The sequence below is a fragment of the Neopelma chrysocephalum genome, unplaced genomic scaffold, assembly GCF_003984885.1.
Source record: "Neopelma chrysocephalum unplaced genomic scaffold, ASM398488v2 Primary Assembly neopelma1_75, whole genome shotgun sequence".
In the NCBI taxonomy this organism is placed as follows: Eukaryota; Metazoa; Chordata; class Aves; order Passeriformes; family Pipridae; genus Neopelma; species Neopelma chrysocephalum.
In genome coordinates, this window is record NW_020897736.1 from 1,136,017 (window position 1) to 1,280,195 (window position 144,179).

The following is a 144,179-nucleotide window of genomic DNA, read 5'->3' on the forward strand; positions in this document are numbered from 1 at the left end:
CATTTCAATCAACAACTTGTTCTTATGTACTCATAAATGACATTATGAGAACTGAGAGAACAGAACAATGAACGTCATTTTCTACTTTCTGAGTTTTGTTTGCTGATTGGCCATACTTTTAATCTTCAAAAGAGATTATTTAGAAACAGAGTGTATTTTAGAGTGAATGCTTCTTTTCTGTTCAGTATATGGCCAAATATTTGAGCCAAGGGATACCTCAGTGCTGTAACTCTACTGAATGTGAATAGGAATATTATTGAAATCTCTTACATACAAATTATTTATAAAAACTAAGCTTCAAAACACTTCAGAAAAAATTTAGGCAGTGTTTGCCAATTGATTTTAGAAAAGCCATTAGGGACAATATCTTTCTGTCCCCAATTGCAGTTTGCCTTGCTTTGGGCTGAGACTTCTTTGGTGTAATGATATTTTCAAATCAGTGCATTTCATACAAGAAATTTTGTTAAAATTTTCAGTCTCAGTCCTGTTCAAGAGACATTTTTGTGGGAAACAACTGTAAGTCCTAAAGAGAGCACAGCAAATGCTGAAATAAGAAATTTGGCAGTCCAGATTCGAAGCTGCACAATACCTTCCTGTGAAATCCCAGCTGTCTTTTGACAACAAAGAGAGCCCTTAAAGCTCTTCCTGTAAAGCCCTGAAGTGTCCCTTTCATGATCACCATGGGCCATCACCACTGCTCTTCTGCAGCCCAGCATCCCATGGGATCTAGATCTCTCCAGTTTTTCCTGACTACCCACCTTCAGTCATGCTGAATTTGTGTCTTTCTCTCTAAAATACCCCTCCCACTGCTCTTATCCAAACTCACAGCTCACAGGTCATTACAGCACTTCCTTTGGCCTTGAAAATGGCAATAATGTTCAGACCTTTTTCAACTTTTCAAACAGACTTTAACTTTTTCTTCTTCCCAAATAAAAGCAATCGGAAGAACTATCTGCAAATATCTGCAGCAACTTCACTGGTTTTAACTCCTTTCTTTAAATCTGTTGAGAGGACAAATCAACAGCATTTTGACTACTGGTATGTTGTCAACTGTATTTAAAAGATATTATGTATTGCATTCTGTCTCCCTCTCAGTTTGGTCTCCCAGGTCTGCAAGGCCTGTTCTGCCATTAAGGAACAATGTCCTGACATGCACATAAAGTTCTTATAAAATATGTGAGATGTGTGAAGAAGGAATAAAAAGTCTCTAAGAAGATCAAGGTGAAATATAACCTACTCTTCAGACACATCTGTGAAGGCAACTTTTTGTGCATTGTTAATTCATCAGTCATGCATGTGCTAGCAAATCCAGAACAAGAAGCCACAAAGTCATATACACCCCCCCCCAAAACTTAGCATAAGAGCAGGTTATGCATTCATATTTGATAAAGAATTCTGAAACAATGAAATGCATTTAAAAATTATCAGTCTTGGCACACTGGCTTTTGACACAGCTTGGCTGCTGTGTTTGTTCCAAGAACACCAGACTCTCCCCATATACTACAGGAGCTGATGGTGCTTCCCACTTACAAGTCAGTTATCAAGATATATTGATAGTAAACTCCTCATCTTTAAAACTCTTTGATTCATAATGTAATCGGTATCACCTTTTCTCACCTATTTAATTTCCATTTCCCCTTGCCCTTTCTTCCCATTAGCTTAGTAAGGCTCTTTCCTCTTAAAACATCCCTGTTTACAACATGAAGGGAAGCAGAGACTGGCATTCCTCCATGTCAGCAAACAAAGACCAGAGTCACAAATAGGAAATAGAACTGAATCTGTGCTGTGCAGGAAGTGATGGAAGAGGCCAACTTTTCCTCACAGTGACTTCAAATGAAGGACAACTGCACAAACAGAAATGAATGGATTGCTAGGATAAAACATTAAAAAACCCTCAGATAAGTAGAAATAGATAATGACTGGCAATTCAAAGTTAGGAGAAATTGAGTTGTGTATGATTCTCTGAAGCTGGCAAATAGCTTGCCTGCTAATCAGCACAGGGCTAATTATAGGCAACAGAGACTCAGAGTGCAGTGATTGTAAATAAGTAATTACCCCTGTACCTGTCTACCAGTCATGACTGACTGTCACATCACAGAGCTACTATGAAGGAAATCACAGAATGGCAGTCAAATCATAACAAAGAGGCTGAAAATACAAATTTACAATTGTTGAGACTAAAACCACTGTACAATCAAAGGGTTGATATCATTTAAATTGTTTTTTCTTGGCCTTTTCACATTGCCTTATCCACTACCCCCAGTTGGCAATCAGCTAAGGATTTCAGCCTTGAAGTGATGCCCAGTAAGGCTTGTACAGCAGTGGCAAAGTACCACCCAGTTCCTTGCTGGGACAAACCTACACAGGCTGTACTCTCACTATTGTTTATAACAATAGGACTTCCTCAGCATCCCTGGGGAAACAGCAGCAAACATATAAAGCAGCCACCCACTTCTGCTCCTGGCAGGCCCCAGATGATGCATTCTACCCAAGGACAGAACCACAGACCAAGTTGCTAAAATGCAGAAACACTGTGGATGTTGGAAGGGAAAAACAAAACCTTTTTCCTCTAACCCCCAGAAGCAGTCACAAATACTGTACATGTTCTGTTCTTGCTGTGCAGTGCTTTCTGAAGGATCAACACACTGTACCATTTGTCAGCAAGTTCACTGGAGCAAATGAATGAGCAGGCTCACATGGAAATCACAACGAGCCCTCCTCCAGCAGCAAACACTGCTGTAGTGATGCCTTCAAATGGAAATGAGACTGTGACAAGAAGTGCCTCGACTCAGTGCCAAACAATGGCAGGATAATGTGCATGAGGATGAAGAAGTAGTTTCCAGAAACAAATCGGGTAATGCAGGAATGGGGAGGAGAATGAGAACTCCTCCAACAGGGAAAAAGTTGTGATTCAATTTCCTTCAACTGCTTACTGACAGTAAGAACAGGTGAGAAAAAATAGGAACAGCCATGGCTTCCACCTCCCTTTACGTCACTGACATTGTCACTTTGTGAGCACAACTTTTAAAAAGAAATACCAGGTAGAAGAAGAACCAGGTATATTTCTAATAATCTTTCAGATTTTTGTTTAATTTGCAGCATCTGTAGCTTGGGCAAGTCACCAATATAAGTAAGCTTAATGGTACCAACATTTTATGTTCGCTCTTGGCTTTTTGACACCAACGACCCATGAGTGGCATTTCCAAAGCTCATCTGGCATCACTTGTGAAACAAATACACAGACGGGAAAACAAAGACTGACGGGTTCAGCCCAGCACAGCACCAGACAGCAAAAGTTTGCTGAGTGCAGTGAAAATTAACAGGTCAAGACATGCTTTTTTACCAGATTTCTAAGAGGCTACTGGGACAGCATAGATGAGAGCTACTGCAGTATGGCAGTTAAGAAAAAAACTCAATCTAGGTTAGTTTAAAATGTTGGGAATTCATGGCCCAGATCCACAATCCACATTTATGTTTACCATCCTACTCAAATCACTAGGGTGCAACTTAAAACAAATAAAGATGACAGATTCTGTTTGAATAATGTTCTTCAGCCTCTTCTTCCCCCTTTCTAAAAAACAAAGCACCCAGAAAGGCATTAATCATAGTTAACTATGGACTGAAATAATTACAGAGTTAGCATTAAAATAATGAGCAATGTTGTTACAGAATAACCAAAATTACTAGTACAGCAATAGAAAAATACAGGCTGCTGTACTACCAACCAGTCCTATTCTAAGATTTTTACAGGAGCCCCACAGGAAAAATGTGGTTCAATATTGATCCAGCTTCAAATCAACTTTGGATTTAAACATCACCAGAATTTAATATTGTTGATATTGTCTGATAATAAAACTGCATAGGGAAAACACGTTTGTCAAGTAAATATCCACTGCCCTACCAGCTCAATGCACAAAAATCACTCCCTTTGCCTAAAGCCCAGTGTCAGCTTTAGACTTTTGAAGGTGAGGGCAGAAAAACAGTGGATGTTTAATCTCAGTCAGTCCTAAAAACCAAAGAAGAAAGTACTTTCTTTGCTCATTTATCTGTTGATTAGCCTGCTCCATTTATGAAAGCTCTGCTATGAGATTCCACACACAATTAAAGGGCACTTTTCCTGTGACCACAAACACACAGGAATGTGACACACATCTTTCATTTATTCAGCAGTTATTCTAACTGTTTTCCTCCCCTTTTCTGACAACTCATGGTAAGGGAGTCATATTTCACTAAAAAAAAGGGACAACAGCTTCCCAGTGGGTTGTATTTGCAAATTAAATTTTTACTAGTTTCCTTAAGAGAATGTATTAAATACAGTTCATCTTACATCATGCCCAGTAAATCTATCAAGGGGATGAAAACACGAAAATTATCACCTAAACACAAGTTCCCTTACTTTAACTTCTTTAAGAAATACTAAAACAGGAAAACTCAATGGGAATACGGAAGACATATAGGGAACATAACTATGACTTTCAAGTCATCTTAATTTTTCCACATACATGAGCAACTTCAATTTTTATGAAGACCAGCAATCTTTTGCTGTGGAAGAGCCTGACCTTCTTGCTATCATGTAAAACAGAGTAACACAACATTCTTCATTGTTTCAATTAGGAACTCATATTTTTGGAGCATCAAAACAATCACTGCATAAATCAAGAAGCTTCATGATCACATGGATGTACTTCTTTGTAAGGACAAGATTATCACTTATTTTGATTTATTTCTTCACATGTGGAGTGAGCACTCAATGATAGCAGTGTGGTTACAGCAGCAAGAAAAGGGCTATTTAAAGCTGGGTGGCTGTAGAAACATTCCTGTCATATCTGCATGAGTTTTAACAACTTTTTAGAAGCACTTCCCAACAGATTAATACATCGTTCTTAAATTTAACGCATCTAAGAAAATTTAAAAAATACAGCAATAAATCATATTTCTGTATCTGAGGAACTGATTATCCAAACAAATTACTATTGCCATCTAAATCGTTGTGGCGAGCTTCCTCACGACAGGCAGAGCCTGGGCAGGCAAGTTCTGAGTTTCAGATATCCAGATGCATTTCAAAGACGCAGGGAGAAAGTCTCCAACACAAGCACACCTTCCCGAACAGCCGGGGACCAGCGCTACAAAAGCCTGGCGGGACACCCCAGCAGCTCATTTCCCCGCACCGACATCGAGCGCACAAAAAGATGCTCTCGCACGGCGCAAAATAAGAGAGGAGAAAGAAAAGGGAAAAAAAAAAAAAGGACGGAGGAAAGAAAGAAAGGAAAAGCGCTCCGCAGGTGAGTACAAAGAGGGGGTGTCGAACCGGGGGTGTCGAACCGGGGGTGTCGAACCGCCGCTCCCCCGCGACACCTCCCGCGGGCCCTCCCCGCCGCCCCCCCCTGCCCCGCGCACCTTCCGCCGGGCGCGGCCGCCGTCCCCGGGCTGTCCCCTGGGGGTGGTGGCGGTGACCGTGAGCCCGGAGCTGTAGCGCAGCATCCCCGCGGGCCGGCGGCACCGACTGCGGCTCCGGGGCCGCTCCGCCCCGCGCACTTGGCCGCGGGCGGCCGCAGGGGCCGGGCGGGGGCGGGACGGGCAGCGGGGACCGCGCTCCCCCCTCCGCCCAACCCGCGCCCCCGCGATGCCGCCCGGGACACCCGAGGGCCCGGTTTCCTCGCCTGGGATGGAACTGGGCGAAGTGGCCGCGGGACGCGGAGGTCCCGGTGCGGGGCGGCATTGCCTCCGCTCATTACTGGGTGTCGGGGCGCAGCGTGGGGAGAGGGGCTGCGAGAGGAGATCCGGGTGGGTCCATCTGTCACTCAGCCACCTCCCGGGACTGGAAAATGGGGGCTAGGGCTCCAGGGAGTCACTGGGGGCCACTCCGTCCCATTCTCCTGTACCCACCTCTGAGCACTCTAACCAGAGAGTGATATGTGAAACCTGGACACTGTCTTCGCTTTCTTCCCAAAGCAGCAATCCGTGAGCGACCCAGGGCTGTCAGTCGTTATCCGTGCTCCAGGAACGGGTACCAGACTGATCCAAAAGCACCCAGAGCCCAGACAGCCGCGGGTTGACGGGCACAAAGCCGGTGCAGCTCAGTGCATGAGTGACAGCGCCAGCCTGGGTGCCAAAGGTCCAACAAGGTGAGTCGGGTCTGCTGGAGCCGCCTGGCCCCGAGCCAGATTGCAGGTGTGGACTTCAGCATTTCAGATGCTCTCAGCTCTTCCGGAGCTGGGCTGAGGGAACGCCACAACCCTGCCCCACATCTTCACCCACAGCCTGGGCCACGTCTGTCATGAGCAGTGCATTCCTCAGTAATCAAGGGAGTTATAATCAAAGGAGATGCTTTTGTTTGAAGGAAATGGCAGAACAAATACCTTAAACAGTGTTTTTTAAATAATTTATCTCCTGTCTCCATGTAATTAAATTAAGGCCATGAGAAAACACAGTTATGGCCATGCAGTGTCTGTGCCCGATAAGATGTAAAGGACCAGAGTGTTGAAGAGAGGAAAGTAATTTGCATTGGAAAAATGTAAATTGCCTCAACCTCTCTGTGTACAATGCCTCTGTCCGCTTCTGCCCCCAAATGTCTGTCTCCAGGACAAGATACTCAGCTGTCAACACAACAGGGGTCTGAGGAAGAGAGGTAGAAATAATTGCCCAACCCAGAGGAATGAATGAAGGTTCTGCATTTAGTATTCAGCATGTTTTTTGGTTTTTTTCCTAGCTACGATTCTCTTCTCCTCCAGAGGAAGGTAATAGAGCCCAGAGGAAGGTAATATAGCCCAAGGCAAATAAGTTAGAACAACCACTTGTATTTGTATTTCTCTCACCTCAAGATTGGCTGCATGTTTTTGTGGGAAGGTGTCTTGTGCCTACAAACAATTGCATTTCCATATGAATCACACCTGTCTTAGCTCCTGGTTGTAATGCTGCTTTTGTGGGTTTGCAGGTGCAGAATAGGTTTATCATCAACATCTTCCTTTGCAAGTATGTTGTCTACCCACTGGGCTGTCATTTACTTGTTCCTGGTTATTCTGGTGAGCAGGAATGTCTCTATTTAAATTCTGGTCTGCAGAGAGCCGGTGACCTTTGTGGTTTCAGCTGAGGAGGAGTTCATAGACCTGCGAGATTGTCCTGGTTATTTAGAAGTTGTGCCCTCTGGACTTCATTTCCCTCTGGGAAAAGGCACTGCAAGGCACAAACAGGAAACTGCTTTCCTAAGAACAGGCACAGAGATTAAACTTGTACCACGCCAGGGGAAAGGACCTCCCTTCCCATACACTAAAACATGAGAGAGTAAGGCACAATAATCACACCTCTGGGAGAATCTACAAGGTCTGCATCAACTTTGGAAATACTGATAATTTTGATGGAAATTTTGTTGGTGCAGATGAGGAAGACTTGTTCATGGATAATACAAAGACAGATAATAAAAATACAATTTTCTCAGTTATATCTACCTTACTAGCAGCACCCCCAATTCTTGGAAAATAGCAGCAGGACATGTTTACCCAATTTACCAATATTTGTTTGAACAGAAGCATCTTCTACTTTTTTGGCACATCCTCAAATTAATATCCTCTAAGAAAGAATAACCTGCATGCATAGCTAGTAAACTCCTTTTTTTGGATACTCTCTGAATCTTCTTCCCCTCCCCTCAGTTAGGAAGCTGCCCAAGTGTAGTAAGGAGTCTAATTTGTTTGCTGCCTTGCCAGTTGACTGTGTACCCCATGCAACCATGTGCAGTCTCTTCAGCCCTTGTGTTGGCTCTTCAGCCCCTGTGTGGCTCTTTGCATGAAAGCAACATTTTGAATAACTCTTTCTCCATCCCCAAAGCTGTGATACACTACAGAGATTACGAAGTCAACCACTAATATTGAGTGAAGAACTGGTACCCCCCAGACAGCAAAAAGGAAGCTCAAGAGAAGCCGTTGCAGCAATATGAGACGTACACAGAAGGATGCAAAAAAAGCTCAAAGTTATAGAATTAGTTTTGGATTAAAAGACAGGATAAACAGATTCAGAACATTCAGCTTGGACAAAAGATAATGTTGGGGAATGGGCAACAGAGGCATAGAAGATCCTGACTGGTTTGCAGAAGTGAACCAGGAGTAGCTGTTCATTATTTCCTACCCTTGAGAGCAATGGATTTGAAGGAAACCAGGGACCATATTTGTGTGTGAAATTATGCCAGAAGAATCAGTGATCATGAAGAATGTAAATGCTCCCAAGAAGCAGATGGGTAAACTCATGGAAGACAAGCCACAAGGGCTGTAAAACATGAAGATACATCTACAACTACTGCCACAGGAGGTCCCTGAACTGTGGGTTTGCTTCCTTGATACCTCCCCAGGGACAGGATGTCTGAGCACTGTCTTTTCAGCCTTGGCATGATGGACTCCCCACCAACAGCAGTAAAGGTGACAGGCTTCTAGCAAGCAACAGGTTTCCTCTGCTCTGAGCAGCTCTCGTGCCCAGCTGTTGCTTGCCCAGGACCAGCTCTGCGTGTATTCATGGCTGCAGCTCCTTATTCCACATCTGCCATTCTCTCTCACCCCCTATGGAAGCTGAAACCAAGGAGTGACAATCCACAAAGTCACTCTCTGTTTTGCTCCCTGTCTGGTTTTGGCTTGTCCCTGTTTGCCAAGCAAATACACAATATGGTGGCAGAACATAATCTGAGCAGGATGCTGAGCTTTCAGTTCAAAACCTGGCACAGTGCTTTGTGACTGCAATGATCCAAAGGCACAGCAGGTTAATTACAAGATGACACTATAGTATGAATATCTGGAGCAATAGTTGTTGTGACATAGCTAATATAATTACACAGAAACTGCAAGAAATTTAAAGTGTAGGCACCTTTTTTGTTTTTTGTACACTACCTTGTTCACCCTCACCAGTGTTACTGAAATATTTTTTTCCCCAGGAGGCCCAAAGACCATTTTGCTGTGGGAAAAATGAAACAGGATATCACAAAATCAACAGACATTTCCATGAAAAACCCTTGGTCACAAGATGGACAACAGAGCATGCAATACATGGAGTAGGAAGCAGGTCTGCCCTAACAGGACAGCAGATCATAAAATAATTCCTGCAAGAGTGGGTAGCCTAGTCTTCCCATAACAAATTGCCTAAATGTGGGCATGATAAAAAGTAGATTATTATTTTCCCATCAAAATCTCCTCTCCATCTTCAGGCTAACTGCTGATACAGTCAAGAGGAAGAAAAAAGTTCCAATAGCACATGATCAACTGCAATATTAATCCCATAAGATTTAGGAATAATTGCAGAGGTACAAATGGAACAAGAGCTCACACCTGTGGTCATTAAGGTTATAAAGTCCCATTTGTATTGCTACAAAACTGAGGTCTTATAATTAACTTCTAATAGCCTACACTTTCCAGGGGGATTAAGATCTATTCTGCCTTCATCATCCCTAAGGTATGAAACCCATATAGAAGAAATTATCAAATGGACAGGTGCATGTAAAATATTTCAGAACCAGACTTACTAAGAACTGTAGGCTCAAACAACTCTTTTTCCTCAAAGCTGTTTCTTTTTGCTGCCAGCTCTTATCCTTGTATTCTACAGACACACACTTAGCTCAGCATCATGGAACTATTAAGCTCTCCTTTTTAGGCATTAAAAATGAAAATTTTAGACTGCTAATGGTCATAAACCATCTTGTTAGGTGACATATCAGAAACTGAACTCCCAAATTCGGTTGTCATAGGTGCCCTGAAATGCAATATACAAACCAACACATAATATTGTGCAGTTCTTCTCTTGAATAATATCTCATCTTTCCCTGGCAAATACATCTTTGCTGCATTTGGAGCTCCTGTGGTTTATAGTTACCCTTTTGAAGTGACATAACACACACAGCCACCTGAATGTCCAGCTTGGTTCAGCTACAAGCATCATATCACTTCTCAGACCTTTAATTGTTTACTCTCACTTACTGCTCTTGGTACATGGCTCATACAAGATTACTACAAAAACTCAGAGCCTCTCCTGCCGATCTCACATAGACAAATCTAAAATTAGGAATTCCCACACCAGGAGTTTGAAATGCAGAATACATGTTTTATTTTGCAAAGCCCTCAGTACCTACTTCATGCAATTATTTCAGTTAGGGTTGAAATGAATAAAAATAAGAAATTCCTGGAGTTACCTGCAATAACAGCTTGATTCCATGCTTGCTGACAATGTAGAGTCACAGACTGTAACTGCAGGAAATGTTTCTTTGAATGTCTTCTGCTTTTAATTGTTGTCTTACTTTTGTACTTGAAGTCCATCTTCCTGTCGAGTTTCTCAAAGTATTTTTTAACTATGTATCAATAAAGTCACAAAATGCAAGATAGCTCAATAAGTAATACAATGTGCACAGTAATTTCCTCTGGAAGAGACAGGAAGGACAAAAGAAAATGGATTAGTCAGTAAAAATTGTATCTGGGCATGAACACAGAGCAGGTCCATTGAAGCCAATCATGTAATGATAACAGTAACAGGATTCTACCATGTACCTTTATGCAGATATATGTATGTCAGTGTATTTCACACAGTTTGTACACCTAGCAGTTAAAAAAATGAGAATTACACCTGGTAGCTGTGATCTGTAGAGTCAGACTGTTAAAAACAATTTATAGAGAAATAAAAATTACTACCACTAAGATTTCAAAGAAGGCTGCAGAGCCCTAGGAGGGCATGTTTTTCAATAAAAAGATATTTTTACCTGTATTTGGAAGGGCTTTTTATAATTTTACAGCTATAGTCATGGAACTGATTTTATTAAATAAAAAAAAAAAGCTTGAACTTTAAAATCAACTGAGAAATATGAAATATATTGAGGCAAATACAGGACAGTTTCATTTATCATGAATATGTGGCCACATTTGAATGAAAAAAATAGCACTATAAGTTTTCAGTCCCAAACTTGCAGGGATTTAGATAGCATCAGTGAAGATTTTGCTGAAGCATATAGGGCATCAATCCAGTTGTGATTCAGCAGAAAAAGTACCACCCCTTGATTCACCTTCAGCATTTCCTCTTTCCTGGAGGTCTCCACTCAGTTCCCAGCTGGGTCCCAGCCCACAGCAATGTGGCTCCAGACACAGGTGCAGTGCTGGAAGCCTGTCCCTCCCCCTCCAGCAGCAGCTCTGGGTTTGGGCAGTCCCTGCAAGCACAGATGTCCCATAACAAGCAGGCAGTGCAGGAGCAGCAGCATTGCTCACACGGGGTGTGACAGCTGGGTCACGCCATGGAACTGGTTATGGTGGGAGGAGAGGAGAAAACAGGCACACCCCACCATCAGCACCACTGCTGCATTGTCAGGGAGCTGCATTTGGAATCATATCCCACTCCCTGGAGATAATAGCACATGATAGATCCCTTCTGATTCCAGTGTTGTCATTGTGTCAGGAAATAAGGAAATTTCAGAGGCAGAAATAAATTGTGGAGTGGAAGTTCTTCTGCAAGTGTAAGGAGTGGAAATATTTCAGGGAGTGGGAGTGTTAAGGAAGGGAAATACACCCTGAGATGAGCTCAGCTGGTTAGAGCATGGTGCTAATAAAACCAATATGGGCCATGCACTTGTGGGTCCCTTCCAACCCAGAATGTTCTGTGATTCTGTGAAATCACTACATGTATTTGACTGACTGCTTTTAGCTTACAAAGGAGAAGGTGAGACATTTCATCTTTATTTCTCCACAGGAAAGGAAACATAGAAGAATTAGAAGGGCAAAACTATATTCTGCTTCAGCTCTATTTTATGGTAGAAGGCCAGAATAGCAAGTGGTTGACTTCAGCCCTGCTTCAGGGCAGAGGATGATGGAAACTTTTTCTAAACAACAAAGAAACCAGACATTTGTCTAGAACATCTGCAGAGATGCTACAGAAGTTCTTGGCTGTTGGGCTTCTCCCTTGTTTTAGATCTGGTATAGGGCCTCCATATTCTCCCATCTCAGAATAATAGACATGGGAATGTAACAATTCCTAATGGCTCTTGCAGCCCATTGCCTGTCTGCACACAGAGCTGGAACACAGAGCTGTGCATAAAAGTTGTTTAGTGTAAGTTAAAGATCTCATTCTATTATTTATCTCCTTTCTACATACTAAAAAGAAGTTTATTAGAAGTCATATAAAAAGAAAAGAAGGTGGAAAGGAGAGGTATTTTAACTATAAAATATCAGGTCATGCTGACTCTTGAAATAAGGGGACCTTCATCAGGAAAACTTTGGTCCCTCCAGATCAAAAAAAACATTCTAGCAGATGTATCTGTATCTACAGTATAATGAAATTTTCTTCTCCTGTCACCAAGAACTGCCTTATTTCCTTTGTGTGCAAGTCATTACAATAATAGAAAAAAGTAAAGTCATAACACAGGAGATAATGTTGGGTCTACTGGAGTAAAGTTATTAGGAGGGAGTGTAGGAAGGGCTAAATAGTTACAGGTACTTAATAATGGCTCAGCCACAATGACTAATTACTTAGGGGGATGCCCCTCTAGGGGTAAACCCAATCCTAGGAAGGAAATGGTTTACACACCTCACCTCTCACAGACCTGGTCACACACTATCTGTGAATCTGCACAGCCACTCCCCAGGTTTCCCATGTGTCATTATCCAGGATGCTGCAGACCACAAGGAGAATGCTTTTCCTTCACCTGCATGTGGTGCATCATCCAGTCAGCAAGAATGCAGCCAAGAGCAGCCTGGTTCTGTGTCCTGATCACAGAGCAACAGATGTGAACTATTCCAGATGTGAACTATTCCAGGAAGGCACTTTCAGTACAACAGACTTTGAAATACATCAAACCTCCACCGGTGACTTGGACCAGTGGAGCAGGATTTCCTGACATTCTGTCTGCCTGTTGATAATGGGAATTCTAAATAAACCTGTGGCTTTTGAGTGACAAAGGCTGGTCAAAAAAAAAATAAACCAGTTTACAAGAACACTCATAATTCAGAAATTAAAGTTTCTATGATGAAATTAAATTGGTTTTGCAGTGGAACTATTCCCACCAGGTTTCCCTCTCCAGAGAAAACCACAACAAAAAGCAGTGAGTACTTGATCAAAAGATCTATTTAATTCCACTGGGTTTTGACTTATTTCATAAATTTATTCTAATCAAGAGATTTGGATGGCAGAAGTCTCTGTAAAATTATTCTTCTTTCATTATTCTGCTTTCCCTGCATTTCATTATGTGTCTAAAATTTAGAGCACCTGACAAAACCAGGTGCCAAACAAGAACAGAGAGACACCAAAAATCACTAAAAGACAATTGCCCTACTTGTGCTCTCATTTTTTACTGCATCTGTCTGATCATAACTGAGGAGTAAACGGAGATGCTCTGGATATTAATGTGGGTTAATAGAATTAAAGTCGCACAAAGGAACCGTCTTACTGCTTTTTATAATTAACCTGGAGATCCATTGCTGCCGCAGGTCACTGAATGAAGTTATCAGCACTGAAGGAAGAGACTGATACCCATGGATGGGGATCAGGTTTGGGTCAGACAGAATGGTGGGATAGCTGCCATGAAACCAGCCTGAGCTGTCACCTCACCTCATGGCCAGTGACAATTTGAGAGAGACCGACAGCAGTCTCCTGGGACACAACTGACAGTAGGTATGGGGGGAAGGAAAGGAGGGGATTTGCCTTCCTGTGGGGCCCTGGGAATTACCCACTGCTGAAAACAGAATGTTAGACCATCACTCTGCCCCGGAAATGTTTATATTTTTACCTTTTAGAGAAATATTTACACAATTATTAGCATAGCAACACAAGATTCAATCTTCCTCCCTCTAAAGTGAATAGGAAAATTCCCAGTAATTTCTGCAAACACTGCACAGAGGCTATAATATATTAATAGCATGCACTGGGTACATTGAAAATACCTGATGGTTGCTCATTTTCTAGCTTGTTTTATTTTAGGAAACTATTTGGGGGAGTAACTTTAGAAATCTTCAATCCACTGTCCTAGGACACTCAGCTTACTTTGCTAAAGCATTAGAATGACAAGTACACCAAAATATTCTGACAGATATCAAACCCTTAATGAGGGACTTTGGTACATTTCCCACTTCTCATGACTGGAGTTGAGCAGTCTCTATGAATTTTAGGGTTCTCCTGCGTTAACACACACATTTAGTATTTTGATGAATTAACAAAAGAGAAAACACTTAGGTAAAAAGAGCCTATAGAATTAAACACTGGACAAAAAATGCTCCAGTGCCCTCCAGAATTGTATTCCTGCTGAACATTTCTGTCCCTGTCCTTAGGGAGACAATGTTGAAGCATATTTCTCAATAGAATATTGTTTTCCTCTCCTTGGCTTATGCAAAGGACATTGGCCAACCTGGGCGTAAATTGCGAAGGAAGATGAGCACAACTAGAACACTTTCTGCATCCTACCTAGTCAGTCAAAACTTCCTGTTTAATACTCTGCTTCTTCTGCATAAATCTGCTCTAGCCATTGACTGAATTTCACCCTCTGTTGAAAGGGTGGGGGTTTTCTGGAATGTTGCCACTGGCCCATGTTCACAGATTTCTGGAGTGCATATTGTCAACCACCTACACCGAGCTTTAAGATTGTTTGGAAGTTGTTTCTGTATTGCCAAAACAGCATTGCTGGCATAGCTCAAATGTCTTTTGCTTGTTTCCCCCATCTACAGAACCTAAACAATTTCTTCTCTTTTCACCTTTTGTGGCTGATGTTTATTAATTTTCTGTTAGTGCCACAGGTGTTTGGCAGAGTTTCCACAGATCCCATCAAATTCTCTGGAAAGTTTTCAGCCTATGCTTGGATTGCTCTTTGTCTGACAGTGCCAGACACAGCTGGTGTAACCTCTAGGTCAGATTCCTTGGCTATCTTTAGGTTACCATGTTTGGGTGTCAGCAACCACTTTGCAACAGCAACATAAAGGGTATAATTTACTGACTCACCTTGTTTGGAGATACAACCTGAATTCCACTGTTTCTGTAGCCACATACAGTCTAGACACTTATAGATGCTTTGGCTGAATTTTTATCTGTCTTCTGGTAAATAACATCTGATCATTTTAATGTAAAACCCTCCAAAAAGATGGGGTTCCATTGGGCTAGAACAGGGTGATTTTGTACAGAGGTTGGTTATAGAAAGTGGGGAACCTGTAGAAATTGTGGTCCTGTTAACCTATAAAATTTTACAGATTCCTGAGGACATAGCTAGTGTAGGTCACCAGTAAATAAGCCACACACATTTCACCATCTTGTCAAGTCAGATGAAAAAAGGGAAACTCCTGAGAAAGACCCCAGGAAGTAGAAGCACTCCAGTCCCTTAAAGAAAGCATGAACAAACTTGTTCATACTTTTCTTATACTCTTGACATCTTCATAGGCCAGTGCCTGAAGTTAGGTGGAATGAACTCAGGTCTCAAGTAATGTTGAAAATAATTTGTTTGAGATTACATTAAAAAAATGAGGTAAAAGACAATTTGAATGCCAGTAAGTACTTTTTGTCAAAACACAATCTAGCCATAGTCATGAACTATCTCACATTGCCTCCCAGACTCAGCGTTTGGCAGAGCAGTAAAAATGCCCAGGCTGCACAAGAGCTGCTGTGTCTTCTCTGCCAGTGGCCAGAATTTCCTGCTTCAGAAGGATATGTATGAACTGCACAGGAGGTAGATGTTAATTATCCTCCCACTCCCTCCAAACACCTCCCTGGTTTTCTAATCGTTAGAGACTGGTTGATTTCCTGAACTATAGGTTTAGTAACTCCAGTCCACACATTTTCATGAATAATGGGTATTCTTACCAGCTATGAACTTCTGGATTTCGATAAACTATCAGCACCAGTGTGTCTGATCATGCTGTATGAAAAAGTACCAATTTTGAGTCTCCTTGCTCCCTTCTGGTGATTGTCCCTTGCTACAGTGTTACAGTACAGTAGAGTAGATATATTCTGTGCTTTTTCTGTCCTTCAGAAATTAATTTCTTCAGACTCAAACCCACTCAATTTTCTGTTCTCTTACAGAGTCATGCAAAAGTACCCAAGTACTTAGAGCAGCAGCACTTTTAGAGGAGAGCACCATCCCCTTCCTCACATCAGTCACTTTGTGCACCTTAACATCTTGAATGCTGTTTTGACTGTGGTTCTATACTGAAAAGACTACTTCTTGAATGGAAACCTGGCTGTTCTGTATTGTATTTAAATCCAGGGAGGATTAAATAATTTCCCCTCTCTTGCAAGAAACTTATGCTCTGGCCGGAGCTTAATCTCTCAAGATTCCAAAGTTCTGAGATCCCCTTTAGCTTGTCAATCTCTCTTTTAGGTCGGTTTGTAGTTGAACTCCCCCTGCAGCATCACAATTGGCTCCACACCAATTGCTGCCTGGGAAAACAAGACAAAAGGTGCATTACTTTTAGGGTATAATGTACCCAACTCAGCAGGGAGATTGCAACACCTCAGCTGCAGTGACAGCCACTGCAGGACTGCCAGGCTGCTTAGCAGTGCAGAGGGATGAGTTCTGACATCCCCTCTGGACTGAAGGATGCCAGCAACAAAGCAAGGCAGTGAGCAGTTTTATCCTGCCCGTGGGAAGTGACCAACAACTTTATGGATATAAGCGTGAGATTGTTCACAACAAACCCCTGTATTTTGGTGAAGTGCTCACAGCAGCGGTATCCAGCCCGGCGAGGGCACGGCGGCATCCAGCACCATTTCCAATGTATGGAAACACGGCAGGCAGGGAGGGGACCCGCAGCCGGGGCCGGGCCGGGCACAGCCGAGCTCTGCTGCCTCCTGCGGGCCGCCTGCCCCCGCAGCTCCCGGGATAACCTCAGTCCCGGCTGAAGGGGGAGATTTTCAAACCTGACACACTTACCTGCACCTCTGCAGGGCTGCTGTGCCATCAGCTGGGCTTTGCTTCACTGGGAGGCATCACCTTCACGAAGCGACAGGTCTGATGGAAATCCAGTTTTGTCTTTGAAAAAATACTTTGATGGGATCTATTACAAACACATGCGTGTTTTTAAATGGAACCTGTTTCATTTAAAAAAACCCAAATATTCAAGTTTGTGAGAATTTTGAGTTGGTTCGTTATATTTGTACAAATTTACAGCTACCTTTCTCCTGCAGAGAATGTGAAGGACTCCAGATTACTGAGTAGGGGTTTCCCAATGCTACTACAGCTCATTTTCTCCATAGGAAGCAGCAACAGCAAAGAGGGCAGAAGAGGAAGGAGGCTGATCAAGCAGACTGAAGTTTTCCGTCTGCTATCCCCACTCTGTATCAATAGCACCACTGTGGTACACTCATACAGAAGGCTTATCAAGCTCACACCTACAAAGATTCCTATCCCCTCACACAAGTAGCAGTTGCAGTGGCCCTATATATTTCTCATTCTTTTCTTTGCTGATCCCACAATGCTTATTAAATTCCATCTGAACTTCCCAGCCAAAGGATGCCAGGCAAACTGAAGAGATGAATTCTCTTGAGCACTATAGGAGGCTCAGACAGCTGTGGGCATCCTTACAAATGTTTATCCTCATGCAGTACCACAGACAGCCCCACACAGACCATGGTTCCACTGTGACTCAGTAACATTTAAGAAGTTCACAGTTGGGAGAGACATTTTGATCTAAATTGCAAATTTGATCTTATCTTTAAAACAGCTGGATACCACACACAATATGTACTGAAATAGCAAGGCACAGGGGGCTGTGTTTCAAGTAAACACGGCCTGATTCAGGAAGCTTCCCTTCTTTAGTTGGCTCATTTACAGCTTTTATATAGTTTGACTTAATTTATTCTTTTCCTTCCCACTTTTCGTAGCCATTCTACCTGTTACACCATAAACTCTTTTCTTATTTGAAGAACCCCAAATTTGAAGCTCCCTGTAAAGCAAGGAAATGTAGATTTCAGGTTGTTGTTCTGCAGGAAAGACGCTCCACGGAGCCTGCTGGTTACTGCAGAGCCTGCATGAGACCTTCAGTCTCAGATGTATGGCAGGTAAAACAGCTCCTGGCTTGGAAAGCATTGCAGCATGTCACAGACTGCAGGGCAAAGGATAAACAGAGCAGGGAAAGCACAGAGATCAGATTCACTGTAAAAATCAGACCCTTGGCATTTCTTCCTAACATTTTTCTCCAGGAAGTTTCAATGCAGACACAGTATCAAGTTTCCAAGGTCTAGTGCTCCATATTCTAGGCATGTTGACAAAAGTACGAGAAGGTCAAGGACTGAAACAGCAGCTCAAACAGATTAAAAACTAGAATCCTCCTGCTTCTCTGTGTTCTATTTCCAACTATTAGACCATCCTGTCTTCTCTAGATGGTTCAGCTTCCCTTATTTTCCTTTCTGGGAAAGTGTTTAAAAGACAAATTAATAGGCTTGTTAGGACTCTGCCAAAAAGCTCTTTCACACAGCAGATAAGCAAGAAAATGCTGGAACTCAGATCAAAGTGGTCTGTGCTGGGAAGGACTTAGAGTCCCCACAGTGTGACCAGAGCCACTGAATTTGTGTATCAACTTTAAACAGCTGGGATTGTGTTTTCAGGCAGGAACCAAATCAGCTGATCCAGCACTCCCAGAGATGCACACCCATCTCTCTCTGCCTTCAGACTGTGTGTGCACATCTCTTTGCTCTTGCATGCTCTAGTCACGAATGCCCAGTGAGTCCCTTTTCTTTAAACAGAATTTGCTATGATTTAACCAAAAGACTTGAAGAACAAAATTAAAAGTATACCAATCTCAATCTCATCTGTAGTACAGAAATCACATGCTGGCAGCCTCAGCCGAGTCAGGTTCCAGGCCTCAGCCCTCAGCTCCCAGGAAAAGGCCAGGCTGGGATGAGAACACCCAGCTCTGTGGGTGTGAGAGGTGAACTTCCAGTCCCCAGCCCAGCCCTGCTGTGCACAGTGCAACTGCTTTCTAGAAAAGTAAATTTTACTTCCGGCACAGACTGAGTTTTCCCAGGGATGAGTCCCAGACAGTCCCATCTCTCTTTCCACTCCAAGGCCATAAAAGTAAACAGATCTTTTAACAAAAAGCCAAATCCAATGGAAAACACAGAACTAAACACACAATTTCTTTCTGGAAAAAATGTAAGATAGAACATAAGTCACATAAAATAGATGCCTCTGATACTGGCAGACACTTAAATATCCAAAGTTGGAAGATTCTGAAAGCATTTCTGCAAAACAGAACTACTCCTGCTGCCCAGGGACATGCAGCTCATCAGTCTCCATTACCAGTGCATCCACAGAAATACCAGAAACATATGCTGCTCCTTTTCTACCACTATCATTGGTCTCAGCTGGACTCTCTTGAGAGTCTTTGCTGCAAATACACACAGGAAATAGGCATTTCCTCACAATACTTTCATAGGCACTGCTTCAATGTGCTCCTTACCATCCTGATCCTTAACTTTTACAGTCTTTCCCTGGAAATAAAATCTTATACTGATCCCAGCCCAAGGTAGGTATCTGTATGTTTATGATGGTTTAAGCAACATTTTAAGAAGAGTGAAGGGACGGTCGAAATCAAAATTAGTCAGAACTAGATCATGGGTTGATCTTGCCTGCTATCTGTATTTTTCCCTTACTTCATACTGTGACTTTTGGCAGGGTCCACCCTAGCCAGACTGCATGCAACCAAAGTGAAAGGAGTGCTTGAAACTAGTGAGAATAGCTTTGTAACCTAATATATGAAGCACTGTTTAGAAAGCCCATCCTGCTGAAGAAGCAGAAACACACAGAAGGCACAGCAAAACTCAGGTTACCCATAATGAGTCCCTTCCCTGCACTCACAACGGAGTGTTTCCAGTTTCCTACCGACAACTTCAAGAGCTTAAACTTTCATCATATATTTGTGCCCCAAATTCAAGTCAAATTTTTAAATTGCCTATTCTTCTGCTAATGGCAAGCTTCAGGATCTAAGCAAACCAGCAAATTGTTATTAGAAGTGGAGAAAACAGCAAATGTTTCTGTTTACATAAAACACAGTCTCTGCTGATGTCACATGAAGTTCACTGGTACCAACCACTGAAGGGCCAAACTGACTGCTGGACTTGACCTTGTCTGCTGCACTTTACTCTCCTTCTTCTTAAGGCTTTCCTTTCTTACATGTTAAAAGAAACACTGAGAATAAAAAAAAAAAACCAAACCCCTTCCATTAATTTCTGTACCGTTTTCCTCAATAGCCCAGTGCTCATGATTAAATTTTGAAACGACAATGAAACTTCCCCCACTATAACACAGTAGGGTCAGAGGGTTAAATATGTGACCTAGTCAGAACCTTATGCAAAAAAAAAGAAAAAAAGAAATTAAATGTGTTAGAAACCCTGGAAATCTCTAAAGAATGTTCCTCTTTTGGCAAAGCCTTTGAACATTTTGCAGTTGGTAGAAATTAGGCAGCTGAAACATGTAGCTCTACTCACAGGATAGGAAGCCCCAGTAAGCCAAAAGAATCAACATTTAATTACTAAAATATGCTGTGTGATCCAGAAGAGGCTTAAAAGCTATTGCACTGTGTAGCTCACTCTGCAAAGCACACAGCTGGTCTGTAAAAAATAAGGAAAACACATGGCTTCTGCAATAGTTTAGAAAATTATCTGTAAATCAGAACAGATTATTTAATCAGGAAAAGGGAAAGAATTAAGTTGAGAAGAAAGAGGATAAATCAGAGGAACAAACAGATTAGTCAACAATTTATAGTCTCATCACCAAGAGACTACATTGTGAGGGGGGAACCTGTGTGGTGATTAAACAATAAAAAGCACAGTGCTGAACTAATGAGGTATTTGCATATATAGGGTTTTTCTTAAATGAAGAGCAAGGAAGCAGGTAGGGGACAGCAAGAAGACAACAACTTCTCCTTTTCTGTTTTTCCTCCAGGCACTAACAAAAGATATGACGTCTGAAAGACCTTAATGCTTTTATGAATAGGGATGCTTTCCAAACTCAAGGGCATTAAAATGCATTATTATGATGAATATCCTTAATTTCATTACTTGGACAGTGAGAGAAGAGCCTATGGAGGACAGGAGGATTTTGTTCACTTGATTGTTTAACATTCATATAGTTTGCATTGTATAGCAATTGCTGGAAAGATCTTGGAGCACTTGCTCAATGCTGGTGATTTAAAACATCAAAACACTCTTGTAGAAGTTCACTTGTATTCTCTTATCTACAAAAGAAGGTTCAGGAAACCAAGACCATTAATTCCAGAGAGGACAAAAAGTTCATTGTTCACCACAGATTACTTACACTGAGAGAGAAGCATCCACTATAAAAGTCATCAGGTTAGGTTTATAGAAAACATGATTTAGCTTGGGTCTGTTTGTTTAAGAGATATTATAGTACCATGGAAGAAAACTGAAGGACTATACAGCTCAGAATTCAAGCCACCTCTTTGTAATTCACCAGAAACTCTGATGTTTATTCAAACTTCTGGGGACTGAATGTCTCTCACAGCCATGTTTCCTTACATATTCTCCCTCTTGCTTCCTTTTAGGGGTCAAGAGCTTCTTCTGAAATTCATTCAAAAAGAGATTACATGAAAATATCAGGAAAATTTTTCTAAACTAAACCTTGATTTAAGACGAGTTTTGATCAAAATAAATAGGAGATGGAGTGAACAAATCAGATGTCCTTAAACTACTATCAGTCTTGTTTGTGGCAATCAAGATGATTTTGCCATCACCAAAGCCAGCATGTATCGGGAAACAGAGCTACCAACTGGTTTGTGAATGAGTTGAAATACTGAGTGTCTTAAGATTTTCTTTGATTTTAGTCATATGATTTGAGAACTCTAAAGAGGAAATGCCATTTCCAAGTGTAAATGAACAAACTAAAGATGAGTTTTTTCTGAAAACACGGGTGGGGAGGGATGTGTAACAAGAAGGATCTCTCCCAGTAAGAGTCTGCAACAATGTGCCTCTTTCCTTCTAAGCTCAAATGAGGAGTCTTCTAGATGTTACACCTGCCACCTGCTTTACAAGTTACAAAGAAAGCAGCTATCCAAAGAGAAGAAAATGCAGAAACTTGTTCACAGCATCAGTATTTCCCATGTAATTACTTTTGTGTTATGTTTTAAACACATGCATCTTGTATATGAAATTCAATTGTCATATCAAGCGATATGTACATACAAGGTGGAACTGAGAGAGCTGACTGTTTATTTTAAGTGAATTTTAGTTTACAGTTTAGTGTAACTGGAGGTAGATGCAATATTAAGTGATTTTCTTCCAGTGGTTTGAAATAAGAGTCATCTATGAACATTGTAGGATAAAGTACTGGGGGTTGGAATCAGTTGTTTAAAGATAAGTCTACATAAACATGCAAATGAAACAACAACATATAAATCACAGCAGGTTCTCTGATGATTGTCAGTACAGTGTAGTGCAGGTCTTCTTGGACAAAAGGCTGTTCCAGTTGTCAAAATAGTAAAGCTACTGCAAAAAATACACATTGTTTGCTACTTGAACACATACAAAACACAGAGACAGTATTACAACTATGTCATTCATATTATTTCCCATATAATTCAAATGCTCAAACTCAAGTTGAAGGGAATTCCATGGCAGAAGAGTCTGTAATTGCTATGCACGAATAGATTCCTGATCCTGCTGGCAGGAGTTTGCCTCCAGGTAACTGCATGAAAAGGGATCCTGCCATTGTCAGGAGTTTTGCCTTAACCAAGTCAATCAGCCTCACTTTCAGAGCTGTTAAATTCGCTCTCTTCAGTGGATTCCTTTGTGGAAATACTGGAGGCTCCCAGCAACTTCAGTTCAAAGTATTTTTTACAATTACACTACTTCTTGACTGAACCAGTGAAGAGGTGCTCACTAACCTGTAACTGGGGACAAATACTAATAAACAGACAAGACCTAACTATTGTAGTAGTGCCCTTTCCTTACAATTCTAGATTTGCAAAGGAGCAAAACCAGTCTAGTGTGATATAAGTGGCAAAAAAATATTTTTAGCAACAAAATGGAAAATTTAAAATTCCCACAAAGTTTGTTGAATAGATGGATCACCCAAAATACTTCTGTAAACTGAAATACTAATATATAACTGCAAATATGACCACACACTGCAATATATCACAAATAGATGCTCAATAAAGATCAGGTTACATGTTTTGTGTTTCCCTGGTGCAATTTCTTGCAAGCAAGCATAAAATTTTGGTATCAATTACTGAACAGATTTAACCATGTATTTAATTCAAAGACCACAACTAATTTTACTGAAACGAGGGGGACTCTTTAAAAACTTGAAGATAAGACTGTCCCAGTGTCCTCAAATCAGCAGGCTGTAACATTCTGCCTCTGGCAGGATTGAAATCCTTTCAGGAAATGAAAGATACCGAGTAACAACTGACATCATTCTCACCCTTCCCTACGAAGAACAGGAAGCTTCCCAAATGGAGTTTAGGAGGAAGATGCAGGCAGGCCTCTCTCATCATGCAGCTGTGATGGTCCTTTTAAAGTCAACAGGCAGGATTAACATTTGACCTCTAGTATACAGAACATACAATAAAACTTGCACTGCTTTTAAAATGTACTTCCTGGCCCAGGAACTGTGAGACTGCTCTGTAATGCACAAAAAGTATTAATTTCCATTTGTTTTCCTCTTAGTGAAAACCCAAATATAGCGTTCAATATAAATTTAAGGACTTTACATATCAAACTGATTTATATAATATTAGAAACTTTACAAAATAGTACTAAAGTAGTCAATAAAAAGATGAAGTTTAAAATATTTACATTTTATACATCATTTTCCCCTACTTACAATTATTACATAATCTTCTGTGGTTTCCTTAATTTTAGGGAAAAGCTTTTAATAACTAAAAACTAATTTTGAATTACTTTCAAATGGCTTTTTACTTAAACAGAATTTTAGCAAAATCCCATTTCCAATGTGAAACATTATCCCTGTGTTTTCAGTAGCTGTTATATACATCTTGTGTTTTATAGCTGTTCTATAATGCAATCCTATAATAAACAGTGGAGATCTAAATAAGAAAATGGCACAGTATGGATGGAAGCATTATATTCCCAACTCTTAAATCCCTTTATGTCATTTGGCTTCTAGAACATCCAGTTTCTTGATAATTTATGTTATCCTTCCAGCACTTTCAAGGAATCACATCATTATTTATTTAGACTTTTGTGTCATCATCTTTTGAAAAGTTATTTCCTGAAGGTACTTCACAGAGACTGTCACCATCTGTGCTGAAATCATCATCGTCGTCGTCATCATCATCAGAATCAGCCAACACTTTACTTGGTGACTTCTTCAGTCTACTAAAACAAAAATGCAGATCTTTGCTATAAAAACAGCACATCTACGTGCACAACACTTATACAAAACTTAAAACATTGCCTGGTAGGATTTACATTTTTAAAGGACGCCAAAGAAACTTGTGCTTCACCAGGGACAGTTTTTCATGGAGTGCACCTTACATGAAAGGAACGTACAAGAGTGTGAAGAGCAAGCAACCACATTTTCAAGCCCCTCTAACTAAAGTGACAGGCAGGGGAAACTGTAAACTTTGCACACTGGGATGTTCAAAGACAGCTAAGGAAAACTAACAGGATAACTGTACACCTCAGCCATTGGCAGGAAATTTTTATTACTACAAGCAATACGGGTGACAAGACCCACACTTTTTTCCATTTTATATGCCCTGCCTCAATGACTTTATTCAGCAGGGAGATCTTGGAAAGGTTGGGACACCTAGAGCACACTAGAAAGAGTCGGAGAACATTTGCAGAGAAAGGAAATGCAGAGGAGTTTCACAGGTCTGTGTCTTAAACTCTGTCTGCTCACGACAGCCTTGTAGAGGAAGCCCTCAGCTCATGGACTATGGGAGCAAGAGGTCAGATTGTGAGGGGTGGTGTGATACAGAACCAAGGTCTGACAAGTCATCCTACCTTAACTCTTTCTTTGCAGTGTTAAGCTGTCCTTGCAACTGTTCATTTATGTCTACTTGCTCTTCAAGTTCTCTCTGAAGTTTCTTTTTCGCACTTTCCAGTCTGTCTATTTCTTCTTCAGCTTCTTCCACTTGACGTTTCATTGCTTTCAAACGCAAACTCAACTGAAATATTTACATGTCAGCTGATTAGAGGACTGTTTTAATTAAAGGGATTTTATTCTTCCAGCATCTATGAGAGGGAGAATAAAGACAAAACTTTGCCAGTGTAGTGACACTGTAATCCTCTGCTTCAGAAATATCTGAAAGTCAGCATTAGACTTCATGAGAAATGATGGGATACCATTTTTTTTTTTACAGATAATCTTAACAGATGTCTGCAATTTGAAACAAACTGTTCATTCTCTGGGCAGAACATTACTGTTTGACTCACATGCTGAAACAAGTCAAGTTTTAAGCAAGGAATCAACAAAGACCACAGGAATGGTAGAGCATGTTGCTATTAGAACATCAATGTATGCTTAATACTTATAGCCTATATTTAACAATAAACAACTTGTTTCTTTAAACAAAATGTTATGGTGGCAAAACAGAACATATTATTTGTTGGTGTATTTATAGGATCACTTACTGTCTGTTATCTGCTTTATTTCTTAAAATAATTATAGCATTGCTTCTACAAGTGCTTTCTTTTCATAATTTCCAAAATGAATAACCATTTAGTACCAGACAAAAGCACATGATGACAACAGCACTGCGAATCTCACTCAGTGGGAGTTCACAAACAACAGAGTAATCAGCATCTACCTACGTTCTTCTCATATCTCTTATACATGATGATTTATGTTAGTAGGATTAATATCAGATATTGGCATATTAGTCTACCTGGTCCTTCTGATCTGTCAGTGACAGATGTTCATCATCTACTTGCAACATTAATTCCTTCACCTTTCTCTCAAGCCTGCGGTTACTTAGTTGGAAATTCGCTCTATCCCTGGAAAACAAACAAACAAACGACACTTTTGTAAAAAAGGAACTGAAATACTTCCAATCATGATATAATTCCTTAGCAATCCTCTAAGAATCAAATAACTACTAACGGTCCCTACTTTGATTTACTGATTCCATGCAACATATTAAGAAATTTGTTCAAAAGTATGAAGGACTAAGTGGAATTTCTTCTGTCACCAGAGCAACATTTAGAAACAAAAATACACTCCTCCAAGATCAGAGAATGAAGTGAACATGAAAGTGGAATGTTAAAATACAGTTAATATTTCTAAGTCTATTACTGATATTAGACATTGATAAGACAAGGAGCTATGGAACCATGTTACAGTGCCCAGTTTTAAATTTATAAGACAACTTCTGCTGTGCTTTCAGTCAAAAAGAAAATTTGCAATGCTTTCATGAAACAGTAACCATCTTAATTTTGTGCTTGTGAGAAAAAAAAATCAAGTTAATTGTAATAGAGACTTAATATTAGCAAGAGGACATAATAAAAACAAACATGCACGTTTTGATCTTAACAACTGGTTTCACCTTTCTTCATTTTCAAGTCGCTCTTCCAGCTCTGTGATCCTTGCTTCCATTTGAGCAACAAGTCCCTCTTTACTGGACCGGTAAGAACCCTCCAGGTGAAGGATTCGGCTCTTCAGGTCTTTGTTCTAGAGTTGGAACACACTTGATTACTACTTATAGACTCAAATTAACATATATCACCTTAGCACAAAATTAATTTCTTCAGGAAAACATAAGGTGATCACTACATTTTTAGTTCAGTAAACGTGGAAAAAGAATGTGAGATTTTACAGTTTGCTACAAACAGATTTTCTATGAGTGTGCCTTATCAAAAAGAATTTTGTGTTCAGCTTCAGTTAGGTTTTAGGATTAAATGGAGCCTTGAATTTCAGAGAGTTGCAAGCCCCTTCCAACAGTATTTTTTAATATGTCAATATTTTTTTTCAAATAGTCTGTCAGATCTGTCTTATGCTCCACACAGTTCTTTTGTCAAATTCTGTGTTCTTCTGTAACTCCCTGGTGTATGGCTACAACAAGCAGACAAAGAAATTACATCCAATATTGTTTTACTCTATCAAAGCTGTTACTGGGTTTCCCCCTCCCTTTCTTAACTATGCAATGTTACACCTACTACATAAATAGTTTGAAAAAGATTTGTAAAAGCAGAGGTTTTTGCTCAGATTCACACTTTCATTTTTCTGAGGCACAGTAATTTAGGTTTCCAATGGGGACCTAATGAAAGAGTTGCCAGAAAAAAAAAAAAAGGCAAAAAAAGAGTAACATGAGAAATAGAAAATGAAGCTCTTTGTTACAGAACTTCAAACCATGAATTCAGGTCTCAAACACTGAAAAAAAGACTATGATAGAAAAGCCAGAACTAAAGTATAAGAATGTACATAGTATATACCAGTAGGTGGCATTCTTTTTTCTCAAACGATTAAGATGAGATTAATTTCAGATAATCTAAGGCACCAAATCAGGTGTGTGGTACAAGCATGTTCTCTAAATTCCCACTACAATCTGTTTTACGTTCTTGTGCTTGTCAACAATACTATGACTTGCTAAGACAGCTTTCCTCTGGATCTCAGCTAAGGGCCATGATAGTAATCCTACTTTCAAAGATCACTGAGCTGCAGAAAACTTCTTTACTCCTATAGAAGAAAACACTCAACTAAAATCACAATTGCTTGAAATTGTATCTCCAACAGTGTTCCAGAAACACAGTTAAGACTTTACAGAACAGCTCTTCTGAAAGCAGTCAAAGGATTTACAGTCAGATACAGTCACCTGTCTTTCCAACGAAATTTTGTCACACTCCAAATCTTGCTTTATAGCTCTTTCCTGAAGTAGCTCTGTCCTCATTTGTTCAATCTATTATAGAAAGAAAAGAGAAATGTCAATAAAAGATTTCATTTACATTTATCTATATGATACTTTGTGTATGTATATATATAATGTAGGCATACCTATGCAATGAGAAGAAAAGCCCTTTCTCAGAATTCAAGACATCCACATGATTTCAGATGAGCTTTACAGTTACAGCCTTGAACAAAATTTTCCACTTCAGGAAGTAGATGTTATTCCCAGTACTTACCCTAGGCATTTTACACCCACAGTGGATATTGCTGATGTTCAATACATATGTTCTGGAGCAAGGAACTGCTGCATGAGAGATACAGCCTGTGGCAGGACAGACTTCTGCATCACATCAGACTTCAAACACCTTTCACAAGTGTTTTCTCCATACCTAAATCTGAACCTCTGAAATGACACCTTACCTTTAAGCTGCTGACTAGTCTAAATAAATTTTCACTTTATTAAACACAAACTTGTAGCTGCAGAGAAGTGCCCAGAACTCAGTGAAACACTCTACAGACAATTGCAGTTTTCTATATGAATGAGAACAGTAGAATCTCTTTTTCAACAGACTCTGCTGCACAATGGACATGAACACTTCTCCCCTCCTCTAGTCAGTGTTATGTCTGTCATACCAGGAGCACCAGCTTCCAGGTTTGGGGAGGGGATGTTTTTGCCTGTCTTGTTAAAAGACAACTTTTGCTCCAGTTTCTGTAAATATTTCAGTTGCATATTCAATAACCACAAGAAAGATACACTGTCCGTGTGTAAGATGTTAAAAACTACCTGATCAATCCAGAGTCAATGTAAGAATGCAGCATGAGTTTGTTTCACTATTGGACTGACTGGAAAAAAAATATTAAATTTGAGGCTCAAAGAGAAACTCTGAACTGCCCAACAGCTGCTACTGAAACTTCCGGGCTGAAGGAAAAATCTGCAGTGCTGAAATACTTCTGTTGCCTCTTGTTTCTGCTGAGACCCTCAAGTCTTCACAAGACTTCCCAAAGAGCCTCAAGTCTTTGCAGGCACAGCAATTGTTAGCACAGCATTTGTGCTATTCCCTGCACAGCGTTTATGATGCTGAATCACTGGGGAACACAGTGAACATCTTTGCCAATCACTGTACCTGCAAAAACACTGATAGAGATTGCAGTGGCCACAGCATTCTTCCCTGCTCTGCATCAGTTACATATGAACTTGCACAAACACACCATCCCAGCTAGGCAGCTCTAAGTTACACATTTATCCCAGTAAAGGTCTTTCCAAAGTCATTGGGAATTCTTGCATTAAAAAAAAAATCCAAAAGCAATGCTAAGAATGTGAAGGTCAAAAAAGTGCAGCACATCAAAATTTACCTTAGGCCTTTTTTTAACCACATTATAATATTAAAAGATATACTTTTCGTTAATCACATGTTTAAAAGAAATAATTTACACTGTTTCTGTAGCTTTGAAATTAATATATGAATACAAACCACGGTAGCAATGCATGCAGTTGCATATGTTATGTCACACTATGGTTTCAGAAGAGCAGAAGGCATTTCTGAAAACTAAGGTCAGAACAGCTACTAGAATACAAATGTTAGCACGTGGCTGTGTTCTCAACAGCCAGGTAATTTCTCAAAAGCTCTCATTGTCACATAGAAGGCTAATAATCACAAAATGTTATGCATTATATAGTAAAATTTTATATGTTAAAATATTATTTTATAGACACAAATTAAAATCATGCATTTGTTCAGTGGCTGCATTTATTCATTAAATGGGTGAAAAAATTTATAATGTGAGGGATTACCTAGAATTAATTCTCCTGTAATTGCTTTAGCCATCAAGACAGACCCAGAAAGAAATAAAGCAAAATTTGTGGTAAAATGAATGACTAATTAAAAATGTAACTGCTAACTGAAGAAAGGGTTTTTGTTTTATGTAGGAACTTGCTTAATGGACCACTCCAAAGTTCCACTGCGCTCTTACTGTGCTCAAAGGCTGTGACAAATTTGTGCAACCTTCCCAAGGTTCAAATTAAGGAATTATTTAGAGGACAATTATTATACTTCCAAGATGACTGCTACTGTTGTTGGACACCTCTTGGTAAATGCAATCTCACAGAATAACAGGAGAGAGAAAAAGTGCTCGATCTGATCAGGATCAGACAGCTACGTGCAAATAAATACGGGAGGTTGGAAAAGAGAAGGACAGCAGGACACAACTCTTGCTGTTTTCACTTATCTCCTCCCATTTTTTCAATAGTAGACTCATAATTAACAGGCACAAAGCAAAAAATAGCAGCTGTCTGCCAAAATGTGCTTAGTGTCACTGATTTCCCAGCAGTAAGAAGAACACACCAGTGTCACAGTACAAACTCCATGTACACACCATGTGGAACTCTGCTTCATGTTCTACCTTTCCTACATCTAATATATTTTAATTACAATAAAAGAACAAACTATTTCTGCAGCTTAAGTTATCACAGCTGGATTTGAAGAACGTTAACAACAAAAAAAAAAAGAGAAAACCAACAGTATCAGATTTTAGAAAGCTTTATCAGACATACCAGCATTTTGTGCCAGCTTTAGGATTAGAAGCAGCTGTTGAGTTCATTATTAGTGAAAGCAATTTGATTTCTAATAATGTTTTAGATGCTGTCACTATTGTTTACCATCTTGCACTAGGTTTACAGCTTGTTTCTTAATTCCTAAGTAAAGTAATATACATATATATGTGTGTGCGTGCGCCTATATATACACCTACATACACAGTTTCCAAGTATGTGACCAAAAACCCCAATGTTTTACAAACAAGCTAAAGCCAAACAAACCCCTTTGATACTTCATTATTGAAAAGCAGCCTTCATATCCACATTTTCACTTGTTTGCTTCCCACACCTGGAGCCAGCTTAAGAGCAGGTATACAGCTATCCATTGGGAACACTTCACCAAAAGGAAGTGAATGATGCAGTCAGCACAATTTTATCCTTTCATATTTATTCTAAAATTGTCATGAAAACTAATTAGTCCCTTTTTCACACTTACTGGAAACAACTCTGAAGTTAATAGACTCATGTTTGCATTTTCACAGAATACAGGAATTGAGGCAGGAATGTTAAGCACTTTTCAAAAATGGCAAGAGGTACTTCATTTCACTTGTTTGTAGGAAAAGAATCCATCGTGTAGTAAAATGTGTCCTGTCCCTGCTCACTTTAGACTCAAAGAGCAGCTGAGCACTCAGGCTTTCCATATATGTGTGTGTGTGTGTTGATCATTTTGGTCTTTCTACAGTTATACCTTATAATTTTAAAACTAATAAGATATGACCCACTTTTCCCTGTTTCCACTTTGCTATGGTACCTCCTGAGAATGCAGAGGAGATGAGAACAGTGTCTCATGCAACCATCCAGATCCAAAAGGGTGTTTAAATTAAAAAAGAATAACATTTTGAGGTAAATGAAATGTGAACTGTTAGTCCTGCCAATGTTTATTGGAACATTCAGCTTTATGTAAAATAGAAGAGGTTGTATAAATTTGTTTTTACTGGAAATTTGAGTATTATAGTTCATTATTGGTATGTTAAAATAACACATTTATAATAATAATTTGAAAAATGTACAGAAATACAGATATTACCAAAACAAATCCATTATAGTTTCTCATGTCATTATAAATGCTTAGCAGACCCTGAAATACTCTTTAGTAATTTGACTACTTAGTCATTCTGGCATAAAATCAAAACAAAGCAACCTTTGTAACTCATGTGTGAAATGAGAAACTCCAGACCTCAAAATAAACACATTTTTTACCCATTATGTAACATTTTGGTCACCAAACTGTATTTTTGGTTTCCATTCAGTTAGCAAATTAACTTACTATAGGTGTAGTGCAGCTGTAACTAAAGTTCTTTTATCCCAGGTTTACAAGACAGGCACAGACTCCAGTATTAAAGGCTTCCTGATTTAACAATAGCATCACCCCATATTATGATGGGTCCTTTACATCCCATTTCACCTGCTGCCTTGGGGTCTGTACAATAGCAGTGCAACAACAGCAAAAAGTCTGTATCAGAGTCAACCAGAATCTCCGTAACCTGAGTCCAGACAAAGCAGTGATGGAGCCTTGGTGCTTCAAGATGTGTGAAAAGAAAGCTGAGCTCTAACTCACTTTAAATTCCCCAGCTGCCTCAGTGAAACACACAATTGCATCAAAAAGGCACAGAAACTAAGATTTTACTTTCTGTTCTCCCTCTGGAGCTAAAGCTATTCAAAAGAATGTCTGCAGTATTGTTTTTCTTTTTCTGGAGAAAGAAAGAGAAATGAAAACAGACTATTGTGGGTTGTACCTCAATGCTAATTGTCTCCTGGACTTCTAGGAAATTACTGTGAGCTCTAGCACTTCATGCAGAGTTACATGAAGTTCATGTAGTAGTGAGCATGCTGTAATGAGTTATGCAGCAGTTTCACATCTTTCAGAATGCACAACTAAGGCAAAGAACATTGTCTAGACCATGATATTCCAAGGTAGACACATCACTGTATTCCTTCTCGTGAACTAATAAATAACTTGCACAATCCTGACTACTCAGCCATAGGTGCTCTGGCTACTTTTGCAGTAATCAGGCCCTATACTCTACTTTTCTGGTTTATTATAAATCTTTGTTACAGGACCTGTCAGTTCTTTCAGAAATCTCAAATAATACTATTAAGGCCTCTTAATGACCTCCTAATTCTCTTAACACCTGGTAATTTCCAACTCAGAGGTCTCATCTGCAATACACTCATTCCACTTCGCCCCACCTGCACATTCACTGGCCTTACAGAAGACAAAAGCAAAATATTTCTTTATTTGAATATAAAGGAATATATATATATATATATATTTGAGGGCATACCTGGGGTACTTTTTATCTTGACTGAGACTTCATCATACAATCTCCACAACTTCTCTACTTACACAGTCAAAATCCTTTGTGTTACTTGTTTGAATTACTATGTTAGTTGCTGAGCTACGTGAGACCTATCACTTTATCTTCACATTTTTTGCCCTGTGAGACACTACCTCATTAATAAACCCTTCTTCCCTTCTTTCTGGGCTATTGAACATTTCTGGAACAAAAGGTTGATGTTTTCATGTGGAAAATGCTTTCCAACTATCTTACCTTTGATATACCTTAATCAGTTTTTACACTTATAATGAAAACAAAGCTCTCTCTGGTCTAGCATCCTCAGTTCAGCTGATTTCACTCATTAATTCCACAGTTTCCTAAGCTCCTCCTCCTTCTGTGAAATTAAGACTTTATTATGCTGAATTACTTTTCAGTAAGAGTAAAATCATGATCTTTCAATTTAAAAGACTCTTCACAAAGGCCTTTCTCTGACAGCTTCAGCACCAAAACTGAGCCTGAAATAGCATCATCTCTGCATGCATCAATGATTACCTGATGAAGCTCATCAAGAATGTTAGAGTCTGATAATGGTCTTCAGTCTTTATATACATTCTGTGTCTGTTTTCCAGTTAGGAAAACATGAAAAAATTGGTCTGTGATGACATGAAGGAGCACATTTACTCATGATGTGAACTTGGGGTTTTTGGATTTTCATACTCTTTTGAAGTATAGCAGATAAGTCCTATGCTAATCATTATTGAGTTGATCAATATTGATTGTGACCCTAATAACACTTTTTCATAGAACCATCATACAAAAGTTGGAAACTTGTTCAAGTACCTGTTCTCTGCATCTGCTGATCCTCTCAGACAACAAATCTGAATTAGTCTTTTCTTCATCAAGCTCAAGTTCCAGGTTAGACAACTTGTCCTAAGCGGAACAAAGAAAAGTAATTTCAACATACTACTTCCTATCCTCTTCAGATTGCTATTCCTTAAACTTCAGGACTCAAACTGTTGGAAAGATTAGGCCTGAAAACTGAAATGCCTCTTAAAACACGTGCAGAACCTACCAAAAAAGATGGCAGGTAGATAAGCCTTTAAAATGAATTTGTTTGTCTGACAGAAGTAAAATAGACACTTTGCTTCCTTTTTTTAATCATGTCCACCAAATCCAAGAAAATAAAAGAAATTCTGTAATGTTTCTAGAGACTGTTTCTGAGTGTCTAAATTACATTACACATTTGGAAGACAATTTTCTTTTCCTATGAGTACAATGCTATAAAGGTTTGTTTATGAAAGTCAAGTGGCAGCCTAGTTGAAGTGAACAGTTTTGAAGCTGACCCTGTAACCAGGTGGTCAAAATCATGATATTGTACAGACTCCTGAAATGAACTGATATCAAATGCTAAGTAGAACTTACACTTCAAAATATTCTTAAAGTTCGCAGCGATGGGCCTACAAATAAAATGAATGCAAATTTGCCTGATAAACTCCAGATAAAATTAATTAAAAAGAAGTCAATTAAAATGACGAAAGAACAGCTCTAATTTAGAACACACCATGTTACAATAGATATGCTAACAGATCACCTTTAGAATACTCCAGAATAATTCCTGCTGTAATACTACGTGGCTTTTCAACAACATCAAGCTATTTTGACTCTTCCCTGGCAGAAACCATGTGAAAAATCAGTATTATTTTAATTTCTTCAAATAAGAAACAAACCCTTAAGGATGTCTTTTACCTCCATTAGTTTGATTTGTCTTGCCCGATCGTCTTTTAAGTGGTTTTTGGCTTCCAGTTCATACTCCAAGCTTTTCACAGTCTGTTCCAGCAACTGAGTTTTTGTTATTGCCTCATCCTGAGCTCTCTGGTGGTCCCTCAAGTTTTCTTCCATGAGACGCATCTGAAAGAGATTAGGGTCATATATTTTATACTGTACTTTCTATAAATAAGTGATGGCAGTAAAGGGGACTTACTGCAAACACTACAGATCTGGAAGCTTGACAGGAATTGCATTGAGTTCTGGGCTTTTCACAGTAATTTTTGTTTTATCCACATGATGGCACCAAGAAAATAAACTTGGATGAAATATCAGCTCTAAAGAGATGCTTCACACCACAGGTTTTACACTGACAATTCTACACAGTGGATTTCTTAAAATTTATTTGTTTTTATCAAGTTATAGCAAGCCAAAATGTTGTCTAAATGTTGTCTAACCATTTTCTAATGGTTGTTTGGAACTTTTGCAATATTATTCCTTTCCTTTTCAGACTCTGAACACTTTAGCTTTTAAATAACTACGTAGCTTATACATATGCTTGATGCACTTTGATGACATCATTTTACTAATGACATAATTGCTTTTACATATATATGTGTGTGCGTGTGTGTATATATGTATTATATATATATACACATATGTATGAAGACAAAAATTTCCTATTCAACAACAGCATGTCCTCAGTAAAATTATCCAAAACCTTCATGGTACTTTAAAAAAAATATAATGAGTGAGAGGGGGTTTAAGTGAAACCATGACCACTCCTTGCACATGTAACTTATAATATGTGTATAACATAGGACGAGAGCTTTTTTTTCAACATATAGTTTTCCATTTCCTTCCTTTGTTTAGTCAGTGATTATTTTAGTGATGAAGCTAAAATAATGTGATAGTGAATATTTACTGAGTTTGCTACCTATTACCAAGTCCTGACAACAAAACCTTGGATATCTGCATGAGTGGTGAACAGCCAGAGAAGTGCAGAGATCTGTACTTTAACAGTCTTTCCTGTGCATTTAATGTTTAAGAATGACAATGGACTGTCAGCTTCCCAGATGGGTATCTTTTGTGTCTCCACAGAGAACTTGAAATAGATGCAATGAAGAACTCCCATATTGCCTTGCAAGACTCTTTCATTATTTTTCTGCTAGAACAAGATGAAAATCATGTTGCCATGATCAATACAATCCTTGACCTTTGATGAGACCCTCAAAAAGCAAGTTCTGTGCACTGTGAGACCTACCCAAGAGGATTCTGACAGACAACAGACTTTCCACTGAATGGATGGACTATCTATTTGTACTTCTTCTTAAACACAAAGGAGGAAGTGATAATAAAGACTTTCAATTGTCCTGAATTTTCAGTCTTCTAGAAAGTCTGCTCTTTAACCTGCCTATCCTATATTTTCAGATTTTGTTTCTTCTGTTGCAGCTAGTTGCCATACTACATTTTTAAAGCCCTAGGCTTTTAAATATTTCCTCATGGAGATGTAGAATTCCACAACTAGTAATATTATGTCCATTATATAGTGCTTTGATTATCTTTTTGTCAGACAGTGAAGTTTTCTTTTGTTCATTAACTTTTTCTCTGTATTTTTTCTGTAGTTGCAATAGATAACACTAGAACTATTCTTCATAATAACTGTAAACACTGTGTTTACACTTTGTTTTACATATTTAATGTTTGTATTAATGTACATTTTTACATACATTTATTCAACTCATGAGCTATGCTCTCAATGTCACCATTTTATCTTTCACTGTTCGTTATGACTCTTCATTCCTTTACAAAGTCTCTCCATCTCTGAATGAAATAAATATATAAGGAATACAGAACAACAAACAGGAACAATTCTTTCTTCTATTGGTGTTCCTTTAAATTGAATTTAAAATAATTTTTTAAGGAGAAAGGGCAATGTAATAGAAGTTCTAAACTGGAAAAATCAAACTATTAAAATATTCCACATACAAGAAATATCTGCGACCAGTATATTCTCCAGTTTTTCCAACTGCATATTTTTAAAAGACTGGATTGCCTTTCTGGCAAAATTTACATACTAAGAGGCAGACACTTCCTGACTGTGGCTGATTCTTGGCTGCACAGACACCTTTGTCATTTAAATCTGCAACTTGGCTCATATGAAAGAAGAGGAGAATATATGTCAACTCCTCTAGAGCCAGCATTTGGTTTTGTTGTTTGTGTTTGGTGGGGGAGTTTTTTCCCTAAATAACTGTTGAGGTTTTTTTTTCCTAATTCAAAAATATTTCTACATTCCCAATTCCTTCAGTAGCAGGCATTAGAGAGCAGCAGATCATCAATGTAATCCTTGTCATCCCACTTCAGACACACTCATTTGTCACACACTGCACAGATCTGTCACCAACAGGAAAGCCCATTTCCCTGGCAGCAATAACACGCTGATCACCATCATGAACAATGAAACTCCAGAGCACTGAGTGAGATCCTCTCTCATGATGAGGTGCACAAAAGCATGATAGAGAACATTCATTATCTTGAAAACTATCTGAACTGAATTCTGGGTCAAAGGTTAGAATTTGTCACTGAACTCATGAGTCATTACCTCATCTTGCATCCTTATGGTCATCAGGCGTGATTTTTCTACCTCCAGGTTCTTCTCCTTTAATTGTCTCTGCAGATCTGCAAATTCCCTGCGATTTTTCTCCTTGTATTCATCAAGCTGGCTCTGAAGCTCCAGAGCTGATGTTCTTGAGATCTCTACCATTTCAGACATCTGGGAAAAAAGTACATATAATTTTTTCCTAATATAGTGTTACAAAAGGTTCTATCATGTTTGATACACCAAAAGGTTTTTACCTCCAGCTTCAATATTCAGCTCAGTATTTTCAGACAGAATAATTATCAATTATTACATATTTTCCTAAATTAATTAATTTCTATGCAGAAGTGTGAAAACACAAAACCAGAAAGGTTACTTTCTAATAGTATGCATGGCAAGACTATTCTCTTTCAGTCTGGCAGCAGTTCTTCCAGCTGAGTGATGCAATGAACTGAATGGTCCCACTTCAGTGTGTCAATATTAGTTGTAGGGTTTACACACAGGGCACAGTAAGTCTGATGCAAAAGGGTTTTGAGAATCAGCTCTGAAATATCGGTGACATCAGAACTGATCTGAGATCTTGTTTAAACAGAACTGTTTTACAATGCTATTTTGAGACAGTGGTGTTCCAATCACTGTTCCAGCCCTGCAAACTTTTATTGAAAGCCTCTAGGTTAAAGAAACTAATAGTAAACTTTGCATTTCACCTTCTTTTGTACATTTCCAAATAAATAATTCTTTACAATTTGTCAGTTCATTTGCTTCTGTCTGTTAGACATTTAGATTCCTGCAGCCTCTCTGGAGTGAACTCATACCTCCTCCTGTAACTTCTCAACAGTCTTGTTCAGTTGCCATCGTTCATTCTCCATTTCATTCTTTATCTGCTTTAACTGTTCCTTCTGCTGAGTTTCATCCTTTAATTGCTGAGTTAACTGTTGCCTTTCCTGTGAAATACAACGGGTGTTCTCCTGCAGGAAATTAAAACATACATATAATGAAGTGTAGACCCTCTGTAGATTCTTGAAAGGAATCTTACTTAACACTCTGTGCAGCAGTAATATCAGCAGGCTGCTGTGACATTAAGACAAATTTAAGGGTTTTTTTTAAAAAAAAGGTTATGGAGTTACAGTTTGCTAGTCAGTATTTATTATTTTAGTGATGCAGTGCTTTTTCCTTCCTCTATGTTCCTTAAACACTGTTGCAACATTTGTAGGACCAATGTCATTATTCTGTTACACGCAAAGCATACATTCCTCTGCAGCTGCACACCAGCCAGGAAATCCCACCTCCTGTACAAGATCCAATACCCAGTCCAAGTTTCACGTTTTCCTATATGCTCCCTGAAAAGTTTTCTCAATAACCACCTGTTTTTCTAGGTGAAAACAAACAATCAAAAAAATCCCAACCACACACACCCAAAACCCCTACAACAACAACAAAACAAAAACCCAAATCCGTTTCTCTGATGAGTGAGAAGTAACTACTGGTGTTCTGCCCCATTGCTGTGCTTCTGTAGCACCCAGAAGCCCTTATCAAGATGATGCTGTGCAAAGAGAACTTTGCAGCTGTCAGCACACAAGTCCTGAGACAACTTTTGCAGTTAATGTTGAAACCAGACCTGAATGTTGTGCATTAATTTTTGACTGACCTGCAGAGCTATCCAGTGTACTCACCTACCAGGGGGCTCCCAGTGTCTCTGCTATCACAGGCAGGATGTCTGAGAGCTTATCACCCTCCTACCTTTAAATAACAGACTGTCACTAGTTCATTCCAACACAGGCATGGTCAGATGGTTCACATGCACAGCTGTTCTTTTTGGAAAAGTGTATAATAGCTAATGGTTCTCTTGGCTTGATGATTTCTACTTGGTTGGAAATGGTCGTTTTCTTACCCCACCATTCTGCACGAGCTCCTCCAAATCTATTTAAAAGGTGCCCATATTATGATAGTATTATTTAGCCAGTAACTATGCCATAGAATTGCTGATTCTTCAGATAGTGAAATTACCATTTAAAGCATAAAGACTTCCTTGTTGTTTTGCTAAAATCTAGCCAGCAGAAACTTGATAACATAGGTAAAGGGTAAAAATATTCCTCATGAAAACTGAGCATTGCAAAAGAAATTATCTTTGTTTTAATAAAAATCCTGCATTACAACAGATACTACTTCATTCTTGTACTATTATTCAGCGGAAATAACATGTCCTATGCAGTTTCTCACCAACAATAATTTTCTTAGGCAACACAAATTAGGATATTGTATTGCCCTTTGCTAGATAAGCTGATAAATGAGAAAAATACTGATAAAATTAGCATTCCTACCTTAACTTCAATATTTAAGAAACACTAATATATCGTGCTAGAAACAACTGAACTTCAACTTACAATGCTCTGCAACTCTTCTTCTAGTGTCTACCATTATTTACCACAATGAAAACGGAAATTTCATGTTCTTCCACCCATGGAAAGGATCCCATGTTCTGAACATTTAATTTAAAAAGCACAGATTACTTGGCTCTGCCATCAGTAATGTTGGTATAATTGATATTTTTTAAAGATAGGACAGTACCATATATGCTATGGTCAAGGGGCATAATAATTATTTCCTTTCCCAAGAGAGTTCTTGAGAAACTTCAAAAAGCCTTCTCAGTGATGCAAAACTGTTAAGATGTATTTCATTTCATGAAACACTGCACTACATAGAGGAGACTACTCTAACCAGAGGTTATAACACAACATGAAACTATACAAAAATACCATCCACAAAGAAAATTTCAGTATAAAGCACTAATACAAACTGGCTGTAAGAATGAAGTGCATGCCAGGTTTAACCTTTCTGAATAGAAATCTGGAGTGGAGGAGGAATAGATTTGGGCCATGTTTAAAGTAACTGTTACAGTTCTATTCGTATTGTCAGTCTTTCTTATGCTAATCCACCATTAAAAGTAATTTGTGTTATGTAAAAAGCAAGATGGGACAGTCAGGAATTAAATTTCCACTGTGATAAACATTATTATTATGCCAAAATTTGTCGTCTAAATTGTCAATGGTAACACAAGGCCAAATCAACCTACTGCACAACAGTATTCATTAGAACAAGCAAACTCTAAAGACAGAAAGGCTGAATTGTTCTAAACAAAAGGGACCACTGATTACATCCTGAAGTCTATTAGTGCTCATATCCGGTGCACAAGAGTGTAGAATCAGAAAGAGGATTAAATGTAGTGTTTCCCACTTTAGATGTAAGTTGTGAATAAAATGACAAGACTGACTCTTCTTATTTGTCACCTTTCCCAGAATTCTTGAATTTGGAGACCCTGCCTGGAGGCAGCATTATTTGGCACGATGCCCTGAAGGATGCATAAAAACAGAAAGGAAAGGACACACTTTTCAAGCATCTTGACCCAAAGCTAATCAAGATGCAGGAGATGCATATGGTGCATTGATTCATGTTACACAGGAAGGGCAAGTCAGACTGTGAGAGAAGGGAAGTGTGCTCAGTGCAGGGCAGTGAAGAGCAATGGGCCACCTCTAGGGCTTGTGTAACCATCAGCAGTACATACAAGCAAACGAGGAGTATCAGTGATGCGGAACAGACAAACAGATTTAAAGTGAAAAAAAACCACAACAAAACCCTGACCAAAAGCCTCAGATAAAACACTTCTTGATGTAGTTACAAGGAACATCAGCTTTAAAACATCATTTTGTAGAAACAAAACTTAAATACCCATATTATTAAAATCTTATATTCCCGAAGCACATTCAATTTTAAAGACATAGGAGTATTTTCTTCTTATTTTTATTTCTTTTTTTTTTTTTTTACTATAATTAACTGAACCATGAGAACATGCTGGTTAACACAGTCTTCTCTTCGTTTTTAGTCCACTTAGAGACAAATTTCATTTTCAGAACAATAAAGTAACATTTATGTTGAAGACAACAAGGGAAAACATCTGTTCAACTAAAAAAGGGTCACTAGCAATGTACATATAGCTCACTTTTGAGTCTGACTTGTTCTTGTTCTTACCTGCATATCCTCTAGTTGGCTTTCCAAAGCCAATTTTAACACCACCAATTCTTTTGCCTCCTTCTCAGCATGTTTCAAAGCTTCTTCCAATTGCTGCTTCTCTTCCTGTAATGATTCAATTTAATACATTCAGAAATAGCGACAAGTAAATTGAGCTATAAAGTCTCTTCACTCTGACCTATCACTGATCTTCCCAGTTGCAAGCTGTGACTTGTTTTTAATCTGGTTTGCACTGGGGAAATCTTTCCTTTATATGTCAGCAAACTGCATCCTGCTCCTTATAACCTGCTGGTTTTCCTTACCCTTCCCGATGGCATTATCCAGCCTCCTCTTTGCCAGTTTTTACTCCACAATGAATCCACTGCAAACAGGAAGAAGACTACTTAAGGGGCTTGTTTTCTTAACTTACCTCATAGGTCTTTAATTTTTCCTTCACTGAATTTTCTTCTCCTTTCATATTATCAATTTGTTTGTGCAACTCCTCAATTTTACTCTCTAACTCAGTAACTTTTCTCTTCAACTGCTCATTTTCCTCAGTCAGCTCCTTGACTCGATTTTCTATACTATTTCTCTCCTCTTGTGCAGCATTTCTTTCACCTTCAAGGACAGCAGCACTCTAGAGAAAACAAATTATGTCATGTTAAAAAAAAGAAATAACTGGTGCTGTTTTCCAACAGAAATTTCATAATGCACCACAGCAAATATAGCTAGAATACAACATTAAATATCAATGAAGACTTTAACATTTAGCTTTTGTTTTTCCTCAGACATATGTACAGATAAAGTACATACAACACCATTATCAAATCCCATTTTTAGGTAATTCCAAGTGATCTAAGAAACTTTAACAGATATCAAAAGCCATAAGGACCTGTAAGAAAGTACCTATTTATCAAGAGTGCCTTCCACAGCAACACAAAATTTAAGCAGCCTCCCCCCACTGCTGATTCCAAGAACTAACACACAACACACTACATCCATGCAGCTGTGTGTGGGGCTGCAGACTAAATGACAAATATAAAGACATCTTGACACGGAAAGAAAAGAGAAAAAAAAAAGGAGGGGTGGCACTACTGGAATAAAAAGGCCCAGTGGATTTCAAACCATGGTCCCACAAAGAGCTGTGCCAGCACAGGAGAGCAGCAGAGACTGGAAGTATCTCACAGTGGGACTGGTGCAGCTCTACCTGCAGATCAACCAGCCACAGCTGGGCTGTGCTTAGTCAGCAGTTCTGCTGGGGTGTCAGTTCCTGCCTGAGGGTGGAAGGAGTTCAACTTACATTCAAAAAGTTACATCTTGCATTTTTCAGAAACTCAAATCAATATATAGCACAAACAAATTATAATAAAATTGTAATAAACTACTCATCGTAATTTAGCACATGTGGCAATAGATTTTTAAATTTTTGTTTCAGGGCAACTGGCTGCAGGATGTAACTTTTCAGAGCTAATACTCACCACTTACCCTTTAAACACCCTACATTTATTGTGGAAACCATGAGTGCAAGTATGTGTCTGTACTGTTATACTATCTATACTGTTATAACGCAGACCAGGTATGTACTTACAAACCTGTGGAGTAAAGAGCTGGAAGGATTTAATCTTTGCTCTTCACTGACTTCTCATTCAGAATCCCATCCAAAGAAAATAGAAGAACCCAGGATATAATTTGTGGTTCTTGCTCCTGGGCATTCAGGGTCTGATCCAAAGCAATGCTCTGCACACAGATCTGGTTCTCATGTGCACTGCCCTTCATATTAAGCCCTTAAACAACAGTAAGAACACCAGAACAGACTCAGGCTAGACCAGCATCCTCTCTTGTGGCCACAGCTGATGCTTACAGGCAAAGAGAGGAAGAACAACTATGGGACAAGCTTTTCCCCATTACACACTCTCAGCTCTCACTAGTTTTCCTCCAGGAATGTATCATCCATTAATTTCTCTAATCCCTTTCAAATCCATTTATACCTTTGGCACCTACATTATCTGGTAACAATAGGTAATTGCACATTAACTACTGAAGCACAACATTCTTGCACATGAAATAGTGTTTATCTTTTGTGAAAACAAAAGAAATTCTACCAAACTACTCAGTAAAAAACTGTTTTGTGAAATATTTTATAAAAGCATGAAAGTCACTTTTCAGTTACACTATTTTTGATTGTTGCTCCTGATTTTCCCTTCCCCATGCCCAAAAGGAATAAGCAAAGTTATATAAAAGGGTGTTTACAAAGAGTGCCCTCACTAGATTGTTTTCTAGCAAGCAACAGCTTTAAAATCATGCAAATTAGTTTGATAAAGCGGTAACTCAGAAAACACTCAGACTGTCTACAGGGTCAATGAACTTATTATACAAAAACTGGCAGCATAAGCAGGCTGACAAGTTCTGGTCTTTTGAAAACACTGAAAAAACTTGTTCTTCTACGTACACGACTGGTTAAAAGCTCTGAAATAAATCTGTTGATGCTTCAAGTTTTCACATACTGAAATTTCAATAGCATTTATATATTCCTTTAATTTTTGCTTTCTTCATGCAGCGAAGTTTTACTAATTAGCAAGCACTCCACCGGTGGCTCCTTTTAGTCTCATTTCCCCCTTCTGGAGCTGAGTGAAAGCAGCTGAGGCACGCTGGGGAGTTCAGGGAAAGGAATGTTGATTTGTCTGTTCTTTTTCATCCAACCGCCTACTCGGGGCTGCACAGTGAGAGATGATTGCAGCAGCCCCACACTGTACCTGGGGATTCCACTGCTTCACCTGCCCTGCTCTGCTCTGCTTTCCCAACACAGGAAACGTTGTTTCCTTAGAAGTGGATGCACACACACACACAAAAGCAAATAATCCAACAACCCCCCAGATCTACACACATAAATACACACAGAAGTAGCATCCATCTCTCTATATGATTTAACTTAAGAGGCTCAAAATTAAGTTCAGACTGCACTGATGCAGTCACATCTAGAGATCTGCTCCTGCTTTTTGCTGTATGTACCTTAGGATACAGCCCCTAAAATGAAACTAAACTATTACTTGCTCTCCTTTTTCACTGTGTATTTCAGTAAGTAAGCAAGAAGCTACATGAATATATGTATAAGAGGTAGAGAGGTATAAAGGGCAAGTCGTGAGTACTATCTTTATTAACCTAATTTAAAATCCTGGAAACAAATTGGGTATATAAGTAAAATCTGCCTAAAGTTCCAGCTGCTTGAGTGACCAGCACTCAACCAGCAGATCTTCACAGGTCTCTAATGACCTTGGCACCATTACAAGGGTTGCACTTTCCCATGAAGGAACTGTTCCCAAACAAATTTTCTAACATAGTAAGTAAAAAAAATTCCCTTCTTTTACCTGAATGAGGCAAGTCTTAAAAAATACCAACAATAAATATATACACTCACATATACTTTTTTGAGATGGTAGAAAACCTCTGTTGGTATATATGGGGAGCTGTGCTGTATTGTAGTTGGAGAGTGAGCATTTTTCCCACTTCTGGGGAGAGTAGGAGGAATTTTCTTCACAAGTGCTTTCACTGTACACTATTGTTTCAACATCTTTTCAACTTGTTTCAGATAGGACTGAAAAGAAACACAGGAGTATCTATCCTATCAGGTTACCTTACACAACTGTACTGTACTTGAGGTATGAAAGATCACCCCGGGGATATTGTTCAGGAGAGTGATAAACAAAAAAATACACAAGTATCTTCAATTTGATAGTGAAGTTTAAATAAAGTCAAGCCACACAAATACAATTTAGATGTTCTTTGTGTAGAAAAAGTGCACATAGCATTGCTTCTCCAAAAGAGTAAAATTACACAGCTGGGTCTGGATTGAAAAAAGCTTATGTTCATTTTCCCCAGTGTACTGAGAATTTCATGTAGAGCTCTTCATTGGCATGCCATACACATGCCAAATCCTAGAGCATATTGACACAGGAAGTTTGGGTATCAAAAGTCTCCACAGTTCTTCCCTTCTTGTATTCTTCACTGTTAGTCTCATTTGGCACTCCATGTTACCTTCTACCTCCCCTCCAGGCCTGCTCTTGGGAAGACAGGTGAGCATGACAGGAAAGAGCCTGGGTATCATTGGAGAGGATACACAAAGAAAACAAGCCCTGAAATCCAGTTCTGACAGACCCTGTAGCAACACCATTAGGGGAGAACCTGGTGGAGAGAGATCCCTATCCATATATTGAACAGTTACATAAGGGTCAGGCCAGCAGCCATCAAATCATACATGGACACTGGTGAAGCAGAAAAAGCTTGTTGTGCCCTTGGCCCATGGAACCACAGAGGCAGTGTGCCCAACCAGTGCCACGCAGCTAGAAGGCAGCATTACTCACACAGACACCACAGGCTGAACTTACCACCCTGTCATTAGAGATGGCTCACTGTATTCTGCAGAAAATTTCCCTATTGAAGCGTGGCTGGAGAAGATATGAAAACCATTGCACTGAAACTACAGAGAAATTATGACGTACATTGATAAAGTCTGAATGGCAATTGCTGCACTTCATAGGCTACAACAAAGTGGGGACAGCAAGGGCAGCTTAAGCTGCCCAACAGCACAGCACAGCAGAGCCCTGTACAGCAGCATTTGGAACAGCCAGCAGTGATCCTGCTCTGTGCTTCTGTCTGCATGGGCAGGGGGGCTGCCACTGAACACTCAGGGACTGGCTCACAGTTCAAAAAAGGAGTTGAAAGCTGTTTGCAAAAGCATTCGATTAGAGTGGGTTAGAGTGATGAGGATGAAAGCAGAAGGATAACTGAACACTACAGAGCTCGTGAGTACAAATGGGGAAAAAATCAGACAGAGAGAACACACAGGTAGAGATTGTGCTGGGGATCCACAGCCCTCAGTCCACATGGGACTTACTTGTAATGGTACTGTATATAAACAACATGAGTTAACTACAGCTCCTTAATGACACTACATCAATTAATGACTCCTGTCAGTGCCCATTCATAAACTCCTTACACTTATTTATTTGGGGATGTTGGAAAAGTTTTGGCAAATATTTAAACTAAGTTTATATAATTTAACCCACAGTAACAGAGCTGGGTGAAGGTCACAAAGTAATGATTGAAGTTAAATATGAAACATTAACAAACATTGTTAATATAAGAACTTCAGAGAATTGTGGATCAACTTCTTCACAGAGTTTAAAAGAGATTATGAACATAAACACATAAAAGAGCACATATCAGACAAAACTGGTTAAACAAGATTCTTGACCTGGAATGAAATACTGTATATTCAGACATATTTGCCATACAGAAGAAAAAAACCCACCAAAAAACGAACCAACAGAAAACCAACCAAACAAACAAAGAAAAAAAAACCCAAACAAACAAAACAAAAAAACAACCTGCAAAAACCCAACCTTCTTGAAAAACAGGAGAAGAGGGAGGGAATTGTATCAAACATTGAAGTGAGCTCTTTGGATCTTAAAATTAACATAACTAAATTCCAATATTGCAGTTTCTTCCCTATGATATATAAAACATGCTTATTTCTTTTTACTCCCACTTACTAATTGTGACAGCATGTTCTAGTAAACCAACTTTTTACTATTACTATTTACTGCATTGTAATACAGAATTATATTTATGTAAGGTAAATACCCTATAGCATTTTTCTTGTGTTTATTTGCATTTGCTTTGTCTTTCCTTTCAATCTGTCTGTCCTCGCTGTCTTCCAGAGCATCCAGTGGCCTCTATTCCCTACGTTTAGCCTGCTTCACATTCAGATACCCATCTCCTCAACCTCTGAAGGAATCATACCTTCCTTTTAATAACCACATCCTTTGCAGACTTCTTTAACACACTGATACCACCTTCTCATGTATTATTTTTGAATAAATGAAATATTTTATTATGCTTTCTCAAATTTTATCATGTTTCAACTCATGACTTAAGACTGAGCAAGCCTTATCAGCAAAATTAAGCTATAGAGATTAGGTAAAAGGAGCTGGAAATGGGTAGCAAATTTCTGGAAAAAGCTGAGAATAAAAAAAAAAAAGCTTGTCAGAAGAAAGAAAACATAGCTGTAATGAGAAAGTCCCACAATACAAAGTCCTCTGTGACTGACTGAAGATAACCTTCTGCATTCTCCTGTTGTCCCTGTGCCACAGTACACATTCTTGTCTCTGCTAAGAATCTCCTGAGGCAAGTCACTCAGCCAAAACCTTCCAGAGGGGCTCAATAACTGCACGTTCCTTAATTTCCTTGGCGCTTGATTTGAGACACTGGGGTTTGGTTTCCAAAGACTTGAGTGCACAGTTGCAACTGAAGTCAGCAAAAATTGTACCCTGAATATATCAAGGACTATATAATGCCTACCATGGTGTTAACCAAGGCACTTCAGTTTGAACAGCACAACTAAAGGATCCTTTCAACATTAATGTCTCTACCTCTTCATTGCCTGTACTTCATCCAGGGGATAACATGCCTCAAGCTGGCAGCTATGCTGGGAAAACAAATTAGAGTTTGTGAAAAAAAAATCTTTCTTCAGAAGTTGTTGGTAGTATGTACTGAGTGCAAGAACTGATCAAAATTTGAAAAACATTGAAAAATGAAATATTTTAACATTATGTTTAAGTGAGTACAAGCTACATTTAACTCAGAACAGATGAGAAGTGAGAATGCATGCACATACACACATATATATGCACAAAGACAGATCTACATCTCTGTATTATTTGATTTGATATGTACACCTGATCTATACTGTTTTACCTGGCACAGGTCTGCTTCTCTGAGCCCACAGTCCCAGCTGCTGGAGTTTATATGCATGTGGCATTTGGCTTTCAGCTTTAGGCCTAAAGAAGTTCCACTCCATAAGGGAACTTCAGCAGTGAAATTCATCTCACTCACTTCCCATCCTGCTCCTTTTAGGTGTTTTGCCTAACAAGAAACTAATCTAATAAAGTCTGGGTTTGTGTCCTTGTTATCGTTATAATGTGTTCAGAAGTATTTTAAAACATATTAAATTTGGTCAAGACCAAGTTTAAATAAAACAGTAAATATTGCTCCAACTCCTTTGCTGCATAAATCTCAGCAAAGCAAATATGTTTATATACTATTCTATTCTCAACTTTGGTGCAAGCAGTGAACAGATTTAAAGAATTGAAGATAAGGCTCAGATAGTACAACAGGCATGAAAATCAAACAAGATCCTTGAGATGCAAATAAAATGTTCTATTTCAACCTGAATACAGGAAAAAAATACTCCTGGATAGGAATGCAGAAAATGTTCTGTGGCTCCACACCTTTTTTTTTTTTTACCACACCCTCAACACTGGCGAAGACACCAGTGTGGTTGTGTAACTGCTCATTAAAAAATGGTTTGGGGTAACTGCAGTGCTGCAGCTCATGGAACTCCCCTTTGGCAGTGACTTCAGGACGCAGGAGTGTCCTTTTACAAAATACAGGAAGAGCTAAAGTGTGTGGGAGCTAAGTATCTCATTCACAGCATGTCAGAATCATTAAATTTTGGCAAAATCCAATGTTTATCAGGCACAACTTGGAAATTTTTTCTAAAAGCCTTTACATTTCCTTTCAGAATCAAGCTCAATTGAGTAAAACTAGTTCAACCAATTAACTGTTTGTTCTTTAATAGCCATACTTGAAGCACAAATCTAAAGGATAAATCTCCATTCAAAATGAGCTAGAGCACAAACCAGAGCATTTTAATGGAAGTAAAAGGCTTTGAAATATTCTTTTCATATTGGTATCAAAGTAAATGCCATGATAATCTTCCAAAATCTTCTGAAAGAAAGGGAATGGTGTTGCTGCTCACTTCATTCTATTACTGGTGTAGAACACTAATATCAAGGATGATATTGGCTGCTGAAACCAGCTCTAAAGACCCATGGGCCGCCTTTGTAGGTTGATGCTGGACTAGCTGTTTAACTTCTCCAACTGTATGTAAAAGGTTTCATGTGGCTTCACGGATTCAGATCTACCCAGCTCAGCTCCCTCTGATGATCTAGAGGGGGCAGCAGTTATGGGGATACCAAATCCCTTTCTTTTGTCTTTTCCTCTCCTTTTTGCATACAAACAAAATAGTTTCTATAAGACAACTAGACACTGATTTCCCTAGGTAACTTGTAAAAAAAACCCCAAAACCATTCTACACCCAAGGACTGACACCCAAGGGAAAGAGGCAAACATGGTGAGCCTCAACATAGGGACAACCCTTTAATTGCAATCATTATTAGCTCTTCTGAAAAAACAGCTTCTGAAATCAGTATTATTTTGCTATAGTCATCTAGTTTTCCAAGCTCATGAATGTAAATAACAGGTCTTTATTTCTGTTTGTAGTTCCAGTATTTTTACCCACTGTGCACCTTTAGGCAACTCTTCCAACCTCAGATACTATTTCTTAAAGCAGTTGAAAGCCCTAGGATGAATAACACAGTAACACTGGATACTACAGGTAATAAAATCTCCTATCTCTACAAAAGGAATATGTGAACTCCATAAAAGCAAATTGGACTATTAGGCTACCAACCCATCTGGAACCAGCCCTTGCCCCCCACCGCTCCAAAAAAAGGGGAAAAAATCAGTAAAAAAACCCCCAAGCTTCTGGAAAAGAGACTAAATGGCCCAAATGGCCTTACCTACTGTTTTCCTACTTTACACTCATTATATTAATTCTTCCCATCATCTCAAAATGAGGCATAGCCAACTTTAAGACATGGCTATGCCTTTGAAGTTGACTATTATTAGTTACCTATTAAAAGGGTCAGTGGTTTTTTTGTCTCTTAGTGAGGTATGCTGCAACCAGCTTAAATTCTCAGCTGTATTTCAAGAGATTATTCAGTAAATAACTACACAAATTTACAAGCAATTCAGACTGTCTTTCATTTCAGCTAGAGCCATTCTATTAACTGGTTAAAAATTTACTTGTGACAGTTTAGAGAAAAGACTTGGTTTTTTCCAAGGTGATTTTCACTGACCAAAATGGTATCACATCCTTAATATTATTTCCAAAATGATTTAGGTTTTCATTTGTGAGCGGTAATAAAAGATTTAAATGCCTACATTTTAAGACTAAGAATGCACTCCTTTTTTTACAGAGAGCACATTAAACAAAGCTTTCCAATTTAGGCATGACCATACATTTACACAGTTATACAATCCAGAACCAGGAAAATATTAACCTCTCTCAGCCAGCACTTATATCAATGTCACATTATCCCCCTGGCTATGTATCATGACATACTCAGACTGGCTTATATCAACAGTTTTTTCAAGGTCAGAAGTTGTTGCAAAGACGAGAGTAAAATATTAACTAATTCTCTGTTCACATTGTTCCCAACTGTTTGACACAGTCAAACACTTCACATACATCCACAAATATGTTATATACTTTCACAGGACAAACCACCTGAATACATATACTATCTTCTGCTGCTAAGGATTACAGATCTTCCTGAAAAGGATTAGAGATCCTCCTGATGGCATTAAAGAAGTACCTGGCTGTACAGGGTCTTGCCAAATTTCAGATACACAAAAAAACCCCCACCCACAACCCCCCTTCCCAACCCAGACTAACTGAGCTACCCCAGCAGAGTAAGGTTCACAGTAGTGAAATTACTATTACAGATAAAACAGAATGATTTTTTTTAATTATTGTCGAGATGTGGTCCAATCCAACTCAAATAAAACTTTGCAGGACAGTTTTGCTCAGAGGCTTTCTTGACTCTACAGACAGCATAAAAATAGTTTCATGGCACTGTCTGCATCCAAACACACACATGTACCCACTAAATAAATGGAGGAGTAAATTCCACAGAAAAGAAGGACCAGGGCAGGTAAAACTTAAAGACACAGTCACCAAGTTACATCTTCAATGCACTTTGGAGGCACATTTTATATTCTTGTTGACAACACAGCTAATATTCCAAAATTTGTTTGGTACTTCATTTAAGGGGTGTCTAAAAACATGCATGATGCTATTACCAAACAACTTCCTTTCCACACAGAGAATACAGACACTTAAAGCAAAACAAATCAAATCTGTCTCCCAAATTTTCCATCTGCAGTTCTAAACTCTGTGTTTCCAATAACAATGCCCATTTAAGGAGTGCCTGCAGCCTTCCCTCCACCATCACACTCGTGTCTGCACACCCTCCCTCTCTTTCCCCCACTCCATCTGTGTTTGTACCACGCTGAAAATCAATCAGAGGCGTACCAGGCTTTTAGAAGGCTGGTAAAAGAGGGCAGAAATTGCAAGGAGGAGAGCGTTATGTTGTGAAAGATGAAACATTGACCTGGACCAGTCACTCCACCGTTTGACTCTGCACAGTTTGGACCAGTTACCAACCGGCTTCTACCACTGACACCAAAGCAGTGTTTTGTCAGCATGGCAAAGGCTGCCCCAGGCAAGCAGAGGAAAGAAAATACCCACCAGTGGCATCTGAAAACCTGGCTCATCTTCTCTAAATGTATCTTGCTTGAGATGAACAGACTAATCTCAGAAGATTCAGGATGCAGATTCAGAGGAGTTACAAATGTATGGATACAAGGACATAAGGGTGCTCTCACACCCAAATAATTCTTATCATATAATTTGTTTCTTTTACTGCTATCAAGACTATGGGTTTTTTGTGTGATTTATTATAACCCCAAGATTTCACCTTAGCATGGCAAAAAGCAGCTGGGATTCTATTGGGTTTTTTCATATATATAATTTTACACCTTTATACATTAAATCTGTGTATCACTTTCAGTACCAAAATGTCTCTGCAATGCTCCACAGTTATATCTTCACTTCCCACTAAGGAACTTGGTTTGTAAAGCATTATTCCGAAATACGGTCTCAGAACATACTAAATTATGTTTAATTTTACATTTAAACTATGTATTCCATCCATTTCTACAAAAAAGGCAGACACAGGATATATCAGAATCATTTACAAAGCTTAATTTTTTGTTAAGCTTCTGCTCCATGCAGGAGATTTTTATTAGCTTTGAGGAAGAAGTATAATATTATCAATGTTAGGTAGAAAAAGATTCAATAGTTACTTTCATTTCAAAGGTCTTTACAGCTCTGTGCTAGATTCATCTAAATTCACAAGATGGGAAAAACCAAAACCCAAGCTTCTTATAATTTATAATACTCAAAATTTCATATTATTTCCCTATCTTAAAGGAGTACAGTTTTAGTTCATAACATTTGCAGAAGGCAACCAGTGCCTTTTGCTGTTCCTGCACTTGCTGTGGTAAAATTCCTTCTTCTCCTTCATCATCTCACATGGCTCACACACACATGTCAGCTAAAGGCCATGTGACTACAGGCTTCATGGCATTCTTAAATGTGTTGATAAACTAATCAGCTCTGAGCTCCGAGTGTCTGTTTTACCATCCTGAGAACAAGGTCAGACATACGACAAAGGCTGGATAAACCCGCCAAGGTCAGGCCTAAACAAGCCCCTTCAGAACGTGATGATTACAGCTGCTTCTGAACAACATCATCTGTGCAGGCTGCTCCTCAAAATACACACACAGCTTTCAAGTGTCGTGCATTTGCAACTGCCCTCTTGAGCTGATACAATTGCACTGGAATTTGAACAGCCCTGGTTGCAATAGGCTATAACCTTTTACCTGCAGTATTACCTTCCAAAAGCTGTTTCCAAATTTTACTGAAACAGTGGCACTTCATCTACACTGACAGAGCAATCATGGTTATAGTAGCACAATTCTGGACTGTTGTGTTGTAGAGTCAGATTAAATAACAGAAATTTTCTGTACTACATTAAAAACTGGAGGGGATCAATATTTATTTCTGTTCTAGCATTGTGATTATGAAGAATTCCATTCTTAATCAGAAAGACCTTCATTTCTTAATTTATTATTAAATTAAAGGTAATTATTATCCCACAGATATGTTCTGGAAGTTTTACTATTGTTAAATGGAAATAGTCTGATCCAAGTCTTAATAAACAAGAAATGAAGTCAAGAATAATCACAGCCATCTCAAGACCACCACGAGCAAAAAACATAACACAAAAGTAAGTTAAAAAGGTAAACCGTAGCAAAGAAAGTTAATATCTTAATATCTGTGACTTTATGTAAAAATCTTTATTACAAAAACCAAAAAACAAACAACAATAAAAACCCAACGAAACCCCCCAGCCCAGCACCAGAGCAGTGAGCATGAGAAGAGAATCATACATGACAAACAACCCTGGGCTGTTCTTCCACCAGGTAACCTTGAGAACGTTTCTAACCTTGCTCCACAACAGATCTATGTGGCATCCTACCCACACAGACCAAATGCACTCTGCATTACTTGCCAACCTACCTGATGTCTCCAGCAGCTGAAAACTCTGTTGATTTAACACTGGCATAAAGACTACTTCCTTTCTCTCTGCAAAATTTTCCTTAACAGCCTACATACATCACAAAACACCTTTGTTCACTGGACCAATTTGGATGATCTAGAAGCAATAAGTACTAACACTCTTGTACATCCAGATTCCAATATAACCTGATCTATCCAACATCAGTATCCACATTTTGTTTGTGACAAACCACTATTACAGCATTTACACATCTGTTTTCCTCAACACATACAACAGAATGGCCCCTTCCACTAATCTTTGATGTAAATTCCTTGTATCCCACCATCCAGTATGAATCTTCCCAGCTGGCAATACTAAAAAAAATTAATTTAACAGGTCAAGTAGCTTCCATTGTATAGAACATGATTTTCACACACTCTGTTGGGTTTATAATTACTCTGAAATACCCAACCATTAACATCAGAGTAGATCACTCAGTTAACTTACTGCAGAGATTGATTATATTTTCCTGACAGAAGATACATCAAACTCAACAACTGATCTCAGCCAGCAGGCATAAAGATAATGCTGTGCTTAAAAAAAAAAATCATTAAGAGTACAAAAACTAGCAAGATTTAAACAAAAAAAACAAACAAACAAAAAAACCACCTTGCAATTAAGCATGTTTTACTTTAAATAAAAACAAAAATCACTTGCACTAAAATTATAAGAGAACTGGTGCTTAGGGCAACATTAATCAAATAAATTTCACTTTTGAACATCTTATTGAATTTACTATTAAATTTACTATTAGACTATGTCATGCAAATAAATAAATGCTATTTATAACTATCTCTAAGCCACAGCACCCCAATCATAGAGCCATTTCCCAGACTGTGGTATTGTTATGCTGAACAGACTACTCTTTCATTTCTTGTCAGGCGTAATTACAGTTCCATAATTGAAATACAGTAAATTACCAGGCACTAACTTTGAAAGATGGTTCATTGAGGTTGAGCTGTCACTACAATTACTGTATAATAAAAAATGATCATTTAAATGTTCTACTTTTCTCTCAAAGAAAAAAATTAATTCAATTCAAGCAGCTCAGACAAGTCAAATATCTTCATGATGATGTAAACAAAGAGAAACAACACATTTAAGCAAAGGGAGCAATCTCAAGCACAAGTCCTAGGCTGCATAAACAGCTCAGCATATATAAAGTTATCTGACCCCTGAAGAAAATTGCATGTTTAAAAACAACCCTTTAAAAGGATAATCTTTAACAGAATTCAGTCCTAAAATATCTATCCAGCATCTTCCACATGTGCTCCTATTTTGCTCATAAAGCATATAAAGCTTTGGAAACCTCTTTCAAGTTTCGAGCTTAATTTTAACTCAGTTCTACGTTACATTTCAGATCACAACTAGTAGGATAACTACAACTCACCTAAGCCCAGTAAGGAGTAACAGACATAAACTAGCATGGACATTTCTAAGCAGAAAACTGGGCCTACAGTTCTGACTTCTATTGGTCAAGCACAGTTTGCCTGCAAAGATTTTCTCAAACATGTGACAGAAATAAAAAGAGGGAATGGAAAAGACACAAATAGCTGTCACTGTAAAAATAATGCTCAAAATCTTATGAGAACATCCCCTTACCAAAAGAAAATTTTTCAATGTATTTGTAGCTGCTGTCTCTGCAAAGAAAACTTCACAAAGGACATCTTTTGGAAAACAGTAACAGATAAGCACATGTGAAACCTGTTCCTATTCTCCCCCTCACACAGACTTCCTGCTGATGCTGGAAGAGGCAATTCCTTCAGTTCTGTTTTCTTCCTGTCTGATTCAAAACACCCAAATCCCTGCTGTTTCCCTTGTGCTGGAACTCCTTTGACCATTCAGTAAACAAACTAAGTTCAATAAATGAAAAGGACACAAAATAAAACAAAAACTCCACACTAGCACTAAGTAGTTGAATGGACAAGATGGGACAATGTAATCAGGGAACAGGATGTGACACAAGGAGCTGAAGGGAGGAATAGTGGGCTGCAGAGAACTGCTACAAGTTCCAAAACTATCATTTCAACAGCATCACTGGCAAAGCACACTGGGGGTCTTCAGGGTGAGCCCCAAGGTTTTGGTGACTCCATTTAACCCAAGACAAGCAAATGGTCCTCTGTACTACAGTCCCATCTCTTCTCTCTCAATGTTTGCAAATAAGCACATGGAGTCAATAACTGCTGGAAGAAAGGGCCACAACTTCAGCTGCAACAATCAACCAAAACATCAGATGAGTGTATGAAATAAAACTTATTCTCAGCAGCTAAGAATCCCCAGCCCAAATCTTTTCCTATTTATTTTGCTAAGAAAATAGCAGTATCTGAAAGCATCTAGTGTACGACATCTGAGAGAGGTAAGATTTTTCCCTGTAGAGATTAACTGTAATCACTTCTCTTACCTCTGTTGCTTTCTCCAGGCTCTGTCGTAGATCGAGCAATTCTTTATCGTGTTGCTCCTTAACTTTGTCCATCTCCATGTCATGGCTGGATACTTCTTCTTTAAGTGCTCCTTTTAAAGCTGTAAGCTCTCTCTCTCTCTTTCTCAAGATCTCTTCTTGTTGATCTTTTGCTATTAATACTTCTTGCAGATCCTGCTTCATTTGCATCAGCTCCTGAAGCCCAAAATTAAAACACAACTGTGTGACACATAGGGATGTTCTGTCTGTATCTCACAGAAAGAAAGTATATAAGCTCCCCAAGGCCAACTTCATTTCATATGACTTGTCAGTTTTATAGTAAGCTAAAAATTTACTAAACCCTCAGATTATTAGAAGTATAACATACAGCTGATGTTTTATGTAATGGGTCAACATATCTGATGCTGTAAAACTATCAAAAGATTTTGATGGTGTATGTTAAGCCATCGGTAAATAAAGAAGGAGTCAAACAGAGGTTGCAATTTAACAACTCCCTAAGTCCTACTTTCAGTAGCAAAAAGGTAGATAAGAACAAAGACAAAACATTCTTTCTCACATGACAAGAGAAGCAAACCCAATGATAATTCTTTGTTTTATCTTCTGCTGAAAGAATAAAGTTGCTTCTTCAAGTGCTGAAGACAAAACAAGTACTTCCCAACCCAGTCCATTGGTTCACACCCTTCCTCCTCCTCCCACCACATTCACCCTAGAAGGCATTTCCCCTCTCCAAATTGCTGGGAAGCAAGTGGGTAGTCAGTAAATATGAAGACTAAAGACATGCATATAAACACAGAACAAAAAAACCCAACAACAATCAAAAATGTACAGCTTCAAGAATTATCTGATTTGGTATTTCTCAAGCTGTGAATAACTGCACTTCCAAAACCCATGTAAGCTTCCCCTCACTGAAGCAGGATCAGTACATCTAAACCACTCCTGACACACATCACCTACTTCATCCTTAAAAGCCTACAATGAAAGGGATTCTACTACCATCCCACAGAGCCATATTCCTCTGTTTAATTATCAATATTATTAGAAACTTTTTCCAACACTTACTTTAACTCTGAAGCCGAGTCTCTCATTTCTTACTCTGTCTCCACACAACACAGAAAAACTGATCACTGTCACCTTTAGAGCAACATTCTAGAAGATGCTTTGAATCTTCCCTCACTCCTCCACTCAGATTAAAGTCCTGGTCCATAGGTAATATTTTTCAGTACTACCACCATCATTTGAGATATTCCTCTACTTATTTACAACTTTCAACTACCGAGTCTGAGATTTAAGACAGCAATTTAAGAGAGTAATCAAATCTCACCTGTACAAAACATTCTACTAAGCATGTCTTGTGTGCAAACATCTTTAATATTCCTGAGACCTACTGTTTATGCTTTTCTTCCCTATTTTGCATTTTATCATTTACTTTCCATTTCTTCTTTGCACTAGTATTAAGACAAGTTAATTGTCTTGGTACTTTGGAGTACTAAGACACTGTGAATTCTAATCTTCTTTTTGAACATTTGTGCACTGATACTCCAACACACCCTTATCAACAAATTTAATAAGCTGTGTTCTGTATTTCATAATCAGTATATTAATATAACCAGGGCTCCAGCCAATTCATCCTTCATCTCAAGGTGACAGAAAACCTGTAACTCTTTTGTTCCTCTCCAGACTATCCCTCCTCCTCTGCCCCTGGACCCATCAACAGAAAGTCAACAATTTAGAGACTGCTTTGGTGAGTTCTTTTAGTTTTCCTAGCTGAATCTCATCTGGCCTTGCTAATATTTACGTCTCCTTCTCTGTTCTGACCTCAAATCCTAATTGCTAGAACCGACTGATGTGATTATCTGGAAAAAATGGATAACTTGGCTGTCCCTCAACCATTACCTTATTTGTTCTCCTGCTGTATGAAATAATGGTACTTACATTTATAATATATTGGTTTGGATTAACAGAATAGGAAAAGCAAAGGCATGTATTTCTTATACCTGTATCTTAGTTCCTGCTTTTCACGCAATTCTTCTGATTTTTTTATTCTCCTTCTGGTACTTTATAACTAACCTCAATCAGAATCTCCTTCTCCCCTTGATCAGTATGTTTTGCATTATCCAGTTCATCATGCATCTCAGAGAGTTGGTCCTGAAGATCTCTGATCTCAGTCTGGTGCTGTTCCTGCTCCATCTTCACTTGAAAAAGCCTCATCAGTAAAAATCAGACAGGATTTTTTAATTTGTAGAAATACTAATTTGTTCATTCAAGTACTAAAGAGACATATGTATGTTGCCCACAAGAGAATGAGATACAATGAGACAGAAAAATTAAATGTCAGAGGGGTAAAAATGAGAAATCTAAGTAGGTATTTAAGTGGGAAGTTGTATTTTATTTCAAACCTGGTCATTCAAGTGTTTCCACATTTCAAAGACTCGAACTATATATCATGACTGTGAAATATGAAAAGCATTCTGCACTAAGAGGACGACTATAAATTCAGCAATCTTTCTTTTCCTTCCAGATATTCTAAAAACATGCCTCTTTTAAATGGTAGAAACACTTGCTACGATAACAAATGCACTCATCTGATTCCATTGAAATATTCTGCAGACACAGGTACTTTTAATCTAAAAGCTTTAAGGAAAGGTACAAATCCCAATGAGAACTTCTCTAGAATTAACTCACTCCTCCAGGTTTTGCCTGAGGTCCTTCTCATTTTCCTCCAGCTGCTTTTTCAAGGTTTCCTTCTCACGTAGGCTTTCATCAAGCTGCAGCTGAAGATCTTTCAGGCTTGCTCGTGTAGCATCTCTCTCTTCTTTGGAATTCTGCTGATTCTGAGTTTCGTACACCAAAAGTTAAGCAAGGTAACAGCAGCTACATGAGTAACACAGTTTGACTCTCAGCCCATGTCTATCTTGCTGCAATTAACTGATTAATATTTAGCTCTGCAGATACCCAAGATATTTTACGTGCAATTGCTTAACAGTTTTGTTCACTTCTCCAAACTCCTTCCCACATACTGAGAAGAAAGACATTTGTTAAAAAGCGTAACAGCGCTGTGAGCAACCACACTTTAAATAAAAAGTCTTCTGAAAAAGCAAAGGTACATCTGGATTAAGAAACACATGAAGCAAAAGAGATTCAGCTGGCTGATCAGTCATCACTTATTTAGAAAAGTATATTTGAAAGAGTCAAAAGCTTTATAACAACAAAGTGCTGTACCCTAATTTCCAGATCCAGTTTTTTCTCTAATTCTTCCACTTTCCTTTCAAGTTCTGCTTTTTGTTCAACCAATGCTTTTACTTCAGCCGAAGAATCCGAAACCTACAATTAGAGACATTTATTCCCACAAATGCAAGACATTCTTTTTTTAAAATCTAAAGCAAAGCTACAAGCAGGACTAATAAAGTGTAGCATCAACTGTCTGAGCTCACCAGGGACTTTTCATATGGGTCAGGCCTGGCTAAGATTTTCAAAGAAACCATGATTTGATTTTCATAAAAATTTCTGGATAACTGCTCAAAGCAAGCTGTCAGTAAAACAGGAAATACACAAACCTAAAGAAAAATTCAAATTAGGCAACATATGAAACAATTCACAAGTACGTGGGCCCAAATTTGACTGAGATATTTCTAATTATGCAAAATGGACATCAAAGGAATTCATGCTCATGTGTCAACAGATTTTCAAATACATTTTTTAGGTAATTTTTTTGGATGTGTTTTGCAAAAAAAAAAAACAAACCCGTAGTTAATAACAACAGCTACATTTATCTGTGCAGATACCTAAGAAAGTCTATGTGCATGTGCCTAACATTTTTATTCACTACTCCAAACTCCTCAAATACTAAGTAAGAGATGTCTTAAAAAGGGTAACTGTGCTGTGAGCAACTACACTTAAAATAATCTTCTGAAAAAGCACAGGTATATCTGGATTAAAAAGAATATGAAGCAAAATAGATTTTCATTTTCACTAATTAAAGCCCAGAATAAAACAATAAACAATAAGGATTTAATCATTCTCATGCCATCACTGCAACAACTGGGCATTTCTTCAGTTGGCTTTAGAACTGATAAAAAAATGTACCATTTAGCAGGAAACAAAAACTTTTCAGTAGGCAGATTGCCAAATGCTGTTGTTGTAATGTGACTTTTATACAATATCCTAGACTACTGTTTTTCTAAATTACAAATTAAAATACTCTCTCCACTTAGATATCTATTTATAGCACTATAAGGAGAAGATGCTCCACCAATATTTTTTAAAGCTAAGTAGAGTAGCTTTTTCTTTGATCTGACAACTTATTATGTTCATGTTCAATTTTGCATCTCTCTCCTTCCAAAATGCAGAAATAAAATGTAGATGGTTTCATGGTAGACTTCTTTACATTCTCTGTTAATTGTTAGCAAATAGATTTTCCATAAGTCACCTAAGTGCATGATCAAAACTAGGCTATGCTCCTGAGGGGCTACAAGAACAGCCTGGTTGAAGTCAGTAAGGGGAATTCAAATTTTTCAAGCCCTATCTGAATACTGCAGCACTTTGAAACAAGCTAAAGGAAATTAAAAATTCTTTACCTGTGTCTTTCCAGCAGCTCTTGACTTTAAAGTCTGAATTTTCTCAAAAACTAAGTTGACTTTCCTCTTTGTTGCATCATCATTATCAGGACTTCTAAAACAGATAGTAGAAGTAAGCAACGATATGATCAAAGTTACTATTTTGTTAACAACACAAATTCAGAGTGCCCAAACTACTGAAAATTACCACAAAAAACCCAAACTAATATGAACCAATCAGAAATTATCTTAACTACGATTTATTAAAACCTTTAAAGAGAGGAATTAAAAATTTATATCCCAAATGTATTCTGAAAAGCCAACCAAAAAAAAAAATCACTGAGCTCTTTAATTGCAACTCTCTTCTGTAAGACTGTAGCTGCGGCAAGACAGATATTCAGCATGTATATATATTATTCAAACACACTGAAATTACAAGTAATTAGTACTAGGTTTTTCAAGTCCTGACTTCTGCACCATAAAATAGCATTTGAAACAGCTCCCAGATCCTGCTACATCAGGAATGCAAAGAAACTTAAATGCATTTTATGTTTTTAATTAATTTCTCCTTCATCTTTCAATAAGTTATCAGCAGAAAATACCAAGTAAAAGAGTTACAGGTGGACAAAGGATTAAATGCACAGCAACAAGAGAGCTGCTGTCAAACTTTAAGAAACAACATCTTTTGTTGCTGTTTAAAAAACCCAAAGGTTTAAACTCCCATGAGGTACAATTTGAATTCTGCATTAACCTCTATATCATAAGTTTAACTCCAGAAGTATTTAAAAGACCAAGCATATTCTGATTCACAAGTTTCAAGTACATTTAATCATATCCTGCACAATACCTTCTGTAAGTCCTGACAGCCTGGCTATTTTGAGATCCTCTAATGCCTTAGAGGACACAGCTGAGATACAGAATTGTCAGACAGACATTTCATTTAGTTATAGCTTTGACTTCACTGTTTCACATTTTAAATGTAGTAGAAAATAAACATTGAGGAAATACAGTCTCCTCTCCAAAAGTTTTACTAATGTTTACTAACCCTTCCTTAAGGTAATTGTAAAGTATCTGTTTCGCAGTCTCTTCATTGGTTTGCTGGGCGAGATCTTGCTGGCCTTTTAAGAGATCAGGAGTCGCCTAAAAGGACAAGAAAAAATGCCAAAAGATACAATCCTATGACAGTCGTAAATACAACCTGTACAACTGACCTTCTCCATTCTATTCTATTACGAAAACATTCATGTATTGTGGAGCTGAAGTTCTCAAGCATCCACTGGAGTTTTGGCTTACTGCAAAAAGAAACCACACTCCACACAAAAAGAAACAAACATAATTTTGTGTAGTTACATATATTTCCATATTCTATTTTTGTGCACTTTTGCTTCCATATATTTCCATAGTCTATTTTTGTGCATTTTTGAATCATCATAATATCATTTACAAAAATCTGCTCTGGCCCCCCCATATTGCCTCACCCATACAAGAATAAATTGCTTTACAAACCATGTTTTCTACACGTACAACAACAATAATTTTTATATTTACATTTCTCCAGAACAATCCCACTTGGAAGTACGCTGTGATGGGAGTTTGTTCTCATGAAGACCAGAACACACAACTAACAACATGACAGTTTTCATATATGAGAGTGCAAACGACAGCTTACAGAAAAAAATCAAAGTTACCTGAATATTAGGGACAGATGAACATGTTCTCACAGAAATCTTCTTGGCCCCTGAATCAGGGGAAATTGTGATTCGGTTTGGCAACAATAAAGTGGAAGTTACTGTTCTACCTTCCTCCCTCTTACTCTGCCCTGGGAGTGTAGATGACCTACCCACCGAGCTCTCAGCATCGGCTCCATTTTGTTTATGGTGCTGCAAAGAGCTGAAATTGTTGCTGTCAGTGTCTTTAACAGGCATCTGCAGTTTTCCAACACTTCGAGCAGAAATCTTCATCTCTTTGGAAAGTGACTTCTGATCCCTGGATAACTGCTTGCGAAGGTAAACTTTAGATGGTCTCAGCAAGTGCTCAGTTGACTTGCCCAAGCTTTTATTGAATTCACCTAAATAATCTGAATTTACATCAAGACCTAACGACAAGGCACTATCAACACTTCTTGATCTTTTACGATCATCTGGATGAATTCTATTCCTTTTTCCTGACCTGCCTCTTCTGTGAGGATCAACCTTCTTATCAAACTTTTCGATTAGCTGATCTACTCCTGGAAGGGACCCAGTGTCAATATCCCGACCCGTTCCTGGCAAAAATGGAATGTATCTCCTGTTCTCGTGCCGATTGACGTTGTCTGCATAGATGGCATACTCCTGGTCATCCAGCAAGAACCTGTACAAGGAATTTGCAGAAGTGGGAGTAGCTGACGAGGATGACGATCGTCGTGAGTCATCCAAGACCAGCCCAGTTGAATCCTGTCTGCGGAAGGGAAGCACATCTGGTCTGGGTTTTCTTGTCTCTGGATAAGAAGTGGGACTAACACATGGGGATCCTCCTGCAGATGAGAACGACTCTGAAACACCCACATCGCTGGGGCTGATCTTGCTACTGGGACAGTCCAACAGCTGCTTATTTTGATCTTCTACTGACCTGTTCAAATGTATCTTTTTTGAACTTGCTTTGGTTGGCTCTGCATGGTATGTATTTGTTTTCTGTAGGGACACTACTTTAGAGGAGGAAACCCAAGGCTTTGCTTCAGTTTTTTCATCTGCAAAAGACTTAGATTTACTGCATACAGAGGATTGGTAATTATCCAAGTTCAAGTTATTTTTTTCGGGATCGTAAGGCTGTAAAAGTTCAGGATGTCTTTGAAAGTTCAACAAACTGGAGGATTTCATTGCTTCATCTTTAAAATCGGACATTCCGCTTTCCTTTTCATCTACATTGGTTATCTTCAGTTTTTTAAGCATAGATGGTTGCATGTGCTGTATTCCAGTAAATTTTGTGTGTTCATTGATTTTATCCTCCAACTTAGAAGCAGTATTGGAGTCTATGGCTGGCTTGTTTACAGTCTGAGAAATGACCTGCTGCTCTTTTCCAAAAGGAGGAGGATTTTCTGATAAACATCCTTCTGTATTGTTTAGTACTATGTAAGGATGTCCATCGATTCCTTGGACTCTAATACTGACACCATAAGACCCCGTCCTCAAATTCTGTGCACTTTTAGTTTTTTGAGTCTCCTCACTCGTGAGTTCAAGAGTGACTTCATAGTCCGGCTGCACGTGCTTAAACCCAGTAAAATATGGCTCCATGTCCATCAGAGGATTATAGCTGAATAGGAGAAAAAATTACAAAATTGTCATTGCTTTAAATAATTTAGGTTATTTCAGTAATTATTTTATTCCACCATTCAATGCGACTATGAAGACTAACGGCAATATGCAGAGAAATCAATGTCCAAGGTAAGCAAAGCCCAAAGCAAACGTTGTGATACAAAGACAAATGTCTGACTGACAGATTCGGGATCAACGTAATGTTATTTTACCATGGCAAATGTTACCTTCACAGAGTTGGTGCTGGTTGCTTTGGAATCAAGTGACTTCAAATATAAGGAGCTCTGGTTCAATCTTCTGATTCAAAGCAGCTTTTACTTTGGGTGTCTCCACTATATTTACTGAAAGACTGTACCCTTCACAAATAATGATCATTTTATAGCCAGCAGTTAGTACCAGCCATACTAACCTTAAAACATAAGCCCAGGAGAGTAAAACACAACTAGGCAGTTTTAGGTGATGAGTTTCAGGTAACTAAAGCACTGCAAGGAAGGGCAATATCCTCATTCCTTTGAGTTTTGCTTTTATGTACTTGGGTTTCAATGTTTGTTTCTAATGACATCTGAAAATAAACTTTTTAATTATATCATTGTCATCCCTAAGAATAAACTTTCGTATGGATTGATTTAACAATCTCCCAATTGTAACCTTGTTCCAGAAAACTCCAGTTGCTATCCTAAAACAAGGTACTTTCCTGAGCAACAAAAATGGAAAAATACTGCCAGTATTTCCAAGGTTCATAGTATCATTTTCACAAGCATTGTTAACTCCAGTCTAAATGTACCAAAACTGTTTCAGTTCTAGAAAACAATAAATTAAACCCTACCTGTGTTTTTAATGTTAAATGCCATTCTTTCTTTCTCTAAGAGCTGGGTTTGCAGGGAGTTTTACTTTACTGTCTGATGCATGTTATGAGCCCAGTGTCTACAGGCAGTGACAGTAAGAGCTGTGTCTATAAAAGAATGGAACACAAGACTCTGTCAGACTGATGCAAAACCTGGAGGAATAAACTTCTGAACTGAGCTGGAGAGTTGAGTAACCCCTGAAGCCTGACAAAACCAAGATCTCTAACCAACGGTGAGTAATCATCAAGAGGAAACCAAAACAACATGGAAAAACAAACCTCTGCAGCCAGTTTCACTCTCCATCTATCTCAGCATGAACCACCTCCCTCAGATATTTGTCAACAGCAGAATTCTCATTTTTTCCTGACAGTGAATGAAAAAGTTTGGCCCAATATTCAGAGCATACCAGTTTCCACCCAATTCTTCCTTCTAGTAGGACAGTTCCCCTCAAAAACCTCTTCCTCTCTCTAAAAATCAACTCCAGCTCCCCCTCAACAGCAGGCTTACTTCATCCCAAGGAACCAGCATATATTTCTCTAAATATAATGCTAGATATCAAGTGATTATTTTCATGAGGAAAAAAGCAGTATCATTGTCGAAGTCTTCCTTAGCTATTAAAAGATTCAGTGAACTAATTAAATTCCAAAACTAAATCAGGGGTTAAAGTCACTTATTAAAGCGAAGTAAACAGACATCATGAATTTGATCTCCATTTAAGAACTCCTGGAGTAGGAAGAGAAGCAGAACAAGTGAAAAGAAGAGACAAAGAAGGTTAAGGAAAGTGGAAAAATGAAGGAGCAAAAACAATAGAAGGAAACAGCAAGGACCAACACACTTCATCATCTCAGGCCTCTATTCTATGTATTTCTCCATACTTTTTAACTTTCTTTTCTGAATACTCACAACATCTCACATTAATTAAGCTGAGACAAATATAACAAAGTACATTCTAACCACCCAGAGTCAACCAAGACATTTCCATCAACGTAGAGGGGTTTTGACCAGGGTACTGAACTGAAATCAGCTTCTGAACTGCACTGATGGGGACTAAGAATTCAAGGAAGGGAAAAGAGAGAGCACTGTACAGAGTTCTAACTTGGAATACACACTGCAAAGGGACCAGTCTAAGGACTGGATGCTGAGGCAGCAAGGAAACCAGGCTCTCCACTCTGTTCTTTAAACTGTCCAGCTACATTCATCCATGTCTCAAAGTTTCTTTGTTTGCTCAAGGCAACAAAAAGGAGATACTTTTAAAATTTCAAAAGTTGTTCTCAAATAAAGTAAGCATTTTGAAGCCCTTATGCTTTCCATTTTTATATTACAGTTATATTATACAATGTTGATCCGAAGTTACTTCTCTGGGTATGTAATGAAATAGTAGAAATTTAAATATTTTCCAGTCTTAGCAAAACAAAAATTACAAAGTAAAGTTTCTCAGACTTCTATATCAAATCAGCATGACGTCTAGGGAGCAAAAGACATGATTTTGTAATTGGAAATTACTAACAAAGACACTTCAAACAGCCTGTGGAAAAAAGCAACAAAATACTACAACTTCTAAAGAGCAAGCATTTAAATTCTCAATTAATGTTTTCAGAAAATACAAATTATTCAGAACTCTACTTGAAAAAATCTGGTTTGCAGAACACAGTGTGCTGACACTACTCTGAGTAAGCTGAAATCACAGATGGCATATTTGCACGTGACCATGTCAGTGAAAGAAAACCCCTGATTTATACATAGGTGGTGGCACATCTGCAGAAGGTGAATATGTGAACATCTTTAAAAAAGGCTCTCCAGTTAGTGATTCCAGCAAGACTAGAAATGCCACTAAGACAAACTTTTTAGTGTATGAAACTTAACACTACACCTTCAAGCTGTATAGATTAGCAGACCTATAAAGAGAGTAAAGTTCATCTGAATTTGCCATTAATGGTAAGAATTAACAAATACAAGAAAAATGGGTCAATAAAAATAAACATAAAAGTTTAAAAAAAGGATTTACATCAATCAGCATAAAGAACAGATAAGCAATAAATTACAATATGTCATATGCAGTGCTTTCAAACACGTTGCAATGTTGCTAAAAATATTAAAGAAGTAGAAAAAAATGCCCAACCCTAAACACCATCAAAAACAACCACAAAACACCAAATCCCCCACTATATAGTGGAAACAATATTGAGGTTAATAATCTGCCTTAAATTAACCGTTAATATGTCTCTAAAACCATAAAGAAGTATGTGTATTTGTCTTCTTCACATGCATTATACAACAAAACTCTGAATTTTACTGTAAAAAAGGATTAACCTCTGTAGAAATAAAAGTGTTTACCCAACAATTTTTTAAATAAAACATTTTATCTTTATGTAACTGTGGAAAATATATATAAATATATATGAATTTCCATTTCATCAACAAGAAAGCAGCACAGATGACCCTACTGTTCAAATATTGAAGGCTTTACTTCGAATTCCTATTTTACAGCATGTCAAGCTGCAGTGGAAAACACTCACATGAACTACATAAAATCAAAAAGTTGTTTTACAACACAGAAAACCACTGGGTTTGCAATATTGCAAACATTTTCAAATGAAAAATAAAAGCATTCCTGGCTTTCCTCCCACCCAGCCTTTCGGAGGAAATCCCTAAAGCATGTTAATTGATTAATTACAGTGGCAGTGCCATTTGCACACACACGTTGGTCAGTTGGAATCTCCGGCTTTGGCAGGGTGACAGCAGCAGATGAGGGTGGGAGCACTGAGGCTGCTCCTCTCCCATCTGTCCCCCACTCCTCTGGTGGATGTCACCAGGGCAGAAATGCAAATATCTGAGAGTTCTAATGGCTGGGTACACACTTGAGCCACAGAACCCCTGGGTACACACCTGAGCCACGGAACCTGCAGCTTGGCACCTCAGGTAAAGCAATGAGCCCTGGGCTCCAGCCCATGACTTCTGACCCAGGGCAGGGGGCACAGCTGGGGGCCCTGACAGCCACAACTGTCCCGTTCTAATCTTCTCTAAGTCTGCTGAAGCCCTCAAATGTTATGACAAAACAGCTTGTTTAGTCTTAAGCTTGTGAAAAGAGGTTAGATATTTAAACAGTATTTGGGAAGATATTTTCCCTGTTTGTGGGGCTTCTTATTACTTACTTGTAGTTACTCATATTTTTAAATAGAGAGTGATAAAAATCCTAATTCCAGGTTTTCTACAAAACTAATACTTTAAATTTTAAATATAGCTTGCTAGTCACTTTATTTGCTGTCTCAGAGTTTAAAAATACAACTTTCAGAAAACACAAGGAAAGTCTTAAGCTAAAGACTTTTACCTTAAGTCTTAATTAGGTAAAAGACTATCATTCTATTATATTATAAAATCAGTTCTTATCTCCTATCTGTGAAGCAAGTATCATTACAACATCATATAAAAATTAATTGGGACTTAAGAAATGACTACTTCAATAATTTTTTTTTTTTGGAAAATATTCTACTTGCTAAAACAACAGGGAATATAGTCAAGGCCACACTATCACCAGTATCTTTCAGAGATTAAAAGTTCAGGTGCAGTTTAGAACCATGTAAGCATAGTGACACCTTCTAATTGGTATCTTCACATGTTGTTCATACTAAGCTATTTTGAGCCATAAAGTTTCTCCTGAAAACTTGCAAACAGTTCAGAAAACAAAGAGACTTTCTAGTTACACCATATAAACTTAAAAGGCTAGATTTACTGATCAACAAGTTCAGAAAATTCAATCATCATTTAAAGTAAATCCAGAAGAACACTAATAAAGATCCAGGAAACATAGTCAAGCACAAACAGAGCAAGTTGACTTCACAACACATGAAGTTTTACTGAGACCACTGGAGTGTATTGACTGTGTGCCCCAGATAAGTTATTTTATTCAAAAGTTCAACAAAATAGTACTTTTCAATCAAATATATCCTTGAAAAATGTCAAGAGCTGAAAAAAACTTGCTTAATGAGTTTATCAGACTCAGGCTGAGCCTGCGGGCCAAAGCCTTTGAATCTACACAGGCCCTTGGTCCCTCTGAAGCCACATGAGAACCAGGTGTGGTCACATCTCCTTTCACCAGGCTCAAGTTCTTTAAACAGTTCCCAATACGCTGGTTTGAGAGATGCTTCACTGGATGTATATCACCAACTGACTCTACAAATACAGGCCTTAACATACTATCCCCAAACCCAAAAGTTGCAGCACCCCCTTATCTCAGCTTGGACAACCCTCCCTGCTCCTTTTGTGAGCCCACAACACGCAGCCACAGCTTTACTGATCCAGGAAGAAAAGGAGCAGTTTTCTATCAGATCAGCAAGGCAGGCACCAGGGAATGATGGGATCCCCCATCTTGTCAGCAGCATGGCCTTGGACTGCTTGAGGCCATCAGAAAATTTCAAGCTGAATCTGTGTTTTAACTCCATTTTCAGGGATAGAAACCTTCCGAGACTTCTACAAAGACACCTGTCACTCAAAGCTGTTCAGGCCTTTCAGTTTTGGGATTTCCTCCTAAAATAAGACTTCATAAAGGTGTTAAACCACTCATTTTAAATACAGGCCGCCAGTAGATATGGAAGTCCCATATTTTACTGTTATTCAGAAAAGGTTTCATTTTTCTGAACAACTCCTTTTTACCAAAAATGATGGCATTTTTGTTTATAAAGAGAACTTGTCAGCAGAGGTTCTCATGTCTGAAAATCCAATACCCTGCATATTCTTCTGTAGCAGTTTGTTCTTCAGTGGTGATATGATACTTTACAAAGAACCACAGGAGATGAACACTAAAGGTTTAACAGGCAAAAAGCATTTTTTTTTTCAAATTCCTTTAAAACATTTTCTTTCACAGCTATTTTACAGCTAGCTAACAGCAGCTATGTGAGACCTGCCTACAAAAAAAGAAAATCTCTGTCATCTGGAACCCTGACTGCTCTCCCTGACAACATGAGCAGAAAAGAGTGCTTTTGAGAAACACACTCCTGTGCCAGACTTGTCTGCTCCCTTCTTAGCATTACAGCATCACAGAGGCATGGAATGTCTCCACTCATCCATTTCAGTTCTTCTTTAGCCAAATCTACAAGAGAGACATCCAAAAAAATTGCCTTCCCAATCCTGTTAATGCCAAACTCTGCATGTGAAGCTTCTCTCCTGTATCCTGCCCACACACCCTCACCGCAAAGCCTCCAACACATCTGTCCCACCTTCTGCTCCAGCCTGAGCCCAACCAGCTGCACTGCACACACAGGGCTCCTGGGACTGCAATCCAGGCAGAGCTGCTGACCAGCATCTGGGGGGATACGCTACCCTTGACCTCCCCAAAGAGCCACAGATCCCTTACAGGCATTGCCTCACACCACATGTAGGCTCCTTTTGCACACAAGCAGCCAGGGAATATGGAAGAATAAAATGACATTTGGTTCCATGTAATTTATTTCCAAATTTTCCAATAAGTCACTGCCCATATTATTTAATCGGTGTCTTTTTTGAAAAGTGGGATGTAACAGTTTACGGATGTTTACTCCAGATTTTCCACGTGCACAGCAAAATGCCAGGAAGGAACTATAAAATTTGTCCTCCAGCCTTACAGAACATTGAGCTTGCTCTCCAAGCTAAATAATGGATTCTCTGTGCAGCTGAATATTCAGAAAGTATCAGCAATATCACACAAAGTGGGTGTGAGGGCAATAATAAATGACAGAGCTATGGAAAAAGGACAGGAAATAACTTTAGGAGAGAACAGGATGGAAAACTTACATAATGTGAGGGTAAAGAAAAGGAAGTAGACAGGATAATTCATGGAAAGACCAAAACTGCAATGTTTTTATACTTGATGGAACACAGTTATGCAAACATGCCTTGCAAGTATGAGGGGAAACTTCATCATTGTCAGTCCTACCTAAAATTTGCTTCTGCACAAGACAAAAGGGCCTGGGTTGATGTCCCTTTCATGCCATGTGGAAGACAGCTCTGGAGTACCTGATAAGTTTATTTGATCTACTGCTCACAGGGGAGCAGAAGGCAGAAAAGTGAAATTTTAAAGTTCTACATATGGGACTGTAAAAAAAGTCAGTGAAAGTCATTGAAGAGCAAATTGACAATATCCAGCAACAGAAAGATACCTGAAACAACAATTTTACCATCTTTTAAACAGATTCCTTATCCCCACTGAAGATTTTTTCCTACTTCAGGTATACTGTTTTGTGTATATAAAATTATATTTGTATCATATCTGGCAGTCACTCTCCACAATTATTAGAAAGAAAATTATGACAGTTACAATATACAATGAAACTTCCACATAATTTATGTTTTTCCCTGTACTGTCTGTAAACTGCCACTCCCTGTCTAGTGGTCAAAATTCAAAACTTTCAAAAGGCCTACACAAAGGATTTTCTATAAAACAGTGTCATAGTATATCTGCAGGCAGTAATGGGAAAAAAAATTACTCAGAGAGATCTCTTTTATTATTGGTCAGCTGTTCTGATGTCAGCATCAAAGACCTAACTAAAATGTCTATAAATGAGGAACTGGAAAAAAGACTGCTGAGTTTTCAAATATTCATTCCCTTTTAAACCAGCCCAAAAGCTTCATGTCCCTCCTCTTCTTCCTGCTTGTCGGAAGGAAAGAGACTCTGAAAAATCTTATACTTGAATAAAATCAGGAGCTACTGGGAACCTAAGCCACATGGCACATATTTTTCAGAACTCCATATACCAGTGTTACACTGCAAAGACTTATGCTTGGTATCACACAGACACAATACCAAATCAAGGCAGCTCTTCAGCATCCGAGACAGGGCTGCCCTGTTATTATAGGTAGAATCACCCTTACACAGCTCATAAAAAGCTAGCGGATTATATCCTTAAAAAAATACTACATATAAATGAATGTACAAGCCATTTTTAAACTTAGTACTAGATCCCATCCAGCACCTCAGACACATTCCCTCCATGCATCTCTATTACCAACTGGTGCAGTGCAAAGAGAAGAGGCCCAGCTGTGACCTGCTGCCTTCCACTCTGGCCCCAGGACTGCAAACCCAGCCTGCACTGCTCTGCCACCACATTCACACCCCAGCCAGGCCAAGGCCAAACCCAGCCTGCACTGCTCTGCCACGACATCCACACCCCGGCCAGGCCAAGGTGTGCACGGGGCCTGGGGGAAAAGCAAATGCTGCAGGACCACACAGCCACACTGCAAGTGGGTCACTCAACCCTCCCTTTGAAAGCAGTCATTCCACCTCCACACCAGAAGCCATGGAGGTCTGTGCCTTCCATAAATGCAACATGAGTTTTTTTCCTTTGACCAAGTTGTGATTAACCATGGTAGTCATACACCTTTGGGTGCACAATGGAAAATGAGCTCCAGCCACGAACACTGACCCACAGAAGGAAGCATTCCATCACAGTAATGCATTTTTGTAGGAAGTATTTCAACACTTCTGAATCAATTACTTTCATTTCTATTCTGTGAAAAATACCATTCTCTGTTCTGATTTCACATGGCAGACTAGGGATGAGAAGTAAGAATTTCCCACAGGATGAAAATTCAAAATAATGCTTTTCTTCCTTGGGTATTAGTGGAAACAAACAGCCATGCTTCAGTTAGCATGGATTACAGATATTATTTTATTAATTTCTCCTGACACACAGTATAGCAAAGTGCACAATCTTTGGGTTTGCTGCCTTAGAAATGAGCATTTCAGTTTCAGTTCTGCCCAAATACTAAACAACATTATTCAGACACGCAGCCAGTAAAACAGAACATTAGTAGCCACCTTTCCAAGGACAGGAAGAGGATTGTATTTAATAAAGACTGTCCATGGAGAGAGCTATTAAAAGCACTTAGAGCAAAAGATACTGTTCACTTGCTCACAACATGGTTCATACTCCCTCTGGCTGAAAATTGTTGTGTGTAAGGAAGTCTCAGTGTCTGAAATGTAAAACATCTTGTTAGTCCTATGAAAGTATGTGACAGATCAGCCAAGTACTGGAGCTGTGTGACATGCAGCAGGTTTTGTTGGCTTATTTATTGCTTGGGTTTTGGTTTTTTTCAAAATAAAAATCTGCTTCGATGGCTGTAAGTCAACAACAAGATATTTTGGCAGATCCTCAGGTCTCATAAATTGTCAAGGTTTTATTGAAAACAAGGACATAATATATATATCCAATTTTCTTTATCTGCTATGTATGAATTCATGTAGCAATTTTACAGGATTTATCCCCAAAGGAAATAACACAACCTACTAACCTTGCTTATTGAGTGGAAATTAAAGCCTTAACTTTTGTTAATGATGAAAATACTAAGAAATCCCCAAATTTCTCATGGAATATTCTAAACTATATTATATATACCCCATTATATATACTTTGTATCATTGTTAAAAAGCTCTCTTTTTCTTTATTGAAATAGTTCGTTTCCAGATTCTCCCAAATCATAAGCAAAAGGGAATCAGAGACAAAGAAAAGGCAACATTAAAAGTATACTAAAATAGAACTCAACCTGTATCTGAAATACTGTTTTAAGAAATTAACTCATGTCATCTGTAGTGACCAGTCTCAGGTCCTGTACATTGTGACACAAGTTAAGGCACTGGAGGGAGATGGAGAGTTACATTTGTTTATTAATAGTTACTTTGGTACAAGCTCTATGTGGACACAAACACCTGTGTATGTCCTTGTGCCATGATACTGTTTCATCTCCCAGACAGGCTCAGATATACTGTATAAGTTCTTTTTTGCCACTAAAAGGAAGTCCAATTACTGGGGTTATCTACTTGCCCTTTAAGTATCTCGACTGTAGTGCACTACAATTAACATTTATAAACTTCAAATACAAAAAGCAAGTGAACACCAAAACCTTATAAACACTTATCACAGAGTTTATTATATACACGTGATACAACCACACTCAGTTTTCCTTCATTTTTATGAACTTGCAAAGGAGAAGGTTAAAACCAAGAAAAAAAGAGTAATAAAGTCATCAAGAGGAAATTTTATTTTATATACTTTCTCTTAGTTCATCAAATTCTAAATGTTCCTATCTGTTGAAGTATTGACAGAAACAACAGCTGAGTGACACAAGAACACTTAGTCATTCTAAAAGCAGTTTGTGATTTCAAAGACAATAGCTGGTTTGTATCCAAACATCTGACAGGATTACACTCACTCCACAAGAGATTCTGTGTTGATTCACTACATTTTCCTCCCATTGTCAGTGTTAGAAACTGTATTTTGTTCCAAAGGAAATTATCTTCATACATCCCAATAATATCATTATTGTTTCAATCGAAGAGAGTATCCTGTTCATATTTTTAGAGGCTTGAGCAAAAAAATCTCATGTTTGTTAAGAGTCTCTTAAAAAGCCCTTCTCAAAGAAACGAAGACAGAGTTAGGACAACCTTTGTTAAAAAGTTCTGCAAGTGCTTCAAAACCACAAATTTATTTGTAATACTATCTAACATAAACAGATCAATAAATAATAAAAGGTTCCTTACCCCAAAAATTATTCCTTCACCTTAAATGTGGCATTTCATTGGACTTTCTTCTCACTATTCCCATCCCAAAATATAATCTTGTCTACAGGAATTACAGTTACAGCAACACAACAGATGCAATCAGCATAACCCTGATTATATATGCATAATTTATTCCTAAACAAAATTAATGAGGAACTGTCTGAGCTCAACTGCTTGCAAAGACCAAGGTCTCACCTACATGAAGAGACACAGAACCCAGTTAATCTCTATGGAGATGCAAGTATTCAAGTACAAAAACGACATGTAAAAGAGGCTGCAGGAGTCATATTTACACAGCCAACATAAGGCCACAGCTTCATGTGTATTCAAGCTAGTTATGCCTCCCACTTTTCTATTGTTAAACTTTGTCTTAATTACATTGTATTCTTTAAACACTTGGCTTCACACCCATCTGGTTTCTTTCAACTAACTCAACCATGCGTTTTCCAACTTAAATATGCAGCCAGGACTGCAGGCCCTGAGCCCAGGCACCACCAGACAAGATGATATCATCACACTCTGTCTGAGACATGAGCTGAGGAGAGGAGAGGCTGCAAAACTCCACAGAGCAAAGGAGCTTCCCAGTGTGCTGGACTGCAGCACCACGAGCTGCAGCACCCAGAAGGGCTTACAAAGCCTCTGGTGTGGGCCCTGCCTGTACACTGAGCACAGGTTTAACCAGCTCCCACTTCTCACCTTCACATTGCAATAGCGTTAATTACTGGGGGGAAATGAGAGAGGTAAGGCTGCTTCTTTATGAAGCTTGAAGTGTTTGTGGAATTATAATGTAACATTACATGCCATTGTTCTCCTAAATAAAGGCTGCTACTGCCAAACCTTTGCTCCCTGCATACGACAGCTAATGGTGTGCAAATGAGTGTATGAGGGATACCCCAACCCATTACCAACTTCAACAAGGCCTCAAAATACTCTGAGCTTAACTCACATCACTGAAAACATTCCCCATCTCTCTATAAAAGCTTAAATTTTCCCCACCACTTCCACATTTTGCTTTATGATGAAACAGAACACAAATAACTACCCACTTCTACGTGTTTATGTACCTGAAATACATCTGCCACTCTAATAAACTTCAGCAGCTCTCAGAGAGATCTTTCAATAGAATTTAAAATGGGGTTAAAACATTCCTAATGGCTGGTAAATACTTACCAGGCTTCTGCAAGTGTCTGTGAGAGTTTATGTACACACACGCAGAAATACATAAGCACATATGTAAATATGTAAGCATGGGCAGCTCAGACAATGCATCTCCTTTTCATACTGTATTTAGTTTCCACATCCACATTTTAGCTCCTTTCAAATAGTGTGTGTAATGTACATGCAACTAAAGTATTATGAAGTGCTGCAAATGCCTGGAGTAAAAATCTTGTCATGCTCAGACTCAGAGTCACGTAGCTATTTGAATGGTAATGACTCTTGCACGCCTGGGGACCCTCACAAAAAAGGGCCATTGTGGTAATAATTGAGGCATCTCCCAGTCTTACCAATCTCCCTGATGTTTTTTTGAAGTCTAAGTGCTTTCTGAGATGTTTCTGTAATCACATTTATTCCTCATCGCTCTCTGTCTTTACCAAAATCAAGCAGATCGTGAAAAGGTTCTTACAGAACACTGATTTTAAATCTCCTACCGTCAACCTGGTTAATGAATCTCATAAACACAGAAGACGAACCCATTTAAAACAGTTAATTTGCCTAAAAATTTAGAGGTATTCACATAAAAACTAAACTATATACTTAAAACGTTTGGCTATGGATTTTGTCATCCACTCTATTTCACATAAAATGGAAGGTTATAAGCCTACATTTGGATAAACTCCTTCAAGGAGGTTGCCAGCTCTGTTGGCAAAGATGCTACAAGATCACCACAAATACACTGAACTCTAATCCCAAACAGTGGTGACTCCATGACTACCACTCCACTAAATCTTCAGTACATACATTCCTAACATGTTCATTTCTCAGGTTTAAACATTAAATTTTCACACTTGGCTATGCTGAAATGTATTACCATTTTAATCTAACACCACTCAGAGAGTCAAGGTCAAGGCAGTTTCTGAAATGTGTTAATGTTTCCAGATAAACATGCCTGGCATAAACAGTCCATGAACACGTAAAGCACTTTCCCTCACACAATAACCCAGTAATGGAGTGTTCTCAGTGGGCAGATTCTCCATTCTGCCAATTAAGAATAGAAATAGCAAAAAAAAACCCAACCGTTTTGGGGGTTTTTGCACATCCTGCCAACACAACATTCAAGATTTTTATTAAAAAACTTATAAAACTGCCAGACCTAAGTTCAAGATGCATGAAGTCTGTACCATCTTCCTCAGTATGCAGTTTGTTGAGACCCGGCAACAAAACAGGAGGAATTCTAACATCTTCACTTCATCCTGGCCATTCAAGTCAGTCATTAATCTCGATATTGTAAATAGGTAATTCTTTGCAAAGTCTGGCTCTGAATGGTCTCTCTGAACTGATCAGGTAGATGATAACCTCCTACCACTGAAAAAGGAAGAAGGGGAAAGACAGAAGAAAGAATAAACACAAATTTCTTTAACCTGCTTTATCTGAACACAGGAGCAGCAGGCAGCAGGTGGATGCAGCATTTCTGCTGCCGTTCAGAGTTGCACTCAGAGGGTGCAGAAGTGAAAAAAATGCCCCATTATTTTATTGTTCATTGCCATTTCTCAGAAATCTCTTTGTATCACTGATCCTGACCAGATTCTTGCTGGTTCCCTTCAAACAACATAGGTAGATGCTGCCACAGGCTGAACATTGCTTTGCATAATCAGATTCATGTGCTTGCTATTAATATACACATTTTCAGGTTACCTCCATAATAGAAAGGCCATATAATAATGACATTATCACCACTATGACTTCAAAAAGCACAAATGATAAAACAGCAGACTACAGAATGGAACTGCAATGGTCTACTTTTAATTTCTGACATTGGCAGAATTATTCGGCCTCAAAATACTTAAGTAGCTGTTTTTACATAATAACCTGCCCACTATGGTCCAGGCTGAATAACTCCTTGCACACACGTTCGTCCTGAATTGCTCCATGACAAAAGATTTAAAAATTCACGTTTGAGGTCATGTCATTTCACCTACACATTTCAGATGACACTGCAGAACCCAGACAAACCAGTTTCACCAATACTCCCAGAAAGATCAACTTCCTATTACACAATGTAAACCAGAAGAAAGAACTGTCACCAATTCTTTCCTGCACCTTTGTCATCCTTCTTACACAGGATACACCTGTGTATTTTTGCAGCGAATTAAATTCCACATCCCCTCCCAGGGCAACCTAAGTGCATTCCGAGACATTTTACTAACGACAGGGAGATCCAATGATGCAATTAACAGAAATTAAAATCAGCTGGTTTACTTGGAGGCAATTCAGGCAGCCTAAGCAGTCATCCCATTCCTTAATTTAAAAGCAAAATGCAACTAAGTCAGATACTGAGAATGAAAAAGCCCCAAGCCAGTTGTGTGATACACTGCTGGAGCAGACAGGCTCTTTGGAATATTCCTGCAAATTCTGTAACCAAGGAGGTTAGCAATGATAAGGCCTGGCTTTTCATTACTGTCCTTACACTAGTTATGTTTGCTAAAATAATCCCTTCTAGTGTGTATTTGCATTGTAGTGGGATTTAGAAACAGTTAATGTCAGCTGCAACTCAAGGTGTATGTAAACCAACTAGGAATACTCTTCCTATGATTAACATATTTCAGAAACACCTCTAAATTGTAAATACATACACGTAAAAATATCAGTTCCTTTGTAGCATACTTCATTTGAAGCAATGCATTTTTTATCTCAGATTAATTATAAAAAAATACCATGAATATTAAACTGAAAAACTATCTGCTACTAACAATTACCTTCTCTTACGTGAAAGATTATCTTAATATCCTAAGAAAATTTTAATAAAAATTTGAAGCATTGCTTTCTTATTTTACAGAGTTTTCTGTTTAAAAAGTGTAGCTGTGTCTCAAAAAGAATAACATACATTAAAAAGCAGTGTAATTGCCTTTCATTACATGACAAACTTCATCTCCTTTGTAAAACATGCTGCTTATTACACTGTTGATGGTATGCTTCAATACTGTATGAAAAACTTTCATTCCTATTTATAATATTTTTCCAAAAGAAAGGACCCAAATTCAAACTAACACTATAATCATTTAAAAAAAAAAAAAAAGAAAGCTTACAGCAACTTGGTACACTTTTACATTAATCAGCAGTAACCACATCTGGCTTAGTACACACTGTGAGCATAAGCAGTTTTATTCTGGGTCTAACATGAGAAAAAAAAAGAGACAATTCAACAACTGACACTTCTAGAAAATATAATTGCTAGTCAAACAAGTTCTTACAAAGCACCTTTAAAAAGTAAAGAGTGGTTTGGTTTTGCCATTTTAATTATATTTTTATACAGGTTTTAAAGTTCTGTTAAAGCCAGCTATGAAAGAAATTTATAACTATGAGACATGAGACAGTTGTCAGCATAAGCGTCAGACACCAAATCTATCAAATTCCCACGGATGTGCCACAAATCAGGATATTCCAGGGGCTTTCTGATTCACCTACAGGATTGGCTTTTATGAGTCCAAGTAAGTTAAACATAGTGTAGATGTTCAGAAAAATAGAACAACTTTCAAGAATAGGTTTCTACTATTTCTATTTTGACAATTATTCAATGTACATTGCATTAATTTTAAAAAAATATTTACATGCTAAAAACAGGAGAAAGATAAAAGCTGCAACAACTATTCTTCTGTCAACTGCAAACGTTCATGCAAACTCACCACAAAAGTTATATCGCAGCACTGATCTCCCCATAAAGTTGTCATCAAATGGGAAGGATATAAATTATATCAGATGCAAAGTTAATTGGGAAGAAGAACAAATGGCAGAACTGCCGTTCTAAGCTTTTCCCATGAAGAAGGGAACACACACAACGCGGACACACCCTTTCGCAAAAAAAAAAAAAAACAACACAACTCTAATTTGCGGAATAAAAGGCAGATGAAGAAGTCAAGAGTGCCCTGAGCCCAGGAATGCCAGGAATCCCCGGAGGAATGCGTGCGGGCAGGCGGTCCCGGCGCCCCGCGGGGGCTCCGGCCGCGCCCGCCCACCTGGAACCCGGGGCCGGCAGCAGCACCTCCAGCTGCGGCTCCGGGGCAGCCGCTCGGGGGGGAGGACCCCGCTCCTGACAGCCCCCAGGGGACACGAAGGCAGACCCGGGTCTCACCGGAGCCCGCTCTCCCCGCAGCGCCCTCTCCCCTCCGCCGCTCAGCCCGCCCGCCCCGGGGCGGCCGCTCCGCCCGCACAGCCCCGAGGAGCGCCCGGGGGAAGCGCTGCCCCGCCGCTGCTCCAGCGGCTCCCCGGGCGTGCGGGGACAGCCGCGCTGTCGCCTCCTCGCCCCCGGGAGGGCCCGGCGCCCTCGGCCTTTGGGAATGTGCGTGTTTAACGGAGCGGAGGGAAGCAGCGACCCGGGGCGCCTCGGGAGCCGCCCCCACAGCCGAGGGCGGCCACCGACCCCGTGCCCGCCGCGCTCCCGTCACAGCCCCGTGCCCGCCCGACCCCGGCCGCCGCGGGGAGAGCCGGGCGACGCCGCGCCCCCCTCAGCCCCCAGACCGCCCGCCGCCGCTCTCCTCACCCGTCCCGGGCCGCGTCTCTCGCTCTCTCTCAGGGAGATCCCCACCAACTCCGTGCCGCTCTCCCCGCCGCCCCGCCAGCCGCGCTCGCCGCCGGAGCCCAGCGCGGACTGCCCGCCCCTCCAGCGGGGGAGGGGGCGCCGGGGCCGGGCCGGGGCGGAGCCAGGCGGGGGGCGCTCCCGCAGGTGAGTCCGGGCTTTCCCGCTGCTTTGCCGCCCGCCCGCGGCCTTTGCTCTGCGTGAGGGGGAACGCGGCGCGCCGGGACCTCCCCGACAGACACCTACAGCCCGCCGAGGGAGGGGAGGCCGCCCCGCGCCTCCTCAGCTCGGGCTGCGGCGAACCGGGACGGAGCGGGGTGACCGCAACAACCCGCCGAGGAAGGAACCCGCGCGCTGTCGGTCGATGGAGGCCGCCTGACAGCCGGGTTTGTTTTCCCTCGCCGTGCGGAGGCGGCTGGCGGGAAGGGCTGAGGCAGCACGGGGACGGGGCAGGGCGGGCGCGGCGCCGGCCGTGAGGAGGAGGAGGAGGAGGCGAGGGAAGCGCTGAGGGAGCCCGGCTGGAGCGAGCGGGGCAGCGCTCCCGGAGCGGCCTCACGGGCACCCCTGGGCACACCTAGGCTGCCTTCAGCACTCGGGGTGATTTCCACAGTGTCTTCAGCCGGACTGGAAATATCCCAAGGTGATTCCAAAATATTCTACACGTGTAGTGAGAACTGAAGTGCTGCCGTACTGCAGCATCTCTCTCCTCTGATCCCTGAGAGAAGGAAAGGAAGGTGCTGAGGACTTGAGGTTTACAAGTGTCATCCCAAAAAAAAATACAGTGTCTACAACCACGTAACAAGAATTGGGCCTCAGATAATTTTTTTCCATGCTCAGAAATCTGTTCTCAAGCTCTGAACCACATAAACCAAGGGGCAGTGTCAGAAAAAAGGCTACAGTGTATGTACGGGGAAACAAACACAACAAAATATGATAGATCCCTATCTACAACAGAAAAATGCAGTGAACATGAGAAGGAAGAATTTAGTATATGAGCCATGAAAGCCATGTCAAAGATGTTCTATGCGAGGAGTAGGGATAGGCAAACATCCTCTTTTCAAACCCGGTAGCGCTGGAGGTCACTGCTCAAATTTCTGTCAGAGCTGCTCTGCTACCTGCTACATGTCTGTCAAAACAAGCCCAATTAGCAAACACGTGTGTGTATATATATATGGAATTGTATATAATTTTATAGATATTCTGTAAAGAATGCCCCTGTCTTAGAATGTATAAACAGAAGAGGTCCAACTAGATAAGAAGCTGTTCCAAATAAAACATCCATATTAACACTGCTGGGGCACTGCATCCAGTTTGGGGTTCTATGCTGGGAAAAAATACATCAGAAAACTAAGTGCATTCTAAGAATTTTAAGGACGTGTATTTCAGTAGTATTCCAAGTCAGTATTTCAGAAGGATCTATTGACTGCTGCAAGAAACAGTCAAAAGCAAAACAAGGAGACAGAGAAGAGTGACTGACAGCAATTGCTTGTGATAAAATACTATACTGATGGTTAATCAGTAGAAAGAACTCTAAACTGTGGGAATTGGACAAATTATAAACAGTTCTAGAGAGGAAACTAGTGAGTTGTTTGCAGACATATGACATATGTTAGCTAACAGGAGGGAAGTATTAGGTGTGACAGGGTCTATAAAGACTTCTATTGTGGAAATATGCACCTCTATGTAATGTATTAAGTTGATTCTCCCTCAAAATGGTTGTTGGGAGGAAAGTCATAGATGTGCGGATTTTTCTGGCCCTTGGTAATGATTTGACTCGTCAAAAAAACATTCATGAGACAGAACAGCCCAAACTTGTGCTGCCATCTTGATTTTTTACATACTTTGACATTTAACATTTGTTTTTCATATGCATTGTTTCACATAACCAGTCCATGACTAGTCTTGGAGCTGTTTAAGTAAAAGATGTAAGTTTAAGTAAAAATGTGTAATGTTTAAGTGAAAGTTTGCTTAGCTCCTTTCACTGTAGTTTTCAGAAAACATATGAAGGTCGTACACCCCTTCAACTGATAAAACTGGGAAACAATGAATGGAAAATAAAGTAATTAAACTTTTTTTTTCTCAGTTACTACGTGAGTTATGTGGCAAAGTTTCAGTTGAACTCACAGACATTTGTATATATGACTGTATTTTATCCCAATTAAAGTGTTAAGAAACATGCTGACACTTTGTTCAGCCTCATATTGTAGTTTTGTAACGTGTGAAGGAATTGCACTAAATAGAAAACAAAATGCTTCATTAAAGGGGTGTATACACCTGTAATTTTCAGGTTATTGTTAGAGGTTAATTAAAACAGTGTTAATAAGTGATGCTGTACAGTAATACATTTCCATTGCATTTAGAAACAAACCAGAAAAAAAAAAAGATTCAATTCTTGCTAAAACAACCAGGCTATGATGACTACTAATCATTATTACATAGGCTATAATTGTTTTCTTTCATGATGTACCCCTCAGATAACAGCTCAAGAGACAATTCAGTTGGTATCTGGCTTGCTCAGCATTAAATTGCTCAGAAAACTGTTCTTTTGTTCTGTATTGAGTTTCAGAAAAAATGTTTTGTATAGTAATTAAGCTAAGGCATTTTTCATTCTTTTTTTTTAACTTTCATTTACTTTTTTTTTTTTTAATTGAAGGGGGGGGAAGGGAAAAAGTTGGGACCAGCACAATTGCTAAAACTCTGGTATTGGCTGTGAGCATCCGAGACTGGAAAGGAGAATTTTGACTGGATTTTGACTCAAAGCTCCATCCTACACTTGGATGGAGGAAAGTTTACTTTGAACCTTTGAACGTTTAATTTTTCATTAAAACTGTACTTTAAATCAAACATTTTGTCAAACTGTTTCTTACAGATCTTTGGCATGTTCTGAACCTGAGTTTTACACGTACTTGATGTACTAATGCTACAAACATGAGGACTGTTCCCTAAGAGCCGGAGTCCAGCTGGAATACTGCAAAAGTACAAGGTTATCCAGTGAGGTAAGAATTTTTGAAGGAATGTATACAAACCCAGCAATAAGCTAAAATTGCACTGAGGACAGAATATCATCTCAGTGCAGGCTGCATTTCCTTTCCCACCCCTCATCCACTTATTTTTCTTTTCCTCGCCTGTAAATTAAGGTTTTGGTCCATGTTTCCAAGGCTGGCTCAACACCGTGATTAATGTTTCTCTGTCCAGGCAGTGTATTATCAGGCAGTTGGGAAAGACAATACAAAATGGAGTTTGCAGCTAAAGCAAAGCCAAACAGTAATGCCCAGCAGTTTGTGCTGCAGATTAATTCCAGCTGCTCCAGCACACCTCGGGAACTGAACAGCACTCCTGAATTCAGCTCTCGCCTTGCCCTGAGTTAGGCTGTGGTGAAACCTTGGCTTCTTAGTGCAGTGCTTGGCTCCTAGCAAGATGCATCTCTCTCTCTGCTATTCCACTACACGTTAAATTGAATTTTGACACTTTATTATAGTCCCTGATTTCCTTTCAGGAAAGAATCTAATCCAATAATCACAGTGGAAAGTAGGAAAAAAAAAAGTCTTTCTCAAGGTATATAATTTCATTGAAACACTGCTTCTGACTCATGTTTTACAATACATGTTGCAAATTTTCTTTGTTATAAAAGATTATAGATGTCTCTTGCTTAAGAAATAATAGTTATCCCTGTTATTACTGTATTCAGTAAGCTGTTGAATAGACATTTTTATCTCTTCTTTCAAGAAGCAATCTTCAAAATTCAGGTTTTCTTTCTAGTCTCTACTGTTATTTTTACTGACTTGTTTCTCAAAACATTTTTTCTTAAGCAGAATATTTACAGAGTTGATTCTAAAATTATATCTGTAAAATTGGATCTGTATCGCAACCATTTTAATAAATGTAAAGCACTTTAGAGTTATATGAGCATGGGAAAGTACCCTTTTATAAAAACCAGACCACTTTGGCTATCACAGAACACCAAGGAACAGTTGTATTTTAAATATTAAATTTACTGTGGTATAAATTTACTTTCAGAGGAGGATATGGGGTATTTGAAGAAATGTAATTGTACACTCTTATCAGATGCTTTTTAATGTATGATCTCTGGTTGTTCCTTGAAAGACAACTAACTAAAAAAGGAGGCCCTTCATTTTCCACCTTGCTTGTATTTTTCCCCATCTTTTCACAGTGGTTTTTCTCTCTCTCCTCTCTCTTCCTCTCCTCTGTCTCTTCCTCCCTCCCTCTTTCTTTCTTTTTGGGGGTAGCCCATCTTTTACACTTCTCCCGTTTCTCTCTTCTCCCAGGTACAGCTGTCAAACACTGGGCACTGCTGACAGAACCCAGGGCATGGGGTTCCCTCTGTCTCTAACCCAGGCACACAATGTTCTCTAAACCAGCCTGAATAATCCCACCCATCAGGCCTAGCCATATATTCCAGAACATAGTGACATGGCAGGAGAGTAAGGCATGCCAAATAAAATGTATAAAGGGACAGATTAAATTGTAAACCAAGAGATTCATATTTTCTTCAAGAGTGGAAAATACCCGGAGTTTACTTTATACTAGCTAATGCATGGTAAGGAAGGAGTTAGGAGATGGAGATTTAAATTGAAACTTCTCTTCTGTGGAATTTAATTTCATTTTAGTGAGCTCAAGTTTACAGATACTCCTCCTGCTGAATGTAAGACTGTACGATTATTAACCTTACTTTTGTAGAAATCAGGAGTGAGATACAATATTCAAAGGTGCAAAGTGAGATGAAGAGAAGGTACCACTGACTTTAACAGCTGTTGAGGGGAAAATATACCCAACACAAAGTTTGGTCACAAATAATATGATAGTTTCAATATTCATTTAACAAATAATATGTTGGCTAGTAATTAATTGAATAATAATCCTGATATGAACTTTAGTTGAAGATTTTGGACACTGTTCTATAACTAGCCATGGCAAGGCTTTCTGAGCTCCCATTCTTCTCCTTGGACAACTTTTGGCTGTATCCACGTTTCTTCCTTCACCTTAATGACACAGTCTTGCTCCCACTAGTCTTATTCAAGTGATCTTAGCAGTGACAAAAGGAGGTTTTTTCCAAGAAGAGCCTGCAGAAATCCTAGGTCCTACCAAGTGCATCTGCATTAAACTTGCAGGTAGCATTGTAGCTGTTACCTGCTCTGCTGTGGTCCATGTGGCTCTCCTTGGGCAAGTCCATTCTCCTGGGATTTGGCTGGGCCCTGTCTGCAGGAACAAACTGATGTTTTAAGAGTAGCATATTCTGAGCCTCTATTTCCACAAAAACATAAAGTTAGTGATTTGTTGACATTATCAATGTATTTATTTGAAGAAAGATTAAAGGGTGCATTGTTTCAGTCATTGCAGATTTAAACTCTGAGTCATTTGTCACAGAAATAGTAATGTAGTAAATGAAATGGCTTCTATGCTCTTTGTGCACATAGCTCTTAAGAACTGCTACTTTTTTCTAGTTTTCAATAATGCCCTCAGTATTAGAACATTGTAGAGCTCCATGCACATATAGATCTATATGTAACAATGCTTTCTAATCTTTTTTAATCACAAAAATAGTACAGAACATGCTATTTTGAAACCAAAACCATGTATCAGGGCAAGGTAATACAGAGACTTTCTGAGTAATTTAATAATCCTGTCTCTTATCCTGAAATAACATCCACATGTAACATTAAGCAAATGTACATGTTATTGATATATTTAAAGTTTAACCTAACACATAAGTATTTGGAAAATTAAGGTCTACATTCTTAAGATTGGCATCCGAGGGTTGAGTCCTGAAGGCAGAATATATTCTGTATCTCTCAGAAATATTAATTTAAAATCTTGGTTTACCTTTATTTAATTAGCTTTTTTTTGTTTATAATGTGTATGAAACATAGTCTTGGTTTAGGGTATGCAGGCAATTTAACACATACCTAGTGTATCAAGGAAAACAGCACATAAGAACAAAATTGTTATTTTTCATGTTTTAAAATCTACTGTTAATCAAAAGTATAGCAGGACAAATTTTTATTTAGTTTACTGTACCAATTAATCCTTTCTGTCACGTGAGGATTTGCAGGTATTGCATCTTATGTTCAGTTTCCTTAAAAACATGTGTGTCTACTGAGAACTAAGGCCGATCGCCAGGAAGGAATTTAGGCTCCTGATTCCCACTGAAATAAAACTATTTCATTGGAGAGATGAAATGGTGAATTACCTGGGTCTAAACCCAAGCATAAACTTCTGGCACAGAGATAAAATCATCACAATCCCATGTAAAAATTAACTTTTTTTTTCTTATAGGCATACATAGATGTCTTATTTATTAATGTTTTGAGTTTTTTTCTACTTTGGACAAAAAAAAGAAATATTTGTGGAAGTCTAAAGCAGTACCCGATTCAACCCCTTTCTCTGGAATGAATTGGAGCGTGTGACCACTTTTATGCTGTGGTGCAATAGCACCGCTTGGTGGCTGCAGTAATTTTAACAGTTTGGTCCTCTGACAAACATCTGGGTAATAGCTTGAAAGTAAAGACCAGGAAAAAATATTATCTTTAATATTTTTACTTTTTTTTTTTTATTTCTAGACACTTTTTTCAATCAGGTGAAGTAGTCCCGTTTAAATCGTTTTGTGAAGCAATATTTTCGAAGAGATATAAACATTTCAGTAATGTTAAGAATATTATATAGGAATATAGGAAACTTTAGCATTCAACTTAAAGGTATTGAACCTTCACCTTTAAAGATAAAGCATCACTCCTGATTCACCTGCAGTATCTTAACTACTGATGAACTGAAGACTTCACAAAATAACTCTATCTTTGCAAGTCTAGGCAAGACCCAGAGGGACAAGTTAAGAAGGACAGGTTTTATGGGATTGGAATTTCCAGCCTTTATAGGTTTATTTGGTCAGGACTGATGCAGAAAGCTGCTTAAGCATGTGCTTAACTTAAAATACCTTCTTCAAGCCTATTCATTTCAATATGACAAACAGTTATTCATAATTAAACATGGAAAATTATTCAGGGCTGAACATACCAGGAAGAGGGATAGAAAATGAATGTGTTACCTGGAAATCCTTTGCTTTTTCTTTTTCAGGGGGGAAAAAATGGTAGCAAACAGATATGGAACTTTTTTACTCATTTGCAGGGTGTAAACCATAGCAGAATAAAGTCAACTCTCTTCTGTCTGAAAAAATATATCCATTGTATATTTAAAAAAATAAATAAGCAACAGAAGAAAGACTTTTAGCCTGTTAAAAAAGAAGTTACACTGCAATAACAATGAATTATGCTCCCACAGTGTCAGATGCATCATGTCAGGGGTCAATAGAAAGGGTCTGCATGAAGTTGAGAGGTTGCTGAAAAGAAGCAGTGTGTGAAGGTCTCTCCTCACTTTGAAGCTCCAGGAAGGAATTCTTGTGTGCTTTATGGGAAATTTTAACCAAACCCCCAAAATCAAGCAAGGCATTTTGCTGTTTGCAGACTCGAATGTACACCTGTGTAAGAAACATTTCACTGAAAATTAAGGGTTTTTTAAATTTTTGAGTTCCACTTGTGAACTAAGTGCTTCACAACTCTAAGTTTTTCACAGCTCTTACAAAGGTACTTTGGAATCTAAAACCATCAACAAGCAAATTAGATGAACTCAGGGAAACTGGTTCATCCTGGCCTTTACCATGGTTTGGTCCTTGCTTTTCTTTGAAAACAAACAGTGTCTTGTATGGGTTTCCATTTCAGATCCCCCAACCATCCATTGTTTTAAGAGAAGAAGCTTCCAGCCTGATTACGAGTCAGCCCAGAATATTTAAGGTATTTTAAATCCTCAAATCTGGAGGCTTTGGTGACGCAATAGGTTCTACCTTTGGCACTTAGGCAAAGTCTGCTCATTGTCACCAGGGCTCAAAGCACCTACAGAGACATGTTCATGTGGATTTGACACTGTGCTGATAAACTAAGCTGATACTCTGGTTTTCAGTTAATGCTGCTCTCTTTAGGAAGAAAAGCTTTCCTTGGTTAGTGTTTTGTGACTGTAGAGGGTGCTCTTAAAATACTGGTGATGGTAATAATGTATGGCAATCAAAGGTTTCTTTTTCTGTAAAGCTTATCAATGTTAGGATGTTTATATTTAGCAAAGAACATTGTTCAGCTCGTGTGTTTTATTTTTGATATGGGCAAGAGTCACTATCCACATTTGCATCCAAAAACATCCCTGGAAACTTTTCTGGATTTAGTTTATTTTTGCAAGTATGTTTCTGCTAAACAATGATAGTATCTTCTGAGAAAACTATTGATGTGCTCTAAAACAAGTTGAAAGAAATACTAAATAGGGTATATTTTTAGTTGCAAGGCCGTTGAGAGTTGGGTAAGAGCTTATTGTTCCAAAGAAGCCATTTAGGTATTCAAAAAAATTCTTTAGTTACATGAAGTTGATGCTCCCACATTGTGCTGGTATTCTGTTGGGAAGGATTTAACTGTATTTTACTCTGGTTTGTCTGTAGTTTTATTGATTGCTTCACCATATTCCCAAGCTATCTGTTTTTTTATACTTCTTTAACTGAATTAGAAGGGTGAAAAAAACCCTGGATACAATAGACTAAATCAAAATTTATCCTGCTATGCTTTTCCCTCAACAATACAATATTTTTTTTCAATATAAAATTTTATGTTCCCCTCAGCGCAGCCAAGAAACAATTGATTTAATTCTGTATGCTTCAGAAATGTTGCTTCTTTCTAGAGAGAGCAGAGTCTATTTAACCTCAGAAAGAGAATTTTGTTTTAATAATCAGAATTGCAATGAGCCCATTTTAAAGCAGAGTAAGGAGAGCTAACATTTCTGAGGTCAGGACCTTCACTATGAGAGCACTGCTCTGTCAGTGCTGGATGGGATGAGCTGTGATCTCTGACTGACATGACTGTCAGAAAAGCCTTTACCATGACTACACTACAACAGCAAAACTAAACTACACTTTTTCTTGAATAGCTTGTTACGCTGGGAGGAGATGAAACAGATGCTGCAGAAGCACAGTTTTCCCAATCCAAACTTTTCTTGAGAACAATTCCTCTGCTTCTCACACTGGATTTATGTACTTACCCTGGGAAGGTGCTTGTGGACGTGAACTCAGAGAATCAGACTTTCCCCAGTGATCCCTCATTGGGGATTCAGGGCGTCACAGGGGCTGTGATTCTTTGCTTCACTTGTGCAGCAGCTCTGCTGTGGGCCCAAAGGAGTGCAGAGAAGTCAGTGCAGCTTGTTTGCCTGGGGAAACCCTGGGAGCTTTTCTGGCCAACTTCAGCAGCATCTATTTTAGGGAGACTTTGACAAGATCACTACATTAGGAAACCTTTTAAGCACAGACCAAGCTTAACAACTGTTTGCTGGCTTCTGATGAGATGAACTTGCCCTGTTCCAATCTCCAGCTTCCACATCAAATTCATCAGTAGAACTTGCAGGTCCCTTGACATGTTTGTGTATTAGGTCATACAAAGGGGACTTTAGGTTACCTATGACTGACTGCAGGCTTGCCATGTGAATAGTCACATGAAACTCTGTGAGAGCTGGCAAAATGAACTATCCCCACATATCAGGCAAGGCTTATTCAACAGAAGAAATGTTACTGCCTGAGGCCTGATGGTAGCAAACATTTCTGTTGTCAGTCTCGTAACAGGGGAATGCAATGATATGCAAGAGACAAAGATTTTGTCTCATAGGGCTTTCCTTCCTCAGGATTTAGGACTGAGTAGTGACTTGACCAAACAAAACCTAGGCTTCCACTGACCTTGTGAAGTACATAAGCTATTAAAATAGATAGTCATGCTCCATTCTTTCTATCACAGGATTTCTGCTGGGCAGTGTTTTCACTTCCCTAGGAGAAACTAGAAGTGTTTCCCCTGAACATCCCTTACACTGAGGTTCTTAAAATGGGAAGTTAAAAATGCAAATCTTGTACACAGTCAAGACTTGAACACAGACTTCCTCTGATCACTGATCCTCTATTCACTGAGCTATTAGATAAAACAGACAGTACTTTTCCTCCCATTTTCTAAGAAAAGGTTGGCATGAATTTCTATCTCTGGAAGAAAGTTCAGAAATTTATTTTGTAGATTTTCACACCTCTGCAGCTCACATTAAAGGACCAGAATGTCAGAAACAGATGAAGCTCAAGACCATCATCTTTTCTTTAGAATGGCCAGTCTGGATGTAATTTATCAACTTGGGTCATTTCTGTGGTGGATCCTCTTTCCCTGAAGCGTGGAAAGAGGCAATGAATGCTCTTCATTCTGGGCTGGAGACTCAGCTACCCAGCAAAGCATCACAGACCAAACCCTCTAACCTGCAGCCACTTACAAAAGTTACCCAACACATTCTAAGTCAAGTCTGCCTTTACTGGTTCACTTTTGACAACACATTCTACAGTTATAGAAAATCTTAAAAACTCAGGAAAAAAAAAGTCTTGTATTGTACAAAACTTGGATTTTTCAAACAGTGAAAGCTGTGAAGGATGCACATGTTGGAATGACAATAAGACAAATGGAAGCTTTCATTGGGAAGATGCAAACCAGAAGACAGATAGCTTGTTTTGCTTTAGGCAAAGCATGAATGCAAACATTTAAACTGGAGAAACTCCCCTTTCCTTCTGTGGCCTCTCTGAACCATTACATTAATTACTTGGAACTATTTACCTACTTCCCTTCGTTTGAGCCCCAGGTGCAGACATTCTGGGTACTGAAAATTATTTTCATTCTTTTCTCTGAAGTGAAAAAACAATATATGGAAACACTCATCTTTTCATCTTTTCCTTTCGGAAACCCATGAAGGTGAGGGGATGGCGTCCTAATATATATATATTGTGCTGGCCTACTTTTTAATACCCCATAACGAAACAGGAGAGTGGGAGTGGGTGTCAGTGATGTTTCTTTTCTGAGGTACAGTGAAAATATTTGTTTAGTTTTGTTGCACTAGCAGGGGCAGCTGGCAATGTTTGCACTTATGTGTCTTCTAACACTTCACCGAGGAGATACCTCTAATCTTTGAAGAAAGACAAATATCTCATTTTGCAAATGTGCTGACCTGTTCTTGTGCAGTGGCTCTGACAGCCTTCTTTGGTGATCAGTGCTAGCCTGTCTTTGAAATGAGTCTTTAAAGTCTGACCAGCCAGACCCAGCCATACACTTTTCCATATGTGAAGCTAGAGAGTTAATGGAAGCATTAAATGTTTAGAAAATAAACAATCAATCTATCACATTAGAAAATTTGAAAAAAAAAAATCACAGCAGAGGCTCAGAACCTAAACTTCTAAATTAGCAACAAAGAGGATCAGTCTCAATATCTATCTATGATTCTTTTTGGCAAGATAACCATGTCTCAAAGCTCTTGCTTAGAGTTTCATTTCCAACTTCCCTCTGAGGGAAAAATGTATTAAACTGTTTCTTGTGCTTGTACTGAGAGGTTCTTCTGCTCTTGATTACTTTGTAATACAAACAACAGACTGTGGAACACGGGCTGTATAGATATCTCTAAATAAAGATTAACAAAATCTATGGCTATTTCCACAAAGTGTATTCAACTTCTCCCTCCCCAGTAAAGAATATCAGTCAATCCCAGGGTAGCCCAGGTCATCATGGGGTGGCTACCGAGTCTGGCTCCCCCTGTCCCAGCTGCCTGGCAGCAGGCCCACCCCGAGAACAGCCAGCTGGCTCTGCTCTGTGTTTCAGCTTCCTCCCAGTTCTCATGTGGACCTGTGAAGCACCTGAGTGTATTTTGCCTGGTCAGTTTATTTGTTGTCAATCCAGAGTTTCCCATTGCCCTGACTGCTGATGGTGCAGTTGGTTTGCACCAAAGAGTTTCCAGCATGGCCCCTCTGCTCTGTCGTTTCTGCTGCTCTGCACTGGCTCTTCAAAAGATCAGATCTGTTTCACAGATTTTTGTGCTTGTTTTCGAGTCAGTTCAGCACTTCTCTGTTCTGATATGGCTTGTCCAGATGCACGAGTTTCTTTTCCCAATCTGCCAGCTTTTGGCCCCAAGCAGACTCACTGTGAGAAAGACAAATCCTTCCTCGACTCTCTCTTCTGTTCCAGCTGCACATCTGTGAAACTGTACAAGCTACGAGGGTGACCCTTCATTTAGAAGATTTCCTTAGAGCACAGGTGCCCACGTTCATCATTCATGATACATACACCAGTCTTCAGTGGGAAATACAATTCCCTCCTAGAACTGTGAGCAATAACAGTGCAAACAAAAGCATCCTCTTCCATGTTCCTCCTCTGATGTCAAAAGGAGAGTATAAGTAGCATCTGCCATAGAAACAGAACTTTGAATTCTAAGGTGTAAATGCATGCATTCAAGGATTTTCAGAGGTGATTTTAGGACTAATTCACTGTTAAAAGTAAGAGAGTACCTCCAGAATAAAAGATGATTTTCTAGAACATCTGTCTTTTTTTAAAATAAAAAGATTATGTATACCCAAAGTATGTAGCAACTTGCTTTCTATTACCAACTGACAACCAAGTATTTTTCTGGAAAATAAAGTTACTTGGCCTAGTGAACATAAGAAGATGATATTGTAATTCATTCAACTGTGTAGTCATGTTTTTAATCCCATTAGATTAATATCCCATTGCATTTAGTTACCTAGCTGAGGGAAAGAGATATTTGTCAGACACTATTTTAATATCTGATCTTTTTTGTTGTATGCTGTCTCCTTATTCAGTAGGACAGCACTGGAAACATTTGTAGTGATATTCATTGCTCCATGTAACCTCGTAATCTTAGTTATGTGCAGCCTCAGCTCGTTAGCACAAGTTTTCCCAAATCTAGCATATTAAAGTCTCTTCAAATTGTTTTCAATCGCTCTCAGTGTCTGGGCTTTTTCTGTGATTGCAGTGTCCTTCCTTAGAAGTGAATTTGAAGGAGGAGAAGTGGTCCATTCCCAGACTTCAGTATCCAACAGAGATGAATTTAAGGCCTCACCACGAGTCAGTGGTGGCCTCTCTGAGCTGGGCAACTGCTAAGTGCAAGTCAGATCATTACTCCAGCTTCAGCACTCCTCTCAGATTTAAACAATGGCATTTACAGGCATAGAAAGAGGTATTCAGCTGTTGGAACAGCTATTTCTGTTCACTTCTGGAGAGAGAATATCAAATCAGGTGCAGCCCTGCCTACTGGCCACATGCTTAACCAACCTCAGTGACACGAGCCACGGCCACCCTCACCTTCACATCCATCCTCACAAAGGCACCAAGGAAGTTCATTCCAATGCCCTTCCAAACCTAGTTAATAGAGCCAGCTCATTCACCATGAATTTTTTTGTTTTCAGTTGTACCCAAATCCACCTGCTTTAATAGGTTCTTCACGACCTTCCCAATCTTGCTACAGCCTGTCAGGAACTTCTTCCCTGAGCACAGTCCATGTGAGCAGTTAGCACACTGACATTTGCTGGCAGGTAAATTGATTGACTTAACCTAGTCAGGATAGTGTCTGAGCTTGTGGCCAATTTAGTTGGACAGAATTACTCAGATACTTGAAGATGCTGATACTATTCCTGCAAAAGTACCTTCTTGAAATGGGGCCTCTGTCACCTGCAAGGATGAGCAGCTGCTGAGTTTTGGAAAAAAATAAAAATTAAACAAACCCTCTGCTATGGAAATCTGTTTTACATTGCCCACTCAATGTCTAATACTTAACTAATTCTACTTATACTGCATTCACACATTCTGATACAAATATCTGTTAAATATGGTGTCTAAAAACTTACTCAGGATTAGTATGGAAGTCTAAAAAGTAAATATATCCAGGAAAGAGAATTAATTTTAAATTGTAATGTTGAGATTGAGAGTCAGTGATTACACTGTGCATGAAATCTATTTAATTCATGATTATTCCTGCTATTTCTGATTTTTACTTCAAATTAAATGGGGCTGATTGTGAAGAATGTTACTGAATTCTTCTGTTTATTTAAAAAGGAAGTTGGAATTTTTGAAGGATGTTGAGTGCAATCACTGTCATAGTGTTTGAGGGTGGAGAGCTAAAGAGTCTGAGAGATCTTTCCCATAAATACAGTGTTCTTCAGGCACAAAGACTTGGGAAGGAAACAATTCCATCTAATTAGGAAAGTAATTTTAAGCAGAAAAAAGATGTAAAAGCTTAGGGACTGTTCTTGTCAGAGAGAGATGTTTCTGAGAAGAATTAGGGCAATAGAGGATTATTGTTTTGTTAAGCCTTTGATTGAGATCTCAGACTTTCATCAGTTCTGTAGCAATGCAAGCAAAGAGATCTAAGGCTCAAATGCATCTCCAGAAAAGAGATCTTGGAGAAAGAAATTAAAATAAAATAAAATTTAAAAAAAAAACCCAAACAAAAAAAAAAACAAAACCAAAAAACAACCCAGAGTAGGATTTAGCTTTTGGGTATTTTTAACACCCAGTTTATAGCCAAGGGGAAGTTTTTCTGTCATCACCCTGTTACTTTTAAAAATGAAGGGGAAAAAAATGTTGCTTTTGATTTCTCAAAACATAGTGTTAGTTATTTGAAAAATTCCAGACCAGAGTATGAAAGATCCTTTAGAGAAAAACTCCAAAGTTGTTGTTTAGAGGCTGCCCTGAGTATAGTCAAGATTAAAGCCCTTAATGAAGGCAAAGCTTACTTATCTGATCAGATTCTAGCATAATGGTCTACCATGTGATATTATTTTGTAAAAGTTACATAACTTTTTGTTTAAGAGCATACTTTACTTTCAGCAGCACAAACAACATTTTTAACCTGTTCAGATCCTTGAGAAATGCAAACAGATTTGAAGAAAAAAAAATGGAATATTTGTTCACAAAAGAAAATCAAACCTTTCTGTGACTTGGTTAAGATGAAAGCAAGACAGGAAACTAATAAAAAGGATCAGAGAACTTGGAAATAAATGTTGACAGGCTTGTGCTCTGGCAGTCTAAAAATCACATACTACTAAGCATTAGCTTTCTGCTTAAGTGTTTGCCCACAAGATTGCCTTTCCCTAGGAGAGGCTGGAGATTACCCACAACCCCTTTGTGTTTGCAGGTTTTCTGTGAGCGTGTGTGGGTCCATCCTACCATTTATCAGCCACAATCACTGAGGTCACAAGTCCCCAGCCTCATTAACAGACAGTGAGCCAATTGAAAAACAACCCTGCTCTCCCTCGGAGCATCTGGACATCTGGTGCAGGACTAGGATGCTTAATTTTGAAACAGTCAGATCTGGGAAGAAACTAGGCAGTTAGGCAAAAAATAGGTAATAAAACTTCAGATACACAGAGTCATAGAGGTTTCCTGTTTTGACAGTAGAATTTGCGGATTACAGCTTAAAGCTTTTTAGGGTTTCTCACACACTGAGAAATAAAGTTTAAAATTTACAATATTAAAAACTTAAGTGGAACAATGAAAAAAAGGAGCATAACCCTACTCCAGTGTGGAAGAGCATCATGAAATCATTAACTGAATATTGCTGGCAGCCTCAGCACACCATGGTGTAGGAGCATTGCATCATCACAGTGTTTGTTACTGTCAGAAAACAAAGATAGGAAACAAGGTGGTTGCTTGGCTCCTTACATGTCTGATATAATGCAACCTAATATGTCACATTAAAGAATTGTTTCTAAGTCCACAGTACAGGCTTGTAGCAATTGCCATTTTCCAGCTTACAGACATAGCCTGAGTGTGACTGGTGCTGTCTGGTGTCAGGGCATCGATCTCACCTTCTGCATTGCCATGAAAATACAGTGCTAATTCCTGCAGCTCAGACTGCTTTCTGCTAAACCATTTACTTGGTTAAACTTCTCACTGCTCTGTTCATCCATTGGCACAGGGAAACTGCTATTGTATCCTGAGAAAATTGCCATTATATACAGCCTTTCCCAGACTAAGGAACCACTTGCTGTACTTTCATTCATCTTTAAAAAGAAAATAGTCACTAAAAATTTTATAATTGAATGCAGACTTCGAGAGTTTTGTTCAAAATGGTCCTCCAGAGAACATAGTGAAAACAGTGTCTCCTAGGACAGCAGTGGAGAAGCTTCCATCAACATTGAGAATGCAAATATTCATTGCTTCTGTAGCCAAGGAAATGATTGGTGTTTTGTGGCACCATATATTTAATCAAAGTAAAATTAGCATTACTTTTCTTTATTGTTTCTTTTCCCTCTCAAGATGTCACATTCCCTGCTGAATATTAGATTTATTCTGGTTAACCAGAAAACAGTAAAATTATCCAGCTTGGAATACAACTTCATTGCCAAATAAAAGGACACTGCTCTACTGCACCGTGACACTGTCTCTTACTGATGTAAATAATATAATAGAAGGGATGACAGCACTTTTCTGTCATCTTAATGCTACAAGTTCAAACTTCTGCATGAGGAAAAGGGCAAAAGAATGTTTAAACACTACTACTTAAAACTAACTTTCCTTTCTGTGTCAGATAAATGAGCTAATTAATTTTTTGTTATGTTCTTAACTAACAAGGTGGAACGAGGCTTTGTAAAGCTCTTCCTACTGTATTTATACAATGAAAGAATAATCCCCAACAAGGAAGTGTTTCTGCTGCTGAAAGAAGAGAGGGGGGAAAAAACCCCCAAACCAACACTGAAGTAGAATAAATGCAACTTATCTTTTCACCCTCTTCCCCAGCTGTACAGAGCACAGGGATGGAAAGAGGGTGCCACATTCAGTTACTTCCTCCCACAGCACACTGAGAAGCAGAGGAGCTGATTTTGTTGTCCAGCTCCAGAAGCAGATGTGGTTTGAATTTCTCTGCACTTGGGGCTGAGTGCACACCCAGACTGAGGCCTGTGTACGTGTACCCTGCTGATTTCCACATGCTCAGACCTGATGGAGAAGGCCTACCTGTAGCTTTTGCAATCACCCACAGCCTGTAAGCTGCTCAAGCACAGCTCCAGAGCCAGGGTTATGCTTTGTCACCAGGAGAGGGGCTGTGATAATGCATGATTAGTCCAAATCCCCGAGAAGCAGCAAGACAGCTGGGACTGCTAAACCTGGCATCAGTGGTTTGTAGTGATCGAGTTGTGCACTGGAGGAGGGAGACACCTGGAAGCCATTTCCTGCTTGTGAACTGTTCTCCCTCCCCCTTCCTCTCAAAGATAAGTGTATGCCATGTGGCTTTTGGCCACAGGGAGTTTTTTTGGATGTGTAACGTCAGGAAGGTTTGCTTTAAAGGCACAAATCCAGGTCTTTTTTTACATATAAAACTTCAAAAGACTATTTTTCCCCCCTCTGATGCTTCCCCCCCACACACACTCCCTCTTCTGACTTCAAATTTTTCCAACTCTGAAAAAGTCTTTGCAATTTCATCTTGAAACTGTCAAATGCACTTTAACAGACTAGAGACTGCTGAGGCACTGGCCTGAGTTTTCCCAATGCCAAAGCCACTGATTGTTGCTTTCTAACCATCCCTCACTAACATACAACAGGTTAAGATCTCCACACATGCACACATCCCCTTGAGTACTCCAAGTTTCCTTGGCTTTGCAAAGTAAGCACATATTTTGTCCATGAGAATGCCTTTGAGCAGTATCTCTTTTGTCAGTTAGGTTTCTCTAGTGCACTGTAATTCTTGACAGGAGACATCTCCAAACTTCTATTTTTTTTTCCTGCCTCTGAAAACATTTCATTTGACAAAATGGTCTCTCTGTTTTAGCTATTGAGCAAGGTGTTGGTCCCCTCAAAATCAATAGGAGCCACACCAAATTCTAAGGCACCAGAATTTTTCACCTGCTACCTTTAAAACCACTTAAAACTAGAAGCACACAATGCTTTGCCAGTTTGAAACTACTCCAGCCTTTTCTTGATATTTTCTGTGGAACTGTTGGTCTTAGACTAGCAGAGGTGGAACACTCCTGTACTTCTGACACAACTTCATAAACTACTTCCAAAAAATTAATTTTCTTTCTGCTAAAAGAAATCCTAGTTTTACTAGCTGAAATCTAGAAGTTTTTGAAAACAAATTCAAAAAAAGGTTTTCAAATGTTAGGAGGCCAATAAAAATGGATTTGTGAAGTCTCACACAAAATGTCACCCATAAATATTCTTCAAGGTTTTGAGAAAACTACTTCTTACCTAAAGACATTTGTTTTAACGTACAATTCAGTAGTATTTCATTATTATACTCTTGCAGTAGTTGTAAGATTAAGCAAAAGCCCAAATACCAGCAGTTTCCCAGCGGCCAGGCAGGTCCAACAGGAAGGCAGGCAGGCAGTGTGCAGGGCAGGGGCAGCCCAGGAGGCAGCAGGCAGAGCTGGGATGGAGCTGGGAGGTGAGCCCAGCTCAGGGTCTGACCAGCAGAGTGAGGGCCAAGCACAGGCACACCTGAGACCTGGCTCAGGCAGGGACTGAACCCCCAGGGCTGAGCTTGACTGCAGCCCCATGGGCAGGGGTGGGGACAGGCCCCAGGTGAGGCTGCTCAGGGCCATTAAACCTTATTGGTGCACTCAGGCCCCTGACATAAGTCACTGGAACATCCAGAATCCTATTTTCATGCATAAGCAAGAAAAGAGGAGAATTATGATTGTGGTTTGACCTGTGCTGCATTTTCTGACCCCCGAGTGCCTGATTGCTCAACTATGGTATTACAGTAATGCTGTGTCTACTCATAGTTTATATAAACACAGAGCATGTTAAACAACTGACTTATGATGTGATACTTTTGTTTCCACTGAATTCTAGACCATCTGTGTACTAAAAAATCTCAAGACTTGGAAAGAAGATCTGATCTATTCAGTTTTTTCACTAAGTAGTTACAGATACTACTGGAGTATTCTGTATGTACTTTGACATTTATATTTCATTCCTTTTCTCATTGCAATTAAGCATCTGTTGGATCCCAAGGCTTGGTTGATACTTCTATACTTTTTAAATGTCTTTGCTTATCTTAAACCTTTAAAATTCTCTATTTATGTGCTGTTCAAATTATAAAAATTAATGCAAGCTTTTTTTCTGAAGACTTAGAGTTGCTATAGCAGAGTTTCAGGTTGCCTGATTTCTGAGAAACAGTTTGGTCCTTGTCTATTGACAAGCAATGTTTTCTTTTCCACCTTTCCTAGCTGAGGTGATACGTATTGCTCTCTCACACTCTGGGACACAGAGCACTGCAAGATACAATTCTAACAGGCAGTCTGTGCTTCTTGGAACAACTCCTGAGTGCAGCTTTAAGTGTCCAGTTGGCAAACTGTGTACCCCACTCTAGAATTAAAAAACACATGATTCTCCTGTCGGCAGAGAGAAGAATCAAAGCATATCAGCTTCTACCAAGTTCTCACTGGGTAAATCCTGGCAGAAAGGATCCATTTCAGTGCCTCACACAAAGGGGTTGGATCCCAGCAGGCTGTTGGAGTAGTTCCTGCAGTACAGTCATTTGCTGCCTTAGTTCTGGCTGACCAGCACTAGAAGCAAAAGAGTAACAGGCAGTGATCCAGGTGACAAGAGGGAATAGGGAAGAAGTTGAGGGCACCTGTGCTGCGTCACCCCAAAAGCCCATGTAGCTCAGGATCCTGCTGTGAACAGCAGTCAATGGGGGGTCCCTTGCAAGAGGGAAAGAAATGCTTTTCAGCTTTTCCTTGCAGGAACCGTGTCCTCCACACCTCTTGTTTAGAGAACCACAGTGGGCAAGACAACTGCATAAAAGCTAATAATTCATGTTTAATGCAAGATAAAAGGGATCCAGATCTTGCTGATATAAACAAACAGTGTTGTTGGCTTCAGTGCCAGTTGTGTCTGCTGAGATTATTGCCTAAAAATTTTACACAAAAAGAGTAGCCCGAATGAAGACATTACTCAGTAGCTCTATCAGACTTCATAATCTGTCTGTATTTTATGTCTTCTAGCAGATCACAGCACTGCTCTGTTTCTAGTCTGACACTTTGTTTTGATTTTAATAACCTAATATGAATTAAAATAGCAGGTGCATAGCAACACCTCTTCAGAACGAGTGTTTGATGCTAATAAGCATGTTTAGCCAAGATGTTGCTGAGCCATGGCTTTCATCTCAGCCTGTACAATACATGTATGATTTTAAAAAAATTAACCTCTTAGCTGCTGGCTTAAGGATTGTGAAAAGCATGTATAAAATATCAACACAAAACTTATCAGTCAGTGAAATGATGGGAGATCATTAGGAAAACAGGAAAGATTCTATGTGGTCAGACTAACATCACTATACTCTGTATTTTTGCTAATAATGCTGCCAACAGTGGAAAAGCTGGATGTGGTCTGATAAGAGACTGATGCATGTAAAAGGAACCAAACACTACAGAGAAGGATTCTTGCTCAACATAAAAATGAAACAAAAATCTGTCCACAGACACAAGCAAACTGCAGTTGCATCTAGTGGAAAACTGAGGGCTCATTGAATGAAAGGGTTAAGGAGGGGATTACAAGAATGAACTCCAGGCAGCCAGTGGATTCAATTCCCCTAGATTGTTGGGAGAAGGAAAAAGCTGCATATCTTTGTCTCTTGTAATTGCTTTGTTCATTACCCTCCTAAATCCCCAAAACAAACAACAAACAAGCCAAGCCCTCCCTTCATACAGACGTGGTCCTGCTATTACAAAGGTTCCACTTGTTAAAAACACTCTTGTCTATTTTGGGGCTTTTTACCCTTTTATCCTCTTACCAGGTTGAAGGTCAGCAGAACTCACAAAGAAAATATTGTAATTTGTTTTGCCAGTAAACTAGGACTTTACTGGAGGCACAAACGGTATCAGACTGGGATAGTGCAGACTTCATATTTGACCTGGGTCCAATCCAGAATTTTGAAAACACAGCTCGGTTGGACTCAATAATCTCAAAGCTCTTTTCCAACTTAAATGATTCTATGATTCTATTATGGGTTCTGCTACAACAGGATCAATGTATCATTTGATTTCTCTTCCAGCTTCTGGGGCAAACCCTATACACTCCATCATTATCTTAATCAAACAGCACATAAGATAAATTCCCTGCATCACTGAAGTTTCCAATCTCTCCATGGTTTCAGTACTTGAACAGCATTTTGTGTCTCTTATTCTGAATCATCAGACTCTGCACCTTCTGATAGGAAACACCAGTAAAATGGCAGAAATTAAAGAGAAATCCAACACACACAGTAGCATAAGAGGGATTTCTGAAAGCTGCTTATTAAATTCTGTTAAAAATATTGTTGGTCTTGGATATGACTTTGTGTTAAAGGTATAATTGCATTAATTCTTAGCAAGGAAACAGAATTTCTTAGGTGAACACTTCCCCCAGCATCTTGATTCATTCTCAGTTTGGACGAAGCTGTTAATAGGCTGAGTTCTGCAGAGTCTGGGACTCTGGTAGGTCTGGGTGCACTGCATGCCTATTTTCCATGGCTAAACCTATGCATTTGGAGTCACTGAGCCTAAACTGTGCAGCATAATTAGAGGAATGAGCCTCAGGTTGCTTTGTCAAAACATTCTTTAATTGCTGGATTTTAGGATTATTGGATTAGAAGATTAGATGGGATGCCTAGAAATCTTAAATTGGAGCATCCACTAAAGTAAGGCTTCTCATGAATCTGATTTACAATGCATCTATAAACCTCTCAGTTTGTATAAGTTGCTGTAGCAATTGTCCAAATATATTTTCATGGTAGGAAAATATGGGCATATTAACTATGTTTTTTCTGACCTCCCTTCACTTCTAACACATCTTAGGGAACCTGGTAACTTTTCTCCATGAGAATCAATTGCCAACTCTGCTGTAGCCCGGGGGGATGGAGTGCTCTGAGCTTGGTCTCTGGATCACTGAGCTTCCTTGCCCACAGGATGCTGAAGGAATCCTGATACCAGCCAGACATGGCACTCACCCTGCAGTGGGTGATCATTACTGAATTACATCATGAGCAGTAAGCACAGCTGCATTTTTTGTGGCATTCTTACAAGACTGACTCTGTTGTCAAAGCATTTTGCTCAGTGTCTCTGAGTCACAAGAACAAGGTGCACTACAGGTCCTCCTCCTTTTCCTTCAGTGCAGTACCAAGTGCAGAGACTTCACACACGGCACTAAGGAAGTTATTCCATCATTCCTCATGTGAGCTTATCTCACTTCTAGGGCACACTCAGTACTTCACTCCTAAAAGTGTCCGTGAGAAAGATTTCTCCAGCTGCTGGTGCTCTCCCTGCTTGGCCCAATGTGTCACATACCTCACAAAAAAGGCTGTCTATGTGTTGTATATCTGTGTGTGTATGAGTAGAGGAATAATGGCACAAGGATAAACAGATCACCAAACAGGGAGGGAAATTCAGGCCATGGCTCAAATTCCTCTTAAGAAAAATGCTATGAAGTTGGTCATGTCAGTATGGAGCAGAATTGTCTGGTAAATTCTGCTGGAGGTTCTGAGCCCACAGGTTTGGAGTCCAGATGTTTCAAGTGGGACAATTGATATAACAGTGCCATGTTGCTTTTTCCTGAGATGGTTTTGTAATTATTAGGAAGATGAGTTGTAATTCATTTACCAAAGAGTTTTGAAAGTTATTATTAATAGTCTGTCATCCAGTTTTGTGAAGCAAACAGGACTTCTGTTCACAAGCAATATGGGGACAGCTGTGCTGGCCATATTCTCAAGATAGGAACAGAGTAGTCATCCACACTTGGAAGCTCCATATTCCTATACCACTTAGTACTTGCACTGCTGAAATGACAGCATCCAAAATAAAAGCCAAAGCACTGAAGTGTCCCAGTATGATGAAGATCATAACTGCCTGAACAGAAGGATCAATATGGGAAGGTGTAAATCACATTCTTATTTTCTGGGGTAAAAGAACAAAATACTTTGGTACAATTTTGGCATCTTCTAAAGTCAACTGGTATTTTTGTCCCTGATTTTGGCTGTGCTTTTTGGGTCTGGCAGTCTTGTCAGTATTTAAAATACCTGAATAAGTATAATTATATCTAGTCAGAGCTTTCATATTTTCAAATTGAAACTGTAGGAATAAAAAAGGTAACAGTTTATCACTTCATTCTTTGGTAACAGAGCTCTGTGAAAAATAAGTGCTTTCACTAAGTTCCCACTATTTCAAAAATTTCTGTCTGAGGTAGCACAGAGCTCTCCAACTTCCCTTAAAACAGTGATCTGTTTTACTGTTTAACCCAGGGACTGATAAAAATGGTTATACAATTGGGTAGCATAAAATAAGGAAATAAATAGCTCAACAGATGTTCACTGGGATACATTTTTTTCTCTACTGTGGGTGGCTGCTCACTACTGTCCAACTAAAAAGAAAGTACCTGCAGGAGCCCTTTGCCTGCCTACACTAAGTCAGCCTGGCTAAGGCTTGCCCAAGAGTCAGAAGCAAGGGAGTGTGTGTCAGTGACAGGACAGGGAGCTCAGTGCAGGGCAGGCCCTCACCAGCGTGGCCTCTCAGCTCAGCAGCAGGGAGTGCAGCTCCTGTTTCCCCCCATTCTACCCCAGTGCAACTGGGATGGCTTCAAAGAATATTCCACACATGCACCAGTTGGAGTCTGAGCCTGTGTTTAACCACATATCCTCCTGAAGCACTTATTTCTGTGAGACACTGCAGCAAAACTCCTCTACGAAAGCTGGAGCACATGGCCTGAAAACAGGGACAGAACTGGACTGGAATCACTTCCCACCCCCGTGCTCACCCTGTGCTCTTAAATATAACTATAAACTGGAGGCCTGGAAATCTCTGGCCTCTTCTGAATTGCTCCCATGGGTAAAATTATCCCCAAAGAACCACACACAATTTGGGGGTCACTAGAATTGCTGCTAACTTTGTGTCAATCAACCCTTTTTTTGTGTGTCACCGGCTCTAAAAAGCCAGTTGGCTTTTTTGGCTTCTTTACCTCTTAAAAGACATGCAAGATTTATTTCTAAAGGGTTTTATACTTATCAGAGATTCACAGAAAGAGAGAAAAGAGTAGAAGGTTATAGTAAGTGTGTGAATCCTGCCATTTGTATTACCAAAATATTTTTGTAATCAAAAATATCCTTGCCAGAAACAGTTTCAGGTTTCTTTGGTATTTAGAAATCCTTTGCTAAACAAAGTAAAAATGAATGATAAACAAAATTGAGTTTCCTTTGAGCCTGATGTTCTTGCAGCTGCACTCCACTTTTAAGAGTAACCTATTAGCAATTAATTTAGAATGACACTGGCAAGCAGTTCCCAGACTTTAATTAATATCTTTTTGACAAGCTCATAATCTTTCTAGTTAATAAAGTCTCCCTTAAATTAGTTTAACTCTGATTTCACTTACCATTGTAAGCAATCAGCATCAAATCTAGGGTACTTAACAGTACTTTCTCATTTCAAATGCCTTTAGACAGAGAATTTATAGTTACATTTTAAAGAGTAGAAAGAGTGTTTGATGAAGGTCACCCTCAATCCTCTGGCAGAGCTGGAAAGAAAATCTAGGTGCCTGATGCCCTTCTGTCGTGTGATTGATTAAGCAGTGGGGCTGTCTCCTCTCTTAGCATCTTGCAAGGAAAGGATTAAATTCTCATTCCAAGTTACATAATTGATCCTTTTCCTTTATGTCAATATCAAGATCTTTGGAAGTTGTAGTACAATGCTGTAGCTCTAATATAGTGAGTCACTGTCTGTAAAAGTTACTTAGATAATGAGTATCAGTACAGGACAACTTAGGGGGCAATTTCTCATTTAAATTTAATTCTCTTAATATATTTGTCTACTTCTGAAAACTTTGCCCTTAGAGTTCTGTGTCAGTTTTGCCCACATGTCTCAAATGCAGAACCAACCTACATGAGGATGTTTTACAGCCATGTTACCCTGTGCTGTGCAAGAGGAGACAATACTGTGAATTAGAAAAGATGCTGAGATTAAATCTCCTTTTTCCTCTTGGTAAGTCAACAACTTATATATAAATGTTCTGAAATGTGCTATATATATGCCTGTTGCAATTGTGTATTATGAGGAAAAAAATTTTAACTGTAATAAGGTAATTTTTGATATGTAAGATCACATCACCTTTCTCTCTACTTTGCCTACAAAACAAACAAAGAGGTGCACAAGTTACTGTCAGGCTTTGAGCCTGAGAGGTTTTTTTCAAAATTTAGAAAACTCCGACTTCCAAACTGTAAAGTTTTAATCTGACTACATCTACAAAGAGAGGAGATCTTTTCATTTTAAAGGTAAGCAATGTTTTGTGTCTAACAGACAACTGTAAGAAATACTCGTGTGAGCATTGGATGACTCTACTGTAACATGCTGCCAAGGGAGACTGAAGGTAATCATTTTTGAAGGTGATTTTTGCCAAGTGAGGATATAACACTTTTTTTAATTTGCTGTTTCACAGAGATGGCTGGTTTTAATTTTTATTTTTCATGTAAGATGAAGCTTGATGTGAAAATGAGGTATGAAAAAACCAATATTTGCATATTAGTCTCCTTCATCTTATATAAATGTAAAAGCCTAATTTAAAAATCTGTCTCATTAACAAGGACTAAGATAATCAAGGTGACTGAGAAAGATCATGTTCTACAACTTGATTGGGATCCCAAGACCAGGAGATATCTCACCACCTCTAGAAGTTGTGAGCGCTCCAAAAGTATTTGCTTAAAACATATAACACTGAAAATAGCATGTCCCAAACACCCTTTAGAACAGTTTTAGCAGCAATAGGCACCACCTTGGAATACTGATTTTGTACAAAGGAGTTATTTTAGGTTGCTTCTTTGTTCTTTGGCTTTTTTCCTCTTAAGTCAACACTGGGGGGAAAAAAAGAGATGAAGGAGATAGCTAGCAAGGAAAAGTGCAAAAAATGTTTTCAATCAGCCGTTTGTTCCTCAGCTGAATTTGCACAGTTCTTCCCTAAGAGCCTGTGACAGCATCAGCAGCCTGGAGGCCTTATTGCTGTGACAGTTCCTACAGTTCTGTGGCAGAGATAATTCCATTCCAGAAGTCACAAATTAGAAAATGGTTTCCTACAATAAAACACCAAATGAAACCCAACATGATCTTCCTCCTTTCTCATGCGTGTCAACTGTAAAAAGTTTCTTTGGCTGGAATGTGGCTCTGATTACATTTCTCTATCCCAAAATAAACATGGTGCAAAAGAAAAGGGTACAGGGAGGAGGGGAAAGCCTGTCAATGGGCCACCCTCAGGAAACCTCACAAGATCTACTGTCTGTCTCTGCAAGCCAGGGAAGAGCCAAGGAAGTGATCCCAACTTGGTGGTCTTATTCTTAATTAAAACAAATGAGGCTCTTTCAGCTGCTGCAGATAAATATTTGATGAAAAGGAACAGGGACAGATGTCGAAAAACTGTAGTAAATAAAGAATAAGACCAGAAGAGCAAATGTTACAACAGTATTTTATATTTAAAAAAAAAAAATCATTTTACAGATTTCTGTCAAATGTCGAATTTTACAAAGATCATTCCAAAAGTGGGAAGACTAATTCTTCATATTTGCTTTGTTGAAGTAGAATGAAAATACAAATGCATATAGATAAAGAAAAATTTTTAAGTCAACTTGTTGCACATTATGTGGCTAAACAAAAGGCGAGTTTTTGGGCCAGTGATGAGACAGAAGACTTGAAAGTTATCTGTACACTTCCATGAGTTTATGTTAATTTTTGGGTGACTAATAGAGTTTTGCTCCAAAATATATGTTAAGGATGCACAGTGAGAAGCTGCCCAGCAAAATCCAGTAGCAAGATCCCTGTTGCAATAACCTGTCTTAATATTTGTAAGCCACAGACTTTCTGAATGGTTAATTTTATCAGGTGAATGTGATGCCACTCAACCTTTTCCTGTGTCACAGTTGTATCCAAGTACACTTGGATGGAACTTCAGACTTCACCGTGCTCCCAGTGGGGATTTACACAAGATGAGCTCCATTTCAGTTACTCTGTACCTTGAGAGCACTGGGTCCAGATGAGTTTATCTTTTAGCAAATTCATTGATAGCATTCTGTGAAAAAACTGATCTAAGGGAATGAACTTCAAAGTAGGCCATAAAAGAAAGCTGAGTCATGAAATCAAGGAAAAATGTCAGTATTTGGCTCTTTCGGGATTAACATCTTCGTTGTTAAGTGTTATTTTGGCATTGCCTGCTGGTTTAAGGTCTGATTTTGCCATTCCTGGGTAAAATGGATGTTTCCATTGAGTCCAGTGGAATTACACATCTGAGTGTGAAAGAACTGATTTTATAAGTAGGCTTTACAAAACTGCTGAGTGAGCGTGAGCCATAGGAGTGTCAGTGGAAATATTTCATGTGATAACATTTAAAAATAGCATGGTGATTTGAGCCATCAGAAGCTGGAGAAATTGGTATAATCCAAATTCTAAAAAAAAGAAATATTAGAGTTATGAGTGAATGGAGTCCTGGAATATAGACCTGACTTTGAAGATGGATGAGAAGAGAAAGTTGAATGACTGCAGTGCATAAAAGGGTCTACCTGGGGATAGTGTAGAGCCAGAGAGTCCAACAGTGGGCACAGGTGACAGCAGAGCAACATGCAGTGGCAGCAAATAAAAGTGAACAGGTTCAGATGAGAGATGAGGAACAAATTCTAAACACCAAGGAAAAGTAACCTTGGACTGCAACGAACTTTCTGTAATTGGAGGTAATGAAATCAGCCTAGAATTCTAATGACTAGGGATGGGTTAAATTGAGAGGTATGGTCCTCCATGAAAACTGCAGGAGGCACTTTGTAGCTTGCAGAAAGTCAAAATATATTATCATAGTTGTATCTTCTGGACACAGCACCTGCAAATTTGTGGTGTTCAGCATAACATTGTATCCCAAGCCTCTAGAGGTTTTCTGAAGCTGACACAAAACTCCTGATCCATGGGTCATACAGAACACCTGCCCTTCCCACTGCAAATTTCAGGCAAAACCAGGTAGTCTCAAATGTACTTGATAGTCTCAAGTGCAAAACAATGAGACAGGTAGCTTTTAATTTGAGGATCAAACATAAAGAACTCAATAGCAACCTTGCTTGGCACCAATTTACTTGTGATCTGACAGAACCAATCTGAACCCAACAAGCTCCTGGAGATAACAGTTTGTCAATTTTCCATTTCAAAGGCAGTATGATAACTGAGAGCTTCCAGATATATCACAGGGAAATCAAACTTCCAGCACACAGCAAACTTTCTGATAAAGGCCTGAGCCTAATTCCATTGAAGTCAATGACAAACCCCAGCAGATTTCAATAGAAGCTGAGTGAGGCTCAAGGTGAGAAACAACTCACCTAAAAACAGTTATAATCAACCCAATCCCCAGTTAGGACAGAAAAAATGAGAGGTTTTTTTTTTCCTAATGAGCAGTGCCCCGAGTTGAGAATTCCCAAAGAGTGAGTTGCAGGGGTCTGTGACACTGAGCACTTCAAGGGACCTTTGCAGAAGCTGATAGGGTTTGGCAAGGTCAGCATGTCCCCAGTTAGTGTGGCATTGCCATGCCCAGCTGAGAACTTCCACAGAACCTGACAGCAGTTACCCTCTTTATTTAGCCTCCAGCAATCTCCAGGCTGTCAACACAAGCTGCAGCCAAATGTTGGACTGGAGCATAAACAGTGAGAGTGTGGCTGATGAAGCAATAAATAAAAGGAGTAGGCAGAGGGGGGGCAACAACTTTGCCCCTGTTTTCTGAGCAAGTGTAAGGACTACAAAATGTCCAGGGCCACATCCATGGCATGCCCAGTGCCAGCCATGGGAGAGACAGGGAACTGAGACACATGCTGCCTCTGGAGCCTGGCTGCAGCTGGAATGGGATTCAGTCTTGGATCAACAAAGAGTGACTACTCTGGATTCACGTGCTCCAGTTGCAAATAAACACCCCAAATACCTGTACACCAGTTCTCTGCTACTGGAGCTGTGTCCAAGCAGCATTGGCCTTTACACAGGCAGAGACTGAGCAGCTTCTCTAAGGAGCTTCCCTTCTATTTTTCAGAGTGCAAAGGAAATGGGTACATGTTTGGTGTTCCTAATCATGAGTGACATATTTTATAGAGATCTACTTCTGTAAAGACTTCTGTGATGGGTGAAATAGAAGCAAAGAAGAAAAAACCAAGTTTTCTCCAATTTCTTGTTAAAAAATGTAAGAAAGCCCCAGAACAACGTTCATTTTTTTCATCTCCTTTACTAAGTGAAGTAGACAAAAAGGAAAGGACCAAGGTTATGCTACACAGTCAGGATTTAAACTCAAAACTTCTGAATACAAGCCCAGTGCCTGAGCTACATGTTCATTTTCTTCTCTGTATTCCCCCACAATCTTAGACCATGTGGCCACTGTTGGTGAAATGAAAAACAGGTGCAGATCCATGAACAGATGGGAGACCAGCCCTGGCTGATCTCTGGGGGATAATACAACGTTGTTTTCCAGCAAAGAGGATTCCAAAGAACCACAGAGGCAGCACCCCTGCCCTAAAACTGAAGCTGCTCTGCCTCACACTGAATGTTATCTCCAGCAGCCCAGCAAGAGGGAGTTTTGAGGAGTGGTCTGTTGTCTGTCAGCAAAGGACACTGCCTTACTGACCTCTCAGACTTGCAGTATTGGCATCCCTGATTTTCAGGCCTGCCTATAAAGATTGTAGAAGACTAATTGCAATTCCATTCTTTGCAGTAACTGCAGCCAATGTTTCTAAGTTGCTGAAACAAGAAATTTCTTCCCTTGAGTAGACAACTTTGGAATGTCTAACCCTCAAAAAATGCTGTTAGTCACGTACAGCATCTTTCTCTGGGAAAATCACTAGTGATATGGGACAAATCATCCAGGTAAGATGAATGATATATTTGTTCTGGATCCGTAAGGACAGATCTACTTTTGATTTCCAGTTCATGGGGAGCTGGTGGCTTAGTCCACAATAAGTGCTTAAACAAAGAACTTCCAGCTTTGTCATACATCTCTTTTGCTTCATGCAAAACCACTCATTTAGTGCTGTGTCCAAGAGAGATCACTTGTCCTTGCTAAAGCTGCTTCTACAGAAGAAATGCATGTCCACTTGGGCCAAGAAACTTGAAAAAAACCTGTTTCCTTAGACTTTATTTAAATTGGGGGCACAAAACCTGGTTTGCAACAGTAGGCCAAACCCACATTGACAACATATATGTACTCTGCTCAAATTCATTGGGAAAATCTGTCTTGTCCAAGTTTTAGGGTTTGAAGGAGAACATTCTCCACAAATGACACAAATAGCATTTAACAGCAAAGACCACCCAGGCCATTGGGAATCTCAAACTGCTTGGCCTCAGTTTCTCTGATTTGTTCTTCTCAGCTTCACGTGTGCTCTTTGAGAGAGAAAAGAGCATTTCCTTCATTTTGAACCTGTATTTCTCTTCCAATGAAACATTTGTGAAAGCAGCTGGTCCCAGAGGTGGAATGTTCCCAAACCCCACATGGAGCCAAGTCCGTACGTTCTGGAGTCAGTGATGTACCACGTTATAGAGAACAGCCAATGAGCTTTGGATCTTGCACCTTTTCTCTCTGCAATAAGTTCCCTTCCCCCATTCTTTTGGAACCATCTCAGTCTGTACTGGAAACAGAGGACGTAATTTATTTTTATCGCCTTCCCTGTCAAACTGGCCAACTGCCACAGGGCTCTGCTTTCAGATGGAACAAGAGGCAGGAGAATCACAATGCAGAACCAGTCATTTCAGTGGCTCCTCCTCTGTTTCCTTATCTTATTTTGAGGCTACCTACTGTGCTGTCTTATCACTCTTTCTAATCCTGCAAAACTTCTCTGCAACCTGACCCCTTTGCAGCAAGAGCTGACCTGCTCAGACCTCCCTGCTTCTCTAGTCCTGCTCCCAACCTCACAGAGCATCTTGCTCCTTCCTTTGTTACTTTAGGACTCCTCTTTCAGTGCCTGTTTCACCCCCTCACTCCTCCTTTTCCTAGCTCATTACACTGCATTTCATTTCCTAGCTGAATGTACATACAGCTGTGTGGCCTCCTTAGGGAATGCTTAATTTCTCACTGTCCAGGCTGCCCTTTGATGTCTGCTGAAGAAGGATACATCTTCTTTTCCATCTCTTCACATGTGCCTATTAATTACTCTCTTCAGAGAGACTGTTTACTGACTATCACTCTGTTTACAGTTGAATACAGCTAAACATTTGGTCTTCACAGTTCCCCTCTTCTACACCACCCACCCAGTTTCTTCCCAATTGTTACAAAATAGATGTCTCCAAATCACTGTATAAAGTCACAGATGCAACAAACTCACGTTCCCACACCCAGCCCCTGCTCTAAAACACTGGATTTGCTTCACTTACAGAGAAGTAGAGAAAGACTATAGTGGGGGGTTTGTCTTCAGTTCTCTAATGGAAAAGCAGCAGTGAATCTTCTCTTGCACAGATTCCTACCTTGGGTACTGTAGAAAACTCAGATCTGCAAACGTCAGGCTCCTGACCTGGGATGAAATAATCCAAACTCAGTATGAAGTGCCCACTGAAATGAGAATGGCTGTCCCTTGCATAAACTGTGCATATGGCTTTGTGGGATCGAGGGCCCTTGGGCAGAGGGTATTTTAACAGGCTGGGGGGGAAAAATTACTCCAGCAATGTGCAGAAGAGAAGAATTATATGGTTATAATGTAGCAGTTCAGATCTAAGATGAAAATTCCTTCAGATGTCCTTCTCATTCCATATGGAGCTTAAAATATTACTAAATAATATGAAATAAATTAAAAGCAAATGTGGGACAAATTATGGGTTTTTTTTCCAATGAACAGATTATTGTCAATCAGAGAATCATGGAATGGTTTGGGTTGCAAGGGCCTTAAAGATCATCTCCTTCCAAGTCCCCACCCTGGGCAGGGACACCTTCAATTAGCCCAGGTTGCTCCAACCCCCATCCGACTTGTCCTTGGACACTTCCAGGGCTGGGGCAGCCACAGCCTCTCTGGGCAACCAGTGCCAGGGCCTCCCCACCCTCACAATACAGAATGCTTTTCCTAATATCCAATCTAAACCTGCCCTCTGTCAGTTTAAACCCATTCCCAATGTCTTGTCACCACATGCCCTTGAAAAAGTCCCTCTCCAGCTCTCCTGGAGCTCCTTTAGGTACTGGAAGGTGCTGGAAGGTCTCCCTGGAGCCCTCTCTTGTCCTGGCTGGACACCCCTGTGTGTCTCAGCCTGTGAGAGAGGCAGAGGTGTCTCTGACTCACCTGTCCTGCTGGAAGGGACCTGGCATTGTTGAATCTCACCACTGCTCTCCGTGCTGGAGCAGCAAACCTGCACCATGCTAATGAATCCATCAGTTAATTAGCAGAGCATATACCTGGGAATTAAAAGTTTTAAGCTTGCTTACAACTGATCCAGTGTGGAGACTGTGTCTCGTGCAACAGAAACTAGGTTAGGGTAGGGCAGGGAAGGGCCAAGGGAGGAAGGAAGTCCAGGAAGACCTGTGGAAGCAAGCACAGACAGCTCAGTTTACGTGGCCTCCCAGCTGAAAAGTCACCAGGGAAACATGGGAATTAACCAGTGTGTGGCTGTGGGAATTTTTCATCAGTTACCCCGGACAGGCCAAAGAGCCACGCCAGGAAAACAGCAAAGCTTGACATGTGTCACTTCTGGTTTCACTCACACTCTTTGCCCTGATGCTCCTGTAAATGCAGAATTTGCATTTATATCCCAAACACTTTATAATGAGAGCTTTATTGACACATTTGTTCTACTTCTGTATAACAGGATAATGACGAACAGCTGGCTATGGATAATGACAGGCACTAATTTATGTTGGGTTACTACCTTCAGATTCTGGAGGCTGGTACCTTTTTTCTTTTTCGTTTCATTTTTAGTATTCTTGCCCTCTTGTTGTACTTGCATTTTATGATGCTCACATTTACTGTTCTTGTGTGCTGGGAAAGGAATAAGCATTTAAAAAGCTTTATGTTTAATTACACTTTCAGCTATTAATTAGACACACAAACAAATTAAATGTACATTTAATTAAATGTTACCCATTTAAAAGGGTAAACTGGAAGCAGAGTCCATCGACTTAAAACCAGTATTGCATGCATTTATCTTAATTAGTCAGGTAGTGCTAGGGATTAATGAACTTTAGCTGTTATATTTATAATCAGATGCATTAGCATTTGTGTCTGTAGCACACAAAAATGAGTTCAGATGTGAGCTCTCTGCTGCTCTGTGCTGTACAAACAGAACGTGAAGAGTATCTGCAAGACTTACTTTCCCTGTCACCTTTAAAACAAATGTTGTGATGCTCTCTTTGGCTTTTGCAGGTGTGAACTGAACATTCAAAACGTGATCCAAAAACTTCCCCTACCTTTTCATTTCATATTTACACACAGGACATTTCTCCTCCATAGAGTGACAACTCAGTATTTGTGATGTAGATTCTTTATTGAGGTTCAGTTCTGGTCTGAGCAACTGAGGCTGATGCAGGAAATATTAAGCCCACAAATACAGCACATCTTTCTTGAAAATGAAAGAGCCTTGGCATTCCTCTGTCTCTAATTTACCTGAAATAGCCAGAAATCCAAGTATTTAGCCCAGCCTCTGACTTTCTAACAGGTCTGCCCCCCAGGATCACTTTTGATCAACATTTTGAGAAAGATTTTTATCTCGGTATAATTTTTATAAGTTTTTTTTTTTTTAAATCAGGTCCTTTTTAACAGATGTTTTCAATTGCGGCAAAACATTTGAGAAGTTAGGATTAGGAGGGAATTGAAAGGGACTCTGTTTACAGCCCAGACCTGCAGTTCCAGAGCCTGGTGTGGGCAGTTTATGACTCACACAAACAATCCGAGGTGACTCCAATCAGCAGCTGAAGTCCCTCTGAACATGGACCCGCAGTGCTTGGGGTATCAGTGGAACAGTGGATTTGTATCTTCCCCAGGAAATAAACTCTCCCTGTTTTGCCAAGGCATCCAGGCTGACAGAGGGATTAACTTCAGTAAAACAAATGCAGGTTTAACAGTACAGAACAACCCCCAAATGGCACCTGACTTACCTGCTCTTTGGCAGCTGAGACCTGGAGGGAAGAGAGAAAGGATTGGAGCATCTCCTGTGACCAGCACAGCCTGGGAAGCCTTTCTCTGCAGGCAGGTGAGCAGCAGGAAGGCAGGAGCTGGGGGCTGCCTTTCCCCAGGGCTGCAGCCCTCCATCCCATCCCATCCCATCCCATCCCATCCCAGGCTGGGCTGTGCTGGGACTGAGGAGCACAGTTTGGATCTCAGCTCTCTGCCTGCACAGAGGCAGGAAGGTGCCAGTTTGCTCATTCATTCCTGGTGGGCCTCCCCGAGCCCCACCCTGGACATGCTGCCAGGCTTTAAAGTTGGGACAAATTATTTCTGCCTTTTACAGGACATTTTATTGTGCCCAGGTGAGGTGTATTAGGAAGCACAAGGTAGTGGTGTCACAAACTCCCAGCAAAGTTCACCACCCACTGTCTCAGTTGTCTTTTGCAAACAGTTCCAATTTTATTTTTGGTCTCCCACGACTTCCAAATGCTGTGGGGAAAATGTTAATTAATTCTTGGGGAAATGTTAACTAATAAAGAATCCAAAATCTTCTTTTTAACATCAACTACTCAGTAGCCGGAGGAAAAAAGATAAAGTCTATTTTAAGACTTTGCCAGTGCTTTAGATTTACAGGAGAGCTTTCCTACAATATTCCAAATGCTAATTCTAGAAGAATTGCATTTAACAAAGGTATCCCAACGTGCATCTCTTCCACACACACAAAAAAGAGCAAATGGAAAAAAAAGAAGGAAACGTTAAAAAAAAAAAGGTGAAAGACTTGTAATCAGAAAGTAAACAATAACAGGACAGCAGAATATGGTAAAAGAAAGATGAAGGGGAAAGGGCCATTTTTACTCTCTCTGAAAAAGTGACAAACTAGTAGGTCTTATTCAGAAAAGGGAAGAGGAGTATTGATGGGTGCACAGAGGCTGGATTTAGAATTGTTACAGGAATAAGTTCAAATTGGGAATGTGTGCTGGGGCACCTCTCCCACAGCTGCTGCTACAGGCATCTGAAAGACAGACTGACATGGCTGAGTGTGACCTGCAGGCTGGCAAATCTTGGACAATGGCCACTGGATCGGAAGCTGGAAGCGCTGCTGTGCACAGCACTGTACTGACACCAGAGTCAGTCAAACATCAGCACTTCACAGATATATATATACACACATATATATGTATATAGTATCTGTATCTGCTTTTGTCTTTGATGTGCTCTTCCCTGGATATTCATTTAGAGAAGAGTTGAAATATCTCAAATTTCCCCAATCTGCTTGTTAGCTGAGGTTTTTGGCTTGCACAGCTGAGGACCAGGAACTGCATGAAGGTGTCCCCACTGTCTGTGTGTGCCTTTGGACACTGTGCACTTCCATTTCCTTTTGTTTGCACTCACAAAGAAACACTGTAATTTCAAGCTTGAACTACAGACTTTTCCCCCTATTTTTCCATAGAACTTATATAGAGGTAACTTGGCACTGAACTTCACTGCACAGAGGGGCTCAGATATGAGCACCCTTTTTTCAGGACAGGCAAAGTGAAGGAACCAACTGAAGAAAGAGGACATGCCTTATGGAATCAGCTTCTGCTCCCAGTTTGTGTCTGCCTGTGCAATCCCCTTCCTGCCCTGCAGCACACGCAGCTCAGGCACTGCTGCTCCTCAGCTCACGGGGAATTTCTGTACTGGCTTCCAGGGAGGAGCAACGAGCTTCTTGTGCCTGCAACACGCTCAGTTCCTTGGCAATGTATGTCAGGCTGTGTTCAGATACAGGCAGAAGACAGTTTTCTAGTGTTTTTCAAGCAACACATTGCCCATGAGGAGAGAAATTTAAAAAACTCACTGATTTACCATGTTAAAAAAAGATGGCACATTTATTGCTACATAAATGTTATATACATAGTGTTTTCTGTTACATTGACAGAAATTTTTTGAACTTCTTGCTGCTGGTTGGAAAGGTTTATCAGCAATACCTTGAAATTTGACACAGGGTACAAATCTGCAATAAACCAACAATGGAAACTGGAGAACAAGATGAGAAGCAATTCATCTCGGACAATTAGCTCTTACAATACTCCATAGGTACTACACGGTATGCTAGAACCCTACTATGGTCTTACAATGCTATTGTAAATTTCTGATATTAATGAACAGGTTATGGTAAATAACCCTACATTTTTACTACCTAATATAGTAAAATAAAGTAAGAAACTTTTTACTGAAAACTTTTTTGATTTCAAAAATCTAGAAAGAGTAATATTTAGAATTCAAGAAATTTTCTTACAAGATTATTGTATAAAAGACTAGCTACAGTGAAAAATAAGCCAAATGTTTTTTTCTTTCTATTTTATGAAGGAAAGCTTCTGGGCATACTGCAAAGTCTAATATAGCCAAAAAGACAACAAGCTTAGAAGGAAAAAGGCCAGGCAGTGGCACGTGATCACTTTCACACGTCATAAGCAACAAATTCCGTTTAGCTGATAAACACTGAAATGAAGAACAAGGCCACAGATATAATCAGGTGTTATTGGATGATATATGCAAATTAAAGTAATAGAAATGAGTCCACTAATTCCACAAACTGTTTTGTTAGGAACCATCCAAAACATGAGCTTAAATTCATTAGTTTATTTTATCGATCCATCTTTTGTTCTTTCAAATTAAATGACTTCATAAAAATTATAGTTTTGTTCCTGTTTTGTGTGTGAACCAATTGCCAGTGATGAAAGATGCACTATATAAACAATAGCTCAGACAACCTTGGCTTAGGAAATTTCCTCCCATGGTCATTGCAGTGGAAGACAGTTTCCATGGAAGTTCAAAGGGATTTTAACCATTTCAGCACATCTGTGACAAAGGAATACTTACGGACACTGTTCTGGTGGAGAAACATTGAAAGGTTTAATGCTAATATGGCTTGGGACATTTGGGGGCATTTGTTTGCATTTGATTCACACTGGTTTTTCTCCACTGACAAGCCATACAAGGTGACATGATCATTAATGTGCACAGGAAGGAAAAACTGGTGACCATTGCTCTCAGATTCCATTACGTAATTAGCCCACCCTGCTGGTGGTTATATCATCACACTACCTGCCATGGTGAACTCAGGATTTTATATTCACCAAAGTTACAGCCTGAAAAAAATCTCCTTTGTATTTTAATGCATTTTGTGCTTACATACAGCTAACACTTTACATGTACTATATGTAGTACTTACTGCTCGGAAAACAAAGCAACTCTAACAAAGTAGATTCTCCCCACCCAATTTACACTTCACGTTACAAGCTTTACTATGAAGCCTAGAAGCCTAAAAAGGTTTTGTTTATAATTAGAAAAAAAAAAATGTTTGAGGAAAGTCTGAGGGAAAATAAAAATCACTTTTTAAATCCAAGAAATGTTATGGTCACAGTATTGCTCCTGCCTGCAGCCTTCATGAAGCCTCTGAGGGGCTCGAGGCACAGAGCTCAGTATGGAAGGGGAACTATGACCATAACTGTTCAGATTACCAGAGATCAAAAATAACATAAAAAAAGCTATACCAAGGAATAGTTTCCTATTGCATGGAAAACACTAGTCATATGGCAAAAGGAGAGGAAAGGACAACAAAAGACTTTTCCCTTCCTTTTTTAAGACACTAATAGGTATGCTGGGAATGCTACGGGTCGACGGTTGTCACTGCTTTGTTCTCTGAATGTGAACAGCTTTAGTAAATGCTGGCATTCAGCTGAAGTTTTATCAGCCTTTAACATGTTAACTTTTCCCTTTATATGTAGACCTTTACAGTTCCATAACAATAAATAAAATTTGTAGTTACAATGCATTTGTCAATTCAGTTTAGGCACAAGGCAACTTCCACAATGAGTGGAGAGATCACAACAGTCTCTGATTGTGCAGAAGCGACACACTGCTTGCAACAGAATGATATGTTCAGAGTATCTCATGGGCTGAAATTCTGTCTGAAGATCTTGTATCTTCAATCCTGATGCAGGTGTTGACCAGTAGCTTTGATCATAAGATTGCATTTGGGTTTCTTGCTTCAAGTGTTTTCTCCTGTCATGTTTGTGTCTTCATATAATGTTAGTTGTCTGTGTCCTTGTGAAGAAAGGTCACCTTCTGTGTATCCTACCAATAATTCTGGAATTCTAGAACGAAATTTGGGAGAAGAAAGTGGTATTAGGAAAAGAACCACTAAAAAGCTTCCTATTGACATTAGAGAAATAATTTCAACTGGATCTGGTGTCATTTTCAGCCTGTTAAGTGCAAAAGAAAATCACATTGAGAGGCCTTGAAATCCTTCTTCCCAGAGATATCCATACTGAATATAATATATTGAACAATTACTCTCAAGAACCTTCTGTTTGGCCTCTCTGGATATGGGAGGAAGAGTAATCTGCACATCTCAGACCTTCAATTTGTGTTTGACTTTATTCTCTAAGCCAAGCAGGAGACAGTACCTCCCTCCCTCCTGCTGAAGGTACATTGCCCTGTACCTGTGCAGCCTCTTCCTGCCAGTGTCACACCTCAGTTACCCAACACCGTTACTGCCACCAAAAAAAGCAAAGACAGCAAACTTTTGGAAGTGGTTCTTTGTATTTATATGGCAAGAACAGAGTGTCGGGCTGCTGCAAATCAAGAGTTATCTGACAATTCAGAAGCTGTCTATTGCTCTGGCATGAAATGAAGCAAATTAAAGAAATTCAAAGAAATTCAAATTTACTTTCCTAAAAAGAAAACCCACTTTGTTTATGAAGAAAAAAGCTGCCCATAAGGGATGAGGAAAAAGTACTGCCTCGAATAAGAGCTGGTTTCAAAGCCATTTTGCTGCCTTCTAAGAACACTGGGGAATACTAAACTTCCATGGGATATATCCTGGCAAGACACCTTTACCTTAAGGTAAAGTAGAAGCAAACCAGTCTACAGACACAACAAAACCCCTCTTGAAATATAAAATTTAGTTAAACTACAGATTAAAATAAGGGCACTGAACCCAATCTTTTTTTCAAAGTGGCAACAGCTCTACTGAAATACTCAGAATTTTTTCTTTTTAAAATCAAGTTTCTCCCAACTATTTAGAAACCTAAGCAATAAGCCACAGTAAAGCCCAAAGGACTAATGTTCCTGTAGGGCCTCCCATCAGCAGGTTTAAACGAGCTGTTACGTTCTGGGCCACACTGGGCTCTTGGAAACACTGATCTACCTTGCAAAGCTGAAAACATCACTTTAAACCTTCACTGTCTTTACTAACACAGATTGTGACTTCAGACAGTTCACAATCTCTGCTGGGCAAATGAGAGGAGTTACAACGACTGGCCTTGAGCCAGACAGCAAATCTCTCTGGGATGAGGAGTCTCTCAAACTGTCTGTATCAGCACTGGGAAACAATAGGTGGATTTTTAAACGAACTAATGTGATATTTAGACCATTTAAAGATGTATAATTCATCTTTATTATGCTTGGCTTATCTAGCAAGCTGTTCACAGCTCCTCTGATGTCATGCCAGGAAGGCCACCTGAGCCAAGAGATGTAGCCATTGGCAACAACACATGGAAAGACAGAGACTTTGATGACAATTTCTTGAGGTTTTATTATAGAACTAAACAAATCTGGACGCTTTTGCTTATGCTCAGCTATGAAAGGACTTTAGCAGCACAAAGAAGTTTGGTGCCTCTGGCAGCTCAGTGACTAAAACCCACCATACCCAGGTACCTCCCAGACTGTAGCCAACACAAGGAGAGCTGTTCCCCAGAGCAGACGTACCTGGCTGGTGTTCACATATGACCCATAGGGTTGGTAGTTTCACTCAGGCCAGGGTGGCTTCCTGGGTGTGGTGTTGGCGGCTCTGCCGATACGGCAGAAACTTTTTCTTCTTCCCTTCTCTTAAGGCAGGCTGCTTTAGGGTTTAGGTTTCGTTCTGCAACAGAAAACATCATTTGTAACATCCCATCCATGGCCACCAAGGGGAATCCAGACATGACCTGCTGGAGTGAAAACAGCTCTGCAGCTTCCCCTCCTGAGCTGACAGCCCTGTGCATACACACAGGGGTCTAAAGCTGCAGGCCAGCACTGCTGAGAGTTCTATCAGACATCTCCTCAACTGGTGTTTAAAAAAACCCAAAGAAACAAAAAAACAAACCCAAACTTTACTGGCTGACTACATACACCTTGAGAAACTTTAAAAAGGCGCCTCCTTTATCACCATAAGTCACTGAAGTGCAAAATGGGAACTGTCTGTAATTTATGATGTAATAAAATGGAGATTTCTGCATTTTGTTGGTATGCTGAGCTCACACCAAGCTCACTGACATCACACAGCTTTAGTAATGTTGCTGCTCCTTTCCTCCCCATAAGTATTACCCAGCTGTTAGAACAGGGGAGGCAGAATGCCCTGAACTGATAGTTCTCACTATCCCCTCAAGCCTGTGAGATCACCTTGTGCCCATCTCAGCTCAATCAAAACAATGTGATGACAGTCACACAGAGCAGGAGGATTATTTTTTTTCCAAACCATACTTCCTCTCACATTAAAGTCAGTACTTTATAATAACCAGCTGTGGACCAGCTATCAAGGTATTCCATCAGTTGTTTTCACTTCCCCACTTAAGCTTCAATAGATGTAGATTTGGATCTAGTTTTCAAATAATGACGGTTTATAAAAGTCAACTGTTTCTGTTCTTCAAAATGGCTTTTCATGAATCAAAATACAGAAGATGTAAATCACACTGGCCCCGAAGACACACAAAAAGGGGGTAATATATTGCACTGTTGAATTTAATCAACATTTTGAGGTATTTTTCTTGCTGTCAGTGAATCCTGTTTTGCAGTTGGAGATGGCAGATACAATTATAACTGTAAGAACACTGCCAAAACTGAACAGACAGCAAGAGCCCTTCTCCTGCCCTGAACAAGCACCCCTCTAGAACTGCAGTTTACTGACCCCTGTGCATTTTAAAAGGGGTAGAATCCATCTCATCTGACAGAGACTATTTTGGACGGACTTGATAATTCTGCTGTCACCAAAGTCATTATCAACAGCCTCCTACTGCATTTCCTTAAGGATGAGCACTCCTAAAGAGTCTACTGGAAAAAAAAACCTGCTAACTTTTCTCAGTCACAGTTTTCTTTGTCTAACTGTGGCTTGCCTTGAAGTTTTAAAGAAGATTTAATTACGTGGGAACTTTGAAAGGAAGTTAATTTGCAGTGATTTAGGAAATGGAGATGAAAACGCTGGCCCGCAGTGAGAGCTTCAGTTCGAAATGGTTGATTCTGAATAGCATCAATCACAAAATGAGGAGCTTCATTACCAGCAGGGAGAGGAAATCGTTGATGCAATTATATAATGTGCTGTGAAAGCTGCTCTGGGCGCCACACAAAGCTCTGGTCAGTCACTGCAGGAACAGGTGCAAGGGAGGACGGGCAGGATAAATGGGGAACAGGGGCCCTGTCCTGACAGGCACCATGGAGGCACCCGGGGTGACATGAGGAAGGAAGAGTTCTCAATTTACACTGCCTGTACAATGGGTCCAATTTAGCTGTTAGCACGTTTGGAAAAAAGATTTCTACCAAAGACACGAGGTTTGGAAGCAATCCCTGACCAAGGAAAAAGTGATTAATTATCACATGGAGCTTTTTGTGGATTACAGAACCCGTAAGAGCAGGAAGATGGACCTGATTTTTAAACATCCAAAAACATGATTAATGTTATTCTGACTTCCTCATCACACTCAGCATTATCTTCTAGACCATGGCAAGCATTTTCAGACCAAAACAATTCCCAAGATCTAAGTCTCAGAGATGCTAAAACTGGCTTTTTCAATGGCCTCAGTTGGTGTCTCATCTGCAGAGCAGAGTTGCTCTCTGTGCCTTGCAAGAGCTCAGGCTGGAGACTGTGTTTCTTTATAAAAAACTGGATCAGTAAAGCTCTGCCTGAAAACACAGCATCTCATCCTTGCTGCACAGTAGGTAAGCTTGTCTAAAGTTTGTCACTTCGTCACTTTCAATAAACTCTGAACTAATGCTTGAATCTTCTGTGCAAAATGCAAGCAACAACTGAGGAAAGGGAAATAAAACAAGGTACACAAAAATAAAATGTTGGTATCACTCAGTGACATCAGTGATTCAAAGATACAGAGACTGAGCAAACACAATCACTGACATCATCCACATCTGCCAGACTTTTCCAGTCACTTGCTGCACTTACACCAGTGGGACACTGGTTGTTCACAAGTTCTAAACAGCAGAACATGAGGACACTCCTCGGTAAGTGCCAGAGACACAGAACAGACGAGACTATTTCCATTGGAAGGGACCTACAACCATCATCCAGTTCAACTTCAGGACCAGCTCAGGGCTGACCACAAGTAAGACCAAGGTGCCCCAGAACTTCAACATGTCTTTGACAAAAGTTGAAAGGGAGATTAGAAATCAACTGTGGCTTCACTGAGACACGAGAATGGAACAGTTGAAGAACTGAGTGCGACTTCCAGAACCATCTCTCCTTAAAAGACTGAATGGCACAAAGCAGTCTTCCTTCTGGACCTACCAGTAGGCCTATTGTTTTTTTCCTGGAAAAATTTAAAGGAATCAGGGGAAGAAAATTCATGCAAACCCAGCTCTGATTCAATTACAGCAGAAGTAGGTTTCCTCCATCCCCAGTATATGTTTAATTGAAAAATCTAAGAAAACACACATAAAGTCATTCCATTTTAACATTTCAGTTATGTGGGGTTCATCTTAAAATAGATCTCTTATTCTTGCTAAAGCCTTTATATCACTAAACAAGTGCTGGTTACAATTTAAAGCAAGATGTGTCAATATTTTAATTAATCAATTTACCTTCGAAAGTGTAATCACCTTTACCATCTTTAGGTGACGAGATGGCTAATTGTGCAGGAGAAAGAAAGGTCAAAGTATAAACTTCATACTCACTCCTTTCTCCCTTTTTTTTTCTTTTTTTGAAAGTAATTCTTTGCTCTTCTTAAAGAACTTCAGCATCATTCCAGAACAGAAAGCATACGTTTAATGGCTCTGCATTTGGTTGTGCAGGTTTGGAGGGACCAGCACTGCTCCATAACCAAAGGCACCACACAGCCAGGGCACTGACCTCTCACTTGCTGCTCCAGACTGAGGATCACGGCCACAGCCTGGTGGAGGATGAGCAGCTTCGTCTGCGGTTTCTCACTCTTCAGGTGGAGCTGACACATCCTGCCCAGCTCCTTGAACGCCTCGTTGATGTCTCGGACACGCAAACGCTCCCTGGCGTTGTTTGCCATCCTTCTCTCCTTTTCTCTTTCTATTTTCTGCTCTGGGTTTAAATCCTCATCTTCGTTAGTACTGCTGCAAGAAAGCACAAATAACAGTATATTGAAATATCACTGGGATTCCAAACAAGTGACCCTGCTGCTGGCTCAGAATTTTCAGTTGATGAAATTAAACTTCCCACCTAATCCATTCCATTGAAGAATATTTAACTAAGGAAGTGTTAGGTAGCAATCCTTAATTTTCCAAGGCAATTCTTGGTGTTCCTACCTGTTCCTGAAAATAAATGTTAAAGTGGCTTCTGCCAGAAGAATATGCACAGAATATTGCCTACAGCAGGTAAACATCTCTAGGAAAACCTGTGGCAATGTGCTTGAAGCAAAAGATGTACCCAGACTGCCACTTCACTCAGGTAACTGATGATTGGTCAAACAGTTAAAGAGGTAACTCAGCCACCTTGTCAGGTGAAGAATAAATAATTTTTAACTAAGTTTTTGCTACTTTCCAATACATCGGCTTATATAAAAAGGCATTCAAGGGATTTTCAATTTCATGTGCTTATTAAAAAGTTTCAGTTCTGTTAAAGACCTCACTGGCCAATTTTAGAACTATTTTTTCTTCTACTACTCGGTGTAGAACTAAACAGTTATATTTAGAATTCCTGAACTGCCTCAAATGATATCAAGTTGCAAAGCCTTTTTTAATATAGGACTAACAAAATTTAGTCTAAGAACTGTGCCAAACCTCTGCTCCACTAAAACTAACACACTAAAATGCCATTAGACATGTGTGATGATACAGACTCTGCTGCCTGTGGTTGCAAAATTCTGATTGTCCACTGTTATCTCAAATTTCAACACTTGTGTCAGGCCTATCAGGCAGATCCAGAAACATTTTACGCAGTGTCAGCTCCAGGTTTTTTGTCTGTGGCTTGGGAGGGGACAAAGTGTTTCAAAGGGATATTCAGCCATGGTGTTCACCCCAGGCTCCAGGTTATCAGCCTGGAGCTCTCCATCGCTACAAACTTACATTGAGAGGCAAAGCCCCGGCCCAGGTACCAAGGATCACACATTTCTAACATTCCCCATCCTCTGTGCTGGGCAGGGCCCTCTGAACCTGTTACTACTTAAATGTACAGGCAGACATCAGGCATGGCACCAACCTAAAGGAAGGTATACTTTTCAGGTGATTTTCCCAGAAAATCCTCTACCTTCCATTTAAATAGTACAAATACTGTAAACGTTTTCTCTCTCTCACTGCCTGTTGGTACATGCACTGGTTACACAAAAGCCTTGTAATACATTTATCAAACTTAAGGACAACATGCTACAGAGCATTAACAAAGCACAAATTCTCTGGGTCACGTCAGCAATGCACCTTGTTCTGCCTCTGGAGGAGACCTTGATATCCTTCTGGGAGGACTCGTCATCTGATTTCATGTCATCCGATGAGGGCGGTTCATGGATATTCTCATCCTTCTCCTTATGTTCAGACTTGATTTCTGTTGGACCTATAGCCACAGACTGGCTCTGTAGGCCACCTGACAGTGCTGCAAGAACCAGAGAGCAGAGTCAGTGTCACAGCACTGAACATTCCACAGAACCTCAAGCAGATAATACGGATGAGAGGCCAGAGCCGAGCAGAAGCCTGGGAACACAACAGGAAACACTGTGCTCTGGCAACAGACAAACCCTGCTAACACTGCTGCACTTGGACACGTGTCATGGGTTAGAAAGTGACTGCAATGCACAGAGAGGCCTGACTGGTAACAGCTTAATCTGAGAAAAAAACACTGTTTAAGACAAAAAGACCTTTAGTGAAGTAAGGAAATCTGCACCTTCTGTCTGGGCTGCACAGTTAAGGGCAGAGCTGCACTGCCACGGAGGCTTGGGCTGAATGTGCAACACACCCCTCCCTCAGGGGTGCTGCCACACTGATAAATAAGCTGATGTCTGTTTTCTGCAGTTTACTTGTTTAGGCCAAAACCGGAAGGAACCATAAATACTGGTGTGGAATGACTTCCTTCTTTTGGCTGGACTGAACTCTGGTCTCAGCTCACTCCACAACCCTCCCGGGGGATCCGGACACGGCCACAGCTCTGCATGTGGATCGAGCTCCTTAAGCTGGAAGAATGTGGTTGTCATGCAGTTCTCTCTTGAAACTGTACTGGGACAAGTCTTAGACAGGGATGCCCACAAAATTGTTGCAGGAATCCCTAACAGTGGTGGTATATAGGATTTATAATTACTTTCTATTTTTCAACATGATCTATGTCCCTATCCCCTACACTGCTGCCATTTTACCACGATCTACAGCCTCCCTGGCTCTGGATTGCTGCAGACCCCGTTCAGCACTTAGGACTGGAAAGTTACCTCTGTAGCTGTCTTGTGTTTTATGATTTAGTTCTGTGCTCTGAGCAGAAACTGTACTGGGAAGAACTGAGTGGTTGCTGTTGAGGCTGACACCTTCTTCCCGGTGAGTCCCAACCTGAAGTAAGGCAAAGCAAAGGTTTCTATTAAAGATGCAATTCAAAGAAACAATCCAAAAATAGAAGTTTAAAAGACTTCAAGTGTTTGCTGGATCAGAGACCTGAGTTAAAGTCCTCACTCAGCGAGGGAAACACTTGGTTGAAAGATGCTGTTACACTAAACCACCTCTTACCCCTTGCTGGACTGAGCTGTGTCCCAAGCAGTGACCAGCACCTGTTTGAAATAAAGTAGCAACTTGGCCACAATTTTTTCAGTATTTCCCCATAGAACACTATGGAATTTCCTCCCTGCTTTACACCTGAGGGGTTGAAGATCTGATTAACTTCTGCTTGCAAGTACTTATATTTTGATCCTTAAAAGAAAAGTGTGGGGAATAATAGTCTTCACCTGGTGAAGGTGCATATACTGCCCTACACTCATGGATACAGATAAAGACACACATACACTCGTTAAACATATAAATAGCATCACTTCTTGTTTGCTGAAACAGGACTAAGAAAGTACTGAATCTAATATAAAAACGTTATTTTATTCACTTCAATAATTCTCTCTCATTTTCCTACTTTCTCAGCTAAATATATTTAGTTTAGTCCCATTACAGAATCATATCATACAAAAATAATCCAGGCATCTAACTGCTCTTACCACCTATTTCCTAATCTGCTCCTTCATAATAAATTTGAGCAGCAAGCATTGAGATGAAGAGTCTTGAAAAATTCTAATTTTGCATAACTTGAATTAATGGTACTTAAGTAAGACAGCCATGAGTGTGCATACCTAACCTGAAGAGGCAATTTGTTAAAAAACTGCTGCTCAATACAGAATACTGTTATCAACTTCTATTAAAAAAATATTTTTTGTTTGAGGAAGAGGTAAAGACACACTGCATGTAGTTAAATGATTTGGAACACAGACTATTTAAAGCTTTTGATTCCTAAAGACACAAAAGTCCTTAAATATTTATACTATAACCAATATAATACAATTAAACAGTTAAAAAACTGAACAAAGATGAGGGATTCTACTATTATTTGTATAGTTACAAAAATTGGCTACAGATGAAGCTTTTTATTGGAACAGTAGCAAACATGTCAACTAGAAGATTAAGCCTTTAATTAAATAGGTTTATTGCCTGGAGTTACACATGAGAACCACTGTTTTTCAATAAATCCTTCAATCCTAGTAAACTGCTGAGCTTTGAATCCCTCTTGAGTAATTAATGCAGCTTTTACCTTTCATGTCTTAGTATGGGTTTTACCCAGAGAGAGATAAATACCCTTATGCAAGTTTATCCTTTGTTTAATATACACTTGTTCCTGTAAGCTAATGCACAGGAACAAAAAAGGAAAGGGGGGAACCCCCCTGACAACCCACAACTAATATCAGGTCATTCCGGGCTGCTATTTGTATCTATTGTTCTGCAGAAAATCTCCTCTTGTATTCTGTGGAATATCTGTTGCTATTTCAAGTATATTTTATCTTCCTTTGCGTGTAATAGGCTTTGTTTGTGAGAAGTTCTGCTCTGGGTAAGTTATCCCGGCTGCTGCGAGAGCCATGAACTCGCTGGGAGGAAGGGGCAGAGCTCAGGTCTTTCAGCCTGAAAGACAAAACTTTAACACGGGAATGTCAAGCTCATTCTCCACACTGAACTTTCAAAACCGAGTCTTTCCCTAATTCTGCCCTGCAGGTTGTGTGTTTTATTTTATTCTTCTGGTCATGCTTAGTCCTAACACTTGAGGGTGCTTTTATTCAAGCTACAGACTATTAATCGCTTCAGGGCCAGGTTTGTTCTGAAGTCTACTTCTTAAAAAAGGCAAAAATTTCTTAAAGCTATGTACAAACATAACAGCTGCCAGAACCCTGGCAACTTTTAAATCTAGAGCTAATCTAAAGGCGATAGATTAGCAAATCAGTTCTGACAAAGACAGAAAATAGATCAGAAATAACAAGTGAATGCAAGTCCATGTTCCAGTCCTTTGAAACCAAGACAGACACACAATTCAGATTAACAAGATTAATACAGAAATCTTAAGAGATAAAATGTTACAAAACTGACCATAACAATGATTTTTATCTCTGATCTACGATACACTAGAAAATCCAAACTGGCAAACAAAAAACCCCAAATCAAAAGACTCGCTGAAAGTCGCAGAAGCCAACAGCTGTTTTCTATAGGCACAACTGATCGGTGACTACTTCGAGGTAGCAAATTGGGTCTTCAGTATCTTAAGCATCGAGTTCGGAAAATGTAGTTTGCTTTCCTTCCCCCGGACTCGCACTCAGAACAAGGGCTGTCCCCATCTGCATTTCAATGGAGCAACCTCGGGCTTCCTTTAAGTCTTCTGAAAGGCGTCTGAGCCCCTCAGCTCCGCGGCCTCGCAACAAACGAGCTCCCGACATGTTTTATCGCCGTTATTTATAAGCGATTCTGAGTGAAACGCTTCCCCAGCGCCCAGGTCCGGCCCCAGGGGCAGCGCTCCAGGGCAGGACCCGCTCCCCGGGCCCCTCCGGGCCCGCTCGGTCCCCTCACGGCGGCCCCGCCCGCCCATCGCCGCGGCCCGGGCCCCGCACGGCCCCCGCACCGCCGGCAGCTCATTTCATAAGCAAACAAACTGCGAGTTAATTCATTCTCCCGTGCGCTAATCCAGCCTTGTTTCCATGATCCCTCGCAAGCCAAGCCCGCAGGCTCCTCAGCCACACAAAATGGGAGACGAGCGGAAGGCTGGGCTGCACCGCAGAGCTCTCGGCTGTGCGGGCAGAACACTCCGTGCAAGTCTGAGGAGCGACCGGCACAGACACCGCCTTTGTTACAAGCCCATTTAAATCACTCCCCTCTGCGTGTTCCCTCTACACAATGCCAACCCAGCACTCGGGGTTCACAACAAATCAAAGGAGCCACAACTCGGTAAACCCAGTACAGCAGTAGTCCTGCATGCAAGTCTCTAAGTTATAATTTACCGGCTGAACCGTATTAGTTTTTATGCATTTCAATAAAAACTTGTACATAGGATAATCTGCAGCCCCGCTCACAATTGCAAGTTTAAAAAAAAAAAAAAGGAGTGTAGAATGTATTTCGGTTGATTTAAGTGGTAACATTTGGGATCTGAAACCAGAAAACCAGTGAAGTATTTTAGGCAAATTAAAAAAAAACTAGACAAATAAAAACTAGACAAATCATGGGCACTGATGACACACGACTGCGTGTAGGAGAATCGAGAGTGACACGTGGGGAGAGGACAACCTTTGTCCTGTTAACATGGGTTCTGCAGCTCAGTTTGATCATTCATTTTGAGCACCTGGCAATGAAAGCTTTTGAGAACTGGAAAATAAAAATACCAGTCTTGCTCTGGGCCTTTAAAACATGCACCTTTCAAGCCATAGTAGCTGGTCGATTTGGCTGAGGTCATTAACACCATTTTAACTAAGGGGCGCATAATTAAGACAATGAAAAGGGCTTTGGAATCAAGATTTTTACACTTCAGGCAACTCAAAGTTGTTCAGTGGGAGCATAATCTCTGTAGAGAAATACCAGGTCTGGAAGGGTTTGAGCAAGAGCAGAGGTTGGTGGTGGCAAAGCTGCTTAAGGGCACAAAGAGGGAGATCACCAGTCTTAGATTCCTGTTATACCTGAAAAAACCCTGTGACTTAAGGATTGAGTTTCATCCTTAACTAAATTTCCAGGCCTTTTATTTATTTATTTTTAATCAGTTCAGGCTGTTCTTTTTCCATTGTATTATAATGACAAATAAAAAGCAGCTTGAATAAGAACAAAAAGTATTACTTCTTAACTTTTCAATAATACATGAAATAAAATACAAATCAACTTCAAAGGCCAGTTAGCAAATATTTGATGAGTTTGAGATATTAAAAATCTATTTGAATAAGTCTAATGGCCAGCCCAGCTAAAAAGAAAACAAGACCATTCAGAGCAAGCAGGAAATGAAGTCAACTAGAGTTGTAAAATAAATCTGGCTCAAAAATTAAGCAAATGTTAAAATAAAACCATGCCTGGTTACACTAATTACATAAAAAGGAGTTAAATTACTCATTTCCTAGCTCCTTCTGCCAAGATCATCATCTTCAAGGGAAATTAAATTTATTTTTTCCTTTTTTTTTTAAAGAGCAAAAATGTTTTGTGTAAAGATCCCACACTCCCTCAACAAGGAAGTTTCATTTAGTGCTGAATTCCAATGGACATTTCTTGACCCTATGTCAAACAAAACATCAAAAGCAGGTAATCATAGGTAATCACCCTTATCAATGTTGACATTTCTCACTATGTTAGCCCAATACTAATTATTTTCCTAAAATTGACTGGAGGTCATCTGAAGTAAAGTAGTATTTAAATCCTGGATGGAGTCTAGATCTTACAGTTCAGTTATTTGTGTGTCAAGTGCTCTGCTCTTCCACATTTACTATTTAAAAATACCCCAACCTAAGAGTGAATAATAGTTTGAAATGAATTGGTTATTGAAGAAGAATTACCCCTCATCCTTGGGGGGCATTGCTGCAATGCAGTCAGCACCAATAACCCAGCTCTGCAGCCAGATGTGCCAACCTCTGCTCTGGACATATGTCAGGACTCCATCCTAAGTCCTGCTGAGCTCCTGCAATTGCAAATGATGTCAAAGGGCACTCTTTGGGGACTGGGCAAGGCCACAGCAGCATGCCTTCTGTTGGAGCCAATTATTCTGATGTAACAAAATTAAGGTTAATCCAAGAAATTCTTCAGCTGACTCACTTTTCAAGCCAAAACTGATCTGGAAGCTTGTTTCACCCAGTGAGGATGAAATGTACACTCAAGGATTTTTTTGATTTGGACTAATCTAAGTTTATTTCTAACAGACAACAAACATCTGCCAGTCAAATATTTAGATGATAAATCAAGTCTATATTACATTTGAGCCACACAACCACATTAAGCTTGAGAAAATCAAGGAACCTTGGTCCATTCTGGAGAGTCATTTTCCACTTTCACCTATTTTAATATAAACTGAGTTGATAAAATATTTATCACAGCTTAGTTAAAAGAGAAACTGAGATTTTCATACACACTTTGGCCCTATGTGCATTTGACTGTGTCTGGCTGAGCAGTATCGGAAGGTTCCTCAAGTCAGAGAACAAGTTTGTCACTGCAGTTTCAGTCACTCACTTTACCCCACAGCATCAAGAGCAGCGGAAAAAAAGCTTTCTTTTGTATGACCAAATTTCAGTCTATCCCAGAAGATGGTAGAACTTTAACAACATTCTTTAAATATTAAATCTCAGTCGGTATTAAGAAAAAATTCTACAGCACTTATGCATCACTTCCTTCATTACTAAAAGCAACTGTGAACTTGTATAGAAACCCAAAGTTGGATGTGCATTTGGAAAGTTCCCCCTCCCCACAGCCCCCAAACACACACAGCTTATAGAAAGTCCCCGGTTCTTTTTGATGTTTACTGCAGTGGTCCTGAAATTAATATAAATGGATGTGTGACGTGCGAATGGGAGAGCCTGGAACTAATTCTGTTTTATAGAATACAAACCCTTCAGCAATTGGGGTACCTAATTATTTTGATGATAGGTGAAATTTTGCCTTGATCACACAGTACCCAGCTGTGAATCTGTTTTATAACAGAAAATTTCACAGCATGTAACTGGTCTTTAAAATTACGCTGTAAACATGCAAACACATGGCACCACTAAAACAAGCATGTTTTTAAAAGCTCTTTTTCCTTTAAGCATTTTTGAGAGGGGAGGAATGAAAAGGAAGAAAAAGGGAAGTGAGCAATGCTACAAATAGATTCGTTTACTGTGTAATGCTTTTAGCATATTTCTGATCTATAAAAAGCTCAACTGCATTTTTTCAGAACAGTTCACATTTTTAAAGAAACTAAAAGAGATGGATTGAATTATTTCACTCTTCTTGGGGATTAATCTAAAAGTTGTTTCCTTTCCATTGTTACTTACACTACAGCTGTGCTCAAACTCCTTTTCATTTATAAAAAAAGTTTAAATTTTGAGCCTGCGCACACTATGGTTCCACATTCCAACAGCTTCCTCCCAGTCCTCCACCAGCATCTGCTATTGAAGACTAGTTCCAATTTACAATAAACAGCTTTTCCAGACCAGAACACTTGAAATTCAGTCCTTCTTGACTGCTTTTCCCATTCAATCTCCCTATTCACCATTTCAAGGAGAAAACGGTTCTGCCAATTATTACACATCTGGAAAAAATGCATGTATAAGCTGAAACGCTCTCAGCAGAAAGTTTCAGCTTTCTGCATATGGTCACAGCAGGATTTTATGGGCCACTGACCAGGCCAAAGTCTAAGTTTTCCCATCTTTTTCCTCTCCCTCCTTTCTGTCCACCCCCACCCCAACAGTCTAATTGGAAACCCATAGCAGGTGCAAGCTGTCTGCCATCTTTTCCTCCACAAGAATCTCGAGTGGTTTCTTCCTGGTAAATATTAGTCTTACAGCCCAGTTTTCACTCACTGGGCTCTGTGATAACTTAAAATGCATCAGCTGCAACTGCTTTGCATAAATATGTTTAAAAACATCATTACCATGGATGCTTGTCTGTTGGCTGTTACAAGGCTGGATGCTCCATAGTTGGAGTTCAGGCTCCCAATTGGCCCATTGTGGGATGGTCCCAATAAACTGTGGATATCTCCATGGCCACCTGACAGGCTTGTTGAAGGCCCCACAGCATGATTTCGTAGCACATGGATGGCATCATCCAGTCTGTCCAAGCGATCCTCCATCCGGGACTGCTGTTGGGATGCAAGAGGGACAGGAACAGCCATTACTGGAGAACTCTGCAGGCCCCTGAGGATGGCACAGATTCTACCTCAGAGATATCAAAGACAGAAGATGAAATGCAGTATCAAAATAGTATCAGAGAGCACCTACCAGCACTACAAACAAACAGGAAAAAGAAAATATTATCTGGAGATTTTGCTCAAGATAGCATTCATTCCACAAATAGGTGGCAGCTTTAAGAGTGAAGCTTATTATAAGGTTAATGCTACTCAGCTGCTATTACATGGCATGAACAAGAAAGAAAGAATTGCTACAAAATAAGCTATCTAATGCAGGACAGAACGATCACAAAATCAGCCTCACCACTTTGGAAACAATTAAGAGAGGCAGTGGCTTTTTGAGAACCTGTATTACAAAAAAAACTGGACAAAACTTTAAGTTATCATTTTTTAAAATTGATCTTCAAACAGATTTGATATTTCAGAAATAAAAGCAAGTTCTTTGTGTTCTTTGTCTTAAAATTACTTTCCTTTCAAAGGAAGACCAAAAAAAAAAAACCACCAAAAAACTCCAAAGCAAAAGCAATTCTGACACTGCAGCTCTCTAGAAACTGAAAGAGCAGGATGTTGAAGTAAAAAGATGGGTCATACACTACTCTAATTTAAGTTTTTAATGGGGAATCCGAAGGAAGCGTTAATTGAAACACAAAAAGGCACCATCTAAAGTGAAATAGTACCTCACAGACATCCTTTAAGAAGGACATTGCATCTTGCAAATGCTCGTGAAGTTGCTGTTCAACTCGATTTTTCTGGCAAAGTCAAGACAGAACAGGAAGCAAAGCACAGGTTAAGATTAATTCAAAAAAGAGGTGAGGAAACAGCTGATGTGCATGTCAGCAATAAATTGTTAGTCAAGTTAATGCAACAGAGATCTGATTATATTAAGATAAGAAAAGGCTAATATTTACACTGCAGTTATGTTAGGATTGTAAGATGTATATAACAATTACATTTAATTGCAAAAATATTGAAGAAAAGAAATCTGATTTAACTTATGTTTTATTCTTGTTAGACAGAAAAAAAGAAATTACATCTCTGGAAACTAGAAATATTAAACAGGTAATCAAAACCTTCCCTCCAATTTTCCCCCTTTCCTTCCCGATGCTGTATCGTAAATGTAAGTTGGAAGTCAGTAACTGCTGAATCCCCAAAAGAAGAAAATTTACAATGCTGTAGATTACTGCCTGTGTGTTTTTCTGTAAGATGTTTTATTAATGAATGAACATTCCCCAATAACAAACAATAATTGCAAATAAAACGTATTAATATTTTAATAACGATGTAATGCAAACAAGCCCGAGAGACAACCATTGGAGGGAGAGAGGGGGAAGGACAAGCAAATGCGGAGGCATGAAGTCTTTATCTTTCTCCAGACTGAACTTTAGATAAGAATTAGCTATGGATTTGTGAAAAGGTACCAGAATCTCATAACAGCGCTTTAGCACCAGCTGTCCTCAGCACAGAAGCCTGATGCCCAAGGAACAGATGGTGAAAGACACACCCTGCACGTCTTATATTGTTCAACTGAACAGGCCATTTGTTAGCAAAGAATTCATTTGTAATGCTATCCTACTGTTTCCTTTAATGATATGCAGGATTTATACAAAACCAAGCCTTCAACTCTTAAGCAAAAAGTACTATGTTGCTTTCAACAATTCTTACCAAGGAGTGTAGAGAGTTTTCATAGTTGGGAGATGAGGGGGCTTGTCCTCCACTCCTGGACCACTGACTGGCACCTGCCAAAATCGTCTAGGTTAGTGCACAGATTCACACAGCACAAGTGGGAAGCAGAGGCACAGTGTATCTCAACATAATTAAATATATTCTGCATAAAGGTAAGCTGGCATATGGGTATACAAAGGAGGACAAATTCCTTCATTCTGCCTTACTGAGAGATAACTTTCATATCCTGGCATCTGTAGGGTTGGACAGACACACTGTCAAGGACAAAGCAGTGACATCTTCCAAGTACTTCAACATTAAAATTGTGGACTAAGCACCCACACCCCGTATCTAAAATACCTGCCTTCTCCCTGTGTCACCATAAAAAAACCTGCTGAATTCTGTTCAGTATATGTAGGTGTATCTTTAACAGTGTTAAGATATACAACAAAAATATTTAAAGAGATCAAATAGGCACTAAATTAAGGATAACTGGAAAACCATTTTTATGACACCTCTCTACTAAACAAGAAAATTTAAAACTAGATCTAAAAGCTTCCTTTATCTTGTCTAGTTCTACACTACACCATTTTAGATGATAATGCATTCCAAGGTTAGAAGAGTAAAAATACACCTAAGTTATTCTCATTTGTTATTTCAGATATATTTAAAGTAGAACAGCAGCTTAAAGTCATTGATTGTGCAACAAATCAACAATTAAATCCATATTACCTATACACTGCAAATTCAAATACATATCCATTCTAGTCTGACATAAATATACCTAATTACCACGTAAATTTTAAAAATAATCAGATGTGAAATGCAATAACTAATAAAGCAGTACTTTTAACACAAAGCCTGAAGTAGTACAACATGCATTTTTCTCACCAACTAATAATGCATCTTTTATAAAGATACTACATGAAATTCTATGGCCATTAGAGACAGCTTCCTTTCAGCCATACAAATGTAATAATAAAGCAATTACATTAATAAATTATGGACATACAATCCAAAGCAGCTCATTAAAGGAAGAGCCTGTGGGCTTGTTCTTTCAATAACAGCCAGGGCTGTACGTCTGGAAAACTGGGAAAAGCTTTAATAACATTACAGTTCCTTTGTTCAGAGAGCTGCAAGTAGTTACCTTTTAAAGACAAGGTTTTATTTAACAAAAAGAGAACAGCTTGCATAGCTATTAAAATACCTAAATATTTCATTTCTAATTAAAAAATAATAATAAAAATTTCCTATTCCATAAAAGTCCAGAGCTGCCATAATTGTGCTGGAATTCTCTTTTAAAACATAAGGAATTCAGTGAGTAAGTTTATAATTACCAATTTTCACTTCACACAGCTATTCTGGGTCTCCTTCTGCATTATTTTCATTCCTGAACTTGGGAATTATGTTTGGAGTCCCACTTATTTTGCAAAGCATTAATGAAACAACCTGAGAGTATTTTGGCTCAGCAAAACGTTCACGTTCTTATCTAGACAAAACTTCATTTTTAGAGACAAGAGGGTGGGCAGGAGCTCTCCCTGGGACACAGCTGAGTGTGCTGCTTCCTGCAGGCTGGCACCGCTGGGCATCAGGCAGAGAGCAGACAGACTGACAGCCTGTGCCCCTCCTCAGACACCTTCCTTTGGGTCTCTCACATGGAAGCAGGCCCTGTTTCTGCAGTGTAAGCCCAGAACAAAACTCCGAGTGGGACGGCTCACAAAGGAGACAAAAAGCAAAGGGGGGAGGGAATAACCAACTCCTCCTCTGGAAGGCCCAGCCCAAGTGCAACCTGCAGTGTGCAGTCCCACCTCCGGCCCGGCCGGGGCTCTTTCCAAGCGGTGGCACTGTGGCACTGTGGCACTGTGCCTCCCTGTCTGCGCAGGTTGCCAGATGGCACCGATTTCCTGCTTGCCTCATTCCACTCCCCCTCCTAGAAGTTTGTGCATGAAATCCACCAATTATGTTAAAAAGCATCCTGGCACCACAAGCCCTGCAATTAACAACTGCAGCTTTTAGTGCAGCACCAACATAGCAGCATGAAAAACACAAATAAGCCAGGCAAGTGTTAGGATTTACAGGGGTCACCGACAGCAATCACTGTAGTATTGTTCCCACTCCTAGTCTCCCCAACACTAATCCTCTGGCTCCCCTTTCAAACACATAGTCGGAGCCACAGAGGGCTGGCTTTGCATCCTCAGAACTCACCAAACCCTTCTGAATACCTCTGATCCTGGGAGAAGGATTCTTAAAATACCAAGGCTCCCACCATTCAGATCCCTATATAAACTTCACATATATATACACATACAGTCATTAAAACTATGCAAGAAGCTCAGCTCTGGGCATGTTTATGTAAAATTAGAAATTAAATGAGGGCAGGGAAGATGAGAGACACACTATTGTCTCATAATACTTGGGGGTTTTCATCAAGTTGTTTGCCAAGCTTTTACTTAACTGAGTATGTCATTAATCCTCATTCAGCAACCCAACAGTCCAACAGTTCAGTCACAAGATCATGAACCCCAACATCTCCTCATGTTCCTGTCTCTCAATGCTTTCCCTGGTAAACAGAGCACTCCTACTGGAATTTACAATCAAAGGATGGCTAAATTATGACTTAGTCAAATCTGCAATACTAAGAATGCCAACTAAACAAATACCTGACTGCAAAAGGGGAAAGTGACAATGAAGGCTAAAATGCTCCAAAATATATCATTTTAGTACACATAAAGCATTTGTTTTATCTGCAATAACTTTTTGGGTCAAGACGGAAAATGGCTACCAGGAGTATAAATAGCAATAAATGCAGTAGTAATTACTTCACATTGTGCTTCACTGTGTTCTTAGTGACTCATCTGGGAATAAAGATAAAAGTCCAGATTCATAAATGAAGGTAATTAACTACTGGAGCAATTTACCACAGGCTTGATAAATTCTATATCACTGAAATTAAAGGGGGTGGGAGCGTATAAATGTGAAGCAGATGCTAAGTTTGAGCCTGAGAAGGATTTCAGTATTATTTGCTTATATCTACTACTGTCTCAGCCATCAGTATCCAGAATAAGGAACACAAATCAAAGTGTGAATTTTGGACATTTTTACATTTGATACAGGTTGCAACAGGCAAAGGTAAAAACAGTAAAGGGAAAACACTAATTTTAGGGACCTCAAATTTGTATTCTAAACCCAGAAATTAGCTAGTGCTTTCATGCTTACAAAATGAGGTGTGGTATCTAATCAGGGAACTCTTGGAAAAAACCCTCTTTGGGATCTTTAAAATTTTAAATACTTTGAAATGTCAGAACTTATTTCTTCCAGCCATAAAATATTTTCAGTATTTGCTTTGATGTTAAAAAGAAAATAATAATAATTTTCTAGTCTGATCTGCCTTTTCAGTACAACAGAATAGGCAAAACATTTTTTGTCAACTGTAATCATGAAATCAAAAATCCCATTAATCCCATCATTACTCAATTCAACATGGATTATTCAGTAATAGAAAAGAAATGCCCAAAGCAGCTGCTCAGGTAAGCCATGTCAGATATTCATTAATCCATTATGTCCACAGAAAACCAGAACAGTGTCCATTAAACAGGAATGAAGTATGAATGATGAAACTTTTGAGTGACACTGCATATATAGATATCCATATTCCCATCCACATGATTATGACTGCATTTTGCATGTAATACCTCTACTAATTTATTCACCTAAATTACAAAAGTGTTCAGCTAAGCTCATTCTGTGCCCTCTTTAAGTTAATGTTATTGGTTTATAAAAAGCAAAACACTCTTGCAAAGAGGTGACCAATGGCCAGAAGCCTGCAGGGATATATTAAACAGCAGAGAATGGGGAAACAGACTGTTGTATACACGTTAAATAATTTAACAAATTGCACTGTAGGAAAGAACAGGGTTAAAGTTACATCATCTCGCTTGTAATTCTAGTTCTTTGTTAAACAACAAATTTAAGTCAATGGAGCTTTCACAGCCCTCTCTATATGGAGAACAGCTGTTCAACTTTTACTAGACAGCTGAGGCCACAGTGTCTGTGAAAGCTGCACTACCCACTAATAGCTGTAGGCAGCTGCCCACAGTTCATCTCCACACTGGAATGCTCCTTCCCACATTCACTCTGCAAACACACAAAGCACAGGTGACAGAGGTGGCTGCAACACAGGGCATTTATTTTGAAAAATGCCAGAAATTCTTCTCCCATAGAATGAAAGCATTCATGAAAGATATGAATGAAAAGCTATCTTGTGGAAAAATTGGATAGTCTCATAGCCTACTATATTTTCATTAGAGGGAACACACATCTGCTGTGTTTGTCACCGAGAGCTGCCGCAGAGTTTTAACATATAGCTTTAAAAAAGAAAAACAACCCAATCAAATCACTCTTATTCCTCTCAAATGGTGCAGATCTGCACAGATATCTTTACAGCTGTGATAGTATATGGTCAGTCAATGCTTTCAAACATTATTTTAAGATGCTAATTTTCAAAGCCAGTTGCCAGGATTTAAGTGAATGCCCATAACAAAATATATTTCAGAATCTGGATTTATAAATCTCAGTTTAGTACAGTGGAAAAATAAACAAACCATACAAGTAATTACGCAAGGCAGCTAGTGCTGATTTCACTGTGATTCCAAACAGGATGTTTGCAAAACAACAAACAAGTTATTGACAAATGACTGGTCTCTACCTGTAAGAGGCGATGGTGATCCAACTGGTGTTGATGGATTTGATGGAAAACTACTGCTGGTATGATCAGGAGAATAAATCTGACAACAGACAAAAGAGATTGTATATCAGTATATGTTATAATATACGGGGGGGAAAGCACTTTTAGGATTCCTTTTCATGCTTTAATTGTCACTCTCGGTTCTGGATCAACAAAAAACCCAGTTTGATCCTTCAATCACAGCTCTGCTTTATTACACTCAAGGCTCTAAAACTGTCCAGAGAACTTTCATTTTCAAGCAGCTGTCCAAATAAGCACAGCCTGTATTTGATAGGGACACAAGTATAACTGACCTTCTTTCTAATTCAACAGCAGCAGAAATTACAGCCTTTCTGTCACTGAAGGGGAATGATATAAGTAAGAGTTCACAGTACACAGATAATTAATTATATCAAACAAACCTTCAGGAAAATGCCAATGAATAATGACTTCCTAAACTTTAGAGAGAGAAAAGATTTTAGCAGTCAACACATGTTATCTTCTAAAGATTAATCTTTCACAAGAGAAAATATCAAGAAATCATTCAAGTTCTTATTATTGGTACCCACCAAACAAAAAACCACCTGAAATCCTGTTCCTCTTGCAATGTATTGCAGCATGCTACATGTATTGTAACGTTTCTCTCTTATTTCTGTATCAGCTGGCCCCTTGAAATATTAACCTTCAACTTACAACAATTCTTTCCCTGCTATTAATGAAATTAAAAACTATTGAGAAACACAAAAGGCATAATGCTTAAAAGCTTTAATCAAAAATTAAAATCCCAAGACCCTGGGAAAATTCATTTTATGAAGGGAATTGAATAGATTTAGAGGCTGACTGTGGGCTTCAGAACATATTTTTATAGGTCATCGGTTCAAACCTGTTTTAGTTGAGCAGAGACCAGGATTTGTTAGTCATCAGATGGCAGTCAAAAAAATCTTCACTGGCAGTGTGGTTGATGTCTCTTCACACAGACAATATGACATTTCAGCATTTAGCTGACAATAAACTGGGACTTCATTAAGTTCCATATTGTATTTTTTGAACTGACAAAACCAGGACTTGATAGACCACATGCTCCTTCCTGGTCTATCATACTTTTCCATTAGAAAAGACCATCAGTTCCCTAATGGAAATGCCTCCTCCTTTTCATACATGCTAGAAAGAAAATATATTTAGAAGAACAAACTACCTCAGACTACTGGAGGAAATTCATGCATTGTACGTCAGCATAAAAATAAGTCTTGGGTGTCAGTATAAGAACTGTAGAGAGTTCCAGACAGATAAGATACAGAAAATTAAAATAACATCAAAGAAAGGCCATGAAGTTTCAAAGCAAACTGCTTGTTTTCCACCACTTTACCTGCCAGTTTTATTTTGCTGTACTTTTTAAGAGGGAAAATCTCTAGTCTAGCAAAGCCACGACTAAAACATGGGTCAGAATTCATTCTCATGCAGTCCCTGGCCACTGTGCTGTTAAATGACCAATGATGAACAACCCTGACACCTTCTGCCAGGCTTAAACGGTAACATGACTCATTTTACTGCAACAAATGAGACTCCTCCTCCTATCAGTCATGGTCCATTCCAATCAGCGGGGTGCCAATATGCCAGGGTCTAATGAAAAGGCTCTTAGACAAAAGCTGCACAATTGAGAGCCTGCAGAGCCAAACCTCAGAGCTGTTAGTCCAATTTTTTAAACACTACAGTGTACATTTCAGTTAGGCTTTGTTATGTTAATGTTATTGAGTCTAAAGCAACAAAGAAACTTAATTCATGAATTACTTTTAGAAGTCAACTTCCCTACATTTTCTTTTCTTTTGTGAAGGGACCAGTGGCTATTTAACTACCAGGACGGTACAAAGGCCTTTACCCCAGTGCTGAGGTAGGAATCAAAACATAAGTTATCACAAAGAGGTCTGATATAATCAACAAAGTTAAACAGTCCTCCTGTTTGATCTCCTCTAAATTAAAGACCAAGTGTTTTGATTTGGCATTAGGCAATGAAATAAACCAGATGTTTCTCCTGCCATATAACCCTCCATGGGCACAATCTTAAAGGGTTATTGTTTGGCAAATGTTCAGGGAAACACATTAGAAATGGCACGAATACCCAGATTTTCTTTTCTTTCTATCTATACTAGTTCATTATCCAAACTAATGCATAATCCACAGGGCTTTGGGAACTTTGTGTAAATACTTTCATGTACAATTCTCTTTCTTGCCTACCCTGAGATTAAGACCACAATTATCCAGGCTTAAACCTAAAATAAAAGAACCTTTGCAAATGTATTATCTGGCCTTACATGTTTAATCACATACTATTCTGTATGGTCTTTAATACCTAAACTGAAGAACAAATGTCGTATCCTCTGATGTTTCGCACATGAAAGGCCTATTGTCAGATGTACATCAACAGAATTTTAGAACTAGAAATTCCTCTCAACAGTTGCAGCGGCAGCATTTAAAATCCCAACAGAAAGGAATAGAGTGTCATCTTAAGAGGGGGGAAAAAAAAAAAGGCAAGACAATTGCAGTATTTAAACAAAACTTAGTTCAAACAGAAGAATATTCTTGATTTCCTAGCCATCAGAATTCATGTGTGCCAGCTTCACCTGCAGGAGAGACCACCTCCCTCCTGTGCACAGCCCCGAGCTGTGCTCCCGCTGAAGGAGCCCGAGCAGTGTGCGGGGTGCGCGCGGTGCGGGGGAAGCAGATGGATGAGGCGAGGGATTTGAAGTGTGCAGACTATGGCATGCACTGATAGAGCAGATGGAATGCATCACCATCAGCTATGACAGAAATGATTTATGGAATGACCTGGCTGCTCCTGCCAAGCAACAACACGGGATGACAGAAACAAGTTTCTATGACAACCAGGGCCCACCCACCAGTTAGATTAAACATTTCTGCCCTGACTTCCACTCGCAATATATTTAGAGTTTTTCCTCAAAACATCAGCCTGGCTTTCTCAGCTAGTGACTTGGACAAAAATACCTGAAAGGACGAGAAAATCATTTAGAAAAGGAAAGCAGTGGAAAATGTCATGAAGTCCTGCAGGTCTAACTGGCCAGTGTGTCAGACTTACAACAAAATTTTGTTCCGGCTGCAGAACAGCAGACACCCAAATACATCTGCAGAGAAACCAACAGCCTGGAGTACGTGAGCACTGCTATTTCTAGGAGTCAAAATGATCCCTGTTCTTTTCTGACAGATCTCAAACAGACAACAAGAGAGTGTTAACTGCCCTCTGGACTCCAGAATTGTTATCTACTTGCTGAATCCCCAAAAGCAACAGGGACATTTTTCTCCTCAAAGCCGGCAGGTCAAAGTTCTCCTCCCCAATATGGACATTACAGACATTATCAGATCTGGTAATCTTCTAACATATGACCCTCTGAGGGATGCAAGGGTAACAGGAGCTGCATGAATATGCACATTTGCATTCACTGGTATGAGGTGAGAGATGCAGAACCCAACGAGGGAATGGTCATTCAGGGCTGCAAAGTAGTCATTTCTACCCTTTATATCAGACTTAGTCTCCCTCTTTCCTCCATACAGGAAATAAAAAAGTGCTTCCCCAGCCACCATTCCCAACCCTGAAATTTCTGCTACTCTTTTCTAAAAAGTACATCTGATTGTATTAATGAAAAAATAATTGCTGTATGCATGCATATGGAAACAGAGCTTTCAGCAGACTGAAGAGATCTGCCATGTTTCAAATTATTCCAACAAGAGTTAAGAGTTTAAATTTACGCATATACAACATTTTAAAGGCTGTTCCATAAAATATAGCTATACAACAGACCATTCAAAACCTCTCAGTTTTATAAGGCCACTAAGAAAACATTTTAAACCTTGAGGCAGCATCTGCTCTAAGAGTAACATTAAAAACATTTGGCTTTAAATAGAACACTACAGAAAAAAATTAAAAATAAATCCCTTAACTGTTTATGATTATCTTTTACTTTGTCTAACCAACTTTTTAAACTGTATCTGCCCTAAATTTTTTGATCACCTGAAGAAAAAGGAAGTCTGAATGACTCTTCTACAAATAAATGCATTTTTCACTTGCTTTTAAAAAGGCGTTTTTCTAGTATATGAAATTGTATCGTAGTACATTGTTTTAAGTTCATACATGAAAACTCCTGATTTGATATTATAAAAATCAATGACACATAAATAATGGATGCAGTGATCTAAATATGTGTTTCAGATCTGAATATTCTAACTGCTACTTACAGATGCCAGTGCCTTTCCAAGTGCATCACCTGTCTGTGAGCTTCCAGCACCATTTCCTCTGTTTCCTGTAATGTGGAAAGCAAACCCAACACTTATTTTTAAAGCTGAAATTTTATTTACTTTTATTATTTTATTCATCACATAGAGTTAAGCAACCACTTTTTAAACGGACTTTCTCAGGAAGTCAGTGTCAATAGAATCAGTTCTCATTAGACTTAAAAATTTAATTAAAACAATTAGATTTACATTTAGATGCTCTCCTCTTTGAAGTCAAACACAGTATCACCGTGATAACTTAAGAACCAAGTGAAAGCAGTTAAAAAAAAAGACAAATTATTTTCTAGGATCACAGTCTGATTTTAATGAAATGTGAAAAGAAAAATCAAAATCAGAAAATTACATTATTGCAGCTTATTTCTAAACTGTTATCACTAAAGTGCTGCATGTTTAATTAATTCTTAAAGCCAAATTCACAGAATAGTTCCTTGTGTGCCTCCCTGCTCCCCCTGCTCTAATTCCCAGTGTTGTACTCTCCTCTTTATTTTAACATGTCCCTGAAAAGCTCTTATCCACCACGCTTTCTGTCATCCCTGCTCTTAGTTGCATGTCAGCAGCTTTGCGTGCCCTTTTGCTCCACACACCATTAAGCCAAGAGGAAGTCTGAAGCCCTGCCAATTGGAAACACAGAGAGGAACTGAATCCTCCGAAATATCTGCTTTGCTGGAGAAGACACATCCTTTAAAAGCAAATCCTCTTTCTCCAATTATCAACTTCTAAAGCCAAAAAAAAAAAATGTATTTAACATGAATGTAAGCAATTCACGTCAGAAATCCAAACAATGCAACACTTGCTGTTTCAACTTTGTGGCAAACTTGGATTTTCCAGCCTGAATTCCCCACGTGGATTCATTAACTGGGTTCTGCTTAAAGATCTTAGTGTAAGACATGTTCCCAAATCAAAGCCAATATAGTCCCCCTAACTAAGTGCAAATCATATCAAATCGATAAGGGGCATCCACGACATTTGATTTTTACAGTAGTATCTTAAAAGGTGCAACTATGTGCAAGGCACAGCTGATCAGCCTGTATTTCATGCTCCCTAGGTGAGCACAGAGGAAACTAAACCAGCCACCATCCTGGCTACTCAGTAATCTCTACAACAGTTAAGAGAGGAATTTACGATGCACTTTATCGAGCTCCCCAAAGGAACAGCCTTCCTGCCTTTCTCTGGCAGTGCTTTGGTGACACAGCAGCTCTGAAACCTTTAACACCAGCACTGCCTAAATGGACACGTGCATGCACTGAACT

At 39.4% G+C, this 144,179-nt stretch overlaps 3 protein-coding genes and 1 long non-coding RNA gene across 28 annotated transcripts in view; 1 reads left to right on the forward strand and 3 right to left on the reverse strand.

Annotated features, from left to right (window-relative positions):
• LOC113969950 (myocardial zonula adherens protein-like) overlaps positions 1-10,532 on the reverse strand; it is a 59,980-nt gene extending 49,448 nt beyond the window's left edge. Inside the window, exon 1 of one of the 6 annotated variants that reach the window (XM_027688336.1) lies at positions 5,398-5,502. In XM_027688336.1, the coding sequence (XP_027544137.1) occupies positions 5,398-5,481 (84 nt within the window). In that variant the 5' untranslated portion in view covers positions 5,482-5,502. Of the gene's footprint in view, positions 1-758; positions 780-1,617; positions 1,645-5,397; positions 5,512-6,815; positions 7,032-10,159 lie in introns of those variants that run through there. The other 5 variants (XM_027688329.1, XM_027688330.1, XM_027688335.1 and 2 more) reach the window with 5 other exon arrangements.
• A 13,114-nt stretch (positions 10,533-23,646) lies between these two features.
• CGNL1 (cingulin like 1) lies at positions 23,647-79,847 on the reverse strand. 5 transcript variants are annotated; one of them, XM_027688443.1, is made up of 20 exons: positions 79,727-79,834; positions 64,484-64,609; positions 62,056-63,655; positions 61,413-61,507; positions 60,389-60,482; positions 59,034-59,135; positions 58,497-58,645; positions 57,882-58,017; positions 55,797-56,009; positions 41,458-41,664; positions 41,049-41,153; positions 37,838-37,990; positions 37,026-37,196; positions 34,406-34,567; positions 33,500-33,589; positions 27,717-27,800; positions 26,451-26,575; positions 25,794-25,902; positions 24,910-25,073; positions 24,011-24,279 (listed from the first exon to the last, which is right to left on the reverse strand). In XM_027688443.1, the coding sequence occupies exons 3-20, from the start codon at positions 63,640-63,642 to the stop codon at positions 24,135-24,137; spliced, it is 3,891 nt and encodes a 1,296-aa protein (XP_027544244.1). In that variant the 5' UTR covers positions 63,643-63,655; positions 64,484-64,609; positions 79,727-79,834; the 3' UTR covers positions 24,011-24,134. The 5 variants fall into 5 exon arrangements, with proteins under 5 accessions (XP_027544246.1, XP_027544244.1, XP_027544245.1 ...); XM_027688444.1 differs by lacking the exon at positions 64,484-64,609 and adding an exon at positions 78,873-79,037 and having other exon boundaries at positions 79,727-79,824; XM_027688445.1 differs by lacking the exon at positions 64,484-64,609 and having other exon boundaries at positions 23,647-24,276; positions 79,727-79,847.
• LOC113970004 lies at positions 79,834-104,896 on the forward strand. Its single transcript, XR_003535018.1, has 4 exons — positions 79,834-79,909; positions 82,632-82,758; positions 104,497-104,606; positions 104,822-104,896. It is a non-coding gene; the product is annotated as an uncharacterized LOC113970004 (long non-coding RNA).
• Positions 104,897-115,544: 10,648 nt separating this feature from the next.
• TCF12 (transcription factor 12) overlaps positions 115,545-144,179 on the reverse strand; it is a 163,527-nt gene continuing 134,892 nt past the window's right edge. For 9 of the 16 annotated variants that reach the window (XM_027688706.1, XM_027688707.1, XM_027688709.1 and 6 more), the window contains 10 exons: positions 142,873-142,937; positions 138,610-138,688; positions 133,905-133,978; positions 132,920-132,991; positions 131,988-132,194; positions 125,320-125,434; positions 124,325-124,496; positions 122,793-123,025; positions 119,450-119,603; positions 115,545-117,834 (listed from right to left, as the gene is read on the reverse strand). In XM_027688706.1, the coding sequence (XP_027544507.1) occupies positions 119,461-119,603; positions 122,793-123,025; positions 124,325-124,496; positions 125,320-125,434; positions 131,988-132,194; positions 132,920-132,991; positions 133,905-133,978; positions 138,610-138,688; positions 142,873-142,937 (1,160 nt within the window). In that variant the 3' untranslated portion in view covers positions 115,545-117,834; positions 119,450-119,460. The remainder of the gene's footprint in view (positions 117,835-119,449; positions 119,604-122,792; positions 123,026-124,324; positions 124,497-125,319; positions 125,435-131,987; positions 132,195-132,919; positions 132,992-133,904; positions 133,979-138,609; positions 138,689-142,872; positions 142,938-144,179) is intronic. The other 7 variants (XM_027688716.1, XM_027688721.1, XM_027688714.1 and 4 more) reach the window with 5 other exon arrangements.

Coding starts and splice junctions, on each gene's coding strand:
- CGNL1 (XM_027688442.1), bottom strand. CDS start 63,642: ATGGACATGGAGCCATATTTTACTGGGTTTAAGCACGTGCAGCCGGAC. Junction 37,197..37,837: donor TTGAGAAGTTACAGGAGGAG/GTATGAGTTCAC, acceptor CTTTTTTCCCAG/ATGTCTGAAATGGTAGAGAT. Junction 25,074..25,793: donor TGACAGATCAGAAGGACCAG/GTAGACTAATAT, acceptor TAAATATTTCAG/TTGAGTTTGCGTTTGAAAGC.